The 144,179-nt window shown below is 42.4% G+C and overlaps 1 protein-coding gene across 2 annotated transcripts; it reads right to left on the reverse strand.

Annotated features, from left to right (window-relative positions):
- Positions 1–19,327: 19,327 nt before the first annotated feature.
- Positions 19,328–80,447, reverse strand: LOC142151904 (tropomodulin-2-like). Of its 2 annotated transcripts, none has more exons than XM_075207994.1 (10): positions 80,363–80,447; positions 63,448–63,607; positions 57,793–57,949; positions 40,058–40,180; positions 38,917–38,991; positions 36,284–36,414; positions 26,125–26,232; positions 24,275–24,418; positions 24,050–24,194; positions 19,328–19,729 (listed from the first exon to the last, which is right to left on the reverse strand). In XM_075207994.1, exons 2-10 carry the CDS (start codon positions 63,571–63,573, stop codon positions 19,695–19,697), a joined length of 1,044 nt encoding a protein of 347 aa, XP_075064095.1. In that variant the 5' UTR covers positions 63,574–63,607; positions 80,363–80,447; the 3' UTR covers positions 19,328–19,694. The 2 variants fall into 2 exon arrangements, with proteins under 2 accessions (XP_075064095.1, XP_075064096.1); XM_075207995.1 differs by lacking the exon at positions 19,328–19,729 and adding an exon at positions 21,467–23,654.
- Positions 80,448–144,179: the final 63,732 nt, after the last annotated feature.

Below are 144,179 nucleotides of genomic sequence, written 5' to 3' on the forward strand. Positions count from 1 at the left end.
GAGTTGATAACTGTAGTGCACGGAGGCAGCGGATAGGAATCAGCTAATACAGTCACGATGAAACACAGGAGAGTTGAAGTGAGTTGATAACTGTAGTGCACGGAGGCAGCGGATAGGAATCAGCTAATACAGTCACGATGAAACACAGGAGAGTTGAAGTGAGTTGATAACTGTAGTGCACGGAGGCAGCGGATAGGAATCAGCTAATACAGTCACGATGAAACACAGGAGAGTTGAAGTGAGTTGATAACTGTAGTGCATGGAGGCAGCGGATAGGAATCAGCTAATACAGTCACGATGAAACACAGGAGAGTTGAAGTGAGTTGATAACTGTAGTGCACGGAGGCAGCGGATAGGAATCAGCTAATACAGTCACGATGAAACACAGGAGAGTTGAAGTGAGTTGATAACTGTAGTGCACGGAGGCAGCGGATAGGAATCAGCTAATACAGTCACGATGAAACACAGGAGAGTTGAAGTGGTCTGGAAACCACAGGAGAGTTGAAGTGGTCTGGAAACCACAGGAATCAGCAGAGCTGAAAACACGAGGTAACACAGGAACACCTTCAGAGGCTCATGGGAATGAGACTCCAAGATCAGGCAACGAGGTATTGACCTCAGGTGCTTTAAATAGGGAGTGTTGCCTGATCAGCCAATTAACTAAAAGGAACATGAACTGAAGGTTTGAAAGGGCTGCACATGCGCAGACCCTCAGGATGGTGGACGGCCACGGTTCCTAAACACACGGGAAGAAGCACTCACAGTCTGGTGAGTGACAGTGGGAAACCCCATAGCTTTTAAATATACCACACGTCTTTCAATATTTCATTCTGCGATGTGCGTTTCTCCATAGAGGAACTAAGTTCTTCTTGTGCTGCTCATGGCTTCTTTTTTTGCCAAGTCGTATCCAGAGGATTATTTGGGGTTCTTCAAGAAAATAGATAAGAAGACTCTTACAACCACAGAAACTAGGATGGCATTTTTTTAGACAGCTACAGGACCTTGGAATGTTTTGTTTTTTATTATGAACTTCCTTTCGCTACTTCCCTCCTCACTAGTCTGCACACATAAATTGTTTTGTCTCCTGCACCCACCACACTCACCAGCCTACACAATCAGAAATAAACCCCATACTTACAATTCCGCCAACCTTATCCCCATATCTTCACTTCCCTCTCTACCCTTCTCTTGTGCACTATGAAACGCCAGATCTGTTTGTAGCAAACTTGCATCCATTCATGATCTATTCATTTCTAAATCCCTCAACCTCCCTCAGTCCCCCTCAGTTGCCCCTTTGGTGGACAGTGGTACTACAGACAGGATACAAATATATACAAAGGTCCAACAAAGTACCTGCAGACAGGAGTTGTAGGATGCAGGTCGTGACAGTACCCTCACCTTTAAGGTCAGATTCCAGACGCCCACGTCATAGTCCAGAATTGGGCATGTAGTAGGGAAATCCTCATCCATGGGCAGAGAAGGTACGGAAACCATGTCCAAGGAATGCAGGGATCCCAAAGTCACACTTCTCTTTTTTTTACCTTTCTTTTTATGGCTTTTAGAGGGTTGCTGGAAATAGAGCGAAGAAAAGGATAACCTCAAAGTTGGATTAGCCAGAGATAAAGAAAGTGGCATAGATGAAGCACTGGGAGTGGAAATGGCAAGTGCTGGGGCAAATTCTTTAATCACTGCATCAGTAAAAAGCTGCAAATCAGACAGGATGGGATCTTTGGTTACAATGATGGGGCTTGCCCATTCCAGAGCTTTCCCTGTAAAGTTGGACAACAGGTAAAACACTTCCTTTTGTTGGGTATCTAGGAGGTTGGGTACAGAGGGAAAATAAGATATAGAAAATATAATAAGAGCATTAAGTTGCTGAATTTCCCCATTGAAGGTAGGTGGTAGGAGCTCTGGAACAGAGGATGAATTTGGTTTAGCCCGAGACTTGGTCAGCTCGGGTTGAACATACATTCCTTGGGACTCGGGCAGGACAACCTTGGCAGAAGACAGCCTGGACTGGGTGGATGACTTGGCAGGAGGCCCGGATTGGGCAGAAGGCTTGGCAGGAGGCCCGGATTGGACTGAAGGCTTGGCAGGAGGTCTGGACTAGGCACAAGGCTTGGAAGGAGGCCCGGACTGGGCACCAGGCTTGGAAGGAGGCCCATACTGGGCACCAGTCTTAGAAGAAGGCCCAGACTGGGCAGCACTGGGAGAAGCCTCAGCAGACAGCACTGGGAGAAGCCTCAGCAGACAGCACTGGGAGAAGCCTCAGAGCAGACAGGACTGGGAGAAGCCTCAGAGCAGACAGCACTGGGAGAAGCCTCAGAGCAGACAGCACCAAATGGTAACTCGGGCTGAACCACAAAGGATGGCAACTCGGGCTGAACCACATAGAATGGCAACTTGGGCTGAACCGCATGGAATGGCAACTCGGGCTGAACCGCATGGATTGGCAACTCGGGCTGAACCGCATGGATTGGCAACTTGGGCTGATTGGCAATATCTCTGGAGATGACTGGAGGGACAGGACCCTCTCTGGAGATGACTGGAGGGACAGGACTCTCTCTGGAGATGACTAGGGGGACAGGACCCTCTCTGGAGCTGACTGGGGGGACAGGACCCTCTCTGGATAAGCACAGTAACTCAGTGAGCTCAAAGCACAGCTAGAGGGGTGGGGGAGGGGAGAGGGGAAGGTCCACATATGATGGAGCCCAAGAGGGAGGGCACGGATGACAGGGAGACCCCCAGAGGGGAGAGGAGGGAGCGAGAGGGGGCGGGGGGAAGAGGGTCCTTAAGGAGGAGGGCTAGGTAGCTGGAGAGCAGAGTTAAAAGTGGTGAAGACAGGAGGAGAGATGACCCTGCTCAATGGAGCATACAATCTAAGGGGTGGGTTAGACAGACAGAGAGACACAGGGGAGAGAGGGAGAGAAGGAGGAACGGAGGATAAGGATAAGGGAAGGGTAATGAAAGGGAAGAGGCAGAAGAAAAGGTAGGAAGTTAAGTGGGAGACTGGAAGGCTTTAAGAAAAAGGTGGGTTTTTAAAGCCCGTTTGAAACTGGACAGATATGGGGAAGTTCTGATGGAGGGAGGGAGCTTGTTCCAGTGGAGGGGGGTAGCGCGGGCGAAGTCTTGGATACGCGCGTGGGAGGAGGTGATCAGGGGGGAATAGGGGCGACTGTAATTGGCAGATCGGAGAGGGTGGGATGGAGCATGAATAGAGAGGAGGGTGGAGATGTAGGGTGCAGTGGAGTTGGCGAGGGCCTTGTATGTAAGAGTGAGGAGCTTGAACAGGATTCTGTAGGGGAAGGGGAACCTGTGAAGGGATTGGTAGAGGGAGGAGACAGAAGAGGAGCGGCAAGAAAGGAAGATAAGCCTAGCGGCTGCGTTAAGTACACAAAGGTGAGTGAGATGAGAGTGGGGGAGGCCAGTAAGGAGGAGGTTGCAGTAGTCCAAGCGGGAGATGATCAGAGAGTGAATAAGACATTTGGTGGCATCTTGGGAGAGGAGGGGCCGGATGCAGGCGATGTTACGCATCTGGAAGCGGCAGGATTTAGCAAGAGAGAGAATGTGAGGTCCAAAGGAGAGAGAGAAGTCGAGGATGACACCGAAGCAGCGAAGTTGGGGAGACAAGGGACAGGGGAGATAGAGGTGTTGTCTACAGTGATAGAGAGGTCAGAAGGAGGCGAGGTGTGAGAGGGAGGAAAGACTATGAGTTCAGTTTTGGCGAGGTTAAGTTTGAGGAATCGAGAGGACATCCAGGAGGAGATGGCAGAGAGGCAGGCGGACACCCTAGAGAGGAGGGAGGGAGAGAGATCAGGAGAGGAGAGGTAAAGTTGAGTGTCGTCAGCGTAAAGGTGGTAGTTGAGGCCGTAAGAGCTGATTAGTTCACCCAGAGAAGAGTAAGGGTCCCAAAACAGAGCCCTGAGGGACCCCGACTGGAAGGGTGGACAGGGGGGAGAGAGACCCAGAGGTGGTGACGGAGAAGGATCGGTCAGCAAGGTAAGAGGTGAACCAGGACAGGACTGGGCCGGAGAGGCCAAAGGACTGGAGGGTGTGGAGCAGGAAGGGGGTGGTTGACGGTGTCGAAGGCTGCAGAGAGATCAAGGAGGATGAGAAGGAAGAAATGGCCCCTGGCTTTAGCAGAGAGGAGATCATTGGTGACTTTAGCCAGGGCAGTTTCAATGGAGTGAAGGGGGCGGAAACCAGACTGGAGAGGATCAAGGAGGGAGTGTTCAGAAAGGTAGGAGGAGAGACGGCTGTAGACGAGCCTCTCGAGAATTTTGGAGGCAAAGGGGAGAAGAGATATGGGGCGATAGTTAGAGGGAGAAGTGGGGTCAAGATTAGGTTTCTTAAGAATGGGGGATACAAGAACATGTTTAAAGGAGGAGGGGAAGATGCCGGTGGAGAGGGAAAGATTAAAGAGGTGAGCGAGGTGGGAGCAGGTGGTGGGGGAAAGGGAGCGAAGAAGGTGGGAGGGGATGGGATCCAGGGGACAGGTAGAGGGGGGAGGAGGATGAAATGAGAGAATGGACTTCCTCGCCCGTGGTGGGGCGGAAGGAGTGGAGGGGAAGATGGCTAGGGGGGAGGACAGAAGAGTGAGGGGGTGGATGAGAGAGTGGAGGAGGAGATTTCAAGTCGGATGGCCTCAATTTTAGAGGAGAAAAAGGAGGCGAAGTTGGAGGCAGATAGAAAGGAGGGGGTGAGCGGAGGGGGTGGGGCCATGAGAGTGCTGAAGGTGTCGAAGAGGGGGCTGGGGTTAGAGGATTGGGAAGAGATGAGAGATTTAAAGAATGATTGCTTAGCGAGTGAGAGGGCAGAGCTGTAGGATGAAAGGATGAATTTAAAGTGGAGGAAGTCAGCCAGGGAGCGGGATTTTCTCCAGTGGCGTTCAGCGGTACAAAAGCATTTTTGGAGGAATCGGGTACATTTGGAGTGCCAGGGTTGGGGTTTGGAGCAGCGAGGGTGAACGGAGTGGGCAGGGGCGACCGCATCCAGAGCAGAGGTGAGGGTGAGATTGTAGAGAGAGACCGCCTGGTTGGGACAGGCCAGGGAAGAAAGGGGAGAAAAGAGGGTATCGAGAGAGGAGACAGAGAGGCCGGGTTAAGAGCGTCGAGGAGGACAGAGTAGGTTTGGGCAGGGGGAGGGGAGAGAGAGAAGGAGAGGAGATGGTGATCGGATAGAGGAAAGGGAGAGATGGAGAAGTCAGAGAGACTACATAGGTAGGAGAAGACAAGATCAAGGGAGTGACCAAGGCAGTGGGTAGAGGAGGCGGTCCATTGGGTAAGACCAAGGGAGAAAGAAAGGGTGAGCAGTTTGCTGGAAGCAGGGTCGGTGGGATTGTCCATGGGGAAGTTAAAGTCGCAGAGGATGATGGAGGAGAGGTCGGAGGAGAGGTGGTGAGGAAGCCAGGCAGCAAAGTTGTCAAGGAAGAGGGAGGTGGGGCCAGGGGGGTGGTAGATGACAGTGACACAGAGATGGATGGGGTAGAAGAGGCGGATGGAGTGGGCTTCAAACGAGGAGAAGGAGAGGGAGGGTTCAGGGGGAATGACACGAAAAGTACAGGTGGAGGATAGGAGGAAGCCCACTCCCCTGCCTGGGCGGGCACCAGGTCTGGCGGAGTGGGTGAAGGAGAGGCCACTATAGGAGAGGGCAGCAGGGGAGGTGGTGTCAGAATCGGAGAGCCAGGTTTCAGTAATGGCAAGAAGGTTAAGGGAGTTGGATAAAAAGAGATTGTGGATAGCAGTCAGTTTGTTGCGGACTGATCTAGCATTCCAGAGGGCACATGAGAAAGGGGGAGAGGAGAGGGGGGAGATGGGGATGAGGTTAGCAAGATGGGCAGTGCGCGGGGGGAGGGTGGAGAGGAGTGGAAGAGGTAGGGCGGGGGGAGAGTATGGGTATGGAACGAGAGCGGGGAGGCATAGTAGCGAGAGAGAGGGAGGGTGATAGAAGGGAGGAGGGAGGGCAGAAAAGGGTGGATGGGTGGAAGGGAGACCAAGAGCGAAAGGGATGAGGTCGGTTAGAGAAGCCTAGTATGACGGAGCTAAAGATAAGGCAAGGAGGGCTTGGAAGACAAAAACAGAAAATAGGGCAAGGAAGACAAGGAGTAACAGAACAGTGAGATAAAGAGGACAGAGAATAACAGGTAAGAATAAAAACAGGGAGACAATAGCAATATGGAAGACAACAGGGAGACAATAGCAATATGGAAGACAATAGCAATATGGAAGAAAATAGCAATATGGAAGACAATAGCAATATGGAAGACAATAACAAAGTTAGGGCGTGGAAGGTATGGAACAACAGGACAGTGAGATAATAAGGACAATGAAACAGGTCAGAATAAAAACAGGTAAAAATAGTAACAGGTAAGTATAAAATCAGGAAAAAACAAAACAAAATAATGGCAGGTAAAATAATATCAGGTAAAAATAACAACAGGTAAAATAGTAACAGGTACCAATCAAGTCTGAGGTGCAGGCAAAGGTGTTGATCCAGGGGGATAAAGGAGAGTCACGGTGAGGAAGTAAGTTAAGGACGAAGACAAGAGCCAAGCTGAGGGGGTGAGGCAGAGTCACAGGTCCAGGGAGACGGTTGTGGAGAATTAGGAGGCTTTGAGTGAGTAGCAGGGCATCAGATGAGATGAGGGGGAGCAGGAACGTGGAGGAGGCATCAGAGGAGGACAGGAGAGGAGCCACAGCAGGAGGTGGGCATCAGGAGAGGAGAGCCAGCAGGATCGTTGTTGGCCAGGAGCACAGCGGTAACATCCGAGGGCGATGCGTGGAGGAGGTGACACAAACGTGGATGGTGGCAGCGGCAGTTCAAGGCAGGGGAGGAGACCGGCACTCGCGGACGTGCAGGAGGGTCAGGCAGCGGTGATCCGGTGGAAGCAGGAGATCCTGTGGAGGCAGCTGGGCCGGAGATCCAGGAGAGCCAGGTAGGAGCAGAGGAGGCAGCTGGGCCGGAGTCGGGGACCCGAGGCAGAAGACAGAAGGAACCGCCGAGGAGATAAAGGCTGAAGATGGTTGTGGTCTACGGAGTGGACAGTCTTGTAAAAAATGTATATCACTGGCACAGTAAATACATAGTTTATTGGTCCTTCTGCACCATCGCTCCTCCTCGGTCAGATGGGAGCGTGAAGCACCTGAGAACTTGGAATTTTCTACAGGGTTCTCGATTAACTGCGATTCTGTGGTAGGATTATTAGAAGGTGCTGCTTGTGAAGAGTCAGAGGCAGACAAAGTTGGTTGGAATATGTTAGCAGCACAATTAGACTCCTTATAGCAAGATACAGACTCAGAAGGGTATACAGTAGTAACAAGTTTGTCCCTGGGAAAATAATTTTCAAGACCAAAGCAGGTACTCGAGCATGATGTATTAGGGATGGAAACTGGAAGTTGCTTAAGCACTTTATTTAGCAAAGAAGATACTTGTGAGATTTGAGTGCATAGTTGGAGAATGTCCACTTGATGCATCTGGAACAGGGGATTTTCAGAAGAAATAGCAGCCATCATCATCATCATCACCACTTATTTATATAGCGCCACTAATTCCGCAGCGCTGCACAGAGAACTCACAGAGTCCCTGCTCCACTGGAGTTTACAGTCTAAGTTGCCTAACATACACACACACACACACACACACACAGACTAGGGTCAATTTTTTAGCCGCCAATTAACCTACCAGTATGTTTTTGGAGTGTGGGAGGAAACCGAAGCACCTGAAACTCACGCAAACACAGGGAGAACATACAAACTCCTCACAGATAAGGCCATGGTCGGGAATTGAACTCATGACCCCAGTGCTGTAAGGCAGAAGTGCTAACCACTTAGCCACCGTGCTACCCACGGTCATGGTCTTTAGAATGTTGAATACAGAGTAAGTCAATACCCTGGGAATCCTCTACACAAGGGAAGAAAGCGTGCTGCAGCAGCAGGCTCGGTTTTAGGGCCAGATCATACTGTCAGGGTTCCCAAGGTAATACCACAGAGAGAAGGTAGGTGAACAAAGTGGTTTATTAGAAACACAGGTAATACAGGTTCAGGATGCAAAACTGGTAAAGCAGTAATGTAACCACAGTTCTTAACAGTGGAATAGACAATGCTGTAAAGCAATTGAGAGATTCAGTAGTCAGCGGGTTGTAGGGTGGATACCTCTGGAAGAGGTAGAGAGATGAGTAGCCTGCGGATTGCAGCAGTCAACAAGATATTTCCTCAACATTCCACTAAAACTGTGATCTCAAAGTCTAAGGGCTATTTCTCCATACTCATTCTCCTGGACCTCTATGCCGCATTTTACACTGTTGATCCCCCTCTTCTCCTACACAGCCTTCACTCCATTGGCCTTTATGACACAGATCTTTCCTGGTTCACTTCCTGCTTATCAAACCGCTCCTTTAGTGTTTCTACCTCTGGCACATCCTCCCCTCCACTCCCACTATCTGTTGGGGTCCCACAAAGCTCTGTTCTTGGCACTTTACTTTTTTCATTGTACACCTCTTCTCTTGGGGCACAAATTCGCTCATTCGGCCTTCAGTACCACCTCTACTCTGATAACACCCAAATATATATCTCTTTCCATGACCTCTCCCTCTTCTGTACTATCTCGTGTAACCAACTGTCTTTCAGCTATCTCCACATGGATGTCCCAACGCTACCTAAAGCTACCTAAAGCTCAACATGTCCAAAACAGAACTTATTATCTTCCCTCCCGCCAGAGTCACCACCTGCCCTCAAATCTCCCTCTCTGTCAATAACAACACAATTACAATTACCTCAAGCCCGCTGCCTTGGCATCACACTTGACTCCGCCCTCTGCTTTATTCCTCACATCCAGACTCTCTCCCAGTCTTGTCGACTCCACCTTAAAGACATTGCCAGAATACGCCCCTTTCTTACTCAACATGCTACCAAAATTACCTACAATGCCCTCAACACTACCCCCTTCATACATATCAAATCTCGTACCAAGATACTTTCTCTCGCTCCCGCCTGCAAAAGTTTTCACTTGCTGCTCCACACTTATGGAATTCCCCACCACGCCCATAACAATAATAGTAATTAGGGATGTGCACCGGCCACTTTTGGTGTCTCGTGTTTTGTGTTTTGGATTCGGATTTGCTTGAGTTTTGGGTTTGGATTTGTTTCGCAAGACACCTGACGAAAGGTTTTGGTTCGGATTTAAGGTTTTGGGTTCGGATTTATTTTGAAAAAAAAAAAAAAAGTGTTAAAATCAAGTTTTTGGGTTTATTTTCACTCCTACGCTATTATTAACCTCAATAACATTCAATAACAATCATTTCCACTAATTCCCAGTCTATTCTGCAGAATCAGTGAACTTTGTAATATTGCAGTACCAATGGACTTATACTGCAGGATTATTTTTGGATATTTTTTTTTAATTTCTTTTTTTTATAAAAAAAAAATTATAACTTTTTTTTAAAATTTTCGTGCTGTGCTGTCCTGTGCTCATTGTTATTTCCCCAGCACAGCACGAGATATAGCAGGACAGAGGACCACCTAACACAACCTCCCTCTACCCTGATCAATGCCCGAGTGAAGATGGCGGCGACTAGCAGGGAATTTATAGGATCCGAGTATCGCGAGATCCGTCAGCGGGATTATGACTCAGAGCCTCGGTTTCAGTTTTGCAATTGGCAGGAATACCCGGATCTGTCTCGGATCCGGCTCGGATCGGCAACGTTCGGGTGGGCTCGGATTTCAGATATCCGAGCCCGCTCATCTCTAATAATAATACTATTCACACTAACACACCCTCACAGCCATCCCAATTTTCACTCTTAGCCACACTCACTGCTTTCATTTCAGCTGTGCCCTCTTCCACTTAGAATGTAAGCTCTCTAATGAGCAGGGTCCATCATTTCTTCATACCCTTTGTTTTCATGTCTGCATTTATTTTCTGTGCCGTATATGTCCCTGTTTTATGTATGTCCTGTTTTCCGTTATCCCTACTGTACACCGCTGCGGAGCACTGTGGCGCCTTATAAATCTATAATGATAATAAAAATGTTTATTGTCAGAACTACAAGAAATTAGGCCTGAACCTAGAGGCAGCAGATTCGGAAAGGCGGCCTGTTTTCTGAACAATGCACAACATTCACAATTTTCCCTATCTGCAAAAACATGTTCACCTTGTGTTTCATATCATTGTATGTCATTTATTTGTTTTGTGATCTACTGAATGTACAGCACAGCAAAATATATCAGTATTATAATATAGAATCAACCATCCTAAGTCATACTTTCCATCTCCCCGGGAATGTCCGAGAGACTCCCAGATTCTGGGTGGGTCTCCCGGACTCCCAGTAGAGTATGGCAGCCTCCCGTATCTGCCCACTTCCTAGTGAACTGGGCAGAATCGCGGCATTTGGCTCCTGTAAAATGACGCGTTTGCGTCATTACGTCACGGGGCGAGGCCAAAATTACGCAATTGTCTGAGCCCGCCCCCCGCACGCCCACCTACCCCCGGAAGCTCCCGGACACTGACTGCTAGAAGTTGGCAAGTATGTTCTAGGTGATTGATTCATTTTTACTTGTAGAATTGATGGATGCAAATTTACCTATATAGGACTAACAGTTATGGACATTTAGAAACATACATATAACTAACAATTATTGACTAATTTCTGTCCCTGTAAGTGGTTTATAAAACAAAAAAAGGTTAAACTTTTTTGTTAAACAAAAACATGAATTTGTGATTTTGTTAGTAATCTGTAGAACCGCATTCACATTACTTATTTCCACAATGACAAAGCATAAAAATCTTTGGGGGGTTCTTAACTGTCATATTTCATGTCAGTATGCATCTCTCAATCCATTTTATCTTGTTAAAGAATAAAGCAATGTTCTGATCAGCTCACACTTCACTTTTCCTTTGTAATATTTCAACAATATTCTTAGTACATTCTGCTCTGTGGCAGGACCAGCAAAGTTCTAGAATGTTTTCATTGAGGTGTGTCTAGTAAAAGGGATGGGACTCCAGGCAGCAAATGATTTGTGACTACAGACTTTAATGAGGAAAATCTTGTCTTATAATATCATATCCTTACAAATAGTAATGCTACAAAGTGCTATTTTTTAGTGAGTAGTAGATGCATGGTCTTGTGACAGAAATAATCAAAAACACGCATTATTATTATGTTTTATTTATATAGTGTCAACATTTGGCCATTACCAAATGAGTTTAAACCAAAATAAAACTCAATTCATAAGGTTTAGATCGAGGTGTGTGATAATAGTGTCTATGGAAGAGAGGGATACGCTTCTTTGAAGCACTAACAGTTTAAAGATTTTCAACGTTAAGAGATATAATTAGAATAATTGCAGAGCTTTCCTTAAAATACGTTTTGGAGATAAATATCTTTGAAGTGGATTATTAGACGTAGGCCTAACATCTGTTTTCAAGCTTAGATCTCCACCTGCTGGCCAAAATAGTACTGCAGTAGCTGTTACAGACTGTGGAGACCATTTACAAAGAACACAGATGTGCACTGCAAAATGCTTTGAATCTGCATAGATGTGCCTCAAAGTTGAGAACCAGGCTGCTACCTCTGTGAGGGAGTGAGCGTGCATAAAAAAACAAAACCAAAGGGTGGGAAACCACTTGTGATTGGCCAGTCGGTGAAGGGGAGTCCGGGCTATAATAATTTCATATTGGTCCGTTGTAGCGCACAGGTGGCTAATTTTTTTAATGTATTTTCCTTTTGCCATTTGGACTATGATGGATCAAGAAAGAAGCAAATATTTAGTTTTATGTGTTCATTATAATTAATTACTCTGGCCCGCACAGCTGAGGGGTCAGGAAAAAGCCTAGTCCTTAGAAGCACATGAGTGGTAGCCTCATTGGGGGGGTATATTTTTGGACCAGCCTAGGGGTTGTTTTCACTATAGAAGTGGGCCACTTCAGTTTAAACATTTTTACACAGTGCTATATGCATGGGAACTGTGTTGTCTCATTTGAAGTATAGGAGGAAACCTGCTCTTAGCCAGCTCCAAACTGGTGGATTTTTGCGGAGTGGGAATGGTTGTACCCATTAAAATGCAACCTCTGATCTCATTATTATACTCTTCCTCCACAGAATGAAATACTCCATACTTCACTAAGAAGTGACCCCCAACTCTCTCCTGCCTGTGCAAATTGCTGCTCCTCCACAAATGTGTAGGACCATCCTATATGCAAAAGCGCCTTGGCGTGGCAGGATGGCTTAAACATACATTTGCAAATGTGTGCAACAAAGACTTTTGCATTTTTATCTACAGTAGAAATGGCAGATCTGTTGCTGGCTATAGCAGTGTGCTGGGGAAAAAAATGTTGTGTGTATGTTCCTTGCAGGAGAACCCCACCCTTTCAGCACCTGTTATGGCCTATAAATTGATTTGAGCAGCTTCCACTTTTGTATTTGTCTGAGAGGCATGTTGGTGTCAGTAGCTGAGGGGGAGTGCTGACATTGGATTGCTATTTGGAGGCTTCTGGGGTACCTCTTTGGTAAGTTAGCTCTCAATTTAAAAACACATATGTATGGCCCAAATATAGGGACTCTCATTGTTTAGAGTAGGACCATCCTATATGCAAAAGCGCCTTGGCGTGGCAGGATGGCTTAAACATACATTTGCAAATGTGTGCAACAAAGACTTTTGCATTTTTATCTACAGTAGAAATGGCAGATCTGTTGCTGGCTATAGCAGTGTGCTGGGGGAAAAAATGTTGTGTGTATGTTCCTTGCAGGAGAACCCCACCCTTTCAGCACCTGTTATGGCCTATAAATTGATTTGAGCAGCTTCCACTTTTGTATTTGTCTGAGAGGCATATTGGTGTCAGTAGCTGAGGGGGAGTGCTGACATTGGATTGCTATTTGGAGGCTTCTGGGGTACCTCTTTGGTAAGTTAGCTCTCAATTTAAAAACACATATGTATGGCCCAAATATAGGGACTCTCATTGTTTAGAGTAGGACCATCCTATATGCAAAAGCGCCTTGGCGTGGCAGGATGGCTTAAACATACATTTGCAAATGTGTGCAACAAAGACTTTTGCATTTTTATCTACAGTAGAAATGGCAGATCTGTTGCTGGCTATAGCAGTGTGCTGGGGGAAAAAATGTTGTGTGTATGTTCCTTGCAGGAGAACCCCACCCTTTCAGCACCTGTTATGGCCTATAAATTGATTTGAGCAGCTTCCACTTTTGTATTTGTCTGAGAGGCATGTTGGTGTCAGTAGCTGAGGGGGAGTGCTGACATTGGATTGCTATTTGGAGGCTTCTGGGGTACCTCTTTGGTAAGTTAGCTCTCAATTTAAAAACACATATGTATGGCCCAAATATAGGGACTCTCATTGTTTAGAGTAGGACCATCCTATATGCAAAAGCGCCTTGGCGTGGCAGGATGGCTTAAACATACATTTGCAAATGTGTGCAACAAAGACTTTTGCATTTTTATCTACAGTAGAAATGGCAGATCTGTTGCTGGCTATAGCAGTTTGCTGGGGGAAAAAATGTTGTGTGTATGTTCCTTGCAGGAGAACCCCACCCTTTCAGCACCTGTTATGGCCTATAAATTGATTTGAGCAGCTTCCACTTTTGTATTTGCCTGAGAGGCATGTTGGTGTCAGTAGCTGAGGGGGAGTGCTGACATTGGATTGCTATTTGGAGGCTTCTGGGGTACCTCTTTGGTAAGTTAGCTCTCAATTTAAAAACACATATGTATGGCCCAAATATAGGGACTCTCATTGTTTAGAGTAGGACCATCCTATATGCAAAAGCGCCTTGGCGTGGCAGGATGGCTTAAACATACATTTGCAAATGTGTGCAACAAAGACTTTTGCATTTTTATCTACAGTAGAAATGGCAGATCTGTTGCTGGCTATAGCAGTGTGCTGGGGGAAAAAATGTTGTGTGTATGTTCCTTGCAGGAGAACCCCACCCTTTCAGCACCTGTTATGGCCTATAAATTGATTTGAGCAGCTTCCACTTTTGTATTCCTCCACAAATGTGGCCATCTTGCTGTGAAAAGCCAGGGGAGGACTGGCATATTTTATCCCAGGTGGGCAATACTTGGTTCAGCAGCCCACTAGGAACATTTTAAAGGGAAAAAATGCAGGTGGCTCAGTAACCTAGACCAAAGTAGCCCACTATGGGACCGGCCCAAGGGCAGATGCCCCCCTGCACCCCAGCCCAGCCTGTGCCTGTTCACAGCAGAAATTTTAATGCACTCACGAATATCGAGGCACACAGCAGGTATAAAGCTGAATTTGTGTCATGAAGCTGCTGTTTCATGCTTTGTAAATGCCTTCGTATTTCTTTTCTATAAGCTGATTTTGCAAACAATGGTAATTCCAAATAGTTTTCTCCAACATTGGAAAATGCATCCAATAGTGTCAAGTTACAAATCTCTTCCCAAAGTCTAACATTCTGCAATAACAGCTCATCTCGTCAACAGTCCACTATTGTGACCTCTGGAGCTACTATCATGAGTTTCTATAACTATAAATGAAAACAAGTGATGACTGATCAATAGTCTCTGTGATATAATAATATCCATGCTGGGTATGAGGTGGGTATAACCTTTCTACCCATGACTATCTTCCATTGAACTTTAGTATAATCTGCTACTGATTATAGAATGTTTGTTCCAACGCTGTTGGTTACACGTTGTTTTACACTTTATATAAAATAAACACATCAGTGCCAAAAATGTCATGTTTATTTAAAAGAGCCAATTATAACCAGAATTAACATTTCTTCAACAAATACAAAGCAAGGGGGATTATCACCGTGTCATAATCATCTTTCTTTTCTCTTCATACACAAAGTAAATTTGACATCGCAGTTTACAAATTGCAAATCAGGTAGGCATGGTTAATAGAATACATTCCAAGATTACAGTCTCTGGGGAATTAACTGAACATGAATGCATGTTACTGACCAATTTCATAAGTTCATAAGTTGATCAATTTGAAAGTACCCATCTTCAGAAAAGCTTATGTACCGTATACTCACATGTAGGGTCAATATTGAAGACTTTTTCACTCTATTACCATAGCATACATTTTATAATTCCACGTAGAATGAAAGCTCTCTAATGAGCAGTGTCCTCACACCCTTTGTTTTCATGTCTGCATTTATTTTGTGTGTCTTATATGTCCCTGTTTTATGTATGTCCTGTTTTCCCTACTGTACAGCGCTACAGAGCACTGTGGCTCCTTATAAATCTACGATAATGATAATAATAATATGTTTAGTTTTTTTATTTTTGGACTGCGTTATATTTAGAATTATAAAACACATTTCTTGTTAGTTTTTTTTTTTCAAAATATCATGAGAAACTATGTTTTAGAAGAGAGATATTAATTTACTATATCTGTCTGTAAGTATGGGAATGGCATACCACCAATATATAAAACGTGCATAAAGGTTTAATTAATTATAGGATACAAATAGCGCCAACTTATTATAACCGAAAATCCATAGCAACCAATCATTTGTTAGCTTTAATCAGTCAAGTGAAAGACTAATAGAAGCAAAAGTCTGATCAGTTGCTACAGGTCATGGCACATATATGCTATTTATACCGAGTTATTATATAAGACATATATTATTTCAAAACAGAAAACAAAATAATAGCACCATCTTATTCCATACACTGTTATACAATAGGCTGATTGTACTGGGGTGCTCATCATATTAAACTCTGATTTTCCATATTAGTGCAGTATACAATGTATTTCACAATAAAGCATAGAGTTTTTTTACTTTCCCATGCAAAACAATTAGTAGTGTAAACAAATTATAATAAGTGTTTGAGTACAAAGTACTGAGATGCAGTTGGTTTCCCATATTTTACAACATCAATAACATGAATTACATCACAACATAAAGGGAACAGTTATGTCACAGATTCCTACATGTTGTGGTTTCTTTAGGATACCTGTTACTGATGAAACACTAAGCCAATGACTCACTTGGCAATATTTCACCAAAGATACAATATGACATGTGGATGGATTATCTATCTATCTATCCACATTATCTAATAAAACATATTATCTAATACAAAGTAAAAAAAAATACACTAATACTCATGTAAACATAATGACTTAAGATACTAAAAGATACAAAATGTGGAAACAATATTATACAGTTAGAATAAAAAAAGAACCTCATGTTGAATGCTTTGATCTATACTCTATTTACAGAAGTACACAAATGATTAGGGAGTAATGCATCAATGTGGTGCAAATGGAAAAAGTACTGTTTTTATGTCACAACATTACTGTCATAATAAAAAGTTGCCACAGAAACATCAGGTGCAATACAAGTGTTTTAAGTATTCAAATGAGTGTATGGTCAGTAATGTGTAGGGATGTACTTGATTCATGACATAAATTCCAAAAACATCCATCATACAAAGTAGTAGTGTATGTAATCAGAGCAACCCAATTTGTTTCCATACATATCAAATCTAAAAGGTAAACACAAGACAGATGGCAAGTGCCAGAGGTAAGTGTACTGTAGACAGCCTGAATATAAAAATGTGGTTAAAGTGGTCCTGATTTCTACACACAGCAGAGACAGCCAGTCATTTGAATTATTGGAAGACCTCTTGGACTCCCAGGGAAGCTGACAATTCTCCCTGAAGGCAACTCACTGTCCTTCGGAGTGGGAGGAGACGTGTCCTAATGACAAAAATTGGACCAACATGGTACACCTACCTTACTAAATATTGAGAGCCTGATGCATTAACAAGCGCAAAACAAACAGAATGTGCGTTTTTTTAAAAAAATGATCATACATTGGGTATACGCACAGCCGTATTCAACAAGGAGCGGATGTGAAGATACGTCTGTTGGTAAATATGGCTCTAGGTCCGCTCTGGTGTAACAGACAAGATATTACAGGATACAGCCAATATATATGTGGAATATCAAGTCACAAAAGAACGCACAGAAAAAAAAAAAAGATTCAATTAATGACACCTGTTAATCATAGAGTCATTAATAACAAAACATTAAAAAAATACTTTTTTAAAAAAAAAACCATTATTTTACTCCATAAAATACATTTATTAGGCTGTTCTTAATGTCTACTGTACATAAAATACATTTTAACAGTTGCCCGATTGTTAGCATACATACCTACATATCACTAGTAATCTGCACTTATACCAGACCTGTAGCTGGTGCAAGTGTTACCACTGAAAATGATGTACCTTAGAGATGCCTAAAGCCTGAATCGGACGGTGCTGCATGTGCTCGAGCTTGGCACGCCCTTAGTGTACATTGACTATGTGCATATGTTCCCCTCCCCGTTCTACCGCTGAAATCCTAGGCTGTAGTAAGGGTCCTTTGTACTCGAAGATGAATTGGACTTTGCTGCGTTCTGTAGTGTATGGTTCGGTTCAGGGTATGCGCAGAGTAATTGTGCGCATTATACGTACCGTATCGACATTTACACTCCTTAATGAATCAGGCCCTGAGTGAGCAGGGGAATGATTATGCAATATATAGCACATTAGCCTTACCCTGACTACTTCATGACATAAGCCCCACCCATGGTTTACTTTCATACGTTCACCCAGAGGGATGGTATGAAAAGTATGTAAGTATGATGTTACCCATCAAGCAACCAGGAACTTGTGACTACCGATATTCCCATGAATATTGATTGATGTAGTCCATAAAATGGCTGATTCCACAGTGTGTAGCCAAGTTTTACACTTTAAGCCTTGGAAGTATGGCTTGAAATATGTGAAATCTATAAATAGTTCATGGATGTCTAAATTTTGAATATATTTTCTTGTTGAGAAACATTTACTTAAATGTTCCAGTGCTTCATAGTCCCATGGTTATCTATGAAGTTATATTAATCAAAAGTTGAGATGTCTTGCAAACGAATCCAGATTCTTGTGTGAATAGGTGAGATTCACTTAATTTTGACAGTCAGTGCAGAGCTACAATTATATTTAGTGCATGTAAACTTATATAAATGAAATATTGTTACATTATTTACATTATGTATAAAAAAAAGAAAAGAAACATAATATATGCATCAATTAGGGGCAATGTGTAATTTGCACTCTGATATTAATTATAACTCCCGGGGAACTGTTCACCCCAGAAGCAAGTTCCATAGTCCGTACCTAGAAATCATTTTGATAGGAAAGACATTTCTGAGCTGCAGATGTTCTATGAAGGTGCAAACATCTTGTGTTGGGAAAACACGAGGCCCTTGTTTTGAAGAGGCCTATAGTTGTGCTACAAAAATACATAAGAAATGGAACCACTGTAGATAGAGGAGAAATATAGATTAAACATCCCCTCATCATGACCAGTGCCGGATTAAGGAAAGGGAGGCCCCCAGGCTAAGGGTACTGTGAGGGCATAACATTTGCTGTTAGCTGCCTGCCATTCTCCTTGAACAGGTGACAGTCGGAGCCAGGGGCAGGGACGCCCCCGATCCAATGAATGACGGCGGGCCCCCCAGCTGCCCGAGGCCCCTGGCCTGTAGCCCCTTTAGCCCTATTGTTAATCCGGCTCTGATCAAGACTTTACATTGTCTGATTCAATACTTTCATTTATTTCCCTGGTGGCTTTGTATGCAGCTGATGGGTCCAATGTAATGTAAAACGGTTCTTTTATTCCACAATGTGCCAGTGCTGGAGTAGGGTGTTTTATAGATGAATATCACACAAACTATATCATGGCCACTTCATTTCCCATAATGGCCTGCATGATTAATAACTAATGTTTCTATAATCTACAGTGCTGTAGATTATAGAAACATTCCTTGATTACTGACTCTCTCAAATTATCTCTTCTAATCCACAAAACTGTAGTAAGCCCAGAACATAATGTTTCACGTTGTACAAGTTTACAACAGGATGACTGTTATGTCTGAATGAAAGAAAAAGTGACTCTTATGTCAATGCTAGTGTAAGCAGTCTTAGGGCTAGATTTACTAAGCTGCGGGTTTGAAAAAGTGGGGATGTTGCCTATGGCAACCAATCAGATTCTAGCTATCATTTTGTAGAAGGTACTAAATAAATGAAAGCTAGAATCTGATTGGTTGCTATAGGCAACATCTCCACTTTTTCAAACCCGCAGCTTAGTAAATCTAGCCCTTAATGTCATGTACCGCTGTGATAGGAAATAATGTAATACAGTTGTAGTCCCTGTGTTCAAGGTGTAACTGTTGTTATTAACATAAAAAGTCACACTGTATGTAAAAACCATTACTGACTCAATATATATATGTATATGTGTACATATATATGTATATATATATATATATATATATATATATATATACACATAAATATATACACACATACATATTAGAAGACGACAATGCTATACAAGGTGGCAGATCATAAAATAAACTGTGGTCACATAACAGCACCTTAAGTTTGGCAACATCAGCATCGGATTAGTGACCCATTTCAATAAAACAATCATGCATTTTTATCTCACAGGGAATCTGTATATAATGTATATACGTATGTGAAAAGTACAAGTGCAGGTTTTTTGGATACATATTATTTTCCTCTGTGTTCCCCTTTGTAGTGCTGTGTCAAGTTTGAAGTCTTGAGAAATCAACAATATAAAGTAGTGACTGAATGTTATCAGTCTAGCAAATTGTTTCTCCTTCTTCCAAATGGGAGCATCAGCAGTTTTCCTCGTCACTTAATTTACTGATGTTCCCTTTCAACTCGTTTTTGACGAACTGCAGAGATAAAAATAAATCAACTTATTATAATTTGTATATTTGTATTTACATTTGTTTAAGTGCACAGAACATTACGACTAATCAACCTTATGCATAAGCGACAAGATGACATTCTGGATTGCTTACTTGGTGAATCTCTGAAACAATAATTTAGGGAACCAACATACAAAGTAGCAATTCTAGATTTAGCCATCACAAAAGGAAATGTGTCTATAGGAGAGAACTTGAGGTCTAGTGACCAGTGGCCAGTGTGGCTTAATATTAATATACATGCAGCAGTGAAGCAGAACTGCACCAAAATGAAGGTTTTAAATATTAGAAAGGCTGTGTCAGTATCCTCGTCATTTGTAAGTTAAATGTCAGGTTTAGAGAAAGCAGAGGAATGGACTAAAGTATGGAATTATGGATTTAAAATATCAAAATGTAAAATAAGTCATGTGAAATAGAATTCAAACAATCACAAAGTTGCACTGCTTTTTCCTCTGCAAACATATGCCCTTCTCTCTGTCTCTTAACCACTAAAACACTAATGCCCATCTCTGTCCTGCATTGACTATTGTAATCTTCTTCTATCTGACCTCCCTACATCCAGGGCCGGTGCTAGGGTCCGTGGCGCCCTAGGCACATTTTCAAAATCGGCGCCCCCACCCTGCACACTTACAAAATAGTGTGTACGTGTGCAGGGTGGGGGCGCCGATTTTGAAAATGTGCGTTTTTTCTTACCTTAACTTGCCTCCTCTCTGCTCCGTCTGCTCCCCTCCACTCACTGACACTGTCGGGCCGTGATGATGATGTCACGCCCGACAGTCAGTGAGTGGAGGGGAGGAGTCGGAGCAGAGAGGCGGCGGTGGTGAGCAATAGTCCCTCCCCCCCTCCCTGTGGATGTATCTGAAGCTGTGCGGCGGCCGTGAAAGGTATGGTCAGCGATCGCCGCACAGTTTTAAAGGAATTTTTAATCTGTGGCGCCCTCCAGAGCCCGGCCTACATCTTACTCCCAATATGCTACAGCAAGAATTATCTATTGCGCTCTTCTCAAAACTCTCTATCCTCTCTTGGGATAACCTACAAGGTTCTTCTACTTAGTTTTCTCAGTTCCTCCCTACATTTCTACATTTAACACTAACTTGCAAGGGTAGGGTCTGAGGACCTTGTCTGGGTCCCTCTGAATAAAGAGTTAAATAGTCTACCACAGTCCCCAAATAGGATAATGGGAATCACTAACATTACCTGATTTACATGTGCAGGACCAATTAATTATTTAGCTCCGCGGCTCTTGTAAATTGGATCAATAATCCTAGTAGCTAAATCACAAAGACCTTCATCTCACAATCAATTTCCTTTTAACAGAATTTAAATCTTGTGTGGTTGCATTTGTATTTGCAAATAAACTAGAAATACATAGAAGGAAAGGTTACTGTCCTGTAACTCCATTAAAATTAGAATGTGAAGAGGATAGTGAGGGAATGTTTCCCTTTCCCCCTGACACAATCTAGAAATAAATGTCGATGACTCATAGAACGTTGGACTACATGCTTGGCATTGGAGAGGTTGAGGATGCCAGATGTCATCACTATAGTTGATATTAGTAATCTTTTGAGTCAGTGTAATATAGCAGATTCCAATATTTTCTGATTTCCAGTTTAAGTCCTAGGTTCAGAAGACTTGCCCCTGAAAGCATCTGTCCATGTCCCTTATTATAATAATGACATTGCACATCACTTCCCTTGTTCTGCATGTTCAATTATCAGTATATTATTTATTCTGTTTGCCATATAAGCTAACATTACAATTGAAGACAAACATTCATATAACTTACATTATTGGTTCATTATCACTATGTTATTTTATGGGGTGTAGTGTCCTATGTTTGCACAAGAAAGTCCTGCAGATAGTGTGCCTGATGTAGAGTTGAACACAACTTGACATTATTCACGGCCTACAAATGTGCACTGAAAAGTAGCATATTTCAGCCTGTATGCTGAGTCACATGCATCTCAAGATGCGTCCACCAGCTCTGCAGATGTAGAATATGCCTCAGGTTTATGGCAGGAGTACTTACACTCACATACACAGAACCATGTTCTAAGTGCAATCAAACTTTGTAAATATTTATTTTCATTGGGGAAACTATATTTGATATTATACTTCATGTAATAAGATATAAACTTCTCTTGTATGAATTAAAGTAAGGACTTTTGTTTGTAAATACACACACAACATCCTATAACAGGCCTGGACAATTCTCCAACTAGTGCTGGCGTTATCATCATCTTCAGAGTGTATTGCTGGTGCAAATAATATGACTGTCAAAGGTGTAATTGTTCTGCATTCAGGTCTCCATTGGCTCACAATGCTGCGAATATGCCCTTCCTGTACTCAGCCTACGTTAGAACGCCACTTCCCTCCCCTGCCACGACTCTTAAGGTACAAGTGTGGATGCATACAACTCCGCATAGGCGTAGGTACTTGCCAGTTTTTTTGTGGGCATGCCTAGAGCACAAACATGCAATTTACACTAAGAAAACAGGTGTACGTTCAACTCCGTTCAACTCTGCATCAGGTCCAATGTTCATAGAGGCATCTGCCCACAGTCAGTGTTACCCTGGAAATTGTTTTCGGATGTTAATAGATGTTCAGATGTTTTATTTTACTGTTGTCCATGATATTTAACTCACTTTCAGTGTACATGATAATATTTTGTTTCAGTGATTTACTGTATATATAAACTTCTGTGATTTTAGAAAGCTCAGTACGTGTATTATGAAAATAACTAAAGCATATGCTTCTAATTTCTTGGGACAGTCCCTATTTTTTAGACTTGTCTCTAGACATTTTTTTTAACTTGATAATCTTCCTGTTCTTTAAAATTGGTCAACAGTCAGTTTTCTTATTTTATATGAAGGATGTATATCTCTGTATATAGGCCCATCTTCTTCATGCTGTGTAAGTTGTATTGAATCGTGTCCAATGGTAAGTTATTGTTATGGAGTGGGGGTGTCATGCTTATATGAAATACACTTCATATGAAATTTATAGATTCCTCTCCTCAACAGTAATGTCATACCTCCCAACTGTCTCGATTTTAGGCTCTGTCCACCATCGCGATTAGGACAACTTTGTCCCATGGATGCGCAGTTTGAGAAGTATGTCTCATTCATTGCTGCTCTGTATGGTAGAGCAATCGTGAATAGGTGCCGCAAACATTGGTGCGCATCGCAACAGGGGTGTCTGGAGGGTGATAGGCACCCCCCCGGGGTGTGACGATGCTCCCATTTCGGTGTGGTCCGCTCCTATCCTGATGCCAGATACCCAAATGTTGGGAGGTATGATTAAGTGTTACTGAATGTAATTTTCGACTGTTCAGTGGTTATATGTTATTTTATCACAATACACAACATATACACGGGCAAGAAAACGGTCTTTACTAAACATCTGTCTAAATCTTATGGATCAAATAACTGAGCCTTGGTAAATATTAATTCCCTTGAACTTCTTACTGCTGACTTCAATAAACAGAAGTTAGAAATGAAAAACAAGTTACATTGAAACTCTAAATCAGATGTTGCTCATAAATCAAATGTATTTACACTGAATGTGTTTGTATTAATGTATGTACTAAGAGCACTGACTAAGGATGGTAACAGCTACATGAACTGTCTCTGAATTGCCTACACTATTTTGTCTTCAAAGTTATGTGATATCGGTGCTTATTTATTAACAAGGTGCAAAACTGCAAAAATGTGCTGGAAACCCATAGCAACCAATCAGATATCAGCATTTAGAAGTCTAGTATTCTGAAGAGTACAGGCTAATCTGGTCGGAGGAGGAGGGAGTGCAGCTCTCCCTGCTTCTTCTGTGCGGCCCTTCTGAAGGCTAGATGGCCGCACAAGGTATTCCCATCACTGACCTAAAGTTGATGGCACTGCGAAGAGAGGCTTAGGATTGGTCAAATATCCACAAAAGAACCCTAATAAACAATTTAACTCATAGACAACATTCACCGGTGGAATATTTTGCTACAGACACAACACATTCTATATGAAAATATGTTGTTCTCAAGGACTATTGCAAAACAACTGTATTCTCATTTTAACAATTACTGGTTATGAAAACAGATGAAAACATTAGTATTTGTACAGTCCCTGCTACTCCACAAGAAACTTTATTTTCTTGGCATAGTTTTTCTATGTCTGCTGTTGGAGCAGACGTATCTAGATCAGGTGCCTGACATCTGTTGATCATAATGTGGCAGTAATTGATATCTGGTATCGCACACAGTCACACTGCGCTGGTAATAATATCACACTAGAAACTCACCTAAGTCATTATTCTTTGTAATGGCTGCAGCGACTCTGGTCCTTGGACCTTGCTGTGTAAATGGATATCCAAATTTAAGAATTGCTGAGTTCTCTTCAAGCATCTGAGCAATCTCCATCTCTACGGCAGTTCCCAGCTGCTGTCTCTGGAGATAGGGAAATGGATGTGAGATATATCTGAGATGTATCATGCAGTCCCTTGCTAAATAAATGATTGCACATTTACCTGATTGGCGATCTTGATCTCAGTGAGGGTCTTGTTTTGTTTCAGGGCTTCCACAAAAGCCAGAATTCCAACTCCCGTTATAAAGTTTGTTTCAATGTTAAGACTCCTCAATGTTTTATTCACTTTCAACATATCTGCAAAAGCCTTTTATGGTGACAGTTTTGTTAGATCCCTTTTAGGTAGAAACACTCATAAACACTTTAGCCAGACCCCCTTTTTTCTCATTTTTATTATTCCTTTTCAGCCCAAGTCCAAAAAAACTATTACTGTAAAAAGACCCAAATGAGCAGCAATTTCTCCCAGGACTCTTATTTGTGTCAAATTATCTGTGTTTGCCCTTCTGCTACACGGGAGGCTTTTGTCCTCCCTGAGCTCGTCTTAGTCAAATATCTCTCTAAAGCTGGGTACACACTACAGAAATTTCAACCAACTTTTTATTGCCGAGCGATTTTACATGTGATCAATGTTCCGATCGCTCGGTCCATGGACTGTATACATACTAGCCTTGTTTAGGACGATAAAGGGAAGAGCGGACGTCCCTTTAGCGACTTTTTACAGCCATGTTGTCGTGAGCAATGACTGTTAATTTCATACTCACTGTTGTGGATCGGTCGGACGTTTATACACACTACACAACGTAAACGAGATTGGAGCGAAAATATTAAACGGTACGACCAACCAAATGAGGCGACAATCCATTTGGGCAGACTTTCGACCATCGTGTCACTGCACACACTGACCCGACTTTTGAACAAGCGGTCATATGTTGACTGATTTAGCCGATTATTAGATGAAAACTGTGTAGTGTGTACCCAGCTTAAATCAGGACTGCAGTTCCTGGATTCCCTGAACTTTTAGGCATACTGATCAGTGCTCTCTATGTAGAGTTGAGTAACAGATTCAAAACTGTTCCACAAAATATTCACCTTGTTACACATTTGGGCGTGAAATTTTGATGTTCTGCTGGCGGAATTTGTCCTTAAGTGTTCCTAGTCTTACCCTAACCATACAACACAGCAGCATGAATTAACTGTCTTTTTCCTAGCTTTATTGATAGGCTACAAATGCAGAATCATGTAAGTTTACAAATACATTGTGAAATGGCAAAGCAATAGTGGAAGTTGAACTTATACCTGGAGCTTAGCATCTCTGCATAACGGCCGGTCGGCTGTAAAATGCTATTTGCCCAAAATTTTGCTTCCACTTTGCTCATTTCTGTTCCTATAAAAATGTCACAACCAGCCAGGGTAATGCATGTAAGCAATTCACAATAGAAGGAGGACAGATTACTTGCTCCCCTCCCCACTGGGGAAATTCTTCCTTGCCACAATAAATGACTTCAAGAAATGATTACTATACAATTCAAAAGCAAAGGTAAAAAAAAAATATTGTTTTGTGCACCCATATTGTGGCAGACCAAGTACTATGGGCCCGAGTCATTAAGGAGAGCAAAGCATAAAAAGGAGTAACTATGCACCTGGGCAAAACCATGTTGCATTGGAGGTGAGGTAAATTTAAAATGTGATGGCAGATTTATAGTTGGGGTAGGGCATGTCCTAGATCAACTTTACATTTCACTGTAAAACTAAAGCATTTGTGTGGTAGATTAAAAAACAGCCAGTATTTAACTTATGTGCAAAATAATAAAATAATTTGCACCCCTGGCATTGTAACATGGTTTGTCCTTGAGATCATTTACTCCTTCTTTGCCTTACTTTCCTTAATGACCCAGGTCCTATATGTTTACTATGTAAGCAAATATAACAAGACATTACATTATAATGTTTGTAATGTAGTTCCCTTCTAAGTCCCAATAAATGAAATCTATAATTTGACATGTAGTCACTTACAATTGCTACTGGATCATTGCTTCGCGTTGCTGCTAGGCTGAAAGACTTCACGTGGGTATTTGACTCTAAAGACTTTGCAAGTTCCTTTAGTGTTGGTATTGGGATGTTCTAAGGTATATATATATATATATATTTATAAAAAAAAAAAGAAAAAAATAACATTGAAAGTACACCAAAAATATAAATGACAAAATATTTATAATATCATCACTCAGCACATGTTTTATCTGAAATGTATTTTTACATAAAAAAGCACAATGGTGCACACAGAGATTGAGGCAGAACATGTCGGGTCCTCAAAGACTACACACAGCACATATATAAAAGGAAAAAGAGAAAAGACTAAAAAAATCCAATGTATGTACAGTACACATTGAAATCTTTATTTATGAAATTAATCTAAACAAAATATTTAAAAAAAATTATATTTGAAAAGAAATATTTATAGAGATTATTATACGGTTAACAGTTATTTTAAGTTTTGATCAAATAAAAGTTTTATGCCTTTGTGTGAACTTTTATTGCACTTACACATGTGCGTATGCTGCAGTCTGTTCTGTGTGTCTACATACGGCAAGTACTATTTAGGCAGAAACGTATCATGAGGTGCGCTTGGATTTGAATACGACTGGAACTATCCTCAAGTTGCATACTCTTATTAAGCACGCTACTTACACACACTTAAGTTGTATTTGGACATGAATCAGACCCAATGCCTTTGTTCAGCATTTATGTCACGGCTAGGAATATTTGTGGATCCCCAACCTCTACTTAGATGGTAAAGCAGAGGGTGGTGGAGACAGAACACGCTGGGATAAGTTCAGATGGAGAATCACAATGAAGAAATACACAGACGATAAAGTATTGTTGCAACTTTAGTATATTGTTCAATGGTGCAACAGCAGTAATAAAAGGCATGTACAACTCAGCTGTGCTGAGCACACGGTAGTTGGGAAATAAAACAATCACATGAGTACTTCAGGTGGTAACCATGAGCAACAGCATGAAAAACAAGCAATACAGTTCAACGCTGAGATGATGATCCAGAACACTTGTAACCTTGTAACACAGACAGCAATAAAGGTGAATCACTGACACAGCTTGAAAGTCCGATGAGGATAGTAAATAGACTTGGCTGATCCAGATGGAATGTGATTCACTTTAGCGGATGGTGATAGGTAATGTAACGGTTCTTGTCAGTGGAACAACACATGTATATATATATAGTCCAAGAGCTTGGTGAACTAGAGACATGGAATAGAATGTTGCTAGAAGTACAGCGTGACAATAGAAGTCCAACACACAGAGAAACGTAAGTTCATCCCTTTGACAGAAAGCAGCTGATACCGCACAGAACTTAATTAAAGAAACTGGCTCCTAGCTCGGCAATGATACTTAGAAATAGTCCAGCAATTCACAAACAGCAGTATGATAATAATAGCCGTGCCAGACCTAGAGCCACAGATGACCAGAACTTGACTGTAGTTCAACAGAATAATGAACAGCCGAGCAAAGCGGTAATGAATCCAATCAATATGAGCACAGTTTATAACAAGCAACTCACGACAGTTCTATGTGCAGATGAAAGTTCAATGAATAGTTGCAGCTTAGAGATGAACCATGAAATGATATTCAGCAGGGCCAAATGGAGATCAGCGATGACAGGCAATCTCGGCAACCAAATAGCATCCAGGAGACACTCAGGGAGTTAGGTATACAGCCAGAACCCACGGTAGTGTGAGTAACACGAAGATCAGGTAATGAATCCCTGATCACAAGAGGTTGATATAGTCTTCAGTAACCAATAAGCTTCAGAAGGAGGTTTCCAATTAGGATAACAGAAAACAGCTATGAAAAGGTAGAGACTCTGAAACAGGAGACAAGCACCAACATAGTTCCTTAAAGGGCAAGTCACACAGCAGCACCTAGTTATGAGAGCAGTGTGACAGTACCCCCCCTTTTAGAAGTGGCCACTGGACACTTAAAGATGACTTTTCATGGAAACTTAATGTGGAACTTGTGTAGTAATGCAGGAGCATCAATCTCAGAAGCCTTTACCCAGGAACGCTCCTCAGGGCCATAGCCCTTCCAATCCACTAGATATTTGATCACTCCTCGAACTTTTTTGGAATCTAAAATTTGAGTGATCTCAAAGTCCTCCTGTTGAGAGAGTTCAGGTACTGTTGAAGATGAAAAACGATTAATAATTAATGGCTTCAACAAAGAAACATGAAAGGAGTTTGAAATATGAAGTGAGGATGGCAGTTTCAATTTGAAGGACACTGGGTTAATGACCTTCAAAATCTTATATGGACCGATGAATTGAGGAGCGAACTTCATAGACGAATATTCCGGGTGGATAACCAAACTTTGTCACCCACTTTAAGGGCAGGTACAGCTCTACGTCTTTTGTCAGCTGCTCATTTATATCGAATAGAAGTTTTCCTGAGCTGAGATACAACTTGATTCCAGATAGTAGAAAAATTTTGAATGAGTTCAGTAGCTGCAGGAACATGGGTGGGAGGGAGGGCTGAAAACTTCGGCAACCCAGGATGTAAGCCATATACAACATAAAATGGAGTAGAAGAGGTAGACTCATGAAACAGATTATTGTGTGCAAACTCTGCCCATGGTAGAAGATCCATCCAATTATCCTGAGAAGCAGATGAAAACATACGAATAAAAGTCTCAAGGTCTTGATTCACCCTCTCTGTTTGTCCATTCGATTGTGGATGGTATCCAGATGAGAAATTAAGCTGAACTCCCAAAGCTTTACATAATGCTCGCCAGAATTTAGAGGTAAACTGTACTCCTCTATCAGACACAATTTCTTGAGGGCATCCATGCAAACGAAAGATCTCTTTAATAAAATTTTGTGCCAAAACTGAGGAGGAGGGCAATTCCTGTAACGGTATAAAATGAGCCATCTTTGAAAAGCGGTCCACCACCACCACCCAAACCGTATTATAACCTCTACTAGGAGGAAGATCAGTTCTAAAATCCATACTGATGTGAGTCCGTGGTCTAGAAGGTACGGGAAGAGGCAACAAGGGTCCCATAGGGGCCAGACGAGAAGCTTTATGTTGAGCACAAACATCACAGGAGGCCACAAAATCTTTAACATCAGTACGAACGGATGGCCACCAATATGAGCGAGATATTAACTCATATGTCTTTCGAAATCCTGCATGGCCAGAAATTTTAGAGGCATGATACCATCGTAATAACTTCTTCCGAAGTGTAGTGGGGACAAAAGATTTACCAGGTGGAGGAGTCTCAGACACTGTAGAAGCCAACAGGCATTTGGGATCCAGAATGAGACGATTCTCAAGAGGATCTACATCAGTTGAAGTGTCAAAAGCCGAGATAGGGCATCCGCTCTTTTATTCAAATGTCCAGGCTTGAAAGTGACATGAAGATTAAAACGAGAGAAAAAGAGGGACCATCGAGCCTGTCGAGGGTTGAGACACTGTGCCGTTTGTAAATATAACAGATTTTTATGATCGGTAAAGATTGTTACTACGTGTTGTGCTCCTTCCAATAAATATCGCCATTCAGACAAAGCCAATTTCATCGCTAGTAATTCTTTATCTCCAATAGTATAGTTTTGTTCAGCTAGCAAAAACTTTCGAGAGAAAAAGGCACATGGTAACAAACGATTGGCCAACGAGCGTTGAGAGAGAACTGCTCCAATTCCAACTGCGGAAGCATCTACTTCTAAAAAGAATGGTTGCGAAAGATTAGGCTGTTGAAGGATGGGTGCTGAAGATAAGGCCCCTTTAATATAAGAAAAGGCCTCTAAAGCCTCTGCTGGCCATTTTTTAGAATTAGCCCCCTTCTTAGTAAGAGCTGTAATAGGAGCCATAATAGTAGAATAATTCAAAGTAAACTGTCTGTAGTAATTTGCAAACCCTACAAAATGTTGAATGGCTTTAAGAGTCATGGGGAGTGGCCAGTCCAGGATAGCTTGAACTTTCTCTGGATCCATCTGTAGACCTGATCCAGAAACGAAAAAACCTAGGAAAGGCATAGATGTAGCTTCAAATGAACATTTTTCCAATTTACAATAAAGATGGTTCTTGCGGAGTCTACTTAGTACTTCAACTACATGTCTCCTATGAGTCTACAGATCCTTAGAAAAAATGAGAATATCGGCTAGATATACAACAACATAGGAGTAAAGAAGATCCCGGAATATTTCATTAATGAAACTTTGAAAAACGGCTGGGGCATTACAAAGTCCAAATGGCATTACCAAATATTCAAAATGTCCATCACGAGTATTGAAAGCGGTTTTCCACTCATCTCCAGACCGAATACGGATTAAATTGTAGGCACCTCTCAAATCTAGTTTCGTGAAAATGTTAGCACCTTTAATTCGGTCAAATAATTCAGTAATCAGAGGGATGGGATACCGATTTTTTACAGTCACTGAATTAAGGCCACGATAGTCAATGCAAGGACGAAGAGAACCGTCTTTTTTTTTTTACAAAAAAGAATCCAGCCCCAGCCGGGGAGACAGAAGGTCTAATGAATCCTCTTTGTAAATTCTCTTGTACATAAACGGACATGGTCTCAATCTCTGGTTGGGAGAGAGGATACACCCGACCTCTAGGTGGATTTTTGTCAGGTAGTAGCTCTATAGGACAATCCCACAAACGATGAGGAGGAAGAATCTCTGCACGAACTTTGTCAAAGACATCAGCAAATGATTGATACTGAGGAGGTAGTGTAGATGATTCTGATGGTACATTCACCTTGGAAGAACAAAGAGGTTTCACTTTGTGTAAACATTTAGAATGACATTGTGGACCCCACGATAGAATCTCAGAAGTCTTCCAATCCAGTTGAGAGTGAACTTGAAGCCATGGAAGACCCAAAATGACAGGTGACGTAGTACATGGCATTATAAAAAAGTAAATACTTTCAAAATGTAGTGCTCCTATATTGAGGCAAATTAATTTAGTATGGGCATGAATTACACCCTTAGGAAGTCGAGAGCCATCAATAGCTGTGATGTCTACAGGGTTCTCCAGCAGAACAATTGGAATGGCCCATAAGGTAACTAAATCTTGTGAAATAAAGTTCCCTGCAGCACCAGAGTCAATTAAGGCTTGGGTAGAATATCTCTTGGAATCATACAATAACAAAACTGGAATGGTACAAGCAATAGAAGAGGAGGTTTCCTCTGTCCCCAATCTGACCTCCCCAGAACAGATCAGGGTCTGGCATTTCCCGGCCTCTTACAGCAGGTATTCAAGAAGTGGCCAGAGTCACCACAATAAATACATAACTTCTCACGCCGTCTACGGTCACGTTCCTCCGGGGTCAACCGAGATCTTCCAATCTGCATAGGCTCATCAGCCATAGGTACTTGTGAAGGAGGATGTGACATAGATTCAAAAGTTACATGACGTCCTACTCCTCTCTCCTCCGTTCTTTCTCTAAAGTGCAGATCCACTTTGTTACATAAGGAGATTGTCACGGGCACTAGGAGTTTCTTACCCGAGTTTCACCAGATGGAACTCTGCTAGAGAGGCGGGGTTATGGCACGCACCTCAAAGCAGGCAGGTGAATGATTGGAGGGACACAACAGCAGGAGAGTAGAGATAGTCTGAGGAAGTCAGCGACTTGCAGCTATGGTTAGAGGAAAGTCAGCGACTTGGAGCAGTAAACTGGAGGCTGAAAATAATGTAGACACGAGGAGTGGATGTGGATAGGTGATGGTAGGTAGAGGAGGAGTCAGTGGTCTGCGTACAGCAAGTTGTACCACTGTTGTGATGGGAAGAATAGTACTGGTGCAGGTAGGTAGCAGGGTAGTCGGTGGTCTGCGTTTAGCAAGTTGTACCACCGCTATGGTGAGAAGTCTGGTCCAGGTGTAGGTAGGTAATAGGAGAGTCAGTGGTCTGCGTATAGCAAGTTGTACCACCGCTGTGATAGGAGGACTTGTCCAGGTGCGGGTAGGTATCAGGGAAGTCAGTGGTCTGCGTGCAGCAAGTTGTACCACTGCTGTGAGAAGGAATGAGGACTTGTCCAGGTGCAGGAGAGTGAAGTTGAAAAGCAAACTGTGGCTGTATGGAAACAGCGCGAGTAGAGCAATGTCTTGTGAGGCAGAGGTGGAATGCACAATGAATAGTCTGTATGGAGTAGATGCCTTGCAGTGAGGAGAAGCTGGTCACAGCAGATATGCACAATAACGCTAAGTAGTAGCGTGAGGAGATATCGTAGCTTGAATGAAAGCTTGTCCTAAATGAAGCAATGCAGTAACACAGTCTATATGGGTACTTGTACCCTGTGCAGCAAACAACAATGGATACAACTGGTATGCGAGCAATAGTCAATAGTCAGTAGAGCATACCCAGTTGTGTAGATCCGGAATCAGCTGAGAAGTGAATCGTTGTAGCGGTATGGGAACCGCCGCTGAGTTGAGCAGGGAGCAGCGTGGAAGCTGAAGCACGAGTAGAGCTGGAAGCAGTTTGGAAACTGTACACACGAGTAGAGCTGGAAGCAGTTTGGAAACTGCACACAGGAGTAGAGCTGGAAGCAGTTTGGAAACTGCACACAGGAGTAGAGCTGGAAGCAGTTTGGAAACTGCACACAGGAGTAGAGCTGGAAGCAGTTTGGATACTGCACACACCTATAGAAGTTCACTGGGAGTGAGACTTCAAGATCAGGCCACTACCTAAGGCTGCAGGTGCCTTAAGTAGGGAGGGGTGATTGATCAATCAATCACATTAGTGGTCAGGTGTAATTGTTAAAGGGACCTGCGCATGCACAGTGCGACAGGATGGCAGACGGCCGCGGTTCAACACAGGTGTGAGCGGGAGAAATGGAGAACCACGTACCAGAGTGGAGGCACTCACACTCCGGTGAGTGACAGAGATAATAGCATCCAACGTGGTAGGGAGTTCATGAGGTGCTAATGCATCTTTAATGCGGTCTGATAGCCCCTGCCAGAAAGCAGCTATCAACGCTTCTTTATTCCATTAAAGTTCTGAAGATAATATACGAAAGTCAATTACATATTGAGCCACTGTATGAGTCCCTTGACGAAGACGAAGTATGGCCATTGAGGCAGAGGTGAGACGGCCAGGTTCGTCAAAGATCCGACGAAACATCAAAAGAAAGGCTGCATAATCAGAAAGAAGTGGGTCATTCCTTTCCCAAAGTGGAGACACCCAGGCTAGGGCTTGGCCATTCAACAGAGAAACCACATATGCCACTTTGGACCTATCAGTGGGAAAATTTTGTGATTGAAGTTCAAACTGAATCGAACACTGATTAAGGAAACCACGACACATTTTGGGATTCCCATCAAATTTGGCTGGAGCAGGTAACCCAAGTGTAGATGAAGTCACAGGGGAGGCCTGGTGTCCCGAGACTTAATCTAGGGAAGAAGCTGACACTTCTGGTGGATTAGTTGGCAATAAGTCCAAACGACCAGCAAGTGCCTGGAGACATTGCAATACTTAAAGCTGTGTATTATCCTGCCGTTCCACACGACCAATCAGATGTTGTAGCATATCCCTTGCGGAGGGCTCCACCAGGGGATCAGACATTATGGCCTGATCTTACTGTCACGGCTAGGAATATTTGTGGATCCCTAACCTCTACTTAGATGGTAAAGCAGAGGGTGGTGGAGACAGAACACGCTGGGATAAGTTCAGATGGAGAATCACAATGAAGAAATACACAGACGATAAAGTAGTGTTGCAACTTTAGTATATTGTTCAATGGTGCAACAGCAGTAATAAAAGGCATGTACAACTCAGCTGTCCTGAGCACACGGTAGTTGGGAAATAAAACAATCACATGAGTACTTCAGGTGGTAACCATGAGCAACAACATGAAAAACAAGCAATACAGTTCAACGCTGAGATGATGATCCAGAACACTTGTAACCTTGTAACACAGACAGCAATAAAGGTGAATCACTGACACAGCTTGAAAGTCCGATGAGGATAGTAAATAGACTTGGCTGATCCAGATGGAATGTGATTCACTTTAGTGGATGGTGATAGGTAATGTAACAGTTCTTGTCAGCGGAACAACTGATGTATATAAAGTCCAAGAGCTTGGTGAACTAGAGACATGCAATAGAATGTTGCTAGAAGTACAGCGTGACAATAGAAGTCCAACACACAGAGAAACGTAAGTTCCTCCCTTTGACAGAAAGCAGCTGATATCACACAGAACTTAATTAAATTCACAAACAGCAGTATGATAATAATAGCCGTGCCAGACCTAGAGCCACAGATGACCAGAACTTGACTGTAGTTCAACAGAATAATGAACAGCCGAGCAAAGCGGTAATGAATCCAATCAATATGAGCACAGTTTATAACAAGCAACTCACGACAGTTCTATGTGCAGATGAAAGTTCAATGAATAGTTGCAGCTTAGAGATGAACCATGAAATGATATTCAGCAGGGCCAAATGGAGATCAGCGATGACAGGCAATCTCGGCAACCAAATAGCATCCAGGAGACACTCAGGGAGTTAGGTATACAGCCAGAACCCACGGTAGTGTGAGTAACACGAAGATCAGGTAATGAATCCCTGATCACAAGAGGTTGATATAGTCTTCAGTAACCAATAAGCTTCAGAAGGAGGTTTCCAATTAGGATAACAGAAAACAGCTATGAAAAGGTAGAGACTCTGAAACAGGAGACAAGCACCAACATAGTTCCTTAAAGGGCAAGTCACACAGCAGCACCTAGTTATGAGAGTGGTGTGTGACAATATATTAATTATTATGTACTCTGCCAATTCACCTTTCATTTGTTAATTTGCCTGTTCATTCAAAAATGAGGACACTGAAGTGAGACGTCCACATTTACAGTTTTAGTTCTTGTAAAAGAGTTTGTCACGCTGGTGCTCATGCAGTTTCCATTTCTAGAATGAAGTCATAATTATAGAACCCTGTCCACACATCTGCCTTCCAGACTGGTGCTCATGCAGTTTCCATTTCTAGAATGAAGTCATAATTATAGAACCCTGTCCACACATCTGCCTTCCAGACTCTATGGGAGTGGTGATCTCAGCAGCATGTTTTTATGCTTACATGCCATACTACACATGTATATGTTCAGTCAGAGTGGTACTGCACTCAAAGCAATGTATAATATTGTCTTGTTGCTTCAATATTTCATTGCTTTTATGTTGGTGCTGACACTTGCAGCCTAAACATAATATTAGAAGCAATCAAATAAAATGATTACACTTCTGCATACATTTTCAATGATGCATGCCCAGTCCGTGTCAGGTCCTATCAAGGAATCCATATCAAGTGGAGAATGTGGACACCTGGTAACGCATTGGAGGATTGGTAGACGTCATGGTTTGTACAGAAATATTATTTTACTAAAGAACTGGCAATAGATCCTGGCACAGACCTATCCTTCTGTTTGTTTTCAAATGAATTTCTCATACAGGGTGAGGCTCTGACATCGCAGAGTACAGATACTGGTCATTTAAAGTTAGCAGCAAAGCAAGAAAAAGGAGCAAATCTGCTCTTGGACAGACCATGTTGTCATGCAAGAAGCGAAAAAAATTTTTTTTGCATTGGCTACTTTTAAATGTAGCACACCAGTTCTGTACAACTTTATCTTTACACAGCAAATTAGAGTTGAGCTAGCACATGCCCCCTCCTAACTCTAAATCTATCCACACTTTTTAAATCTGCCCCCACAGTGCAACATGATTTTGCCAAGGTGCAAATGTGCTCCTTTTTTGTGCTTTGCTACCAACTGTAAATGAGGGCTATTACACTTACTTGAAGGGTCGCCCTGCTTTACTTATCTCTTTATGCATGGAGAATCATAGAATGTATATTTAAAGCTTTATTGTCTAGTATAGTTTTATTATAGGATGCTGTAAATAGCATATCCCTAGGGTAAATGTAAAATAAAGTTTGTATTTGTAATAAAAAACGTATATAAAGACATAAAAGAAAAAAGTGTGTTGTCTGTATCCTTTTGAGTATTGACAATTTAAGATATTAATTAATCTTTATTAATGCAATGATAGCTATTTTTGTTTTCATTTTTAGATACGGGTGATTGACAATTCAGTAGATTGTGCTCTCTGCCTTTAATTTGCATAAATAATTCAAATATGCACAAAAAGTGAGAGAAATTTGTTTTTCCAAATAATTACCTTAATGTTGTTCAAGTTGACATCAAGAAGGAAAGGATCATTGGCTTTTATCCTCTGTAAGCTCTCTTCCACATTTGTGGGATTTGGAGGATCTTCAAATGAGGGTTTCACCTTTTCAGCTTTGACAACATCTATAAAAAAATATCTTTTTACTACAATCACATCATGCAGGTGACTCTAAAGCAGTATTGGGCACCAGGCGAGCCTTCATCTGCAGCCCCCAGCCTTCTGCTTCCAATCTAAGTTATTCCCTGCAAGAAGACACTGCAGGGAGGTCACACAGCACAACCAGTCAGAAGAGGGGGAGGTTTTAGTGCAGTGCATTCTGGACCACATTTTCTCCCTCTTTCCTCTACGGTTTCAGCTGGGCAGAAAAGTGTGGGGTGGTCTGAGGGGGATGTGAAGAGGTCAAAAGGACATGTAAGTGGAATATGGATAGGTGTAAGCGGGCATATGGTGAGGTCTGAGGGGAACGTGATGAGGTCTGAGGGTAACATGGCGAGGTCTGAGGGTAACATGGCGAGGCCTGAGAGGAATGTGGCGAGGCCTGAGGGGAATGTGGCGAGGCCTGAGGGGAACGTGGTGAGGCCTGAGGGGAACGTGGCGAGGCCTGAGGGGAATGTGGCGAGGCCTGAGGGGAACGTGGTGAGGCCTGAGGGGAATGTGGTGAGGTCTGAGGGGAACGTGATGAGGTCTGAAAGGCACGTACGTAGCGAGACCTGAGAGGCACGTGGTGAGGTCTGAGGGGACTATGGTGAAGTCTAAGGGGAACGTGGTGAGGCTTGAGGGGAACGTGGCAAGGTCTGAGGGGAACACAGCGAGGTCTGAGGGGAATGTAGTGAGGTCTGAGGGGACTAAGGTGAAGTCTGAGGGGAGCGTGGTGATGTCTGAGGGGCACGTAGTGAGGTCTGAGAGGAACATGGTGAGGTCTGAGGGGAACGTGGTGAGGACTGAGGGGAACGTGGTGAAGTCTGGGGGAAATGTGGAATGTGGCGAGGCCTGAGGGGAACGTGGCGAGGCCTGAGGGGAACGTGGCGAGGCCTGAGGGGAATGTGGTGAGGTCTGAGGGGAACGTGGTGAGGTCTGAAAGGCACATGGCGAGACCTGAGAGGCACGTAGTGAGGTCTGAGGGGACTATGGTGAAATCTAAGGGGAACGTGGTGAGGCCTGAGGGGAACGTGGCAAGGTCTGAGGGGAACACAGCGAGGTCTGAGGGGAACGTAGTGAGGTCTGAGGGAACTAAGGTGAAGTCTGAGGGGAGCGTGGTGATGTCTGAGGGGCATGTGGTGAGGTCTGAGAGGAACGTGGTGAGGTCTGAAGGGAACGTGGTGAGGACTGAGGGGAACGTGGTGAAGTCTGAGGGGCACGTGGTGATGTATAAGGGGCACGTGGTGAGGTCTAAGGGGCACGTGGTGATGTATAAGGGGCACGTGGTGAGGTCTGAGGGACACGTGGTGAGGTTTAAGGAACACGTGGTGAGGTCTGAGGGACATGCAAGGAGTTCTAATCAACCTAATAACCTACAGCAATTTGCATCTTAAAATGCACCTGTCCCATAGACACACTGGAAACAGCCATTTTGTGAGCTGAATCAATATTATTATTATTATCGTAGATTTGTAAGGCACCACAGTGCTCCGCAGCACCGTACTGTGGGAAAACAGTACATACATAAAACAGGGACATACAAAGTAGACAAAATAAATGTAGACATGAAAACAAAGGGTATGAAGGACCTTGCTCATTAGAGAGCTTACTTTCTAAGTGGTAGAGGGCACAGCTAACAAGAGGGGCGACTGTGGTTCAGAGTGGAGATTGGGAGAGTTGTGAGGGTGCATTAGTATGAATAGTGTTATTAGGAATAAGGCGGCTCTTAAACAGTGAAGGTTTTTCAAGGAGCGTCTAAAGATTTGAAGGCTGAGGGAATTCCATAAGTGGGGAGCAGCACGGGAGAAGTCTTGTAGGTGGGAGTGAGAAGTGAATATTCATGAGAATGCTTTTTAAAGCTATATCATTATATTTTATTTGGAACATTAACAGTTAGACAGTGAATTATATGGGAAATGTGAACTTTGCATACAAAGAAATTTAGTAGTCTATTATACTGAATCGCACAATATTTCTAAAAAATTAAATCAATTATACGTGGTTACATATTCATGAAAATGCAGCCTATCCATTCACTAGGTACCTGTACTTCATGAACATTGGGCCGTAAACTAGAATTGCACCTAGGTGTGTGGAGAGGTGGAAATATCTTAAGAGCTGCAGTATGTAAAAATGGAAACATCACCTCAAAGTCCAGCCTCCAATCACTTTTGAACTAGTCCTTTCAATTAAATAAAAATTTTCTTCTAAAATAGTATAGTGAATATTTGAAAGATTCAGGAATTTACCATTATTAAAGATATTTCAGTCATGGGTTTAATCTATAGTTGCCTATTCTCCCAAACAAGGGGAAGACTATTATCCTTCAAGGTGGATCGGGGAGTGTTATGAGCATTCAGCCATGATCACCGCAATCTAACCACGTTCATGAAGAAGACTACACAAAGCCTTGCTCAGGCTCAAATGTCTGATAATAGCAGGCACCTTGTAATCTGCTACAGTGTCTGTATATTATAGATTCTTACTTCTAAGATCTACTCCATCATGTCCATCTTCATTTCCCTGTGGTCTGCTGACAAAATGCTGCACTCCAAGGACAGCTGAAATACCAAGTCACAAATTCAGAATTACCACCAAAGTGAAATTATGTACAAATAATTCAATCTGCTTTTATAGGTTTACATATATTTTAACGGAATTATCTTATGTGTTTAATTATCTTGAATTATCTTATGTTTATAGACCCAAACTGATAATATAATTACCGGTATATTTTTGCTTACTTAATAATAAGTAATATGCAGATTCATCAGCTTCACTGGACATGCAGATCAGAATGCACTCTTCCACCCATCGTACATCTAGGTGCATGCCTACTCTCCACTCTCAGGAGGCACCACACACTAACAGTGTCTCAAGGTGTGCAGAAGACTGAGTATCACATGATCAGCTCACATCCACTTATGTATGCCCTATATGGTTAGGCACAACCCCAGCTGCTGTTGAAATGTCATTTGACCAGAAGTATCCACCCTCTTTAAACATGAAAGAAGGTAGAAGATCTGGGCGATTATAAAAATTCACATGTCCATTCAACTTGGTGCTTAGTTCCAAATTTGGAATGAGGACTTGACTATGGCGAGCCTCACAATCCTTTTTCCAGAAAACAGAATACTCCATTCATTCCTCCAGCTTGCAGTAGGCTGGTCAAGGATAGTGTTGCTGATTGCAACGGGTGACAGCTCTTTTATACTTTTATCATCTTGTAAAATAAAAAGTACATTTGGTTTATTTATGAAGAGCACAGAGTGCAGGTTCTTATTTTTGCCTTAATAATGGATGAGAGATTGTTGTTTTACATAAACACTATCTCTGTTTGGGTTATTGTGTAGCTTCAGCTTTATAGTCAGGAAGGATATAGTTACTTAATCGTGGTATTTAATTAGGCATGTGTTCCTCTATCTTATTAGGAGATTCACAGTAGTATTATATCAAGCGATTGCCAGGAAACACTGTGTAAATGGAGGGTGAGTGCATCTCACCTGTGTACCACTGTAATTAATCCCTGAACTCATTGCTTTTATGGGCAGCAAATATATTTCTCTTTAAGTAAAAAATAACTAATCCTTGGACTATAGCTGCTAGGCTATAGGCATTGCTACTTACAAGCGAGGTCACACAGCTCAGTGTCCGTGGCACTTGCAAGAGCTTCTTCCAGTTCTGGCTCCAAGGTCACCCTCTCTTCTGGCTGGCGGTCCATGGGTATGTGCTTGGGAACAAACACCTTACCTACGTGAATGTATAAGAAAGAAGAGGCAAGTTACTAGAGAGAATATGTAAAGTTCTGAACATTTATCGGAATCATACAAATATAGTTTACAGTGCAATATGAGCTAGATAAATTATTGATGAGCACAATGAAAACCTTTCTTTTTTCTATATAAGTAAGATGTACTACAATAACAAATGCAGCTGGCCATTAAAAATATGGTTTTAATGACTATACAAACATGTCAACTACTCTAGTGAAAATAATTCTTATTTTAGTTTATTAGTGTTTTGAGAAGATAGGAATAATACGTCAACTATTTCCTAGAATCCAGTTTGAGTATGTGATTATGACAGCTGAAGCGAACAGCATCTTTATTTGTCTATAGTAAAAACATGACTGAAGGAGAGAGAAAATTGAATCACAGAATATAAATGATTATTTATTTATGACACAAAAAGCCAATAACAATTAAAGTGTAAAAATGCCATGATCTAACACAGGTTTACCTAAATTTTAAGTGCTGCGTGCCGGGTGTCCGTAGACACCAATATACTATATAAGGAAAAATCTCCACAGCAACAGTAACCTTGTGGGGTCTCGAAAAATGGAGACTATAGCTTTGAGGCTTTGAGAAATTGACAAGAAACATGGTTTTCTTATTCATGTTTTAATTTGAATAATTTATTGTCCTTGACTATTTAATGGGTGTTATTTACTAACAGATTGCAAAATTGCAAATGTACAATATCTCATAGCAATGGACTTCAGCTCTGATCTATCTAATGCAGTGGTGGGCAACAGGCCTTGACTTGGAGCCCCAGTTCTGTGCTGCAGATCTTACTTATTCTCTGCTTTGTTCTAAAGTTCTAAAACGGAGAACAGGAGCGGCCAGCTTCCATGTCACGTGACCTCCTCATACAGCACATCCAATCAGAGGAGAAGGAGAGTCCAATGTATTCAAGTGCTCTCCTTCCTTTTTCTGCGAGCTCTGGCTGTGAAGGTAAGTATTTGTTGACATGTGTGGAGTTGTGACTGGTATGGAACTAGGTCCGAGTGACATATGAAGGGCATCTGGGGACAACTGAACGGCATGTGAGGGGCAAGTGTGTATGTCTGAGTGACATGTAAGAAGGTCTAAGTGACATGGTGATATTTTGGAGTACATGTGAGATCTGAGAGCTGTGGTGGTCTGAGAGCATGTGGGAGCATTTTATGGCAAGTGGAGGTCTGAGTATAAGTGGGGGCATTTTGTTTCAAGTATGGGTCTGGGGGTAATTGTGGCTGTTTTGGAACAAGTGGGAGGTCTGAGTGGTGGAATTTTGGAGCAAGTGAGGGGCGTGTGGGGGCATTTTTGGATGAGTGCAGAGGTAATTTTGGGTCTATTTTTCCATTCTTGAAATTAAGGGCAATGTGCAGCCCTTTTGAAAGTTAGATGGTTGTGCCTGTGGCACTTGAAATATATTTGGATGCCCATCGCTGATCTAGTGAAAATTGGATTATGGAAACAAATGTCTGACAGCAAATAAATTAAAAATATATATATTTGTTTTACTAAATGAATCTCCAACCATTCTGATTCACATCATATCAGAAACACCCCTTAGAAAGCCACAGTTATTCTAAAAACAATGAGTTGCAAAGGCTACACCCATGTGTGAATAATTATTTGGCAAAAACAAGAAAACATTCCACTATTTCCATCATAATTTGGCCAGTAGTCTCTTTGTTTTATCTCAGTTTAAGACGCAATATGCAGCTATATAAATTAAAACTGGCTGCACAATGAGGTTTGTTGGACACTGTAAATTGTTCCAATATATTATGCTGAACATTTATAGAAAATACATTCTAATTGTAAATAAAGTATATTTTTTGCTAAATAAGATTAACTGCAGATGCTTTCAATAGGTTCATATGAATGAATGAATAGAGGAGAGGCAACAATTAGGGATGGTTCTGCAACAACAGCTACTTGGGTTAAAGTCAACTCTTCACAAACAGGAGCAGCTACAATACAATGTGAAGATATTCAATGACTTTAATGCATACTGAAAACTGTAACATGAATGGAATAAAATTACACTGCTACCCATTCATCATCATCTTCATCATCCCCATTGTATCCTTTTGGGTGGTAAATGCAATAAAATTAAGCATAAAACTCTATTTCCACTAATCTCGATAATCCAAGATTCTGAATTTTGGAAAATAAGAATTTAGGGGCAGATTGAATTGTAAAAAATAATTTCCGCATAGTTTCCTGGAACGGCCGCAAGACACTATGTGGCCATTTTTTAGTGACAGTACTGGTCACTTTTGCTCGTGCCCCATAGAGGTGCTATGAAAAGTAAGCTTTACTTTTCACCATGTAAATGGAAATAAAGCGCAACTGCGATGTTCTCAGAAAAATCGCGGCCAATTGAATCTACCCTTTAGAGTTAAAAATTAAGAAAAAATAAAGTGGGAGAGACGGGAGCATTATTGTATGAAAACTGTACATGGGAAATCATCTTATATTAGACAGGTGCACACTTCTTTAAATGTGTTACACAAAAGTGGAAACCCCATTTCTGCTCCTCCACCCCTACAAGTAATAGTACTTTAATAGGGTACCTGGTAACCCCACCACTCGCTGGTTTTAGTAGGGACCCGCCACTTACATATAAATCACCTAAAACTTTCAGTTGGAACCCCTGTGTCAGATCTCCCCTGATACGAAGAGAACTGGGCAGCGCCAAAGGTGACCCACAGAGGTCTCATCTACATGTGACTGTCGGGAACTTGCTAAACAGAAAGACAGGCGGGTGTCCCAAGGAGGGTTTCCCCCAACCAAAGAATTATTATTAAGAAGGAAGAGTAGTAACTAACTGCTTAAATAAATAGAAACCACAGCAGTACTTTTTAAGTTACGTTATGTTCCCAGTGAAACATGGCCTGTGTACATATTGCTGCTTTGTCAGGCGCCGTCCCCGCACATTCACTCAGTGCCAGGGACGGACGCCTGATTCCCTGTCTGCCTGGCGTGTAGATGACGTCCTTCCACTTCGGGCAGCCGGACGCATGCGCGGTAGCGCGCAGCTCCGTTGTTAGGCAACGGGACGCTGTTTGTCGGTCAGCTGCTCGCTGGCCATCCACTGCCACCAATGAGTTCACTGCTGCATCTATTTAAGGAAGACTCTGGCGCCCTCCTGGTGCCACAGTATCAAGGTCTTTATGTCTCTTCTGCTCCAGCATTTTCTTGTGCTTCCCAGCATCCATACTGACTCATTGGCTTCTAACTTGGCTTTCCCTGACCTTCCTTGTGGATCTCCCTTTGGTGTTTACTGCTTTCCTGGTTTGAACTTCGGCTTCCTGACTACTCTTCTGCCTGATCCTATTGTACCTCGCTACCAGCACGGTCTGACCCCAGATTGCTTGACTACACTATTTCACCTATTACTTCACTGGTGGCTAACTTGGAGGGCCGCGACCTGCGTGTCTCTGTAGCTAACTCTAAACTCCCTTGCGGGGGTCCCTGGCGAAGACCAGGGGCATGTTTAGACTCCGCGCCTCCCTGTTAGCAACACAAATACCACAAAGTAATTTGATACCATGACATGCTTTAGTTTAACATTTTGTAGAGTTGAGTGAAGCGGCAAAATTTTACTTAAATTTAGTTTCATGGCAAATCAGGGCATTTTGCAAAGGCTTTCAGTTCTGTCAATACAATCTTTACGTTTTACTTTTGTTTCACCATTCCACATTGTATTGGTAAATTTATATTTTGTAGAATTAATATTCTCTGAAAAGAGATGGGAGGATGAAGTTAAATTTTTTCTGCTGTGCGGTGACGAATGTCTCGGAACACTTAAGGACACATTCCGGATGCAAAAGGTGTGAATTTTCAGGTCCGAATGAGGCAAATATTTGAGCTTTGAAAATTTCACTAGTCTATAATATTTTTAAAATACTTGTGTAACAGCTTTAATAACACGGTCCTCCCAAACCAATAAGTTCCAGCAGCAGTTTAAGACAAGTGGCACTTCAGAAGAACTGGGACCCTCTTACCTGGTGTTACTCACACTGTCTCAGAGCACAAACACAAGCACAATGGGGTATGAGAATCTTTCAAGCTCTTCTTGAATAGACAGAAACCAATGGGTAATTACAAATGTGCACTAATGACCCTGCAGAGTCGTTTTGTGGCATTATCACATTTTTTGATTGCTCATGGATCTACATGTCAAGATGGTGATGCCTGCAGGGGGAGCAACAACACTCTTCTGATGGGAGGAGCTGGGGGGGTTTCAGAGCATTCTTAGGTAATGCAGGCTGGGCGCACTCATCTCCGTCGAATTGCAAAGACATACAATGGACTTTGCTTTTTCTGGTGCACCAGAGGTTCTGGTAAATTAGTGGTCATAAAAATATTACCATTTGCCATTTTTACAGGTGCTTTTGATGTGGGAACATTCATTTATATGCAGCACATGAATACCAATGTGACAACAAAAATATATTAAAACACACAAAAGTGACAAACGTAATAATGACAGCCCCAATGTCCCTTCACAATGATTAATTTAAAACATAGATGACAAGTTGTATTTTAGGATTAAAAAAATAAAATTTTATTTAATGAAGGGGTAATTCTATAATGTTAATATAAAGGACTTTCCAGGATGCATTATCTGCTTGTCCCGAAATCCTACCGAAGAACAGTAAGACTAATTTTACCTAGACAGTGCCAAAAACAGGATTGTGGGTGTGCACCCATAAATGAACAAGGGAGGACTCAAACCAGGGTCTCCAGCAACTTTCTCTGTCACTGTTATACAGTCAGCACCCTGAGCTACTCCTCCTATATATGTATGAATACATATGAAATATATCAGAAATCTTCAGTAGATTTTCACATAAGATTTGCTAGAATTGTGATTCAACAAAAGCTGGAATTTGAAAACCCCACATCTGCCAGTTTGTTAGTCAGGGGTCACAGAACATGACTGAGGCCTCATTCAAAATAAACATTTACCATTAGAAAAACAGGAGAGAGGAGTGTAAAAACAAGTACAGATAATAAATTCTGTTATTAAGAACTGTGCACTTATTGGTTCATTTAGTGAGATCAGTTGTTAATGAATGTTACATGAGTGTAAGTACATGGTGGATATAAGGGAAGTGTGCAGAGTGGGGGCTTCCATGACGCGATTCACAGCAAATCGCTTAATTATGGCCCTGCCCCTTGTGGAAAAATGACATGATAGCGTCATGTCCCCAAAATGACACGATTCACAGCGCCCCCTTGTCAGCTGCACTTCACCTCCCTTCCACGATCTCTGAGGGGTAAGAGAAAACATGGGCAAGTATGCCTATATGTAAACAGAATACTATTGAGCAACTTTTTTTTCTTTTCCACTAGAGACTTAGGCGCATATTCAATTAAGAATGAAGCTCATGTTAAGCGCGACTGCACGCTTCCCGTTACCGCAACTTTGGAAATTTCCCTTTGCGGTGCAAAGGAAAATCTGCACTGTGATGTTCCCACAACATCGCAGATTTCCTTTTGCACCACACAGGGTTGCAAAGAGAAATCCGCAATGTTGCTGTACCGTATTGGCACTTTATGTACAGCCGCGCGTAACCGCAATCTCCCTTCTTAGTTGAATATGCCCCTTAAAGTTAGCCTTTAAATAAGCACATCATTATCCGATTCAACATTGATGAAAATCATACCGGTTGTTTTGGAAATGTTTACATTTTTAGACAATTATGCTTCCTACTTCTGTTTCCTCCCTTTTTTGTTGGCATTTCCTGCCTAAAGCCATTGGCTGCAGAATGCAAGTGAGCGAGTTATCCAAATTAGCTGCATTCTTAATGTAAACAGCAAAATAGCCCCAAACACGGTGCTTTGGGAAGAGGATAGAATAATTATATAATGTCATAACAACATTCTTATGTCTGGTAGAGTTGATTTCAACAATGGTTATTATTTACACATCACAAAAAAGGAATCTGATCATAATTTTGCTCTTGGTTATAAGAAAGAGTGTTGTGAAAACCTAGCTAACAGATTACAGACATTTGAAATCACTTAATTTCTGAGAAGAGATATTTTGTAAGGGTCATACATTTAAATAACACAATGAAAGTAAACAAGATTAAAAAGGACACACTCTGTTTCTAAAACTCTCACCAGAGCACTGCGATTTAAGCTGTATCTGGAAGTAATTAAAGCCGTGATCCTGTTATTGCAAATCTGCATTACGTTATACTCAGCTATAGGATTTTAGCAGAATGGAGTGCCAAGAGCCACAGATTTATTTAGCTGTGCAAGCTGAAGCACGATAGGACCACCAAAGGTTTTAATCTCTGCCTGTGCTGAAACATGAAAGTTCAAATTCAAAGTTTGAGAGTTATATTTCTACAATAGATTTTTAGCCATATGCAACCTGCACAGAACATCTGCTCATTGGCTGAGACTAATCATACTGGAAGATTAACAAGTAATCACGCAGGGTAATTAATGTTAAACAAACTTCAGAAAGACTACATGATTCCAAGGCTGCCACTAAACTTTTCATTGCATATAGTTTTATTCCATACTTGCCAACCTTTTAACATTGAATTCCGAGAGATCCTGGGCAGGGGGCGTGGTTGGAGGGTGGGAGGAGGCGGGGCGTGGTCAATCACGTTATTTTGCTCCCACCCTGGCAACAAAAACATAATTTTGCCATGGGGGCCAGGCCAAAATGACGCGATTCACCGCAAATCGCATCATGTTGGCCATCAAATAGCAGTATACGGGATACTTGCCTGCTCTCCCGGGAGTCTGGGAGACCTACCCGAATTTCGAGTATGTTTTATGCTACAACAGAAAATGCAATTAAAATAATAAGCAGGCCTGGATTGGTGTTTTTGCTGCCCTAGACCAATCTGGCAGCCCGCTTCCAGGTGTCTCCATTGCCCCGACCTTTACCACATCTCATTGGTAGAAAAAAATGTTTGCTACCAGTAAATAGCATTCAGTAAAAGATGATGCTGCCAAGCATACATTGCAAAAAAAAGTCTATTGCCCTAGGCCAAGATATAAGTAGTCTTTGCATAAAACCAGATAATATAACCAGCTGTGTAACCAAAATCTACTAGGCTCCAAAACAAGAAATTGGAATGACCTGTGCTGCCTACATTCATCTATAAAACATCATTAATTACCAAGCTTATGTATACCCAATATTTATTCTTTATAACAAACATTTAAAAAACATGAAAAAAAATACCAACATATATGTAAATATTCACAAAGATCCTAGAGAGGTCTTACACAAATATATTTATAGAACCATATGTGCATGAACCTACTTCCGTCTATAGGGTGTGCCCATCATGCAGTAACCTGAGGCAGCTATCTAATACCCCATTCATACTGCACCAAAATCCCGGGTTTTTGCCGGGGGGAGCTCAAACGACCCAGGTCTTGGTGCAGTATGAATGGTACAAATCAAAAATCCCGGGTCTAAAAACCCGGGTCTCCAACCCGGGATTTATCGAGGGGTAATTCCCGGGTCGGACCCGGGTTGCCTGCACTATGAATGGTGCAACCCGGGTTTTTCAACCCGGGTTGCACAGAAAACAAGCTGATTGGCTAATAAGTAAAGACCAGAAAAAGAAAAATGACACAAAAAGGGGAAATTGCAAGTATTTGCTAATACTAATAATTTTAAAAAGCGTGAACTGAGCGTACGCATTTGATCGACCTTTTCAATATATTTTACAGTCTTTGTGCATCACAGGCTTATAATGAGAGTGTTGATTTTAGATGTATGTTTTGAATAAAAATTGTGAAAAGTGTAAATGTTTTGTGATGCAATAAGTGTGATCCTTGCGCTGTTTTTCTTCTCAATTTACTTTCGGCCCAACAAGGCAATTGAAGGGTGGATAACTAGAAAATTGTGGGTCCTTTCAAAATTTTTCAATAGGGCCCACAAGATATTGTTACATGTAATAAAGATGATGTTCCAAAGTAGGAATTTATTTTCTTGAGTGTGGTGGTGCTAAAGTGGTAGGACGTTGGATTTAATGTGGCAATGACACTTTTGCACAGTGTGCCTTTCAGTCTTCAGTCTTTTCAGCCAATGAAAACTGATCTGGTGATGACTCCCACAAATTGCCAGGGCACAGACTTGTGCAGTATGAATGGGGTCAACCCGGGAAATTCCCGGGTCCGAGGTGCAGTATGAATGGTGTTTCTGAGCTGGGACGCTCCGAGCCCCGGCAAAAACCCGGCTTGAAAAACCCGGGATATTGCCAGGGCGGCAGTATAAAAGCGGTATTATACCCCATTCATACTGCACCAAAATCCCGGGTTTTTGCCGGGGCAAGCTCAAACGACCCGGGTCTTGGTGCAGTTTGAATGGTACAAGTCAAAAATCCCGGGTCTAAAAACCCGGGTCTTCAACCCGGGATTTATCGAGGGGTAATTCCCGGGTCGGACTCGGGTTGCCTGCACTATGAAAGGTGCAACCCGGGTTTTTCAACCCGGGTTGCACAGAAAACAAGCTGATTGGCTGTCTGCCTGTCTCTATATTAAATCTAACAGTTAATAAGAACTGTTCTTATTGCTCTAAACAAATTCACTGTCTGTTTAGAAGAGATAGATTGCTTGGCTGGGTTGACCCCTTAGATACCAGTGTGTGAAGTGTTAACTGTGTAGCTACCAGAGCACAGAGTGTGCACAATTGAGCAATTAAGTCATAGGTTTGTTATAGAGAAAAAAACAGTCACCTTTCAATGACATCACCATTTTTCAGCCAATGAAAACTGCTCTGGTGATGACTCCCACAAATTGCCAGGGCACAGACTTGTGCAGTATGAATGGGGTCAACCCGGGAAATTCCCGGGTCCGAGGTGCAGTATGAATGGTGTTTCTGAGCTGGGACGCTCCAAACCCCGGCAAAAACCCGGCTTGAAAAACCCGGGATATTGCCAGGGCGGCAGTATGAAAGCGGTGTTAGGCAGCAAGTTTTGGGAGACCATAAAAATTAAGAAATTAAGAGATAAAATTACATTTTTGTTAAGCAATTGTTGAAATTAGTATATATTTTGTTAGATCTACCAATGCTTAAATATTAAAATAATTGTCTTTTGAAGGGCACATGATTTATATACAAACATATAAATGTATAACAGTTGGGCCTGTTTATTTTGAATATTTAAATAGATGAGCCTTGCAAGCACAGTGACACGCACATAGTACTTGATCCAAGCAAGAGCGCAGCAATGACTTAACAAGTTCCATATGCCACAGAGCTTCAAGTAAATGTCATCCTCCCTAGCTTTGTTTTTTAACTTTGCATGTTATAAAATATGACTTGTACATTGTGACTTTTTCCAGAGGGCTTATCATTGCGATGGAATTATGCAACCAAATGAGAAGAAAATCTGGACCTTAGATGTTCAGGATGATTCATATTCCATGGAGAAAGTAACTTTAACTATGTGAATGTCATAAATCAAGAAATATTCAAAAACTTTAATTTCACTTTTCCCAGTTACAATTCCATTCCTACTTTAGCATATCTATGAATGCAGTATATGGCATTGTTTAAGCTATACCAAGCTCAGTCTGTTCCTTCTCATTAGTAATATGCACAGCCATCCTAAACTTTTTAAACAACTTAAAGAGAACTTATCACCTTGTTTTTTACTTTTTAGTTTGCAGTATGTTTTTGTTACTTTTAATTTTTTTTCTTGATGTTTTTTTTTGAAAGCCATATTTCAGCGTTTCATATCATCCAACAAACAGATTTTAAGCCAAAACTGGTGAAGAATTGTCCCTTCCTCATCTTCTAACAGGCCGTGTACCTTACCTGCCTGCTCTGAGACCTGGCATAGGGCATAGATGATGCATGCAAATGATAGTTGTGTGGAGGGCTTGCCACACCGAGCTGGTCTCTGATCCAAGACAGTGCCAATTACAAACTGACTGCAGGGGCTGTAAAAAAATAAGTTCTAATTTTATATTTAACATACATTTGTCTTTATTAAAATCATTATTTAATAATTAAATACAAAGTTAGAGTTCGGCAACAGGTTCATTATAACAAGTCAACCACTATGATGAGAAAAATATCCATACTCAAAGGACCAACTTTTCTGCTGAACTTCTAGGTCCAAATATTCTGGTTGGCCATTAACAGGTCAGATTTTAAGTATCTATCTTGTTCAGTAGAGGTGGCTGAGTACTGAATTATGCACTTACACAAAGTAAATGGTGTAATGGGAGTCTGTCGTACACCTCTACTTTTTCTGTATACAATGCTGAATGATACAATGTTATCTAAATTTCACAGGTTTGGATACACACATGGATTCATTAATCCCTTAATACACAGTGCTGTGTTACACGCTGGTACTGTGTAAAGGATATACATAGATATTTTATTATTCAGAAATACTGGCTATGATCTGGGGAAAAAAGACGTCATACAACGCAGACCGTGGTAGTTTCCCAGAGAACCTATACTACGGGACTTGTTGCCAATTGGATTCTTAGCTCTGTATAATGATATACACCCCACAAGGTTTGGAGAGCACAGTCACACACCATTAAACAGCAACACATTCTAATAATTCATACAAGCCAGTAATGTCAACACAAGTAAAATATATAAACAATGTGTCTGCCACATGTACTGAGGTATAGAGTATGTACAGAAATCACAATGTATGACAATAAGAATTATATAAAGGAAACATGCCAGAGGTAACTGTGCGTGACATGTTTAACAACAATTTCGTCAGGAGCTTTGGGTGGAATATCAACTCTCCATTTATAGGTATTATGCCCGGTACCCAAGGTGTCCTGATGAAGCTAGTGTGTAAACAATTGTCAGGGCAGGGCACTGGGATTCTTACCATAAGCGTGTGTCTTTTGGATTATATGGTTTATCATTGGTTAATGAGAATGCGGCTTACCAATTATCTAAGAGCTAGTGACATCTCTGTGGCATGAGCCACTTTAAACTGCCTCAATTGTTAATACAATTATTAAGTGAATATTGGGTCAGCTGACAAAAAAGCTGCCTCGCTATCTGCCAGGCGATGGGTAACCCCTTAGCTCATGCTTCTTTCTGGTGAATATAATTTAATGCTAAGTCCTGAGTGCCAAAAATATCAACCCTGTAATACATGTCATAATGAGCTTATTTTAGCTGCACTTCCTTTACTAGATAAGTCAGAACTTTTACTTGTGGGAAAATAGTATATTCTTCTCATTCATCATTCACAAACGTACATTTAACTACAGACAATTAAAAGACGGAGAAAAGCAGTAAGATCGGTTGGATTACTAAATATTAATGTTCATGGCTCTTGTTTGGATAATATAAGATTTACTTTACATTTCATTTCTGTGGTTTTAAGCCAAAAAACATAAACTGATCCTGAGATGTCCTGTCTTGATGCTGTGTAGCTCTTAAACTGAAACAGACACAGGAAATGCCAAAACAGAACAGGGAATTTATTAGGGAGCTCAATAAATATGTTATCTTCCTGTGTTACACGTTTGTTGTTATATTATAACTTTGCTTTCAGTTCAAGAGGTCTATTTATTAATATTGGACAATCATCATCATCACCATTTATTTATATAGCGCCATTGATTCCGCAGCGCTGTACAGAGAACTCATTCAGTCCCTGCCCCATTGGAGCTTACAGTCTAAAATCCCTAACATACACACACACAGACGGACAGACAGAGAGAGACTAGGGTCAATTTTGATAGCAGCCAATTAACCTACTATTATGTTTTTGGAGTGTGGGAGGAAACCAGAGCACCCAGAGGAAACCCACGCAAACACGGGGAGAACATACAAACTCCACACAGATAAGGCCCAGATAAGGCCATGGTCGGGAATTGAACTCATGACCCCAGTGCTGTGAGACAGAAGTGCTAACCACTTAGCCACCGTGCTGCCCATATGAAAGATGATCTATTCAAAAACAGTAGGATATAGGCCTTTTTACTTATTAACAAACCCCCAAGTATCACTTCCTAACCCTTCCTTACATTGCATAAATTCTGTCTCCCCACGCCTTTAATCTTTGTTAGTTCACCAACCCTTCCTAGTTAACTATATAAAATTCCATAAGTCAAGTCATTATGGAAGTATTACAAAATTGTTTGCACTGTTTCAAAATGTTCTTTATCTTTTAAGATATTTACAGATTTACATGCTGGTCATGTTACTGTTTGCCATGTTTTGAAATAAAAATATTGTTACAAAAAAAAAAAATGCTATAAGCTTTCACAATGACAAAAAAGCCATTCTTCTCCAGAATCTACATAAGAAATGTCTTAAAGGACCGGAAAAATAGTTTTTTTCAGACATGAACCATGAAAGTACAATACATTTGCTCAGTGATATCACACTTCAGCTGGGTTAAGGTGTACCTCTGGTGTCCTGATCAGTTTTAGAACTACTGTAATAGCAACCCATGTGGCTGCTGCAGGATCCCGGCAGTAAAGAGGGCAAGGGTTAAACCTGTCTTCAGTGGTGTTGCCAGGCATGGGCATCCACGGCACTGTCCCTAGCTTTCATGTCTAGTGCCCAGAATCTGTTGGGTTATCATTGCCAAGTGAGTGTACACATGTAAATACTAAACAAAGCTTGCACCAACATTCCTGTTCTGACATTGAGGGAAAAATTGACTCAGTAAGACTGAATGCTTGATTTGTGAGTAGTGTAAAAATGTCAGCACTAAGCAATTGTCAATAGACTTACTCTTACCCAGAAATCAGAAACTCTCTGTCTGGGTCCTTACGCCTGGTAGGGAGCATATAGAAGGAAGATGTAGTATGGGCAGCACAGTGGCGTAGTGGTTAGCATGTCTGCCTCACAGCACTGGGGTCATGAGTTCAATTCCCGACCATGGCCCTATCTGTGTGGAGTTTGTATGTTCTCCCTGTGTTGGCGTGGGTTTCCTCCGGGTGCTCCGGTTTCCTCCCACACTCCAAAAACATACTGGTAGGTTAATTGGCTGCAATAAAAAAAAAAAATTGACCCTAGTCTCTCTCTCTGTCTGTCTGTCTGTGTGTGAGTGCGTGTCTATAGTAGGGAATTTAGACTGTAAGCTCCAATGGGGCAGGGACTGATGTGAATGAGTTCTCTGTACAGCGCTGCGGAATTAGTGGCGCTATATAAATAAATGATGATGATGATGATGATGATGATGATGTAGTGTCATGGATAAGTGAGCTCATTTGCATAACATAACATGGAATGACCAGGTGGCATATTGGCTGAGGACACAGGATGCAAAATTGCAGGTATGAACACATAAAGACAAAGGAGCATACGCAAGATTCACATAGGGAGGGAGTATTGACAATTAATAGGAGGAGGTTGGAGAGAGAGAAGATACGGACACAAAAAAAAGACAAGACAATGAGCAGGAGGACAAAGTCAAAACATAAGGAGGAGAGGGACTACAGACAAGACACATGGAGAGTTGCTGGTTGGGCTGGGGGGCATCTGCCCAACGGGCCGGTCCCGTAGTGGGATATGTTGGGCTGGGTCACTGGGCTACCTCTAAAGTGTTCTCAACAGGCTGCTAAGCAGAGTCTTGCTCCATGAGCAGCATTGAGACTGCAGACAATTCTCACCTCCTCCGGCTTACTGAAACTCTCCTTAGTGATCAGGCAGTGGCTGCTATCATAGTAACAAAAATGAAATTTACCAGTGTAGACTGCTTGGTTACTATAATCGTAGCCACAGACTGATCGATCAATAGAGGGAGCTTCAGTAAGGCAGAGGAAGTGAAAACATTGCTTTGTGCAAGGGGCCCTTACAGAATGTTGGTTGGGCCCATAAATGTCTAGTTACATCCCTGGGAAAGTCTATATCTTCCTGTCCACTAAATCAACCAGCTTGTTTGCTTCAACCTAATTTGCTTCAACCAAGTGTTAATTTCCAATGACATTAGTGTTAAAAACCTGAAAATGTTTGTGTGATAAGTTATATACATTATTAATACATTATGTACTTTGATAATAGAGACTTGTGGACCTGTGGTAGCAAATTTGCATGATGCAGAAAACAATTTGAATAAAAACAATGCGTGACTAAGTCATGAGGAAATATGTCTTTACTACTAGGGAAAGCATTTTAATAGGCTAAACATATACTGGACCTACAATATTTTCCGTAGTGTGTATAAGTTAGTACTTGGTTGTAAGTGGTTAGAATCAAAGGGTTAAATAACATTGATGATATTTTAGGTAACCAGACAGGGCATGAACCAAATCTTATAGCATTAGCAAAAAATAAGTATTTTTTTCTGTAATGTATCAGATAGAAAACTTTTGGCTTCATCTACTTTAAAATAGAAACCACGTTTCTCATAATCAGAAAAGATAAACATAAACAGCAAGTCTCACCATTATACAGTATAAATTAATATATTGCACACCGAGGATCTGCGATTACTTTGAACTTTCTTACTGATGGGGAGACACTTTACCTGCCCATTGACAATATACTAGCAGACATGTACTGTTTTGCTGCTTATATATGTTGCTGTGTAAAGCTCAAGAATACTTTACAAATCCAGTTGAAATCTGGGAAAAATGACATTAATAAATCATAGACAAAAAAGATAATTTATGAATGCTGAAAAACGCAAGAAATTACCATTTTAGCCTTTTTGACTGTGCAAAACTTTCTGATTTCTGCACACCGTTTGAAACGTGGGTGATTAAAAGCCTTCCTTTACTTTTGTACCATATAGGTGCGTTGTGTATGGGAGAGTACAATTTCATTAATTAACTGGTGGTAGCTCTTGAGGACGGAGTTTGAGCATTGCTGCCTAAAGCTACAGACCTGGTGTCCGTCCCAACCCTTAACCCAGATGCACCTCTGTACTCTGCCATGATGATGCATGAATAAACATATACAGGGCCGTAATTAGGGTGGTGTGACATGTGCCACTGTCCATGGCATAAAGCCGAGGGGGCGCTGGCTCTGACCGTACTGGCAGTGACAGTCGGAGCAGCTTTGAGTCGCTCCTCGCTTAGATAGGGCACAGGAATACAGGAGGCGCCTTCCGGTGGCTGCCTGTCATTAGTTTGGTTGTTTTTTTGCTCTTATTTCCCTTTCTTTACCACCCACCCCTCTCTCCCCTTCCCTCCACTTCCCTTTCTGCTGCTCCTCGGCCTGTGCTCTGCAGTCTTACATGCTGGCCAGTAATAATTAGAACATTCTTGGATTATCAGCAGTCTAAGTCACATCTATGCCATGCACCTGCTTGGGGTACTTCTGTTCTGCTCAGAGTACTAAACTGTTCTGGTCAAGCATCTCCTTCATGAGTGTGACACATTGGAACTTCCTCGGTTTCATGCACTAACAAGTAGGAGAAGCAGTCTGTCAAATGTTCTGATTCTGGTGGAAAAATGCAGATTTTGGTGGTTAGTCCAATGGTGACAGCACTTATCCTGACTTTCCCTCTCCACACTGCTCTGTTCAGGAAGGAGAGCTGCTGCATTACAGTGTGTTTGAAGGGGAATGACAGTGGCCTAGCACAGATATAGCCACACAAAGATCACCAAGAACCAAAACGTTGAGAATGGATGGGGTCGGGGAAGGAGGGGACTGGAGGGCATCCTTGTAAGGCAAGGAACCGCTCCACAGTAGGTGGCCTCTCTATTATGATGTCTAGTCATGGCTCTGTGCATACACACTCAACTCTTGCACCATATCTACACATTATTATGGTCACTAATAAGAGGAATCAGTCCAAATTCTATTTTACTTTAAAATGTCAACATCTCACGAGCAGAATCAGAGAGAAGCCAACTAACTTTGGCCAGGAGAGACGTCATTTGCAAACTGGACTGGAAAACTTTACAAGGTTGCAGCTCCAAAATTAAACTAAAAAGAAAAATATATATAATGATAATGCTTTCCTGCATTAATATAACATACTGTGACCAGTCCATATGAAAAACTTTAGGTTACATTACTAATGCAACTCTATACACTGCAAGAGACAAGTTACTCTAAATAATGTATTACCTAAACTCAGGGGTTTCCTTTTTGTTGCAAATGCAAAGTTGTGGACCTACCACAGACCTGGAATCAAAACAAAACACTCAACCTATTAATATCTATACCATGTAGATCATTGGTTTACAGAAAACATGGAACCCAGACTGTTCAGCTTTATCTTGGATCTGGTATAGTAGCATGGTGTGTTATGGTAAGTCTTTAAACACTACTATTGTATGGCACTATTAGTTGGCTAACTATGGCAAATTTGTTAGCTGCAGTCTTCTTGTCACTGTTCTTCATCCTCTCCCATCAATAAGCAGTTTCTGTCTACATAACAGAAATTATCTGGAAGTTTTCTGGTTCTTGGACTATTTTCAATGCACCCTTGATGCTATGTCACATCCACAGGAGAGTCAGTGTCCAAGAAACACTGATGCTAGTCTGATATCTAATTTTGTTCCAACTTCAAACATACTGAGGGCACATTCTTCTCCTGTCTACCGGTATACTACTGAATGCATGGACATATAATATACTCAAATGTGTAACCAGGGCCGGATTAACCATAGGGCTAACTGGGCTACAGCCCAGGGGCCTCGGGCATCCAGGGGGCCCTTTTAAGTGCTCAGCAGCAGTATTGATCGGTCCGATCAATGCTGCTGAGCACTTTCACTGCGGTCCTTCCCCGGCGCGCTGTAATCTCCTTACTGAGGAGATCTCATGAGTCTCACTCTCACGAGATCTCAGTAAAGAGCATACAGGGCGCCGGAGAAGGACCGCAATGCCAGGAGAAGGAGGTAAGTGCCTTGGGGGCGGCTCGGCTCACCGGGGGGGGGGGGGCAGCTCAGATCACGGGGGGCCCTTACGGGGGAATGGAGGCTCCCTTAGCCTAGGGGCCTTCATTCCCTTAATCCGGCCCTGTGTGTAACCATTTGTTTTCTGAACTGGGTGTACATTCTGCCGAGCGACCAGATCTGTGGACAGTTTCAGGGGCAAGCGCAGGTTTTTAACGGGTAGTTTCAATTTTACCTTTTACCAAAAAATTTATCTTATGTGCACATATGTATACACGAAATATACTGTATACAGTAAATGTAGCATGATATAAACAACTTGCTGTAAAAGTCTACAAATCACATAGCTGTACAAAAAAAGAATTTGTGAAAGTTCTAATAATGGCAGTGGTAGTGTTTCTGTGAATATTTTAATCAGCAAGTTTGGTCTATGGTGGGATTCATGTCACATCCTATGTGAGGTGAACGACTGAATTGTTAGGGAATCAGTGTTTCATGCCCCTCAATGATCACACACTGTATACAGGTTGAAGTGGACATTGAGTGACAGAATTTTCTGCCCTGCCAAATCAAAACAACATTAGATGGATCTTGATTGAACCATATGATGGTTTTGGGCCAATATAAATGGCGAATTTAATCTAGTTTGGTCAAGAGAATAAAAAACAAAACTGATGGAAGCATCGACACTTGTGTAGTCACATTAAGAACATTATCATATTACACATCCAGCATCACATAAATATGCAGCTACATGCTTGCCATTGCCTACTGGGGTCAACACAGGGAACCAATGGGCAGTCTTACCTTTCTTCTCTCCAGTGTAAGGCACACAGTCCTCTCGGTCTTGGTGCTCCATGGCTTCTTTCTGCAAGTAAGTCAGAAGATGTTGTCTGTCAAATGTCCCAGACGCCTCTTTAGTTGTCTGGTCTTTCTGCCGAAACCCAGCTGGCAACAAGGCATTCTGGAAATGTAAGCGTGCCAAGACCATATTGAGGTATATGAACACCAAAAGCTATTTGCACTATAATGATTAGAAGCAGTCTTAACACTTATAAAGGTAATATGATACATGACAATTAGACAGTTATAGAACAGTGATATGCAGTGAAAACAACAACAGATATAAACATAATCCTTCTTCTTTCAGTATACTCATCCCTTACACTCACTGGAGGCAGCCATTTTTATGAATGAGGAAGAAACCAGTGTCATCACTGAGAATGTAGCCTATCAATTCACTTTATTTGAGACCAAGCAGGCACAGCTATAATTCTCTGTTAAGAGCCATTTCATGCAAAAGCATTTGTGCCCTTCCATGGAATTGTTGGAAGTTTTCTGTATGCAGGATAATATCTGATGGCCACAATATTATCTATAATATTTTCTATTATAATAAGCTACTTACTGTATAAGTCAAACTATATAAATGAATGGATATTGTTTTTTATGTTTTTATTAGTATATCTTGTGGTTCAGTGGTCATTAAGTACACTGTACTCTGATATTTAAAGGGTTAATTTTAAAGGAGAAGAATCCTGGTAATTAAAGGGTTATTCCTATAAAAAAGTGTATTTTGCTGTAAGCAGCACTAAGCACGAACAAACGTTAATTCCAAAGCACGCACAACAAAGCAATGTCACATTCTATTTTTGGTTTAGCTACATTATTACAAAAGTAAAGTTACTAATTTACCTTACGGAATGGAAATTTCTGCACATTTCCCATCCCTAAACCCAACCCATATGGTTTGTTACAAGGAGAATAATTTGTTCCAAGCTAAGGTGACTTTGCAGTCAATAAAGGGTTTCTCAGTGTTGTTATTGGCTTCTGTGGGAAGAACAGCTGCCAGCATGCAGAAAAGTTGGAGAAAACAGCCAAGAGAATGTAAAATGAAAAGCCATATAATTAAGTAACATGACTGGTATTAACTAGTTTAAAGCAGCCATTAACAAGTAAGTGTTTGTCCTACGTTAAAATGGAACCTGGCTAATAAGAATAAGTTTCCTGGTATCTATATACATAGTAGTATATAGATATTGTGATACTTAAACAAATTGCAAAGCAAGTTGTGTTCTTTGCTGTATAAAACTGTTTACCTATAATAACAGGCATTTCTGAAACTGCAAAATGGCAATTTGTCAAATGCCTGAAGGTCTAAAGCATCTTATGAGGGGAAGATTCGGCAGACTGAGGTGTTCCTTGGTCCGTCCATTTAATGACTGGATGTGTTTTATAGCTCTGTGGCTAGGGCAATTTGTTTTTAAATAAATAATTGTGCCAGGTTAATGAATGAATGATCTATCTATCATATCATATCATATAACGCTGATACCTCAAATTTTATTCTACAACTTTCGAACTGTTCAGTTATACAAATTATGCATACTTTATTTGGTGGGTTAAGGCTGCTGTGTGAGTCACAATAAATTAAATATATAAATTTATGTGCGTGTTATATTTTTTACTCTTATTTACTTTTTTTCTGTAATGTCGCACTTGGAGAGTATTCCTAGGTGTACTTGGGGACGCCTTCTGTTGACATAACCAAGAGTTTTCCCTGCAGGCAAAAGTCTACATATCTAAAGGCCAGGAAGCACTTGAATTGGCTTTTGGCCATTGTCCTAGGTATTGGTGACAGACAGCTTCCAGTTGGGAAAAAGTTGATAACTTTTTATTTTAAGTTTGTTGATAAGATCACTGTTGATTTAATCATTTAACAAGAATGTCATATATATCAGTGATATTCAACTGCTGGACGCGATCGCAAGGCTAAACTGCCGTGTAATTTCTGTACTCGGGAAGGGAGCCCTATTTGACGTCAGGCAGGTCTTGTGTTTGATAAGCAGGGTCTTGTGGATGGACTCCGCTCCTGGGTAAACTACCCACCCCCAGAGGAAAAGCTGGGACTTGTAGTTCCATAACAAGCTTAGATCTTCACCTGAGACCAAACTCTAGTACGTGGATCTGAACTTAAACTACTTGAGTACCACTGATATATATGGTGGTAGGAGATTATGTTTTAATTTTGATTTGTCTCTGGGATGTATTACGTAGGAACAATTTTGTCTGTACCTGAATTTTAGTTTCCATGTTTTAATTACAGGTTAAAGGTATTCCTCCCTTCTTTATGTATCTACTGGTACTTCATTTTGATTTGGTTTATTCCTTGGGGACCTTAATTTTACAACAGTAGTAAACAAAAGTACAAAAGTATTACAGTGGCATAAATATATAATATACAGAATTTTTATTACATTGTCCTCATTTTAGGTCCTCGAAAGGGTCAATAATTGAACAACGTTTTTTTCTAACATAATAAATGACAAATGGACACAGCAATATCCCAAAACAGTGCACAGTGTACATTTTTGTAGGTTGTTCCTCCACATGTAAGGGAACCCTGTGTCTGCTGCAACAACTTTAATAGACAAAACAAAAAAGAAGAGGAGTCCAAGACCAACAAGTAGTATCAATAGAATCTATTCAATCATAGCATGTACTATAGCTTGCATAACCACTGTGGTGTCTTCCTGCTTCTCCTCTTTCACACTTGTTTTAAGTCATCTTGGAATTATGTGATAAACCAAGGACATAAATGCCAATGTGAATGTCATAAACTATAGGAGATGTCATAAGCAGTATATGCAGTCACAAGCCCTAGATGATGTGGAGTCACTTTCCTCTTAGCAGCTAATGCTGGCTTGCCTAAGACACAGAAACTAATTGATGTACGGTCTTCACCTGTAACCTCAAGGAAAATGTGACACCCACAGATTGCGGACCCCAGGTTTAGTGAGCAGCTGTTATGCTGAAAGGACCAGGAAACAAAGGACAATACACAAGCTATCGGGTCAGAAACAGGAGATAAGACAAGCAATGCAGAACTAATAAATTAAGTAACTTTGTTGTTCAGGCAATAAGCAGTGCACTGAGCAAACTTTTAAACATCAGCAGGTGCAGTTAATGCAGTTTTTTCCAACCCTAGTCCTCAAGTACCCCTAACAGTGCAGGTTTTCCAGGTCCGAAGAGAAATAATTAGGACCACCTGTGGATCTTTCAAAATGTGTCAGTCAGTAATGATTACAGCTGTGCTCCAGCGAGGAGATATAGAAAACATGCACTGTTAGGGTTACTTGAGAACTAGGGTTGGGAATCACGGAGTTAATGGATCAAAATAATGTAAGACGCAGAGACATACAAGTGGGAGCAGTCTTTGAGGATCTGATTAATCCTTTCTATCTGTCCATTTGTCCGAGCAGTGAAGATGGAGGATCTCTAAGAAAAAACTTTGTGAGAAGAGATGCAGATTGCAAACAAAAATTGGAAAAGAATCAAAGGTTATATTTGCCAAGTTACACAAGTACAGAATTGCCCCGACACCAACTGAAGGTGTAGCTACCACATGGAAAAAAGGTAGAGAATGATTGGGATGTTTTAACAGAGTAGTAGTAGACAAGGCTTCATTCAACAGTTGTAAGGTCGACATTTAATAATCCACCTTTTTTGATGATAGCAGTAAAGGAGGAGTATTTTTGATGAACTGTTGGTATTCGTTCTCATATGCAAAAAATACAGCATAGCTTTCAGACCCATAGGCTATGGCCAGGTCAGGAATCCTGATACTTTTTTCTGGCTCCATTTGTAAACCAGATTTAGAAAGGATATACCCTAAGCATGGAACTTGTAATTGTTTAAAAACATATCTTGGCATGAGAGTGCTGTGAAACTAGATCTAGGGTATAAATCAACATATTATCTAAATATACTATAATGAATTGATAAAATAGTTAAAAACTTCTAATGCACTGCATAGTCTAATAAGGCACAACAGGATATTCATAGTGGCCATCATGCATATTAAAGAAAGTGTTCAACTACCTTTAATATCATACAGATAAACTGAGTTTGGAAAAGATGGTCTATCCTACAATCAAAACAAATAGTTTAGAAATCAAAGAAAGTCCATAATGGTTCCTTATGGCATTTTTTAGGTCTCTGTAGTCAATAAAAGTTCTGAGAGAATGGTCTTTTTCCTCAGCGAAGAAGATTGCAGCACCAGCTGGAGAAGAGAATTTGTGGACGAATCTTTAATGTATTCTGACATGGCTTTGGTTTCAGGAACAGTTAGAAGATATACACAATTGGTTGTAGGGATTCCAAAAATGGCACAATTTAAAGGACAGTGTTGTGGTAACATCACACTTTGCATATACTAAAAATCACCAGCAAACCATGAATATGTCAAATGACCAATGTAATGGATAGAACAGGGTAAATTTTCTCTAAACAGGCAGGTAGGTATCAAAACCTTAAGGAGCTCATAAAAGGACTTGATCAGTCTTGGAGTAGAATGTGTTGTTGGAGCCATGTTAGCAAAACAGGATTTAAGAACTTTAAAATGGTGCACCTGTTCCTTCTGCAGAGCCACTATCCAAATGTTTAGAGGAACCGCTTTGCCATTCTATCAATAGCAGTTATAAAGAGGGACTCAAGAGGAACAACTTATATCTGGAATTTTTCAACAAGCTCTTGTTCAATTATATTACCAGCAGCCCCTAAATCCAAGAAAGCAACAACACGAAATGGAAAGTTAGAACAAAAAAGGGAGTCTGGATGACATTTATTAATTTGAGAGCTGTTAGAACTGCCCAGGATTACCACCTATGCTTTGGCCTTTACTGATTTTAAAGCATACTGGCTGACAAAGTTGCTATTGGTGCCAAAGTGCATATGAAGACTCACAGATCACCTACAGGTGATAGTTTCATAGAGATACAATTGATCTAATTGCATGGCGTCTCCAGTGAATGTAAGAATAGGCTTTTGAAAGTTTGAGGCCAAATGAAGAAGGCTGAAATTTTCAGATTAAGCCTTTTTCAGATGCCTGCTTTATAACAGAGATAAATTAGTTCCCGCAGAGACATTGTACACATTCATATTGCATCCGTGCTACAGCAAGCATTCAAATGCTTGCTGAATACAACTTAGAAATTAAATGAAAATTTCCTTCTGGTCAATGCTAGTTCTAGCGTTTCATATATAGTTCTTCAGAGGGGACAATTATTTCACCTCAGATATGAGTTGCATTCAGTCAGTGGTTCAATTTTGGTCAAACTTACCTTACCATTCACTACTGGTCAGTCTAATCGGGGCAGTTTGGTTTGTATAATCCTAATAAAGCTTCCTCAACACCCCCTGGTCCTTCACTGGCTTGTGTGATCTTCCTATTTCTTGTCATTAGTCATCTCATTTTTGGATCTTATTGATGGAGATTTTAAAATAGACTAATAAAGGTAAAATGGATTTATACTGTTTAAAGGGTTCTCCTGCCTTATTACTCTCATTTTCATTTCATCTCTTTCCCTCAGGCAAAGTGTCCTCTGTATAAATAAAATAGATACCATTCTAAGAAGATAAGGCAAACTAACTGTTGGAAGTCACCATTCTCATTACACGTACCTCAGGATCGAGTTCCTCTAGTACGTTCTCCAGCTGTTTTAATTCATCTTCAGACAATTTGCTAAGGATTTCATCCTCATTTATATTCTTGTACTTGTCAAAGTCTTTTCGGAATGGCAGAGACATGACTAAGGGATCCTTTGCAGTTTTCTACCAACTCCTGTTGTAATAAAATAAAACCACAAACAGATGTTATTCCATAACTTTTTGTAAGACTGTGTACTCTACTTTTACATTAATTTAAATTAAGTCTTCAGTGACAACAAAATAAGAGGCAGACTTATTGTTAAAGCAAATACTCATTTTACAAGAAGCCTGAGATCACCACTGATCTAATGGACTGGAAAGAACAAAAAGGTCATCCGAAATGGGCTATCATTACTATAAATTTTATTGTAATGTTTTTGGAAATTGACAGTAAACATTATTGAAGATGTAGAACATCAAACTGACACACTTTCAAACAGTGAAAGTAAATTGCCAGTCATGTGAAATTAAGGGACAGAGATGGCTCTTCAGTCCTCATTTTGTGTTGAAGATCTTAAATTGTAATATTGCAGTTTCAGAGGCCTGTGCAAATGGTACATTCCAGCACCATATTTTATATTATACATAGTTTGGTGTCTGAAACCTATTTGACCATTCATTTACATAACTTACAGTGAATGTAATAAGCCTAAACACGCTTATTTAAAATACAGGTGTAGGGATTTTGTTTGAGGAGGAAGCAAACCCTGTTTTAAACACAAAATACAACACAGACACAAATGTGGGGGGCTTATCGCTAATGAACTGTCTAGTATACTACAAGGCTGTCCACCTCATCGGAGTCATGGGGGTAACTGTATTAAGCTCCGAGTCTGGGAACGAGATTTAGACAAACATCTCGATGATCCACAGTGAGAAAAAAATCTATGGTCTTAGAGACTGAATATATGGTTATGATGACCTCAATATAAGGTTATCACCAAATTTTACAGATGCCTCATCATCTTAAGTAAAATGTTTCCTGGACTATCTGATAAGCGTTAACCCTTTGATCATTCAGTAGGTGATCCTTGGCACATATGGTGGAAATGCCCAAAATTTCAGCCTTTCTGGAAAGAGGTAATCATCATATTTAAAAATATCCAGGATGATGGAGAGTAGGCTATACCTGTTTCTGAATTATGAACATTATTAATACCCCAGTTTTCAGATATTATAAATTTCTTCTAAGGCATTTTAACAACTCAGCGAAAGCGATTATACCAGTTAAGTGGAGTTCCTCTAACCCCCTCCCCATCTCCCCCAAAGATAAGGGACTGGTTGAACTGACTTGACTTTTACATGACTATGAAAGATATCTCTTTGGCCGCCTTGGAAAGAACGCAGAGTTTACTATAACCTGGTTTAGTTGGTTACATTTTCAAGAATCAGATATTTATAAGAGACATGTCACTTATGGGACACTCCAATTATGGATCAGATGGTAGGAGTACCACATTAAAATTATCTTTTGTAGACCTCCATCTCAGCACAGGTGCACAAAGACACCTCTCCCCTCTGAATTTCCTTTCCCTCCCTGTCTCTGTTGTTAATGTTCTCCCCCTGTTACAGCAGAAAAAGATGAGTGTTTTTATTGTGCCTTGTTTAATATAGCACTGGAATCTTGTTGGATTATTTAAAAAAAACTTTATCTAAAAAAAAAATTGCATGTGTTATTGATGTGAAGCCTGAAATCCATATCATTTTCCATCTTTAATGTGATTTTGCAACCACCAAAAAACAGAATTCAAGTAGAAAACAAATAGACAGTTTTTAGGAAAAAGAAGTGAAAATAAAAAAAACTATAATATTCTGATTCCAGAAGTGTGCACACTCCTAAACTAATACTTTGTGGATTCAACTTTTGCTTTTATGATAGCAGAGACTCTTTTTAAATAAGTCACTATCAACTTCACACAACTGGACATTGCAACTCCAAATTGTGAAGGGGATCTCCTGTGCACAGCCCTCTTTAGGTCATTCCTCAGGTTTTCACTAGGATTGAGGTCTGGGCTTTGGTTGGGTCATTCCAGGACTTTGATGTGACTTTTCTGAAGCCATTCCTTGGTTGACTTGGTTGTGTGCTTTGGATCATTATCATGCTATAAAGTGAATTTATTTCCTTTCTGACAGAGGCCTGCAGGTTTCCTGCTAGAATATCTTGATATTTGAACCCTCTGTCCCAGCTGAAGAGAAGTAGTTCCAAAGTATGATGCTGCCTCCGCCATGCTTTCCAGTAGGTATGGTGGTCTTTGGGTGATAAGCTTTTTGTCTTTGCACCAAACATAACTTTTAAAATTAAGGCCAAAAAGTTCAACCTTGGTCTCATCAGACCATAAGACATTTCCCACATGGTTTGGGTTGGTGAATGTAACTTTTCTGCTAAATATAGATTAACTTGGATGTTCTTTTTAGTGAAAATTGGCTTCCATCTTACCACCATACCCCATAGCCCAAACATGCAAAATATAGAAAAGGGCCCAGTTCCTGCAAAATATTTGCCTCTTAGGGACCCGAAGCCCCCTAAAACCTGGCCAAGATCCAACTGGACTACCTTGTATTGGTTTCATCCCAGTCGGTGCTGGGTTGTCCAAATGTATAACTGGTAAGACAAACAAACCAAATCCATCCAGTGGAAGGCCCAGAACAGACTCCCCGGGTCAAAATTTTGGCCACAATACACCGACGAGAGGTCCAACCGGGACATCAACCCCCAAGTATGTCTTCTGGGATCCAAAGTTACTATTCTGTGAAGTTTTCATCCAAATCCGTCCAGTGGAAGGCTCAGAACAGGCTCCCCGGGTCAAAGTTCTGCCCAACATACAGCAATGGGAGGCCTGACCAGTAGCCTAACCCCCCTAAAACCTGGCCAGGATCCAACTAGACCACCTTGCGTTGGTTTCATCCCAATCGGTGCAGGGGTGTCCGAATGCATAACCGGACAGGCAAACAAAAAGACCAATAATTTTTATTTTTTATAAACGTTTTATTTTTGCAAGGTCATGAGAACAGCATAGGACAAATGACAAAGTGCATACTGATAACATAAGTATACAGGAGGAAACAATATCAGCCACCAGCATGAAACATAAGAGGATACTAAGTCAACCAGTCTAACAATTTTAGTAATGACAGATGACCTAAGGTTTTATACCAATAATTTTTATTTATAAAAGATGTCATCCAAATCCATCCAGTGGAAGGCTCAGAATAGGGTCCCTGGGTCAAAATTCTGCCAAACGTACACCTACGGGAGGTCCGAAAGCGACCCTAACCCCCCTAAAACCTGGCCAGGATCCAACTGGACTACCACGGGTTGGTTTCATCCCAATCGGTGCAGCTGTGTCCGAATGCATAACTAGAGAAACAAACCAAATCCATCCAGTGGAAGGCCCAAAACAGGTTCCCAGGGTCAAAGTTCTGCCCAGCGTACAGCAACAGGAGGTCCGACCAGAACCTCACCCCCCTAGTATGTCTTCTAGGATCCCATGTTTCCAGTCTGTGAAGTTTTTATCCAAATCCATCCAGTGAATGGCTCAGAACAGGTCTCAGGGAAAAATTTCTGCCCAGCATACACCAATGGGAGGTCCGATCGGTGCAGAGGTGTCAAAGATATTCGTCCACAAGCAACTAAACTTCTTTTATATATATATAGATAAAGTCTCCCCTTTAATAATTATTAAATAATGAATGTATAGATAATAGCAAATCATGAGAAATGTATCAATTACTGAACACAAAAGTAATAAAGTGATTCAGCACATTTGGTAAAATATAAAATAATATATTGTAGGGACAGAAATTTATAGGGATAAATCAGTTGCTAGATAATGAAGCATTATGTGTACATAAAAATGTCATTTCTGTGGTGAGACTGTTAATTTTGGTATTACATTCAGAATGTTAACCAAAATAAATTTGTAATGAATGTACTATGCCAAAAACACAATCACATTACGATTTATTTTCCATCAGCTCACCACAATGCCTAAACAGCACCCTGTAATATATTTTCTGAGTTTGAGAATATACTTCTGAAGAATATGATGAAAAACTGAGTGTTATTTTTAGACAAAGAGAGAAAGTAATAAAATTCCAGGACAAACGCAAACTATATTTAGCTCACTGTACTTATATGAACTGGAGATTAACTAAAGCATACTCTGATACCACTAAGCCTATTACAAGTCTTAACAATAAATAATTTAGAAACAATTATGGCTACTGCTTTACTATTATTTCAGCCATACTACAATAGTATGATCAGTATTCAGCTCTTAATGTACAATTACAGCTAGATTAAATTCCAAAAGACAAGGGTGCACAACTTGTCAACCAAATAATACAAAAGATAGAAATTCAAAATTACAATCAGCGCAATTGATCCCCCATCCAGAACAAGTCCAACCCTTTAGACAAATCCTGTGTTCTGAAATGACAGTATAATAATATGTAAGATAAATCAGGCAAATTCCTCCACCCGTTTCATACAAACATCTCGGGGTACCAACAGTTCATATATTGTTTCTTATACCCGGACGTTGTCCCACAATACTACGTATTACACTAGAGACTTTTCTTTTTCTCTCATGTGACGGGTGATTACAAGTGGTGCTGATGCCCTGGGGTGGATCGAAAATGTTTGGGAGTTCAAGCCAAACACCTGCTATATGAACATAGGGCGAGTATACTCTGTAACTTTTATTCCTTGTGGGACAAGGTCCGGGTATAAGAAACAATATATTAACTGTCGGTACCCCGAGATGTTTGTATAATACAGGTGGAGGAATAATGCTCTCATAATATTGGTCGCATTATCAGAAATGACATATCCTGAGGAGAGTCCAAGCGGGATAAGCCATGTTGCAATGACATCCCTTCGTTTTTGTAACAGATTGTCAGCTGTATGCCTCTTGGTGAAGCCGGTGATACACAGAGTAGCCTGCCTCTGAAAAATGTGACGTACTTGGGTACATGTTGCTGCTATTCCTGCTGGTGAAGGCGAATCACCAACCCAGTGGGCTGTCACAGCCATATAATCTTTAGTTTGCCCAGCTCCGCTTGTCCACATATCTGTGGTTAAGTGTACAATCTGTGGTTAAGTGTGGTTTTGTAGCCCAATAATTATATTTTTACAAACCTTCTGGTAGAGGTGAGGAATAGCTTTTCTAGTAAAATGGTGTCGTGATGGAATTTGGTAACGGGCACACAAGACCTCAATTGACTGTCTAAAACCAGCTACATTAATAGTGGATATTGGATGCAGATCTAATACTAGCATACTCGCCACATCATCTGTGATCCGCTTTACCACTGGGTGACAGCTTTCATACTTGCTTTCTCTTGCAAAGGATTGTTTAACAGTCAATTGTTGTAAACTACTAGTAGTCTTCTTCTTGGTCTGCTTCTGGGATCCACCCCCAGCAGCAGCAGCAGTGGTGGGACTAGAGAAGAATCCTGGATAGTGGAAGAGAGTTATCTAGCCTTAGCAACTTGGATGCAGGACCAACTCCGATCGCTACTGAGGATATTGATGTGGAAAGTGTTGTGGGTGTAGATTGCAGGTGCTGCGATCTAGCTGAGAGAAGAGACCTAGCTGATGCTGGACTGCTTGTTGTTATTTTTTTAGCATAAGTTTCAGATTTTCCCAACAGCTTGCCATGAAATCGCTTCAAATGGCGTAACATGAATGAGGTTCCTAGATGGTTAAGGTCCCTACCTCTACTGACTGTGGCTTTACAAACGCTACAAATGGCTAGACAACTTTTGTCGGGATTTGGGTACAAATAATCCACATATAAGAGGTGGATATTTTGGTCTTATGCCCAGGCATGACAATGGCCTTCTTCTTATCACGTGCAAGAACTGCTTTCATTGGTGCAGGACTTGGTGCACAAACAACGTCATCCTCATCAACATCCTCATTTTGCGCCGTCGTAGCTACACAAATATCCCCCTCATCAAGTTGCAATTCCAAAGTGGCATCCTCAATTTGTGTATCACCGGCTACACTTTAACTGCTCTTTCACACATCTGCAGAAATGCTGAAGTGAGACTTCTTTATGGGTACAATATCAGAAAGGTCAGGCTTACACATTGCACTCGTAGATAGACTTTCATCAGGGATTTGTGTCATTTCTGAATGTGCACATACATTTTCTTCTAATGCCTTACTGTTTTCTTCCAGCTCGGCTTTTACACGTAAAAGTATTTGGGCACCACTTTTTGCATGAGAATGAAAGTGACAGTTGTAGAACTCATAGAAAAAGGCGAAGGCCTGATTCTTTCCTTGCAACTGCGCGTGTAGAAAGGCATGTTGGCAATTTTATTTTTTTCTGCAGTTAACTTTGCCTGGATTACAGGTCTTTTTTTGTTTATCAAGCTAAAAGGTGTTTTTAAAAATTTTTGCTTTCCTGACTTAAAAACACTATGCACTTTAACATAGGCTTTAGCAGATGACATAGAGTGATTACGATCATTATGACTGGTGCTCCTGGTCTTCTGTGTACTGCTGTGAATCCATTTTGATAACACAGTACAATTTCACTGCAGATTTTGAAGAACACTGGCAGCCCTATTATTTCTAATTCAGCAATGACAATTAGCAACGGACCTCTCCTGTTTCTGTGTGAGCAATAATTCAGTAGAATGTCACTGGAGACTTTTAAGAAAACTGCCACCCCTTCCTCTTTCTGTTTTAGATATGGTGCTGCCCAACTTCACTAGAGACTGCTAAGAACCGTGTTACCCCTTCTGTGTCTCTCTGTGAAATGGCGCTGGATCGCTGTGGAGGGCAGTACTTATCAAGTCCAAAACTCGCGAGATCCGACGAGGCAACAATGACGTTTTGCCTCATTTTCACTTCCGAGGGGGCGTGAAAGTAATGATCTGGCTTAGCTCGGTACTCGGATCGGTGAAGTTCAGGTGGGCTTGGTTCTCGGAGAACTGAGCCCGAGCATTTCTAATAGCAACCAATCAGATTCTAGCTATCATTTTGTAGAATTTAATTTAAATGATAACTAGAATCTGATTGTTTGCTATAGGCAACATCTCTCAAACCCGCAGTTTAGTAAATATACCCTTAAGGTGGTAATTTAAAGACATGACTCATTTTCCCTTTTATTTCATATTAATACCACAAAAATGTATATATTTTATATATCCAAAACCAGACATGGAGAAAAGGTCACCTACAATAAAAATGTCATTATTAATATTTACAGTAGTTCGCTTTAAATACAGTAGCAGCAAAAAAAAAAAGTGTATAAAATAATGTAATAATACTACATCAAGAATTAAAGTCAAGAAATGAATTAATTAACTAAGACTGACTTGAATAAATAAATAAAATAAATCAGCTCTCAAAATTGAACTCTATTTTAAGAAGAATGCACAGACTGTCTGGATCCTTCCTTATCCTGTGTATCCATGGTGAACGTTCCCTTTGAAGAGGCAGCTAAGCTCTCCCAGATTGATTGGCAACACAATAATGGTTTGTGATGTCCTTGAAAAACCAAAAGTGTCAAAGTAAGCTCTTGCCGAACATATCCGGCTAGAAAGGCACTTATACAGGGAAAATTTAATAAATGATAAAACACACAAACATTCTTGAACCATAATAAATAACATGTTTACCATTAAAACTTTTATGTTTAACTATTAATGATGAGTTATAATGTAAAATCATAGTTGCCTACTCTCCCGCAATGTCCGTGAGACTCCCGAATTTCTGGGAGTCCTCCCGGACTCCTGGGAGAGCAGGCTAAGCTACCGGTCCCTAACCACCGAAGCAGTACAGTGGTGAGGGGCAGAGCTTAGGACGCAAATCACCCGTCATCGTGGCCCCGTCCCCTACTCCAATTGGTCCGAAAAGGCGAATGATGTTTAGAGGGCGGGGCCAAATGATGCGACACGCCGGGCCCCCGCCACCAACATGCCCACCTCCCTCCGATCTCCCGGAGCAAGCCTTGCCAAAGTTGGAAGGTATGGATAAAATAAAAAAAAATATTGCAGAAACTGAATTCTTGCAACCAGTGGGTTACATGATGTTTGTAAAGCGTTACAATTAATTCACAAATTGTAGATCGACACACTTCTTGAACACTTGTCTTCATTACTTCCTGCAGTTTGAGAGCATTTATGTTAAAAACACACTATAGACATGAAACGTTTCTCTGCTATGCTTCAGCTAAAAGCTGTCTGAATACTTTCTATATGCCTACCTATCTGGAGCCCTTTATATTTAGGGGCACCACATTGCACAGCGGATATTGGTTTTGTCACCTGTTTAGTTAGCCCTACTGTCCTGTAGTGCTCTAGAAAGTGTGAGGGTATATAGCCATTCTCCTTAATTAGATAGCAGGGTCACATGGTGATTGCTTTCCATTCAGTTAGTGGGATCCCCTTTACTTTAGAGATACTGATTACCTTCATATGTCTGCAGAATACCAGAGGGATTGATATCCACCTTCGGGGTGCATTTAGCTGCCCAATTAATTGACAAACATTGATCAAATAATGGTAAAAGTAATTGGATAGCCTTATACCCCCCTCCTCTTCTGGACAGTGCATATATCAAACCAATTTTTGCGATAGGACCAGCGGAATGACTGGCGTGGTTAGTGGATTACAAAGGATTTTTGGTGCTAATGGTTTTGTGGCGACATGCTCTAATGTTTTAAACCCAGCCCAGATTACAGGGGTTCATACAATTATATCCCAATGTGTGAAGGAAACTTAAACCTGTATGAATTTTAACCTTTTTCAGTAGAAAAGTTAGGCTTTTTAAGGAAAAGGGGGAGAGTGTTAGTTTCAGGTGAATTTGTTTTGGTTTCTGTCAATTATTCCACCGTGAGCATAATGTCATTGTGAACAAATATTCCTAATTATTTTTACTGAACTTTTTTATATTATTTCTTGTATGCTATTTTGAATTATTATTAACAGCTTCCAAGTAGCATTAAAAAAAAGCCTAGTTCAACTTGTTTTTATGCCCAGTGTATGTTGTAATGGTTCCTACATTGTGATTTGTGAATAAGTGGCTGTTGATTCCATGAGATCTGCAAGACTGAAAATGAACAGTACACATGTTGTACATGAGACGGTTTGTTTGGGATCTGTGTAATGTCAATGTCTTCTTCAACAACATCCTTGTGTTTACTGGCCAGCACAGAACAATCATGTTACTGTTGCAAAGGCTAAAAACAATCCTTCTATATCACATGCTAGGATATGAGTAAAGTGTCACATAGAAAGATCAAGTAATGCAAAAATATGTCTGAATAAAACAATCACTTGTTGCCCTGGAAGTAGAACATAGATGATCCCCTTTAATAATAACAATTACTGTATTGATTATTCTAAAAAATGGCTTGGGAGACCTATGATGTGAAACTACAAATCCCAGTATGTCCATCCAGCTGAAGGCTCGAGGACCTATAAATGTTCTAATGTATAGCTGACATGTGTCCCTACAAGTAAATTGAATATCACATTATCACACAATATGAATATAAACATAGTGGCAAATTATAATAGGGGCAGATGGGGCAACAGGGACCCCACAAACTAGTTGACAGCAAAATTGAGGGCCCTGCGCATTATCCTGGAGGATGCACTGTGGACTATTGTCACAGTACTCACAAGAGAAAGTCTTGCTGTGATGTTAGCGGTGACAGCGGTCACTGCCGCTAGAGTGTGTTCAGTGCAAACACTAGGGTTTAGGGTTGAAAGTAATAGTTGTCCTTTTGTAGACAGTTTCCTTGTTTATATATACGCACACATCATAAGATATGTGCAACCTTAAATCTAGCGTATAGATTAGAGCACTCTGGGATTTGCATTTAATAAACTTGCTGTTTTAAATCATAGGGGAAAACCTTGCAGAAAATCAGCAATTTTGAAAAAACAATATTTGATAAATAAACCTCCAAGATTTGCTCTCCCAAACTGTCCCTCTCCTATTTCCATATGGATGTCCCAATGCTGCCTAAAGTTCACCATGTCCAAATCAGAGCTCACCACCATCACCTCACCATCAACAACACTATAATTTCCTCAGTCTCCCAACCCAAAGCCTTGATTTTATATTTGACTCCACCCTATGCTGTATTCCTCACAGTCTCTCTAGCAGATTGGTCACTTCCACCTTCGACATACTGCTAGAATACACCATTTTCTTACACAAGATACTGCCAAAACTCTTATCCAGTCTGGCATAATCTCCTGCCTCAAATTCTCTCGATGCTACCTATCTGCAGCAACACTCTACAAACCTCTACACTCATTCCGCATATCCTCAAGAATCTACTTCAAATTACTCACCCTCACCTACAAAGCCCTCAACAACACCACACCTTCACCTCTTACTCGCATCTCGCCTTGTCTCTGGTAATCAACTCTCACTCCCACCTATAAGCCTTCTCTAGTGCTGCTACCCGCCTATGGAATCCCTTGCCACATCTGATCAGACTCTCTCCAATACATCAAATCTTTAAAGACTCTCTGAAATCCTATCTCTTTACTAGAGCCTACCCTACTGTCAAATAGACTACTTACACTGTTACACCCTCGCTGCTGTCCAATCTCCACTCTGAGCCACACTCAGCTGTGCCCTTTTCTCACTATATTGTTAACTCTCTCATGAGCAGGCCCTCATTACCCTTTCTTTATACATCTGTATTAATTTTGTCTATTTTTTCCTAGCTGACGTATGTATGATCTGTCTCCCTCACTGCCTGGCACTGTGGAGCACTGTTGCACCTTACAAATCAACAAAACTTCAGGACAGCAGTATATAATTACAACAGTATATAGCCAACAGATTCAGCTAGCCAGTTGAACACATCTGAATCTGAGTAGGTGGCATCAGTAATGGTGACCGTTTCAACACTTTCTGAGCCTCTTAACACTACCTTCTCCATCTGCCATATAGTTATCCTGCCTACTGTATTGCTTTATTACATTAAACATGTACCACGCGTCCTCAAATCCAGTAGTCAACGCCCCCTTCAGAAACATTCTGTAGGTTGTTGCCTGTAAAAATAGTAATGTTGGATGTTTCAGATTTGGGGCCTCATGGTACTTCATGTTGGTATGAGGGCTCATCATCATTTATTTATATAGCGCCAACATATTCCGTAGCGCTTTACAATTGGGGACAAACATAGTAAACTAATAAATAAACTGGGTAAAACAGACAAAGAGGTGATGAGGCCCTGCTCTCAAGTTTACAATCTATGGGACAATAGGAGTTTGACACATGAGGTTAAGTCTACATTTTGCATTTCGGCCCAGCCAGACTGCAAAGGTAAAAGTGACTCATAAGCTAAATGATCCTGTCACCCAACAATGTTGTTCAGGGGGTAGTTGTCTTGTGTGAAATTGTGTAACGGGTGGTAATAGGGTAATGTAGTGAGGTTAAGAGGGTGGTTGAGGAATATTATAAGCTTGTCTGAAGAGGTGGGTTTTTAGAGAACGCTTGAAACCAGAAGAGAGTCTTATTGTGCGAGGGAGAGAATTCCATAGAGTGGGTGCAATTATGTGATGCACTAAACCTGCTGCCCAGTTTATATGACAAGAAGAGATGAAGTAGACCATACATTTTTGGTCTTGAAAAGTATTCTCTTTTTCTATAATCAGACAAAATCAAAGCAACAGTCAAAATCTTCTTATTAAACCACACATAGTCAGGTACCCCTGCTCCTACTGTTCTATCTCACATTCCACATAAATCACGTAACTGTTTCCAGCAGTTTCCAGCTGACTCCTTGACCCTGTTATGAATCATTGTTGCTAGCAAATACCTTGTTTGAGATGCCATCTCTTCTTTAATAATTCTTTGAAGTCACTGAGGAAATTAGGATGAGGGCAAACAATGCTCTCACTTTCAATTAAATTTTTTATTTAAAAAATAAGGTATCATTATTCCAAATAATACACTAATTATTTCATAGCTGCGTTTATATTAAAAATAGGACAGTCTTAAAGGGGAATTGTCATTACTCTAATTGTATATAGCATGGATTCCTGGTTGAAAAATGTACAACCTTTTTGTTCTTTGAGAATGATAAGAGTCCTTGGATCTTTATTTAAACAACGTAATAAAGGTGATCTCCATATGGAGCCTATCTGCTTGATTTACAGTTTTAGGAGCTCATCTATGATATATTATATGACCCTGGCTGCCAGCAAACTCTTCTACATAGAGAACTCTTGTGAATCATACTGTTGACAACATCACATTTGATAGGTAAACTTGTCTACCTGCTGCCTAATTTGTGGTATATGGAATCCTCAGGCTACCAGGGGAAACTAAAAAAATCCTATACTTTTAAAAATCATAAGCTAGGAATTATTTGGTTTATGAAAAGTGACAATATAGCACACCCAATATAGTCATAATTTAGGTTAGGAAGTTGGAATTATTTTACTTTAAACTGAGTAAGTAGTTATTGATTATGTCAACACAAGGACAATGAGAGAACAGAGTGGTTTAGTTGTATCCACACAATGTAGAAGTAAAGATTGTGGATCAATTAAATTGACATTAGTCTACAATTGTCTGGATAGAAACTTTCATGTAGCTATTGTAATTAAGATATTGTGAATTGCAAGAAAATATTGGTATGCTGCTTGGCGAAGCACATTGTGGACAGTATCTTGTAAAATTGTGTGACATACAATTATAGCATGCACTTCAGATACTGTCATGTATGAATGGGGAGCAAGAACAAGACTATAATACGTGGAAGGGCCAACTGACTATAAATAAACTGCTTTTGTTTCTGAGATACCTATTTCAGCTGTACTACAGCAGTTTGTGGAGGTTGTGTACATCAATCAAATCATTAATACTGTAAAGCCTGACAAAGATGTAGAGTACAATGAGCACCATGTAGATGTAAGTACAACTTGTAAAACAGACATAATTCAGTTTATTATATGGATAATCTACTTATATTGATTCTTCCTCAACAGACAACAAAAGCCAATGTCCTGCATTAGAAGTTAAAAGCCTCAATCGTGCATATAAGATGACCTTCAAAGCACCATTAGCCCATTCCATCAATTATAGATCTACAAAGGGAGCCTTGAAGAAAGGTCACATTCTGGCATCTGTATTTTTTTTAAAAAAAGACAACAATAGGGGATTCCAGTAGTGTAGACAGTACAGGCAATTTATGAAGTGCACAATACATATTCCAACTGTCCCAATTTGAGTGGACATTTCCCAACACAGTTGGGATATGTGTCCCATTAGCAGATGCCATGCGCACTTGCCTTTGGTGCTTATGGCAATGGAGGGGAATCTTTGAGGGAGGAAAAGTTGGGTTAGCGGGAGCTTAGCGATTTAGAAATGATAGGCACGGCCCCGGGGTATCTGCCACATCCCCATGTGACACAGACACGCCACCAATGTCCAACTTAAATGTTGGGAGATATGACAATTCGTGGGTTGCAGAGCAGGTCTAGCCCTTCCTTCACTGAAACACTTCTGCTTTTTTCTAAAATACTAGTGTTTAGCCTACTTTACATCTTACAGTGAACTTGAGAGTGGGAGGATATCAGAACGGTCTTTTGTATTTGAAAGTTCTTATTCGATTTGACAAAATGTACAGATGTACGTCTACAAGATGTAAAGACAAATTTATAGCTGCCTTGTTTCTACTATCTCCAGTGAAATGTTAAAAAATTAGTTGATTTGCGTGGAGAAAAATGCTTCCTATTGCCCCCACTAAATGGGGGATGCATTTTGCACCCCTTTAAACACAGAAATATTGCTGTCCTGCAAAACTATATCTCATTTTTGTATGGGTGCATAACTAGGAACATTCAAGTAGCTGCCATTTTTGGTAAAAAATCAATGGGTTACCGCAAACCAATATTTGTGTAAAATAGGTGCATGACATGATAAAGTGGTACTTGCAGAGCCGGCTGTCAGTTTTGTGCTTTCGCAAATGAAAAAAGCAATCCATAGTATGGCTGGGCGACCTCCAACAGAAATACACGATTTACTATTTTGTGTGTATAAATATGCATGGAAAGGCACTGAAAGCTTTCTGTAGCATTTTATAATTGAGTGTTGTGATCATAATGAAATACCGATGGAAATATGAATGACACGAAAATGCCAAAATGTATAAAAAATACTGACATTGTGATTGCCGACAGTGAAAATACCGACAGTCACAATGCCGGAATTAAAACGACAATGCAAGCAGGTCCAGCGACTATACAGCTGTCTGACCCGCCAGCAGTAAACAAGATTAAAAAAAAGGGTAAAAAAAGCGTGCTTCCTCCCCAGTCATATTAACCCCTAGTGCTGCCAGCCTAATGCTGGTCGGAGGAAAATCAGGAGGACAAACAGCATCGGGACCTCCCGATTGTCATCCAACCAGAACTAGGCTTAGCCATCCAGGGCTGGTGGTATCATGGCAGGTGAACCCACAGCAGGGGTCCTCCTATCATTATGCCAACCAGCCCCATACTGGCCAGCACGGGGCTGGATTCCCTAGGGAGTTGGAGTCAGGGCCAAATTGGCCATCTGGCACTTCTGGCAAATGCCAGATGGGCCGATGGTCAGATGGGCCGGTCCCAAGCAGTTCTCGCTCGGGCTTGATACAATTACACCCTGGAATATTTTTATTTTCATCACTTGGATTTTTTTTTCTTTGAAGACTTGGAATATTTTTGGGAAATATTTTTTTTCAACACTCAATTTGGATTAAATGCTTACAAGACTGGATCCTACAGAAGAAAGAAGAACAAAGTTGGTAAGTATGTTTTTTGTTTTTTTTAAATAAAATTTGGTGATTTTAACGAGGGGTGTTTTTTATTTACATTTTGCTTTGGTGCACTACAGGATACAGTGGGCTCTGGATGTCAGGGCATGCTGGCACTTGTGATTCTCCCAAGTGCCAATATGCCTTGGCAGCCATAGGTATGCTGGTGCTTGTAGTACTACAAGCACCAGCCTGCCCAGACTGGTCATGGCAGCCCGGGAACTGCTTCCTGGGACCTGTAGTTCACCAATGTAAAGTAGTGTTCATTCATTTTTTTCACACTTTCATTACTCCACAACCACTGCCCAGGAATGTGGGAAGAAACCTAGCGCTGTTAACACGGGGTTGGGTACCCCTAGGGAGGGTGCCCACATTTTTTTTCGTGAACCCCAACTCCATAGGGAATTCAGCACTGTGCTGATCAGCTTAAGGCTAGCTGGCATCATGGCAGGGGGACCCCCTGCTGTGGGTACCCCTACTAAGTCTAGGGCTCTTAGGATGAGAATCGGGGGGACCCCACACTTTTTGTCCCCTAATTTTCCATGGACCAGTACTAGGCTGGCAGCACTAGGGTTAATATGACTGGCTTTTTTTTACCCTTTATTTATTTTTATCACTGTTTACTGCCGTTGGTTCCAGCTGTATAGCCGCTGGACCCACTCATGTTGCCATTTTAATGTTGGCATTTTGACTGTCGGAAATCACAATGTTGGTATTTTATCCATGTCGGGATTTTCTACATGTCAACATTTAGTCTGTCGGCATTTTCCTGTCAGTATTATTTCCATCAGTATTTCTACTATCGGAAATTCATACCCAACCCATTGCAATGTATTGCTTTTCAAACAAGAATGTGTCTGGAAAAAGTTCATTATGCAAATCATTTCCAAAAATTCAGATATGGCTGAAAAAATACAGGTCATGTGTTCCAAGATAGCAAATAAATAATTAAACAGTATATTTATTTATTTTTGTGTGGTTTCCAACCACCTGCAAGTTTGCATTATCTACATAAAGCAGAAAAAAACTCAAGATCTCTGAAGCTCTGTATACAGTCTATTAGGTTTAACTAATAAGTTTTCATAAGATATTATTAGCTATCATTGACAATTTATAAAAAAAAATAGCAAACATTCTACAGCATTTATAATCATGAAACTATTCCCCCAATTTTACTTAAGATGATTTAAAGAAATAATAGAATTGTAAAATGTGTAGAATATGTTGCCACTATATAAATAAATGTTAATTGATAAGGAAAACTCAGAAGAGATTCACAAATATTGTAAGAGAACAGAAAAATAGGTTATTCCTTAAGAAATCACTGCATTGACAACTTGCCTGCACCGAGCACACTGAAGCAAGCATAAAGTAGACTTTAGGGATGACTAATGACAGGGCCATACTGCAACACTATAAAATAATCATCTTGCTGTATGCAGCATACTTTCAGCACCAGGAGCTATGTGTCCACATTATAACCCATACTACTGACACCTCCGAACAATCACCAGCATCACCTCCTGTTCGCTCAAAATGAATAAATGCAGAGGAAAGTGTGTTAGTTGACCAGCATTCTACATAGTCACCTGCATCTTGGGAATGTGGTAGCTTAAGGGATACAAATGTAAATCTCAAGTCAATCTTTTCTGACCTGAGTGGTTATATTTAGTAGAAGGATCTATGTCATGCATGATGGACTATAGAATAAATACCTAACAAGATTACTAATTTATTGCAGCATGATGCTGAGCACAGCATACACACCCAATTCTCATCACACACAGACACATCTCATACAGACATATTATCAGCACCAAGGCTGTCATAAACCTCACTAAAGTACAGTAAGTGGACCAATGTTGAAGTCTGATTTATTTTAAACTCCTGCTTCTAGACACAGGGATTATTGCCATAATTATTCTCTTGCAGCACCATGGTCAGCCATCTGGTCCCTGATTTAAACAGCTGGTCCATGCATGTACAAAATGTAGATGATGCTCTTCTACTAAACAGCTACAGGATATTGTGGCTAAGATCTGCTTTTTTCTCAGTCAATTACTATGCACATGAATTGCATGTTATTAAATCATCATTGTTCTTACCCTTCAGTCTCCCTCCTCTGATCCCCTCTCGGTGTGTGATATCTGTGATGCTATTGCAGAATTCATATAAGCATTGTAATTGTTGACACTCCCTTACTAGTTAAATAAGCCTGAGTCTTTAGTGACGGTCCCTGGACCAGGGGGTGGCTGGGAAATAGGGTGTGGTTTTATATGCTGTTGTAGCTCTGTAATGGCTGAATAAAGATAGCAGATAGTTCTAGCTATGCTCCAGTGTTCTTTAATCCAAAGGAAGCACAAGCAATACATGGTGTCAGAAGAGGTTTTCAGGGATTATAGATGCTCATAGTGTGCAGGGATTCTGCAGATCTTGTGTCTGTGGTGAACAGCGAGTAAAAATCTGCTCTGAACTGAACTTGTCACATTGCAACTGTGAATAAGCAATTAATAGCATGACTTTTCCAAAAGGCATGCAAATATTTGAGAATTGGAAAATATTTAAACAAAGGTTTAATATATACCTTGCTGCAAGTGGTGCAGACAGATAAAACAAAGCCATCCATTTTACTCCATCTAATAGAGGAGAATGTGCTGACATTTATAATAGTTTTCAGTTTGCTCAGGGACACAATATGGTATTATCCTCTACAATGCAAAAGTTTGAAGAATACTTTATCCTAAGAAAGACTGACATATGAAAGACATGAGTTTTTCACTTGTGGTCAGAAAAAAAGCAGTTTATTTTAATCAATATAAAGGCGGGCAGGCTGGGCTGGGCAACAGGGGGGCATTTGCCCCGTCCCCCGGGCTGCTCCCATAAGCTGGGTACACACTACACAGTTTTCATCCAATAATCGGCTAAATCAGCCAACATACGACCGCTCGTTCAAAAGTCGGGTCAGTGTGTGCAGTGACACGATGGTTGAAAGTCTGCCCAAATGGACGATTATCGCCTCATTTGGTTGGTCGTACCGTTTAATATTTTCGTTCCAATCTCGTTTCCGCAGTGTAGTGTGTATAAACTTCCGGCCGATCCACAAGTGAGTACGAAATTACAGTCATTGCTCACGACAACATAGCTGTAAAAAGTCGCTAAAGAGACGTCCGCTCTTCCCTTTATCGTCCTAAACAAGGCTAGTGTGTATGCAGTCCATTGACCGAGCGATCGGACCATCGATCGCATGTAAAATCGCTCGGCATAAAAAGTTGGTGGAAATTTCTGTAGTGTGTACCCAGCTATAGTTTGCTACTTTGGGCTGGGACACTGAGCCAAAAAGTAAAAAGCAAAAAATGGCGCTGGGGAGAAGTGATAGGTCAACCAGAAATAAACCATGAGATTGAATGGTATGATAAAACAGTTTAATGTAACACAATCAATACATCCCACAAAAAAATCCCTATAAATATAAAAACTGGTATAGAGACACATGCGAATAAGCTCCTGGGAGGCTTGTAACAGGAATATGTGTTATGAATAAATTCATACCATACTAGATGGAATGTATGGTCACAGAAGATTGTCTATACAGGGCTCAAGTTTCATAGTGCCCAATCAAAAATCATGTATCCAATTGATAAGATAAATGTCCAGATTAATCCAAGGACTAGACAAACAACGAGGAGTGGTTGAAATAAACCTCTGTCCGGACAGCGCTATAATACAGAGAAATACAATCCCCTTGGGGAATAGATCTAATCCACATCTACATATAGATGAAACTTCCGTGGGGATCCAGATGACAAGCGCGGTATATGGAGTTTTCACGGACTTAACCGTTAGAATAAAAAATGAGTTTTACTCACTGATCTTGCCGCGCCGTGTGTCAAATTGGTCTCTGTTAAAGTCCTGTAGGTGCACCTACTGAATCGGCTGTCCGGAAACGGCTGTAATATTGCAAGGTTCCTCTTTGATTTTAGTTCCTCACGCCTCCGTAATTGTAAAGGAGCCTGAATACTCAAAGTGTCTGGTAGCTGACGCGTTTCATCCCTGGAATGGGACTTTTTCAAAAGGGACACTGAGCCACCTGCATTTTTTTTCTTTTAAAATAGGCTGCTGAGTTGAGTTTTGCCCCCCGGGCTAAAATTTGCCAGCCCTCCCCTGGCAACAGACCTCTTGCCACCTGTAAAATCCTTTCTAATTTAGGTATACAGTACACACTGGAGAATTGATCTGAGACACACACACAGTTGTCTGGAATAATCAGTTCTGTTTTACTGAAACTGGTATACTAATATTTATACAGAAAACATGGCATTTTCTGTGGTTACATAGTGTAATAATTAACACAATCCTTTCTTAAGCTGAGTACACACTGAAGAATTTTTCCGACCAACATGCTATCTCAAACGATTGTACCTATGACTGAAGGTCCGATTAGTCTGACGATTCATGCATACACACTGACACGATTTACCTTCAGATCTGTGCTCTTCAGCTGGTCCTTTATCTGGTCCTCTAGGCCGGAGAATGACAGCACAATACTCATTCATTCACTACTGTCACATTGTCACACTGATTAAAACCACCTTGTTATAGCTATCCACATGTCCTAACGAATTTTGTTAGTATCTGTGCCTCTGAAACGAAATGTTCTGTCTCAGAACGAACAAATGAATTATTCCTTCTACAGCACTCTCTACATTTATTCACTCTGGCATTCATCGCTAGCATCGGCTGAAAAGAGCCCGACTCTGTAAATTCTATGGAGATCGTCAGCATGAGTGCATACACACTACATGATCGTTAGGTGATTGATCAGAAAATATTAAACGGTACGACCAACCAAATGAAACGATGATTAGCACTTTGGGACGACTTTAGATCATTGTGTCACTATATATACTTACACAATATCTGACCAAACGGTAGGATGTTGGCTGATTTGTCCAATTATTGAACGAAAATCCTGTAGTGTGTACCCAGCTTTAAGCTGGGTACACACTACAGAATTTTTCACCAACTTTTTATGCCGATCGATTTTACATCGAGTGGTCATATGTCGGCTGGTTGAGCTGATTATTGGACAAAAACCCTGTAGTGTATACCTAGCTTTACCTTGTTTAGGACGATAAAGGGAAGAGCGGACGTCCCTTTAGCGACTTTTTACAGCTATATTGTCGTGAGCAGGACAGACAGCTTATCTTTACTGAAAGTGAGTTATATCTAAGTTTTTGAAGCAAACCCCCGATCATCCTTAAAACAGAAGTAATTAATCAATTTTGGAAATCCTTTAGCTATGAGTTCTGTAGTTAATCATTTTTGACTAATTGGCTTCTACATTAAGTATTTCTATGAAAGCTATATATTGCTTAATTAAAAGATCATAATTTTTTTTACAAATTTTACAGAACTGCGATCACTCAGCAAAATGTGTGAGTTTCGTGATTTAAAGTAATCGCTGATTAGTATTGTGGAATACCAGATAATGGGCTCAGGGAGAGATTGCTAAGAGAGCAGGATTTAACATTAGACAAGGCAGTGACTATGTAGAGCCACATAAATTATTACATTTCAGGCAAGGGAATTGCATAAAGAAAATGATGGCGCAGTACACGTGGTGAACAAAACTGATCCAAACACTGTCATTTTCTAAAATGAAACAAAATAAAATGCAGCTCAATTTAAAAATGTGTAGCAAATGTGGAAGCAGTCACAGTCCTAGAAATTGTCCAGCTTGTCGCAAATCTTCCGTGACATGTGGTAAAAATAATCACTTTGCTAAATGCTGTCAAATTAACCAAAAATGCGAACTAGGTGTGTGACCGATGGGCTTACTTCTCCACCCGGTCTGTAGGTTGAAGACGGATGTAGGTATTTTCTTCCTGCACAGTTTATCTGGGTTTCTCTCTCACCGTCAGTAACCGACTGTTACTGTCCACTCCTATAGGTGTCACCTGGCCACCAGATGCTGAATGACAACTGTGCAATAGTTGTAGGAGAATTCAGCTACCACCACTAGGGTCCTTCAACCTAGAACTGCTTACTTCTCGGTAGCTGATATAGTTGCTGCAGCACCTCTGTGCTGTGGGCTGGTTGGTACCTCCTCACCGCTTCCTATGGATCAGCACTGCTGGGTAGCAGGCAGAGCATTGACACAGAGATGGTGGGTTCAACACAGGACAGCCGTGGAATGGAAACTCTTATATCAATGGTACTTCCTATGGTAGTTCCTACTCAATTAAATAAAATGTTCCCTGACTTATATAATAGATGATGGACAGGCTGTGCAATAGAAGGATCCTTCCTCCATATATGGTGGCAATGCCCCAAATTAACCCCGTTCTGGCTGGAGCTCCGACATTTTGCATTTGCATCCCAAATATTGCAAATTGACATCCTCCTTTCCCCCAGGTTTTTCCTCTTACCATTTGGTATCCCATCTGCTCCTGTTCATCAAAAAAAAAATTTCAGACATATTGCTTCATCTGCCTTATGTCAAATAGCCAGTGATTGGAAACAAACTAACACTCCGACATTACAAAAGATTATTGATAGAATTTGGTACACATATAAAATGGAATATATGACCAGCATTCTTATCAATATGTTTCAATCGTTTAACAAAATATGGGTACCATGGGCTTCTTACTTCCATATCCGAAATCCCTTCTTAACATATTTATTTAAGCTTTTGGTCCTAATCCTCCTGGTTCCTACTCCTTACCACTCCCTTCACCCCTTCCCTTTCTCTTTATCCCCCCCTTCCTTTTTTTGTTTTTCTCTTCTTTTCTTCCATCTTTTTCCCTATTTCTTCATAGAGGAATGCCACACCGTACTTTTACCTAAACTCTTTTTTTCTTTTCCTTCTGGAAAAAATGTTCAGCACCTTCTGTTATATATCTTTTAATTGAAAATTCAATTCTATGTCAATGTTCCCTCATTCTTATTCACTACAAATATTATTTACACTTATTACTATTATATTTGAATGCTTATATATTTATTTTCTTGACAATGTACTTATTTGATATTACCTGCTGAACTTTGAATAAGTTCAGCAAGTAATATCATACATAGAGTGTAAGCTCTTATCTGTTGGTCACAGGATACAGCAGGTAATAGGCCTCAGGCAGAATCTTCAGTGATGTTTTATTGCTCAAGAGTCCTCACAAGGACCGTTTCACACTAGTTTGAGGTGCAAGTGATCATCCAGAAATACAAATGGAATAACACAGTTAAAATACAAAATACTTTTCTATATTGTTTCTGACACTTACATTGGCAGGTGTTTTTTAAATTCTTTTTATTATATCGAACAAAAAGCAGGATACAGATATGGGTCAAGAAATAGACGAACATAAGGAGCTACGTGATTGGTGGAGAATAACACATTGAATCAACCGGAGTCAGAACCTGCTCATAGGGGCAGATTCAATTCCCTGCTTGGTTCTGAAAAACAACGTCTCTGCTGTTTTCTTCTGGCAGCCCATAAAGTTGCGAGATAAAATCTGCTGTGATTTTACCTTAGTAATGGTAATTATGCATACCCATGTGGGGGATTGAATCTGCCCCGTAAAGTAACACTGATAAGTTCAAAATCTTCGTAAAGTTTCAATGTAAGAGTCTCTTTATTCAATATACATTTATACTTCATAAAAAATAGGAAGAAAATAATGTATCAAATAATAAAATAAAAAAGAATAAAAAAAATAGTAAACAATTATCAAGAATAATATCAATGTCAAGATATTCAATGTCAGCAACCATCTTAAACACTATGGCATTTGAGATATTATACATTTACAGCCTGAGTCATTAAGAAGAGCAAAGCAAAAAAAATGAGTAACTTTGTACCTTGGCGAAGCCATGTTGCACTGGAGGGGGATGTAAATTTAAAATGTGGGGACAGATTTATATTTGTAAAAATAAAACTATCAAGTATCTGTGTGCTACATGAAAAAGCAGCCAGTATTTATCTTGTATGCAAAATAATAAACTAATTTGCACCCCTTGCATTGTAACATGGTTTGTCCAGGATAAAATGTACTCCTTTTTTGCCTTGCTCTCTTTAATGACTCAGGTCCTTAGTGACATCTTAATAACATCCCGCGCTGGTGCCATCAATAGCCACTCCAAGTGATACTCATACAATTAAACAGGAATGTCCCTTCAACCACTACTTATTAAAGAACAAGAGTGGAAACACCAAGTATGGAGGGTTAAATTAGAGGTCGTTGCTGATTTGCCTATACAAATACCATTTGGTGGAGTCAAATAATCGCATAATATGTCTGCTGGCCATCGTCCAGCTTTTTAATATACCTGACCCATTTTTGTGAAATTTCTGTACTCCTTTCTCAATATCAGGTACTGTAGCATTTCTATCAAAATATAAATGTTCCAACAACACAATTTTCACAGCACCTAGAAATGGTGGGGTACTCAATGTCCAGTTCTGTAGTATGACTTTTTTTGGCTATAGTAAGGATAAGAATAAGAATTTGGATAGCATCGTTACCTTGTAAATCCGATTTATCTAGATTAGAGCATAACATGGGAATTGGCTCTTTTCTCAACTGAAGAGAGAAGGTAGTATCATTAAAATTCAACAAAACTCAAACTTACATATTTTGTGACATTCCCACTGTCACTGGATCACTTATAAATAACTTATTTGTGGCTGGATCATGTATAAATAATTTATTGTAGAAATGTATTTCAATCAGAGGTGCAGGCACCAATGTATAATTTGAAATGCGCTTATCATGTTACATTGGGATGTGTTTTGTATGGAAGTGTCATTGTTTGGGTTTGTAACTTTGCTATAGGAAGTCTGTTTGCTGATATCAAGAAGTGCTAATTAAGTCTTTATGTGAAGTGACAAATACCTGTTTAGCCTGTATACCCATCAGGGGGGCCGCTGCCTGGCTGTCTGGCCCGGCTGCATTTCAGATAATTCAAGCATCAAGTTTTAGCACATAAGAGGGTAGTGTAAATATAGTTAGCTTTGCATTGCATGTAAACACATGTTTTGGAAACATATATCGTATCCTGGTACTACAAATAACTCAGACCTCAGGGGGCTGGCTTACTCTGTGAGGCTGTGTCTAAACTGTATAAAAAGAGAGAAATGTATCATCATTCTTGTTCCATCTGACCTGATCTGGTACCTTCAATAAGTGTGACTGAAAATAAACATCACTTGCTTCACAGACCTGCTTGAAAACCTCTTCCATGTTGAAAATCCTGTGACCTACAAGTTAGACTCAAAGTCTTATCTGTTTCCGGCTGTCTGAGGTTTGGACCCAGTTTCTCAGCACCACTGCACTGCAGTATCCATCCACAGCAACCCTGATCCATAGTAAGTGGTCAGGGGTACCAGCCCAGGTGTACCAGTGAGGGGGAACCCTAGCAGTGACAATTACCCAGAAGGAACCCGGTACTGGATGCCAATAAGGAGTCCAGTGGTGGCAGCATTTGTAAGCCCCTCCTTTAGCGGTTAGAGGACGCATTTGGGATTATGAAAGGGAACGGTGGCAAAGTAAGCCCAGCCGGTTCCAAGCAACAACAGACAGGGTGGCATAGGTGGTCCATCCAGTCACACCCACATATTATGACAAAAAGAATCATCAGCCCTCTAATTCTTTACACAATGTCCAGATTCGTGTGGGACCATATATGTCCTTTCGTATTGGGAAATATATACTTTCTCTGTCCTACCACTGGGGGACACTGCGATACATTGGGGTATAGTAGGTGGGACTGGAGTTAGGCACTTATAAAACTTATTGTTCCCCTGACTCCTCCCCCACTATGCCCCTCCTCTGTAGCTGAGACTTCAGTTGCTGTAAGTGCCTTCAGGAGATAGGTCACTTCTGTATAGGCCCCTGCCTATACTTGGTTTAGTATTAGGTTTCATGTTTTTATTTTATTTTCCCTTTCAGGTGCAGCGCTACACTCGATGCAAAGACCCAGAGGAGTGAATAGTCCCGGTGATTCCTTCACTCTGAGTCCCAGCGCAGGTAAGCAGCTCTTCAGCTCGCTTCCCTCGCACCTCTACCGGCAGTCTTCCCCTAGAAAAAACGAGCAAATGGGCCATGTTTTTGAAGTATGCCTTTAGGGGCTGCTTTTATTTGGGGCAGATTTTTAGTATAATCGCCCATATAGCGGCCGCGGCCACATTTAGACATGACAGGCGGGAGTGAAGCTGTGTCAGCCTCTCCTCTCCACCCGCAGACTTGCCGGCAGCCTCCCCCCCCTCCTCCGCCCTTAGACAACGAGCAGCGGGGGAGAAGCAGAGCCGGATTTAGACCTCATAGGGCCCTAGGCAGGATACTGTTTTTGGGGCCCCTCCCTGCAACAATCCATAGCACTATATTTTTGCAGCCTACCAAATACCCCTATAGTTAAGTAGATATGAAAGTATGAAAGCATGTGCCGCCAAAGGAGGTGAGGGCGTGGCTTGCATCTTTGGGGGCGTACCTAACATGTGAAAAGAGCAAGGCCATCCTGCTGCAGAAAAAGGCACCCCTAAATAATTACCAAGCAGTCCCGTTTTTTTAAGTAGTTGGGTCAAAACAACATAATAAATATTGAAGTCAGGGCAGAAATACTTACTTAAGTTGTTTGCAAAAATAATACGCATAAATCCAAGTATGTGCTCTTGTCACTTTTGTCCCTCTATCATCACACTGTGCCCCTTCATTGTCACTTTTGCCCCTTCACAATATCACATGTGCCCTTTCACCATCACCTCTGTGCCCATCACCATCACCACCACTGTGCCAATCACCATCGCCACCTCTGTGCCCATTACCACCTCTGTGCCCTTCACCATCACCACTTCTGTGCCAATCACCATCACCACCTCTGTGCCTCTTCACCATCACCACCTCTGTGCCCTTCACCATCACCACCTCTGTGCCAATCACCATCACCAATTCTGTGCCCCTTCACCATCACCACCTCTGTGCCCTTCACCATCACCACCTCTGTGCCCATCACCATCACCACCTCTGTGCCAATCACCATCACCACTTCTGTGCCCTTCACCACCTCTGTGCCCATCACCATCACCACTTCTGTGCCCCTTCACCATCACCACTTCTGTGCCCCTTCACCATCACCACTTCTGTGCCCCTTCACCATCACCACTTCTGTCCCTTGTTTTACTTACCTTTCTATTGCACGCTGCTCCTCCTCCGTCAGTCAAGATGTAAAAAAAAAAAAAAGAGAAAGAGTCACGTGATCGCTCGTCGGGTCCCGGCAGCCTCTCCTCCTCTCTCTATCACTGAGAGGAGAAGAGGCTGCCGGGACCCGATTCGCGGCACCCAACCCCCCCTCCTCCGATTTGCGGCACCCCCCCCTCCCCCGACTCGTGCGGGGGGGGGGGGTGCCGCGAGTCGGGGGAGGGGCTGAATTTTATTTTTTTTTCATTTTTTTTAAAATTACTCCTGTCCCCCCCAGCTGTGCCCCCCCAGAGCCGCTAGGCCCTAGGCAGGTGCCTAGGTTGCCTAGCGGTAAATCCGGCCCTGGGGAGAAGGACAACGATCGCTCTCTGTGGAGGCGATACAGTTGTCAGTGAGACCGCACGCACCCTGGGCACGAATCGCGGCGGTTCTCACTTTCACTGGCTACAGCCATATTAAAGATATGGGCTGAGCGGCGGTAATCAGAGGTGGCCATGTTTAGGGAGGGGAGTACACCTCCCCCTCTCTCCCCATCAGCTTCCTGGTGCGGATGGCGGACATCTTGGCACTCCGGAGCACACACATTCAGTGCATGCTGTTCCCAACTCTGCCTCTCTCTTTACCTGGTAATGTTGTATCGTTTTTAATTCTCTTTTTAAACGATTGTCAGCCTGTTTACCAGACAGTCAGGACTTTTGTTTCAGGGTCCGGTGACTGATGTATATATCATAGTATTACCTATTATACAATATTGGTAGTTTCCTATCCTCCTGTGACATATTTTGCTTTTCAGGCAGATATATATTGATATGGGAATATATATATGTATAATATTCCATATGGTGACTATGCATGGACATTTTCCATAGGTCTAGTAAGGGGAGTTCCGTATATATAAAATTCCTTTTGCTATGCTTAGCCTGTGTTCCCAGGTACTGTGGGTGGTTAACTTTTATACAGTTTTCCAAATATGCGGTATATATCAGGAATTACCTAAGGGGTAATAAACACGCTGTTTTACATGCTCTACATTATTTATGTGGCACAAAATTAATATACAGTGTTATTCCGTGGTAGGCTGGTTGGTCTGTATAGCAATGTGTATGTGTATATGTGTGTGTAAATGTATATATGTATGTATGTGTACATTAGGAGCTGTGGCTCAACTGATATATACACTGTTCTGATTACATAGTGTTGTGGGTTCAATTTCCCTAAGAGTACCATATATATTACCAGTTAAAAAGATAGAACAGATTTATTCTGTGTCTTCTTTCTTGCTATTGTATAGTGCTACAATAGGTGACTCTTCCAGGAGTAAAATACTCGCTGGCTTGCAAACTCTAAAATAAATATATATATATATATATATATATATATATATATATATATATCTATAGTATAAATGTCTAGTGGCGTGTGTTAGTCTGTCTTTGTGTGGAAAAAATAAAACCAAGCTGCAGCGCCACCTGCTGGGCGGAATTATACACTGACCTACTAAATTCTTAGTGTGTGTGGAAAAAAAAAATCAGAAAGGGCTGAAATTTGGTATACTAAGATGTTTTTAATTTGTTAATTTAATTTGTTAATTGTTAAAAGTGTTTATAAAGATTTAAAAAAAATATATATATATTTCTTGAAGGAGAAGTGACAGTTGGGAGTGGTTGGTGGTTGCCGGGGGTGACAGTGGGGAGTGGTTGGTGGTTGAGGCCTGGGCTATGGCCCAAATGCATGACAAGAACCTTTTTAACACCTTAAGTAGCTTGATTTGACTAGAATGCATGAGTATCATGCACGGGTTAACTGACCTACTAAATTCTTAGTGTGTGTGGGAAAAAAAACCTCAAAAAGGGCTGAAATTTGGTATAATGACATTATTGACGAGTTGAGGGGTCAAACTCATTTTCGTGAGGTAATTTTACCTCATGAACACACATGTGTACAGTGGCGGATCCAGGGGGGTGCGATCGGGGCAATCGCCCCCCCCCCCCCCTAGCAGGGGTTTGCTGCCGACGGCTGCACATCCCCCCGGGGAACAAACATTTTCTAGAATGCATGAGTATCATGCACGGGTTAACTTGTATATATATATATATATATATGTATATATGTATATGTGTGTTCAAAATAATTGTTATACGAACCTATTTCCTGTCACCTTGCCTACCATTTCCTTATGTTTTCAGATAGATCCACTGGGAAGTATGAGTGGCATTATATAGGTGCGAAATGTAATTTCTAAATTATCCTTTCCACAGCCTAGCCCGAATGCCTCGGCACAGACTGCGGGGCTAGGGTCTACAAACAGAGTGCTACCATTTCGGTGTCAGTAGTTTTGCAGAAACAGGTCTGGCCTAAATCACTGTCGCTTCTGGTGGCCGAACTCATTAAGCTGATTTTAGAGTACGAAATGGTACGTGAGTATACCCTTTTTCATGCTTCTACACATGTTACACTGTGCTGGTTAAGCCCCCACACAGCTTATATCTGTCCGCTAACACAGAAGCGACATTCGCTATTTCAGTACAAAACCATCCGGACAAATACGCTGTTGTTCACCATCTTCCACAGATGGGCAGGATTTTATCTTTCACTGTTGTCACAGTCAGAATAAGGATGTAGTGTTTCCTCACCAGAGGATGTCTATCTCGATCTTGTTTTACTAACAAGAACATTATTCCCTCTGATTACACTCATGAGGTGGATAATCCCAGCTTAAACTTTACACAGTTTTAGCATTTGCAAAACACCAGTCTATATTTCAATTTGCAACCTAAGCCTAAGTGACACCCTGCTTGAGAAAATGTTTTTCCTCATATATTATATATTCTAGATTAGAACACGGCAGTATCTTCCTACCGAAGAACACACTCATCTCTCTTCTACATAGTGTCACGGGCACTAGGAGTCTTTACCCAGGGATCACCAGGTGGTAGGCTTACCAGAGCAATATAGATGGTAATAGAGTACTCTGGTAGCAGGGTGATCACGGAACAGGCAATGGTAGATGATGTGATGCTCAGGAAAGTCTATGACTAGCAGCACTGGTAATATGGAGGTAATAATACACGAGGAACTGTATGGACAAGGGCATGTGAAGGTAGTCAGTGGTCTGCGATAGCAAGTTGTACCACTGCTATAGTGAGAAGGAATGTCCAACAGAAATGAGGAGGTGATGAGAGTCAGCGGTCTGCGGATAGCAAGTGGTACCGCTGTCTGAGTGAAGGAATGGAATCCAAGTGGAGGTATCCGGGTAGTCAGTGGTCTGCGATAGCAAGTTGTACCACTGCTATGTGAGAGGATACTGGAACAGGTGATACAGGAAACAGGGATCAGTGGTCTGCCTTCAGCAAGTTGTACCACTGAATATATATGTGAGGAGGTGTACGGGGAGAGACTGCAACACAGGATGTACACGGGCACCTTAAACACGATCCACAGTAATATGCACAATATATATAAATGACTGAACAGGTCTGCAAATAAAGAAAGTCTCTTGGAGTAGTCCAGCACAAGATAACACAGTCAATGATGGCAATAGACTCAGCGGATAGCAGACTCCAGAGGAGAACCAACACAGTCCAGCAAGATATGCAATACACCAGCACAGTCAATGAGAAGTATGCATACCGTGGTTCAGAAGCAGGCAGTCAGATAGGAGTGCAGCGATACCTGAGCGGCAGGAGGCCGGCAGGATGAGAAGTCCCTGGATGTATGAGGCAGGGGTCTAGTAGGTGCAGCGCACAGGTAAGTAGACCAACAGGGACACGAATCCACAGGAATCAGTAGAACGTGGAACTGGACTCATGGAGGACCCAGGAGAATGGAGATGATCTAGCAGAGGAGTAGCTGATGAGATACGAATCCAATGCTGACAGGAGGGTAGAGACCAGCGGGACACAGGAAGGCGTGGAGAGCGGATCAGCAGTAGATGGACGATAGCGCTGACAGCTGCAGCAGGACTCTGCGGACACACGGAGGTAACCGGTAGCAACCAACAGGCGCCAATAGCGATGGAACACGGGAGAGCAGAGTAGACCAGGAGCTGTTGATCACGGAGAGTAGCGGATGGTAATCCTTGCAGCAGTCTCGAGGAAACACGGGAGAGATGAGGCGAGGCCGCCGTGCACAGGAGCAGCGGATAGGAATCAGCTAACAGTCACGATGATGAACACAGGCGAGTTGTAAGCTGGAGACTGTAGTGCACGGAGGCAGCGGTTAGGAATCAGCTAACAGTCACGATGCTGAACACAGGCGAGTTGCAAGCTGGAGACTGTAGTGCACGGAGGCAGCGGATAGGAATCAGCTAACAGTCACGATGATGAACACAGACGAGTTGCAAGCTGGGAACTGTAGTGCACAGAGGCAGCGGATAGGAATCAGCTCACAGACTTGATGATGAACAGGTGAGTGGATGTGGAGAGAAGGCGGTAGTGCACGGAGGAATAAAACTTCTTCAAAAGGGCAGGAGCATTAAGATCTTCAGCTTTGATCCAAGAGCGCTCCTCAGGACCAAAGCCCTTCCAATGAACGAGGAAACGGAGGACTCCTCGCGAAATTTTTGCGTCTAGTACCTCAGTAATCTCGAAATCCTCCTCCTGATGAACTTGAACTGGCTGCGGAGCTGAGGGAGGATTTGAGAAACGGTTGATAATAAGAGGTTTGAGTAAAGACACATGGAAGGCATTAGAAATCCGAAGATTCTTAGGAAGAAGAAGTTTCACACATACTGGATTGATTACTTGAATGATCCTATATGGACCAATAAAACGAGGGGCGAATTTCATAGATGGAACCTTCAAACGAATGTTTTTAGTAGATAACCAGACACGATCTCCAATTTTTAGTGGTGGAATAGCCCGCCTCTTCTTATCTGCGAAAGATTTATATTTGATAGATGTCTTCTTTAAACAGGTTTTGACCTGAGACCAGATATTTTTAAAGGTCTGACAAGCAGTCTCCACCGCAGGAACTTGGGTGGGCGGGAGGGCAGGAAATTCCGGAAAAGACGGATGGTGACCGTAGACCACAAAAAATGGAGTTTTGGATGATGACTCATGGTACATGTTGTTATGGGTGAATTCAGCCCAAGGAAGTAACTCTACCCAGTTGTCTTGATTGGCTGAAGAGAACATCCTTATAAAAGTCTCAAGATCTTGATTGACACGTTCAGTTTGTCCGTTAGATTGCGGATGGTAAGAAGATGAGAGTGCTAATCGTATGCCCAAGGTTTTACACAGGGCTCGCCAGAATCTGGAAACGAATTGTACTCCTCTATCTGACACAATCTCAGACGGACATCCATGGATGCGGAAGATCTCTTTAATGAAATGTTCAGCCAGGATAGACGAGGAAGGCAAACCAGACAGAGGGACGAAATGAGCCATCTTCGAAAATCTGTCCACCACCACCCAAATAGTGTTATGATTCTTACTAGGTGGTAAATCAGTAACAAAATCCATACTAATATGGGTCCACGGTTTGGACGGAATGGGTAGTGGTCGCAGCAACCCTGCTGGAGTTCTGCGGGAGGATTTGAACTGGGAACATAATTTACAGGAGGCAATGAACTCTTTGACGTCTCTCCTCATTGAAGGCCACCAGTAACTTCGAGAGAGAATCTCAAAGGTCTTGTGTTCACCGGCGTGTCCAGAAAAGCGAGAGGCATGGAACCACGAAAGGATTTTCCTCCTTAGAGTAGGAGGCACGAGGGTCTTCCCAAATGGTAGCGTTTTGGTGGATGAAGCAGCCAGTGAGATACATTTGGGGTCTAGAATGGTATGGTTGGAAACCTCTTCTATATCAGAGGATGTCACAAAAGCTCTAGATAAAGCGTCAGCTTTTTTGTTCTTGGCAGCTGGTTTGAAGGTTATTATTAATTCAAAACGGGAAAAGAAAAGAGACCATCTTGCTTGACGAGGGTTCAAGCATTGGGCAGACTGAAGATATGACAAGTTCTTATGATCCGTGAAGATCGTCACCGGATGGCGAGCTCCTTCCAATAAGTATCTCCATTCCTCTAATGCAGCTTTGATAGCCAGTAACTCCTTGTCCCCGATAGTATAATTCTTCTCTGCGGGCAGAAGACCCCGAGAATAGAAGGCACAAGGATGGAATTTTTGCTGTTCAGAGCGTTGGGAGAGAATGGCTCCTAAGCCCACATTAGAGGCATCTACTTCTAGAAAGAAGGGGAGTGTCACATCAGGCTGTCGAAGGATTGGAGCCGAAGAGAAGGACTCTTTGAGTGTTTGAAAGGCTTGAAGAGCCTCAGGCGACCATTGCTTAGGATTAGCCCCTTTCCGAGTCAGGGCCACAATGGGAGATGCAATGGAAGAAAAGTCTTGAATGAAGCGTCTATAGTAATTGGCAAAACCTAAAAAACGCTGGATAGCACGAAGAGTAGTTGGCTGGGGCCAATGTAGTACAGCATTCACCTTGTCTGGATCCATCTTCAGGCCAACTCCGGAAACTATATACCCCAAGAATGGAATCTGGGGCAATTCGAATGAACATTTTTCTAATTTACAGAACAATGAATTTTTTCGTAGCCTGGAGAGGACTTCTGCCACATGTTGGTGGTGAGAAGGCAGGTCCTGAGAAAAGATCAATATGTCGTCCAGATAGACGACGACACATACATATAATAAGTCCCGAAAGATCTCATTGATGAAGCCTTGAAAAACAGCGGGGGCATTACACAGCCCGAAAGGCATTACCAGATATTCGTAATGCCCGTCTCTGGTGTTAAACGCTGTCTTCCATTCGTCACCGGCACGGATTCTGATTAAATTGTAGGCACCACGAAGATCCAACTTAGTAAAAATACGGGCTCCCTTGATGCGATCGAATAGCTCAGTGATCAGCGGAATGGGATACCGATTCTTGATAGTAATGGCATTGAGTCCACGAAAATCTATGCAAGGGCGTAATGATCCATCCTTCTTTTTGACGAAGAAGAACCCAGCTCCAGCTGGAGAGGTGGAAGGTCGAATAAACCCACGCTGGAGGTTCTCCTGTATGTACTCAGATGTAGCTTGAGTTTCAGGTAACGAGAGTGGATAGGCCCGGCCCCTGGGGGGAGTCTTGCCAGGTAGAAGGTCGATCGGACAATCCCAAGAACGATGAGGAGGAAGACGTTCAGACTGAGCTTTATCAAACACATCGGTAAATGAAGCATATTGAGGAGGGAGTCCCGGTGAGGTAGATGAGATGGAAGATTGCTGTACTTTGAGAGGAATAACTTGGGAAAGGCAACGATGGTGACATTCAGGCCCCCAAGACGTGACTTGAGGGGTGCGCCAGTCAATCTGGGGAGAGTGACACTGAAGCCATGGAAGGCCTAAGACAATCGGACTTGTCGTAACAGGAAGGATTAAAAACGATATTTCTTCATGATGCAGGGCACCAATCTGAAGTGTTACTGGAGACATACTCTGGGTGATGAGACCGTTGATGAGACGTGATCCATCTATAGCCGTCACAGTAATGGGTGTTTTCAAGGTGATCACTGGTAGAAACCATTGATTTACTAATGATTTGGAAATAAAATTTCCTGCTGCTCCGGAATCAATCAATGCCTGTGACTCAAAGGTTTTGGTAGCAAAGGAAATCGTAACATCAAAAGCGCAGACTTTAGATTTCATGGAAGATGGAGAGGACTCCAGGGACCCTAACTTCACCTCTCCAGAACTAGTTAGGGCCTGGCATTTCCCGATCTCTTAGGGCAAGAACTGAGAATATGAGTGGAATCAGCACAATAGATACAGAGTCTATTCTTTACTCTTCGTTTCCTCTCCTCAGAAGATAATTTGGAACGTCCTATCTCCATGGGAATCACAGAGGGTGAAACTGGACGAAATTGAGGGTTAGAACGAAGAGGTGCTTTAGCAGAAGTTGTTTTCTCAGCCTCTCTTTCACGAAATCTCATATCAACACGATGGCATAGAGAGATCAAATCTTCAAGTGATGAAGGAAGCTCTTGAGTAGTCAGTGCATCTTTAATTTTATCGGAGAGCCCCTGCCAGAAGGCGGCAACTAGGGCTTCAGTGTTCCACTGAAGTTCAGAGGCTAAGATCCTAAATTGAATGACGTACTGGCCTACTGTATGAGATCCTTGTCGTAGGCGGAGGATGCTGGAAGCAGCGGAGGTCACACGACCTGGTTCATCGAACACACTTCGAAATGTAGAAATGAATTTGGCACTATCTTGTAATATTGGGTCATTTCTTTCCCACAGAGGGGAGGCCCAAGCCAGGGCTTGTCCTGAAAACAAAGAGATAAGATAGGCCACTCTGGAACGATGGGTAGAAAATTTTTGAGGTTGGAGCTCAAAATGGACTGAACATTGGTTCAGGAAACCCCTACAAGTTTTGGGGTCTCCATCGTACTTTGACGGAGTAGGCAGGTGAAGCGTGGAAGCTGTAGACACCTGGGATGGCACTGGGGAAACAGAGGAAAGCACAGAAGCCTCAGGAGTAGCTGTCACAGTCTGTCCAGATGTTCCTTGGGAGATTAATGACTGATAACACTGAAGTAACAGCTGTTGGCGGGCATCCTGTTGCTCCACACGGCTGACCAGATGCTGCAGCATCTCTTTGGCGGTAGGTTCCGTATCTGGGTCTGTCATGGCCTGATCTTACTGTCACGGGCACTAGGAGTCTTTACCCAGGGATCACCAGGTGGTAGGCTTACCAGAGCAATATAGATGGTAATAGAGTACTCTGGTAGCAGGGTGATCACGGAACAGGCAATGGTAGATGATGTGATGCTCAGGAAAGTCTATGACTAGCAGCACTGGTAATATGGAGGTAATAATACACGAGGAACTGTATGGACAAGGGCATGTGAAGGTAGTCAGTGGTCTGCGATAGCAAGTTGTACCACTGCTATAGTGAGAAGGAATGTCCAACAGAAATGAGGAGGTGATGAGAGTCAGCGGTCTGCGGATAGCAAGTGGTACCGCTGTCTGAGTGAAGGAATGGAATCCAAGTGGAGGTATCCGGGTAGTCAGTGGCCTGCGATAGCAAGTTGTACCACTGCTATGTGAGAGGATACTGGAACAGGTGATACAGGAAACAGGGATCAGTGGTCTGCCTTCAGCAAGTTGTACCACTGAATATATATGTGAGGAGGTGTACGGGGAGAGACTGCAACACAGGATGTACACGGGCACCTTAAACACGATCCACAGTAATATGCACAATATATATAAATGACTGAACAGGTCTGCAAATAAAGAAAGTCTCTTGGAGTAGTCCAGCACAAGATAACACAGTCAATGATGGCAATAGACTCAGCGGATAGCAGACTCCAGAGGAGAACCAACACAGTCCAGCAAGATATGCAATACACCAGCACAGTCAATGAGAAGTATGCATACCGTGGTTCAGAAGCAGGCAGTCAGATAGGAGTGCAGCGATACCTGAGCGGCAGGAGGCCGGCAGGATGAGAAGTCCCTGGATGTATGAGGCAGGGGTCTAGTAGGTGCAGCGCACAGGTAAGTAGACCAACAGGGACACGAATCCACAGGAATCAGTAGAACGTGGAACTGGACTCATGGAGGACCCAGGAGAATGGAGATGATCTAGCAGAGGAGTAGCTGATGAGATACGAATCCAATGCTGACAGGAGGGTAGAGACCAGCGGGACACAGGAAGGCGTGGAGAGCGGATCAGCAGTAGATGGACGATAGCGCTGACAGCTGCAGCAGGACTCTGCGGACACACGGAGGTAACCGGTAGCAACCAACAGGCGCCAATAGCGATGGAACACGGGAGAGCAGAGTAGACCAGAAGCTGTTGATCACGGAGAGTAGCGGATGGTAATCCTTGCAGCAGTCTCGAGGAAACACGGGAGAGATGAGGCGAGGCCGCCGTGCACAGGAGCAGCGGATAGGAATCAGCTAACAGTCACGATGATGAACACAGGCGAGTTGTAAGCTGGAGACTGTAGTGCACGGAGGCAGCGGTTAGGAATCAGCTAACAGTCACGATGCTGAACACAGGCGAGTTGCAAGCTGGAGACTGTAGTGCACGGAGGCAGCGGATAGGAATCAGCTAACAGTCACGATGATGAACACAGACGAGTTGCAAGCTGGGAACTGTAGTGCACGGAGGCAGCGGATAGGAATCAGCTCACAGACTTGATGATGAACAGGTGAGTGGATGTGGAGAGAAGGCGGTAGTGCACGGAGGCAGCGGATAGGAATCAGCAAACAGGTACAATGGAATATGATAGCGTTGAAGTGGTATAGAAGACTGTAGTGCACGGAGGCAGCGGATAGGAATCAGCTAACAGTCACGATGATACAGTTGATGGTAGAAGTGGTATGGGAACCACAGTAGTAGAAGTGGTTTGGAAACCACAGAGGTAGAAGTGGTTTGGAAACCACAGGAATCAGCAGCGCTGAATACACGAGGAAACACAGGAACACCTTCAGAGACTCATGGGGGATGAGACTCCAAGATCAGGCAACGTGGTGTTGACCACAGGTGCTTAATATAGGGAGTGTTGCCTGATCTGCCAATTGAGTTAAAGGGACATACACTGAAGTATAGGAAAGGGCTGCGCATGCGCAGACCCTCAGGATGGAGGACGGCCACGGTTCCTAAATGTCCGGGAAGAAGCACTCACAGTCCGGTGAGTGACAGTACCCCCCCTTTTAAAGGTGGGCACAGAACGCCTGGAACCGGGCTTGTCCGGATTTTTGGAATAAAACTTCTTCAAAAGGGCAGGAGCATTAAGATCTTCAGCTTTGATCCAAGAGCGCTCCTTAGGACCAAAGCCCTTCCAATGAACGAGGAAACGGAGGACTCCTCGCGAAATTTTTGCGTCTAGTACCTCAGTAATCTCGAAATCCTCCTCCTGATGAACTTGAACTGGCTGCGGAGCTGAGGGAGGATTTGAGAAACGGTTGATAATAAGAGGTTTGAGTAAAGACACATGGAAGGCATTAGAAATCCGAAGATTCTTAGGAAGAAGAAGTTTCACACATACTGGATTGATTACTTGAATGATCCTATATGGACCAATAAAACGAGGGGCGAATTTCATAGATGGAACCTTCAAACGAATGTTTTTAGTAGATAACCAGACACGATCTCCAATTTTTAGTGGTGGAATAGCCCGCCTCTTCTTATCTGCGAAAGATTTATATTTGATAGATGTCTTCTTTAAACAGGTTTTGACCTGAGACCAGATATTTTTAAAGGTCTGACAAGCAGTCTCCACCGCAGGAACTTGGGTGGGCGGGAGGGCAGGAAATTCCGGAAAAGACGGATGGTGACCGTAGACCACAAAAAATGGAGTTTTGGATGATGACTCATGGTACATGTTGTTATTGGTGAATTCAGCCCAAGGAAGTAACTCTACCCAGTTGTCTTGATTGGCTGAAGAGAACATCCTTATAAAAGTCTCAAGATCTTGATTGACACGTTCAGTTTGTCCGTTAGATTGCGGATGGTAAGAAGATGAGAGTGCTAATCGTATGCCCAAGGTTTTACACAGGGCTCGCCAGAATCTGGAAACGAATTGTACTCCTCTATCTGACACAATCTCAGACGGACATCCATGGATGCGGAAGATCTCTTTAATGAAATGTTCAGCCAGGATAGACGAGGAAGGCAAACCAGACAGAGGGACGAAATGAGCCATCTTCGAAAATCTGTCCACCACCACCCAAATAGTGTTATGATTCTTACTAGGTGGTAAATCAGTAACGAAATCCATACTAATATGGGTCCACGGTTTGGACGGAATGGGTAGTGGTCGCAGCAACCCTGCTGGAGTTCTGCGGGAGGATTTGAACTGGGAACATAATTCACAGGAGGCAATGAACTCTTTGACGTCTCTCCTCATTGAAGGCCACCAGTAACTTCGAGAGAGAATCTCAAAGGTCTTGTGTTCACCGGCGTGTCCAGAAAAGCGAGAGGCATGGAACCACGAAAGGATTTTCCTCCTTAGAGTAGGAGGCACGAGGGTCTTCCCAAATGGTAGCGTTTTGGTGGATGAAGCAGCCAGTGAGATACATTTGGGGTCTAGAATGGTATGGTTGGAAACCTCTTCTATATCAGAGGATGTCACAAAAGCTCTAGATAAAGCGTCAGCTTTTTTGTTCTTGGCAGCTGGTTTGAAGGTTATTATTAATTCAAAACGGGAAAAGAAAAGAGACCATCTTGCTTGACGAGGGTTCAAGCATTGGGCAGACTGAAGATATGACAAGTTCTTATGATCCGTGAAGATCGTCACCGGATGGCGAGCTCCTTCCAATAAGTATCTCCATTCCTCTAATGCAGCTTTGATAGCCAGTAACTCCTTGTCCCCGATAGTATAATTCTTCTCTGCGGGCAGAAGACCCCGAGAATAGAAGGCACAAGGATGGAATTTTTGCTGTTCAGAGCGTTGGGAGAGAATGGCTCCTAAGCCCACATTAGAGGCATCTACTTCTAGAAAGAAGGGGAGTGTCACATCAGGCTGTCGAAGGATTGGAGCCGAAGAGAAGGACTCTTTGAGTGTTTGAAAGGCTTGAAGAGCCTCAGGCGACCATTGCTTAGGATTAGCCCCTTTCCGAGTCAGGGCCACAATGGGAGATGCAATGGAAGAAAAGTCTTGAATGAAGCGTCTATAGTAATTGGCAAAACCTAAAAAACGCTGGATAGCACGAAGAGTAGTTGGCTGGGGCCAATGTAGTACAGCATTCACCTTGTCTGGATCCATCTTCAGGCCAACTCCGGAAACTATATACCCCAAGAATGGAATCTGGGGCAATTCGAATGAACATTTTTCTAATTTACAGAACAATGAATTTTTTCGTAGCCTGGAGAGGACTTCTGCCACATGTTGGTGGTGAGAAGGCAGGTCCTGAGAAAAGATCAATATGTCGTCCAGATAGACGACGACACATACATATAATAAGTCCCGAAAGATCTCATTGATGAAGCCTTGAAAAACAGCGGGGGCATTACACAGCCCGAAAGGCATTACCAGATATTCGTAATGCCCGTCTCTGGTGTTAAACGCTGTCTTCCATTCGTCACCGGCACGGATTCTGATTAAATTGTAGGCACCACGAAGATCCAACTTAGTAAAAATACGGGCTCCCTTGATGCGATCGAATAGCTCAGTGATCAGCGGAATGGGATACCGATTCTTGATAGTAATGGCATTGAGTCCACGAAAATCTATGCAAGGGCGTAATGATCCATCCTTCTTTTTGACGAAGAAGAACCCAGCTCCAGCTGGAGAGGTGGAAGGTCGAATAAACCCACGCTGGAGGTTCTCCTGTATGTACTCAGATGTAGCTTGAGTTTCAGGTAACGAGAGTGGATAGGCCCGGCCCCTGGGGGGAGTCTTGCCAGGTAGAAGGTCGATCGGACAATCCCAAGAACGATGAGGAGGAAGACGTTCAGACTGAGCTTTATCAAACACATCGGTAAATGAAGCATATTGAGGAGGGAGTCCCGGTGAGGTAGATGAGATGGAAGATTGCTGTACTTTGAGAGGAATAACTTGGGAAAGGCAACGATGGTGACATTCAGGCCCCCAAGACGTGACTTGAGGGGTGCGCCAGTCAATCTGGGGAGAGTGACACTGAAGCCATGGAAGGCCTAAGACAATCGGACTTGTCGTAACAGGAAGGATTAAAAACGATATTTCTTCATGATGCAGGGCACCAATCTGAAGTGTTACTGGAGACATACTCTGGGTGATGAGACCGTTGATGAGACGTGATCCATCTATAGCCGTCACAGTAATGGGTGTTTTCAAGGTGATCACTGGTAGAAACCATTGATTTACTAATGATTTGGAAATAAAATTTCCTGCTGCTCCGGAATCAATCAATGCCTGTGACTCAAAGGTTTTGGTAGCAAAGGAAATCGTAACATCAAAAGCGCAGACTTTAGATTTCATGGAAGATGGAGAGGACTCCAGGGACCCTAACTTCACCTCTCCAGAACTAGTTAGGGCCTGGCATTTCCCGATCTCTTAGGGCAAGAACTGAGAATATGAGTGGAATCAGCACAATAGATACAGAGTCTATTCTTTACTCTTCGTTTCCTCTCCTCAGAAGATAATTTGGAACGTCCTATCTCCATGGGAATCACAGAGGGTGAAACTGGACGAAATTGAGGGTTAGAACGAAGAGGTGCTTTAGCAGAAGTTGTTTTCTCAGCCTCTCTTTCACGAAATCTCATATCAACACGATGGCATAGAGAGATCAAATCTTCAAGTGATGAAGGAAGCTCTTGAGTAGTCAGTGCATCTTTAATTTTATCGGAGAGCCCCTGCCAGAAGGCGGCAACTAGGGCTTCAGTGTTCCACTGAAGTTCAGAGGCTAAGATCCTAAATTGAATGACGTACTGGCCTACTGTATGAGATCCTTGTCGTAGGCGGAGGATGCTGGAAGCAGCGGAGGTCACACGACCTGGTTCATCGAACACACTTCGAAATGTAGAAATGAATTTGGCACTATCTTGTAATATTGGGTCATTTCTTTCCCACAGAGGGGAGGCCCAAGCCAGGGCTTGTCCTGAAAACAAAGAGATAAGATAGGCCACTCTGGAACGATGGGTAGAAAAATTTTGAGGTTGGAGCTCAAAATGGACTGAACATTGGTTCAGGAAACCCCTACAAGTTTTGGGGTCTCCATCGTACTTTGACGGAGTAGGCAGGTGAAGCGTGGAAGCTGTAGACACCTGGGATGGCACTGGGGAAACAGAGGAAAGCACAGAAGCCTCAGGAGTAGCTGTCACAGTCTGTCCAGATGTTCCTTGGGAGATTAATGACTGATAACACTGAAGTAACAGCTGTTGGCGGGCATCCTGTTGCTCCACACGGCTGACCAGATGCTGCAGCATCTCTTTGGCGGTAGGTTCCGTATCTGGGTCTGTCATGGCCTGATCTTACTGTCACGGGCACTAGGAGTCTTTACCCAGGGATCACCAGGTGGTAGGCTTACCAGAGCAATATAGATGGTAATAGAGTACTCTGGTAGCAGGGTGATCACGGAACAGGCAATGGTAGATGATGTGATGCTCAGGAAAGTCTATGACTAGCAGCACTGGTAATATGGAGGTAATAATACACGAGGAACTGTATGGACAAGGGCATGTGAAGGTAGTCAGTGGTCTGCGATAGCAAGTTGTACCACTGCTATAGTGAGAAGGAATGTCCAACAGAAATGAGGAGGTGATGAGAGTCAGCGGTCTGCGGATAGCAAGTGGTACCGCTGTCTGAGTGAAGGAATGGAATCCAAGTGGAGGTATCCGGGTAGTCAGTGGTCTGCGATAGCAAGTTGTACCACTGCTATGTGAGAGGATACTGGAACAGGTGATACAGGAAACAGGGATCAGTGGTCTGCCTTCAGCAAGTTGTACCACTGAATATATATGTGAGGAGGTGTACGGGGAGAGACTGCAACACAGGATGTACACGGGCACCTTAAACACGATCCACAGTAATATGCACAATATATATAAATGACTGAACAGGTCTGCAAATAAAGAAAGTCTCTTGGAGTAGTCCAGCACAAGATAACACAGTCAATGATGGCAATAGACTCAGCGGATAGCAGACTCCAGAGGAGAACCAACACAGTCCAGCAAGATATGCAATACACCAGCACAGTCAATGAGAAGTATGCATACCGTGGTTCAGAAGCAGGCAGTCAGATAGGAGTGCAGCGATACCTGAGCGGCAGGAGGCCGGCAGGATGAGAAGTCCCTGGATGTATGAGGCAGGGGTCTAGTAGGTGCAGCGCACAGGTAAGTAGACCAACAGGGACACGAATCCACAGGAATCAGTAGAACGTGGAACTGGACTCATGGAGGACCCAGGAGAATGGAGATGATCTAGCAGAGGAGTAGCTGATGAGATACGAATCCAATGCTGACAGGAGGGTAGAGACCAGCGGGACACAGGAAGGCGTGGAGAGCGGATCAGCAGTAGATGGACGATAGCGCTGACAGCTGCAGCAGGACTCTGCGGACACACGGAGGTAACCGGTAGCAACCAACAGGCGCCAATAGCGATGGAACACGGGAGAGCAGAGTAGACCAGGAGCTGTTGATCACGGAGAGTAGCGGATGGTAATCCTTGCAGCAGTCTCGAGGAAACACGGGAGAGATGAGGCGAGGCCGCCGTGCACAGGAGCAGCGGATAGGAATCAGCTAACAGTCACGATGATGAACACAGGCGAGTTGTAAGCTGGAGACTGTAGTGCACGGAGGCAGCGGTTAGGAATCAGCTAACAGTCACGATGCTGAACACAGGCGAGTTGCAAGCTGGAGACTGTAGTGCACGGAGGCAGCGGATAGGAATCAGCTAACAGTCACGATGATGAACACAGACGAGTTGCAAGCTGGGAACTGTAGTGCACGGAGGCAGCGGATAGGAATCAGCTCACAGACTTGATGATGAACAGGTGAGTGGATGTGGAGAGAAGGCGGTAGTGCACGGAGGCAGCGGATAGGAATCAGCAAACAGGTACAATGGAATATGATAGCGTTGAAGTGGTATAGAAGACTGTAGTGCACGGAGGCAGCGGATAGGAATCAGCTAACAGTCACGATGATACAGTTGATGGTAGAAGTGGTATGGGAACCACAGTAGTAGAAGTGGTTTGGAAACCACAGAGGTAGAAGTGGTTTGGAAACCACAGGAATCAGCAGCGCTGAATACACGAGGAAACACAGGAACACCTTCAGAGACTCATGGGGGATGAGACTCCAAGATCAGGCAACGTGGTGTTGACCACAGGTGCTTAATATAGGGAGTGTTGCCTGATCTGCCAATTGAGTTAAAGGGACATACACTGAAGTATAGGAAAGGGCTGCGCATGCGCAGACCCTCAGGATGGAGGACGGCCACGGTTCCTAAATGTCCGGGAAGAAGCACTCACAGTCCGGTGAGTGACAGTACCCCCCCTTTTAAAGGTGGGCACAGAACGCCTGGAACCGGGCTTGTCCGGATTTTTGGAATAAAACTTCTTCAAAAGGGCAGGAGCATTAAGATCTTCAGCTTTGATCCAAGAGCGCTCCTCAGGACCAAAGCCCTTCCAATGAACGAGGAAACGGAGGACTCCTCGCGAAATTTTTGCGTCTAGTACCTCAGTAATCTCGAAATCCTCCTCCTGATGAACTTGAACTGGCTGCGGAGCTGAGGGAGGATTTGAGAAACGGTTGATAATAAGAGGTTTGAGTAAAGACACATGGAAGGCATTAGAAATCCGAAGATTCTTAGGAAGAAGAAGTTTCACACATACTGGATTGATTACTTGAATGATCCTATATGGACCAATAAAACGAGGGGCGAATTTCATAGATGGAACCTTCAAACGAATGTTTTTAGTAGATAACCAGACACGATCTCCAATTTTTAGTGGTGGAATAGCCCGCCTCTTCTTATCTGCGAAAGATTTATATTTGATAGATGTCTTCTTTAAACAGGTTTTGACCTGAGACCAGATATTTTTAAAGGTCTGACAAGCAGTCTCCACCGCAGGAACTTGGGTGGGCGGGAGGGCAGGAAATTCCGGAAAAGACGGATGGTGACCGTAGACCACAAAAAATGGAGTTTTGGATGATGACTCATGGTACATGTTGTTATGGGTGAATTCAGCCCAAGGAAGTAACTCTACCCAGTTGTCTTGATTGGCTGAAGAGAACATCCTTATAAAAGTCTCAAGATCTTGATTGACACGTTCAGTTTGTCCGTTAGATTGCGGATGGTAAGAAGATGAGAGTGCTAATCGTATGCCCAAGGTTTTACACAGGGCTCGCCAGAATCTGGAAACGAATTGTACTCCTCTATCTGACACAATCTCAGACGGACATCCATGGATGCGGAAGATCTCTTTAATGAAATGTTCAGCCAGGATAGACGAGGAAGGCAAACCAGACAGAGGGACGAAATGAGCCATCTTCGAAAATCTGTCCACCACCACCCAAATAGTGTTATGATTCTTACTAGGTGGTAAATCAGTAACGAAATCCATACTAATATGGGTCCACGGTTTGGACGGAATGGGTAGTGGTCGCAGCAACCCTGCTGGAGTTCTGCGGGAGGATTTGAACTGGGAACATAATTCACAGGAGGCAATGAACTCTTTGACGTCTCTCCTCATTGAAGGCCACCAGTAACTTCGAGAGAGAATCTCAAAGGTCTTGTGTTCACCGGCGTGTCCAGAAAAGCGAGAGGCATGGAACCACGAAAGGATTTTCCTCCTTAGAGTAGGAGGCACGAGGGTCTTCCCAAATGGTAGCGTTTTGGTGGATGAAGCAGCCAGTGAGATACATTTGGGGTCTAGAATGGTATGGTTGGAAACCTCTTCTATATCAGAGGATGTCACAAAAGCTCTAGATAAAGCGTCAGCTTTTTTGTTCTTGGCAGCTGGTTTGAAGGTTTTTATTAATTCAAAACGGGAAAAGAAAAGAGACCATCTTGCTTGACGAGGGTTCAAGCATTGGGCAGACTGAAGATATGACAAGTTCTTATGATCCGTGAAGATCGTCACCGGATGGCGAGCTCCTTCCAATAAGTATCTCCATTCCTCTAATGCAGCTTTGATAGCCAGTAACTCCTTGTCCCCGATAGTATAATTCTTCTCTGCGGGCAGAAGACCCCGAGAATAGAAGGCACAAGGATGGAATTTTTGCTGTTCAGAGCGTTGGGAGAGAATGGCTCCTAAGCCCACATTAGAGGCATCTACTTCTAGAAAGAAGGGGAGTGTCACATCAGGCTGTCGAAGGATTGGAGCCGAAGAGAAGGACTCTTTGAGTGTTTGAAAGGCTTGAAGAGCCTCAGGCGACCATTGCTTAGGATTAGCCCCTTTCCGAGTCAGGGCCACAATGGGAGATGCAATGGAAGAAAAGTCTTGAATGAAGCGTCTATAGTAATTGGCAAAACCTAAAAAACGCTGGATAGCACGAAGAGTAGTTGGCTGGGGCCAATGTAGTACAGCATTCACCTTGTCTGGATCCATCTTCAGGCCAACTCCGGAAACTATATACCCCAAGAATGGAATCTGGGGCAATTCGAATGAACATTTTTCTAATTTACAGAACAATGAATTTTTTCGTAGCCTGGAGAGGACTTCTGCCACATGTTGGTGGTGAGAAGGCAGGTCCTGAGAAAAGATCAATATGTCGTCCAGATAGACGACGACACATACATATAATAAGTCCCGAAAGATCTCATTGATGAAGCCTTGAAAAACAGCGGGGGCATTACACAGCCCGAAAGGCATTACCAGATATTCGTAATGCCCGTCTCTGGTGTTAAACGCTGTCTTCCATTCGTCACCGGCACGGATTCTGATTAAATTGTAGGCACCACGAAGATCCAACTTAGTAAAAATACGGGCTCCCTTGATGCGATCGAATAGCTCAGTGATCAGCGGAATGGGATACCGATTCTTGATAGTAATGGCATTGAGTCCACGAAAATCTATGCAAGGGCGTAATGATCCATCCTTCTTTTTGACGAAGAAGAACCCAGCTCCAGCTGGAGAGGTGGAAGGTCGAATAAACCCACGCTGGAGGTTCTCCTGTATGTACTCAGATGTAGCTTGAGTTTCAGGTAACGAGAGTGGATAGGCCCGGCCCCTGGGGGGAGTCTTGCCAGGTAGAAGGTCGATCGGACAATCCCAAGAACGATGAGGAGGAAGACGTTCAGACTGAGCTTTATCAAACACATCGGTAAATGAAGCATATTGAGGAGGGAGTCCCGGTGAGGTAGATGAGATGGAAGATTGCTGTACTTTGAGAGGAATAACTTGGGAAAGGCAACGATGGTGACATTCAGGCCCCCAAGACGTGACTTGAGGGGTGCGCCAGTCAATCTGGGGAGAGTGACACTGAAGCCATGGAAGGCCTAAGACAATCGGACTTGTCGTAACAGGAAGGATTAAAAACGATATTTCTTCATGATGCAGGGCACCAATCTGAAGTGTTACTGGAGACATACTCTGGGTGATGAGACCGTTGATGAGACGTGATCCATCTATAGCCGTCACAGTAATGGGTGTTTTCAAGGTGATCACTGGTAGAAACCATTGATTTACTAATGATTTGGAAATAAAATTTCCTGCTGCTCCGGAATCAATCAATGCCTGTGACTCAAAGGTTTTGGTAGCAAAGGAAATCGTAACATCAAAAGCGCAGACTTTAGATTTCATGGAAGATGGAGAGGACTCCAGGGACCCTAACTTCACCTCTCCAGAACTAGTTAGGGCCTGGCATTTCCCGATCTCTTAGGGCAAGAACTGAGAATATGAGTGGAATCAGCACAATAGATACAGAGTCTATTCTTTACTCTTCGTTTCCTCTCCTCAGAAGATAATTTGGAACGTCCTATCTCCATGGGAATCACAGAGGGTGAAACTGGACGAAATTGAGGGTTAGAACGAAGAGGTGCTTTAGCAGAAGTTGTTTTCTCAGCCTCTCTTTCACGAAATCTCATATCAACACGATGGCATAGAGAGATCAAATCTTCAAGTGATGAAGGAAGCTCTTGAGTAGTCAGTGCATCTTTAATTTTATCGGAGAGCCCCTGCCAGAAGGCGGCAACTAGGGCTTCAGTGTTCCACTGAAGTTCAGAGGCTAAGATCCTAAATTGAATGACGTACTGGCCTACTGTATGAGATCCTTGTCGTAGGCGGAGGATGCTGGAAGCAGCGGAGGTCACACGACCTGGTTCATCGAACACACTTCGAAATGTAGAAATGAATTTGGCACTATCTTGTAATATTGGGTCATTTCTTTCCCACAGAGGGGAGGCCCAAGCCAGGGCTTGTCCTGAAAACAAAGAGATAAGATAGGCCACTCTGGAACGATGGGTAGAAAAATTTTGAGGTTGGAGCTCAAAATGGACTGAACATTGGTTCAGGAAACCCCTACAAGTTTTGGGGTCTCCATCGTACTTTGACGGAGTAGGCAGGTGAAGCGTGGAAGCTGTAGACACCTGGGATGGCACTGGGGAAACAGAGGAAAGCACAGAAGCCTCAGGAGTAGCTGTCACAGTCTGTCCAGATGTTCCTTGGGAGATTAATGACTGATAACACTGAAGTAACAGCTGTTGGCGGGCATCCTGTTGCTCCACACGGCTGACCAGATGCTGCAGCATCTCTTTGGCGGTAGGTTCCGTATCTGGGTCTGTCATGGCCTGATCTTACTGTCACGGGCACTAGGAGTCTTTACCCAGGGATCACCAGGTGGTAGGCTTACCAGAGCAATATAGATGGTAATAGAGTACTCTGGTAGCAGGGTGATCACGGAACAGGCAATGGTAGATGATGTGATGCTCAGGAAAGTCTATGACTAGCAGCACTGGTAATATGGAGGTAATAATACACGAGGAACTGTATGGACAAGGGCATGTGAAGGTAGTCAGTGGTCTGCGATAGCAAGTTGTACCACTGCTATAGTGAGAAGGAATGTCCAACAGAAATGAGGAGGTGATGAGAGTCAGCGGTCTGCGGATAGCAAGTGGTACCGCTGTCTGAGTGAAGGAATGGAATCCAAGTGGAGGTATCCGGGTAGTCAGTGGTCTGCGATAGCAAGTTGTACCACTGCTATGTGAGAGGATACTGGAACAGGTGATACAGGAAACAGGGATCAGTGGTCTGCCTTCAGCAAGTTGTACCACTGAATATATATGTGAGGAGGTGTACGGGGAGAGACTGCAACACAGGATGTACACGGGCACCTTAAACACGATCCACAGTAATATGCACAATATATATAAATGACTGAACAGGTCTGCAAATAAAGAAAGTCTCTTGGAGTAGTCCAGCACAAGATAACACAGTCAATGATGGCAATAGACTCAGCGGATAGCAGACTCCAGAGGAGAACCAACACAGTCCAGCAAGATATGCAATACACCAGCACAGTCAATGAGAAGTATGCATACCGTGGTTCAGAAGCAGGCAGTCAGATAGGAGTGCAGCGATACCTGAGCGGCAGGAGGCCGGCAGGATGAGAAGTCCCTGGATGTATGAGGCAGGGGTCTAGTAGGTGCAGCGCACAGGTAAGTAGACCAACAGGGACACGAATCCACAGGAATCAGTAGAACGTGGAACTGGACTCATGGAGGACCCAGGAGAATGGAGATGATCTAGCAGAGGAGTAGCTGATGAGATACGAATCCAATGCTGACAGGAGGGTAGAGACCAGCGGGACACAGGAAGGCGTGGAGAGCGGATCAGCAGTAGATGGACGATAGCGCTGACAGCTGCAGCAGGACTCTGCGGACACACGGAGGTAACCGGTAGCAACCAACAGGCGCCAATAGCGATGGAACACGGGAGAGCAGAGTAGACCAGGAGCTGTTGATCACGGAGAGTAGCGGATGGTAATCCTTGCAGCAGTCTCGAGGAAACACGGGAGAGATGAGGCGAGGCCGCCGTGCACAGGAGCAGCGGATAGGAATCAGCTAACAGTCACGATGATGAACACAGGCGAGTTGTAAGCTGGAGACTGTAGTGCACGGAGGCAGCGGTTAGGAATCAGCTAACAGTCACGATACTGAACACAGGCGAGTTGCAAGCTGGAGACTGTAGTGCACGGAGGCAGCGGATAGGAATCAGCTAACAGTCACGATGATGAACACAGACGAGTTGCAAGCTGGGAACTGTAGTGCACGGAGGCAGCGGATAGGAATCAGCTCACAGACTTGATGATGAACAGGTGAGTGGATGTGGAGAGAAGGCGGTAGTGCACGGAGGCAGCGGATAGGAATCAGCAAACAGGTACAATGGAATATGATAGCGTTGAAGTGGTATAGAAGACTGTAGTGCACGGAGGCAGCGGATAGGAATCAGCTAACAGTCACGATGATACAGTTGATGGTAGAAGTGGTATGGGAACCACAGTAGTAGAAGTGGTTTGGAAACCACAGAGGTAGAAGTGGTTTGGAAACCACAGGAATCAGCAGCGCTGAATACACGAGGAAACACAGGAACACCTTCAGAGACTCATGGGGGATGAGACTCCAAGATCAGGCAACGTGGTGTTGACCACAGGTGCTTAATATAGGGAGTGTTGCCTGATCTGCCAATTGAGTTAAAGGGACATACACTGAAGTATAGGAAAGGGCTGCGCATGCGCAGACCCTCAGGATGGAGGACGGCCACGGTTCCTAAATGTCCGGGAAGAAGCACTCACAGTCCGGTGAGTGACACATAGTTCCAAAATGCTCCTGGCAGAATTTCCTTTCAGTAACATGAGTTTCTGTTTTGCAAAATAGGATACCAAGGTTCTAGTTGTATCATTGGCTCTCCTCATTCTGAACATCTCCCATGTCTCAACAGGGAGATTCTCATCAAGGGAAGCTGCCTTTCTTGTTTTGGATGTGCATAGCATCGCTCTGCCCTGATCCACGGGTTTACCTTTCGGGTGGTGATTAGCCACAATGATTTTTGAGTGGGTCAGTTTTCCTTCTTGTACAGGGGGTCGGAAAACCTGTAGAGATTCGGTCTCATAATGCAGGGCTGTTGCATATTTGTAGCACTTATGGAATACCTGTATCCTAATTGCAGGATAGGGGTCGACCTGTGTATGGTCGGAGGGGTGTGCCTTGTGCCATACTATGGGCCAAGTTACTCCAACGTATTATTATTGAGAGCCGAATGCCTTAGCAATCAGCCATTTACCAGGGAAAGTGGGTCACTCCAGATTAATTCCTTTGTGCCTTCCTGGTTAGGTCATGGGGCACTCCGTGAGGGAGCCCAGGTTATTTTCACATCCTAACCTATTTTTTGTCTCGGCTCTCAATTTAATGGCCCTCCAGTGTTTTTTTTTCCATAGCCAAGTCAGGTCTCCCTAGAACTTAAGGGGTGTACATACTAATTACAGGTCCGATTTCCTCGTGGGTGCTAAAGAGTTTCTAGGAGGGGGCGCATCCCAGCTAGTCTGGTGGCTCGCCGTGTGTCTCGCAAGGCAGGGTTCTCCTGGTTTAGGGGACTAGCGTCGACGTCCCTCCTTTCCCGCTTTCCAGAGTGGCCTCATCTCGTAGTTCGGGCCTTTTTGCTCTTCATCATCTAGTTTGTCGCTGTGGCGTCGGACGCCTAACCCTTACGGCCAGAGAGTCTTTGTAGGGAAATGGTTGCTACCTTCAATACAGCCGTAGAGCTTCTTCTTCAGCTGTTCTCTTTGGGCTAGAAACGATATTCAGTTGGTGTAAATTCCTAGAATTTCACGTCCCACTCAGGAATCTCTAAAGGGCTTTCTTTACGAGCTGGCTCCGATAGAAGTCTCCGCCCTACTCCCTTCAGTGGCAGCTCACGTGGCTGTCTGTCTAGCTCAGCGGAAGGTTGTCTTGCTTTAGGGGTCTCTTCAGGCTCAGCCCACCTTTGGTTGGTCGTGTATTTCCAGGGAGTCTAGTTCTCGCCATCAGGGGGCTTGCTTTGGCCTCCGGTGACTTTCAGAATTATTTAAGCTGTTAGCTCATAGTATGAGTGCTCCCTGGTATATATGTCGGCCTTAAGTTGTTAGCTCTCTATATGAGTGCTCCCTCAGATATCGCTGAGTTTGTTAAGCTGTTAGCTCAGTGTATTTGGTGCTCCCTTGGATATCACTGAGTGGATTGAGTTGTTAGCTCAGTGTATTGGTGCTCCCTTGGATTTCACATCTCGCAGGGGATCCGGGGCGAGAGTGTGTATGGATCTCCCTCATTTTATTTCCAATAAAATTAGTGGCGCGTTGCACGAGGCATTATTGGTTCTGACGGTTGGTGACTGCATCCCACTTACACAGGGATTGTGGTATATCATTCTTGTGCCTCTTCATTTTGTGTAACGTTTCTCCGACGGGAGGTAGTTTGTGCTCTGTTTCGCACAGTTCCTGTTTAGGAATTTAATGCCCCCTTAGCCTCTCTAGCGCTAGAGAGCGTAGGGGGGGGGACGCAGGGTCTAGGTGGTCTCTTGCCACTGCATCATGACCAACATTCTGTCTGTATCCCCTCTGCAGGTTCCAATGTCTTATAGAGTGCACTCTCCAGGAGGGTTGCAGCTTCTTGGACGGCACAACAGTGTCATTCAATGGCGCAGTTGTACAGGGTGGCAGCGTCTATTTCTGCTGCATGTTGTTTTATTTGTTGCATGCCTTTTCATTCACTAATGCAGGGTTTTGGTCACAAAATATTGCGCACAGCCGTTCCAGAGCTTTCCCGCCCTTGGAGACAGCTTTGGTAGCTCCCCAATGTATCGCAGTGTCCCCCAGTGGTAGGACAGAGAAAAGAGGATTTTTACTCAACGTAAAATCAATTTCTCTTACTACACTGGGGGACACTGCGCACCCTCCCTTGCTCTGAAAGTAGTGCTGTCTTTGGTGTTACTTTCTGAATTGTTTTTCCTCTCTTCCTGGCTTGCTTATACAAAACTGAAGTCTCAGCTACAGAGGAGGGGCATAGTGGGGGAGGAGTCAGGGGAACAAACAAGTTTTATAAGTGCCTAACTCCAGTCCCACCTACTATACCCCAATGTATCGCAGTGTCCCCCAGTGTAGTAAGAGAAATTGATTTTACGGTGAGTAAAAATCCTCTTTTGTTAATCACTTACAAGTGGACATCTTGTAACATTGCAGAGCTTAGTGATCGCAGTATTGGTTCATGGTATTTATTCAATATTCCATGATTATCTATACCAGGAATATTTAACTCCCAACTCTTAGAAATCCCTTTCCAGAGATGAGAATTTGTGGATTGCATCAGGTCCATGTATAAATATTTTGTTTTATATTTGTTGCTACGTAGAAAATGGATCAAATTATCAAAATCCACTAGTTCTCCATTTGCATTCAACTCTATGGGGTGAGGTAGTGATTGAGTATAATGTCTGAGCTGGAGAAACATAGAAAAATGTGAATTTGGTAAGCTATATTGTTTTTTGAGTTGTTAGAACAAACTCATTCTGCATCCTGGGTCGAAAATGTCCTTAATAGCTTGAATACCTTTCTCCCTCCACAATAATAAATTTGAATTGTCCGAGCTGGGGTGGAACTTGGGTTACTCCATATTGGGATATATTTGGAATTTGTGACTTTTTATGCTTAAATACCTCACTGATAGCTATCCATTCTCTATAGGTGTCCAGGAATAAATGATTAGACATAATCTGTGGGGAGGGGAGCTAGATTTCTAGGGAGATGTATCAATGCCACTAGAGAGTATGGGTGAAACAATGCCCGTTCAAGTTTCTTATTTATAAAAAGTTCTTTGTTGTGTAGCCGCTTCCAGCTGCGCAACATCGCACGCATCCGGCCCTTCCTCTCCCAAGATGCCACTAAAGCTCTTGTCCACTCTCTTATTATCTCCCGCTTGGACTACTGTAACCTCCTCCTTACAAGCCTCCCCCGCTCTCATCTCGCTCCCCTTCGCTCCGTACTCAATGCTGCCGCTCGGCTCATTTTCCTTTCTCGCCACTCCTCTTCTGTCTCCCCCCTCTACCAATCCCTCCACTGGCTCCCCATCCCCTACAGAATCATGTTCAAGCTCCTCACTCTTACTTTCAAGGCCCTCTCCTACACCACTGCTCCCTACATCTCCAATCTTATCTCCATTCACGCTCCATCCCGCTACTCTGCGTTCGGCTAACGACCGCCGCCTCTCTTTACCCCTGGTTACCTCCTCCCATGCTCGCATCCAAGACTTCTCCCGCGCTGCCCCCCTCCACTGGAACCAGCTCCCCCGCTCCATCAGAAATTCCCCCAACTTGTCCAGCTTCAAACGGGCCTTAAAAACCCACCTCTTTCTTAAAGCCCTCCAGTCCCCCACCTAATTGACCTCCTCCCAGTCTCCCCCTACCCCCCTCCCACTCCTGCCCACCCTCCTGTCCCCCTCTTACGTCCCTCTTTTTCATTACCTCCCTCCTTTTAACTCTCCTCTCCCCCCCTCTCCGTCTCTGCCTCCGTTCTCCCCTTTCCCTCCTCCTACCATTGCGTCTCTGTCCCTCCTACCCTTCCCTTAGATTGTACACTTCTTCAAGCAGGGCCTCCTCTCCTTCTGTTCTCCACCACCTTAACTCTGCTCTCCAGCTCCTTGTCTCTTCTGTGAGGTCCTCCTGCCCTTCTACCCCTCTCTCTACCCCGCTGGGGGCGCTCACCTCTCATCTAGCTGTACATTGAGCTTCTGAGTTACTGTGCTTTTTGTTAACTGTACCGTGCTGTCTCACCCTGTATCGTGTTTCTGTCTGTCCCTGTACGGCGCTACGGATACCTAGTGGTGCCCTATAAATAAAAATTAATAATAATAATAGCCAGTTAAGTATATAGCTAAACATGGCAGCTTGTGTCAAAGCAATTACATTAAGAACCCCCACTCCTCCCTGTTTCATAGTAAGTTCTAAGTGGGCTCTTGCAATCCTAGTTTTTTTATTCCGCAATATAAATTTGGAAATCGTGGACATACACTTGGTGATGTTCGCTTTGGTAATAATAATAGGCAACATTTGGATGAGGTAGGCGAGCTTTAGGAAAATCACACTTTTCACTGTAGCTACTCACCCAAGCAATGACAAATTGAGGAACTGCCAATTATCCATTAACTTTTTTATCTTCCCGGACAGGAGTGAAGTTCGCTTGATACAAAGACTTAAGTAAGGGTGTAAAAATTATTCCCAAACATTTAAGATGAGTATGTGTTAATGTAAATCGTGATATCACACTGGATATATTTGTTAGTTCTGCCTTTCCAGTCATAGGCATTATTTCTGAGTTATGACAGTTTACTCTATATCCTGCAAATGAGCCAAAGGTGTCAATTGTGTCTATTGTTGTGGGAATTGATTACTGTGGGTTAGATACCAATAAAACCATATCATCTGCAAAAGTTGATAATTTGGTTTCCACGTTGCCCACCTCTATGTCCTTGTAATCTCAAATTGTTCTCAAAGCAATGGCCAGGGGCTCTAAGGTCACAGCAAATAATAGTGGGTACAGTGGACACCCCTGTATTGTTCCCCTTTGGACTTGAACGCAGGATGAAAGACAGTGTTATCCCAGAAATCCAGTGTCTTCAGTGTATTAATGAACAGCTCTGGAAAACCAAATCTCTTCAAAGAAGCAAATAAATAATTCCATGTCACCATATTGAATGCTTTTTGTGCATCTAACTAGGGATGTGCACCGGCGACTTTTGAGGTCTCGTGTTTTGTGTTTTGGATCCGGATTTTCATTATTTTTGGGGTTCGGATTTGTCTCGCAAAACACTTGACGAAAGGTCTCGGTTCGGATTTAAGGTTTTGGATTCGGATTTTTTTTGAAAAAAACATAAAAAGTTTAAAAATCAAGTTTTTGGGCTTATTTTCACTCCTACGCTATTATTAACCTCAATAACATTCAATAACAAGCATTTCCACTAATTTACAGTGTATTCTGAACACCTCACAATATAGTTATTAGTCCAAAACGTTGCAACGAGGTATCTTTCTGGACTGCGTAGAGGAGTGGGTCACCACAATATATATAATAAGAAAACCATCAACTTGTATGATTCGCACCAATAAATGTACCTGGACTGCGTAGAGGAGTGGGTCACCACAATATAAAGATGGAATTGTCCTTGGGCCCTCACACCCACCCTTATGTTGTTGAAATAGGACATGCACACTTTAACAAACCAATCATTTCAGCGACAGGGCCTACCAAACAACTTTGGCTGAAATGATTGGTTTGTTTGGGCCCCCACACCAAAAAAGCTATTCATCTCTCCCTGTACAGACTAAACAGGCTCTACTGAGGCAAGATGTCGTCCTCATCCTCAACCTCTGATTCCTCTCCCCCTACAGTGTGTACTTCCTCCTCATCACACATTATCAATTCGTCCCCGCTGGACTCCACAACCACAGGTCCCTCTGTAGTATCTGGAGGGCAGTGCTGTACTTCATTGAGGAATTGATTATTCATTTTTATAAACATCATTTTTTCAACGTTATGAGGAAGCAACCTCCTTCGCCGCTCACTGACCAGGTTCCCCGCTGCACTAAAAACTCTTTCCGAGTACACACTGGAGGGGGGACAACTCAGGTAAAATAGAGCCAGTTTGTACAGGGGCTTCCAAACTGCCTTTTTTTCCTGCCAGTAACAATATGGACTGTCTGACATGTCTACTTGGCTGGTGTCAGCAAAGTAATCATCCACAATTTTTTCTATTGTGACAGCATCCAATGCAGCGAGAGTAGACATGTCTGCAATGGTTGGCAGGTCCTTCAGTCCGGACCAGATGTTATCAGCATCCCCGCCAGCGCCTCTTTTGGGAAAACTGAGCTTTTTCCTCGCAGCCATAGATGTGGAAGAAAATGAGGGTGGAGCTGTTGGCATGTCACGGTCCTCTTCAGAGGTCAATCTCCTGACCAGCAGGTCTTTGCACCGCTGTAGACTTGTGTCCGCCGGAAACAGAGACACGACATATGCTTTAAACCGAGGATCGAGCACGGTGGCCAGAATGTATTCCTCTGACTTTAAAAGAGTGACCACCCTCGGATCCTGGCAAAGCGTACGAAGGGCTACATCCACAAGAGCTACATGCTTGGTGTAATCGCAATGGCTTACCAGCTCCTCCCTCACTTTCTCCAGCTGCTTCTGCAACAGCCTGATCAGGGGAATGAACTGACTCAAGCTGGCAGTGTCGGAACTGACTTCTCGTGTGGCAAGTTCAAATGGCTGCAGAACCTTGCATAACACGGAAATCAGTCTCCACTGCGCTTGACTGAGGCGCATCCCCACTCCTTTGCCTATGTCGTAGGTGGCTGTGTAGGCCTGAATGGCCTTTTGCTGCTCCTCCATCCTCTGCAGCATATAGAGGGTGGAGTTCCAGCGCGTCACAACCTCTTGTTTGAGGTGATGGCAGGGCAGGTTCATGCTTTTTTGATGTGCCTCTAGTCTGCGGTAGGCACTGGCTGAATGCCGAAAGTGTCCAGCAATTTTGCGCGCCACCGCAAGCATCTCCTGCACACCCCTGTCACTCTTGAGGTAATGCTGCACCACTAAATTAATGGTGTGGGAAAAACATGGGACGTGCTGGAAATTGCCCATATTTAATGCCCGCACAATGTTACTGGCATTGTCTGACACCACAAATCCCCATGAGAGTCTAAGTGGGGTAAGCCACTGGGAGATAATTTCCCTCAGTTTCTCTAATATGTTGTCAGCGTTATGCCTCTTATTAAAGCCTGTAATACGCAATGTTGCCTGCCTTTGCACGAGCAGCCATTTTGTAGTTGCTGCTACTGATGCAGCTGTTGCTGTTGCTGCGGAAGGGGATGCATCTACCCAGTGGGCTGTCACAGTCATATAGTCCTTCGTTTGCCCAGAACCACTTGTCCACATGTCCGTGGTTAAGTGGACAGTGGGTACAACCGCATTTTTTAGAGCACTGAGGACACTTGATCGTACTTCTCTGTACATTTTTGGTATCGCCTGCCTAGTGAAGTGGAATCTCGACGGGATTTGGTACCGGGGACACAATACCTCCATCAACCCTCTAAATCCCACTCCACTGATGGCGGACACCGGGCGCACGTCTAACACCAACATTGCAGTTACAGCCGCAGTTATACGCTTTGCAATAGGGTGACTACTATCGTATTTTGTGGTCATGGCAAACGACTGTTGGACGGTCAATTGTTTTGTGAAAGACTTAGCGGTCTTACGACTTCCCCTCTGGGAAGATGACCGACTAACAGCAGCAGTGGCAGTAGTAGGCGTACCGCTGCAGGATTCCTCGGATGAATCCCGTATTGAGGAGGACTCAGTCTGGCTGCTGACTTGGGCTGCAGGACTGAATCTGATGGAGATTGTGGAGGAAGTTGACGAGGAGGGTGTTGCTGGTGTGTATCCAACTGGACCACGGGATTTAGGTGTCCCTGTACCAATGAGGGTCCTAGCCCCAGTTCCTGAACTAACCACTGAACTATGAAGGTTATTCAGGTGACGTATAAGGGAGGATGTTCCTAGGTGGGCAAGATCCTTACCCCTGCTTATTTGAGCTTTACATAAGCTACATATGGCCATACATTGGTTGTCTGGATTTGGATAAAAATAACTCCAGACCGAAGAGGTGCATTTTTTGGTCTTCTGACCAGGCATGACGATGGGCTTTTTCATCCCATGGACATCAGCTGTTTCCCCCCCTGGTGCCTCATTTACAATAACCACATCACCATCCTCATCATCAAGTTCCTCCACAGCGCCAGCTACATCATCAATAGGCTCCTCCCGAGCCACCTCTTCCCGTACAGTGATGGGAAGGTCAGGCTTGACAACCACCAACATCCTTGGACTCGCCTTGGGGATTTGTGATAATTTCTCTTTAGAAGGCAGAGTTGTTTGCTGTTTTGTTGCTGACAGCATAACTCTCTTCAATTTTTTGTAGGGGGGGGGGAGGAGGAGGAGGGCTAAGATCCGTGGGTGAAGCTGAACCACTAGTCATGAACACCGGCCAGGGCCTAAGCCGTTCCTTGCCACTCCGTGTCGTAAATGGCATATTGGCAACTTTACGTTTCTCCTCAGATGATTTTAAGTTTCTCTTTTTGCTACTTTTTCTTAACTTGGGCTTTTTTGATTTTACATGCCCGGTACTACGAGATTGGGCATCGGGCTTGGAAGACGACGTTGATGGCATTTCATCGTCTATGTCATGACTAGTGGCAGCAGCTTCAGCATTAGGAGGAAGTGGGTCTTGATCTTTCCCTACTTTATCCTCCAAATTTTTGGTCTCCATTATATGTAGCACAAGATACTGCAGAATGTGTGAACTTGGTAATATTGCAGTACCAATGGACTTATACTGCTGGATTGCTTTTGCAAATTTGGTTATAATTACTTTTTTTAAAAAAATGTTTATTTTAATATTTTTTATAACTTTTTTTTGATTTTTTAAAAACTTGGGAATAGTGGGGAAATAACTATGCCCTTAGAAGCACAGAGCACAGGACACAACACCACTGGACTGAACAGGACACAGCACAGGACCCAGCAGCACTACGGAACTCAGCAGGACAGAGCACAGGACACAGCACCACTGGACTGATACTGCAGAATGTGTGAACTTTGTAATATTGCAGTACCACTGGACTTTTACTGCTGAATGTGTGAACTTGGTAATATTGCAGTACCAATGGGCTTATACTGCTGGATTGGTTTTGCAAATTTGGTTATAATTATATATATTTTTTTAATTTTTTATTTTTTTTTATAACTTTTTTTAAATTTTTAAAAAACTTGGGAATATTGGGGAAATAACTATGCCCTTAGAAGCACAGAGCACAGGACACAGCACCACTGGACTGAACAGGACACAGCAGCACCACTGACCTCAGAAGGACAGAGCACAGGACACAGCACCACTGGACTGAGCACAGCACAGCACAGCACAGCACAGCACAGCACTGAACAACACGAGATATAGCAGGACAGAGGACCACCTAACACACCCTCCCTCTACCCTGATCAATGCCCGAGTGAAGATGGCGGCGACTAGCGGGGAATTTATAGGATCCGAGTATCGCGAGATCCGACAACGGGATTATGAGTCAGAGCCTCAGTTTCAGATTTGAATTTGGCGCCAATACCCAGATCTGTCTCGGATCCGACTCGGATCGGCAACGTTCGGGTGGGCTCGGATTTCAAAAATCCGAGTGCGCTCATCTCTACATCTAACGATAGGATAATGTTAAAATTTGGTGTCTCAGAAAACTCCAAATGTTGCATTGCAGGAATTATTTTTCTAATGTCAACTATAGAGTGCTGTCCCCAGACGAAACCAGTCTGATCAGTGGCTACAATATTAGGAAGAATTAGCTTAACCCTTTCAGCCAATATCTTCGCATATAATTTATAATCTACGTTCAAAAGCGATATTGGGCGGTAGGAGCGTGGTAAAGTTGAGTCTTGGTCTGGTTTTGGCAAGACTTTGATTGTTTGCTTGGTGAAATATAACTGTATTAGTTGTTTTGAGAATATGGTATTAAACACCTCTGCCATTAGATCACACAGCCTTTGTGATAGGTTTTTGTAAAACTTACAGCTAAGACCATCCAGTCTGGTGCCTTCCCTGTCTTGGGGGTCTGAATAACTTTGCGATCTTACTCAACTGGTATGGGTGAAGACAACAGATCATCTTGATTTTCATGTATTTTTGGCCAGTAGTAGTCATTAATTAGGCTTTCACAATGCTGACATAAGTTTAAAAGACCTAAAAGTTGTGAAAACTTGAATAGCGACAACAAATGCAGACTCACTATATAAGTGGCCGTCCCACATTCCCCCAACACTTAAATGCTGCCAGTAGTGAAATGAGACTTTGTCTCTGGTGACTAAAATGTTTCCGTTCACAAATGATGTCACTTACAATGGCCACAGTGAGATTGCCGGTTTTAAAGCAGCAGTGGGAGGGCCCTCTGCCTGTATAATGTAATCCAAGCAGCGGTTCTGCCCAATCAGGAAAAATCTACCACCCCCTTTTGGCAGTCTAATATGATCCAAAAGTGCTAGCTTCCTCCCTTCATCGATCTGGGTCTTGTGCATATAATGTAGTATAAAATTGCAGCAGTAGATCTGCTATCTGTTCTCCTTATAAATGAACTCCTATCTTGTAAGGCCCTAATGGAAATAAGTGCCTGTTATTATTATTATTATATTTGACTTATAAGGCACCACAAAGGGTCCGCAGAGCCGTATATTATATATACAAAAAACAGAGAACCAAGACACATGATACAAAAATATATACAAACACAAGTGACAGGGTAAAGCAAATCAGATTATTTCTGGGACAGATAGTGAAAGAGATGGTAGAAATCAGCGAGAAGAAGGCCGAAGCTTAAGAAAACAGGGCTAGCAAAGCAGGCCAAGAGGTAAAGAGGGTGATGAAATAGTAGAAGGAGCACACAAGGAAAGGGGGCCCTGCTCATGAGAGCTTACATCCTAAAGGGAAGGGGGAGACACAAATAGGGTGGGACTAACTGGGGGAGAGAGCCAGGACAAGGAAGTTAGGAGGAGGACTGATAAACTTGAATATAGAAATGAGTCTTAAGGGCACGCTTGAAACCTTTGCGAGTAGATGCTAATGGAACGTGGAAGATCGTTCCACAGCAGGGGAGCAGCCCGGGCAAAGTCCTGAAAACGAGAGTGAGAGGAGGTGATCAGTGAAGTAGTGAGGCGGCGGTCACAGGCAGAGCGGAGGGGGGAGGTAGGAGTGTAGGTAGAGATGAGATTGCAGATGTAGGGAGGGGAAGATTGACTAAGAGCTTTAAAGGTGAGGGTGAGGAGTTTAAATTTAATTCTGTAGGGTATGGGGAGCCAATGTAGTGACTGTTGGAGGGAGACTGCAGAGACAGAGCGGCTGGTGAAAAATGAGGTGGGCAGCAGCATTGAGGATAGACTTAAGAGGGTCAAGGCGAGAATCAGGTAGGCCAGAAAGAAGGCGGTTACAGTATTCAAGGCGAGAGATAACAAGCGAGTGAACAAGGGTTTTCGTAGCTTCCGTGGTGAGAAAGGGACGTATCTTATATATATTCCGAAGGTGGAAGTAGCAAGACTTTGAGAGGGACAGAATGTGAGGCTTGAATGAGAGGGAGGAATCAAGGATGACCCCAAGGCATCGGACTTGGGGGACAGAAACGAGGGTAGCCTTAATAAGTGATGAGTAAAAAGTAGCTTGCCCGATTTATTTCCCAGTTTGTGATATTTCCTATGTGAGGTATAACGGTCTCCCAAGTGCGAAAAATGTAACCTTTTGTCGCTGATAATTTTTTCCAAGTATACCTTGGTTAAATCAACAGTATTGAGAGGTTTGTTTGTTTTTTTGTCGACAAACATGCGCAGCTTATAGACAGGTATATGTTTTTTCCCAATAAGTGGTGTACTCTCCATATATCTACCAGACAAAGTTGAGTAGCAAAATAGTTTATGCCTAATTTTAGCAAATTCCTAGCGGGTGCAGAGGTTTTCATCATATCAATATTTTCCGAGACAATCAAGTTGAAATCCCCTCCTATCAGCTTGGTGTCTGAAAAAGGGTAAAATTTGACCAATAAAGATTGGTGAAAAGATTTTGTGTATTTGTTAGGTGCACATAAATTGCATAAGGTAAATCTGGGGATAAATGTATCAAGCGAAGAGTTTTCCGGCGGGTTTGAAAAGTGGAGATGTTGCCTATAGCAACCAATCAGATTCTAGCTATCATTTTGTAGAATATACTAAATAAATGATAGCTAGAATCTCATCCGGAAAACTTTCAGTTTGATACATTTACCCCCTGGTCTGGTGTATAGTGGCATCTACAATAACATATCTGCCCTCCGCATCCACTATGGTAGTATGTATAACGAGTGGAATATTTTTCCTAATCAAAATAACCATGCCCCTGGCCTTTGAATTATAGGAGGCTGAAGCTATTACCTTTTGTTTATGTGTTTGTAATTTTCACAATCTCAGTATCTACCAAATTCTATTTTTGCAGGAAGGTAAGATCTGCCTTTATTTTGTTTAAGTATGTCAAACTTTTTGTCCTATTAATTGGTTAGTCCCTCCTACATTCCATGAGCATATCTTAAGGGGAGTCACACATCAACAAGTGCGACATATGTACAAACCAGACACACAACAAAATCAATGAATTATGAGCCATGGCTAACTTGGGTCTCTGAGTTTCAATCGTCAGCATTCTGGATGAACATAAGACGTAGCCAGGATACAACTGACCTCTGTGTATATAATAGAAAAAACTTACCCCGGCATTGAGAATTTCTCAACACCCTGTTATACGCCTTTGTAATCTTATCTCTGGAGAGCACGGATGACACCAGCGTCTTCACCACACTCCAAAAACATACTAGTTGGTTAATTGGCTGCTATCAAAATTGACCCTAGTCTCTCTCCCTCTCTTTGTCTGTGTGTGTGTGTATGTTAGGAAATTTAGGCTGTAGCTCCAATGGGGCAGGGACTGATGTGAATGAGTTCTCTGTACAGCGCTGCGGAATCAGTGGCACTATATAAATAAATGGTGATAATGATGATGATCAAAGGAGCCAACCTGTGTGCACAGTTAGGGTGGCTTTGTTCTCACTTAAGTGCAGTAATTCAGGCAAAGTGTCACTAATGAAGCAGTGTAGGTCTGGGCCTTTCAGAGTTTCAGGCAATCGCACAATTCTTAAATTGTTTCTTCTGGACCTATTGTCAAGGTCATCCAATTTATTTTGTATTTGTGTCTGTTTTATGTAGTGTAGATGAATGTTTTTAATGAGAGGCCACGTCTTGTAATATCTCTTCAATCACAAATAGCTGCTTCTGATAATAAGGAATCCTACATGCATTTGTGGATACTCTCTGAGACACCTGGAGCAACTGGATCTTTCATATCTTTAATGGCATCTGTATGTTTTCCTGCTTGAGCCTGCATAAGAGGCCCCATTGTTTTTTGTATTGCTTTTCACTACATCAGCATATGAAACGGAATAATAGTAATAGCCTGGGAAGGCAATACATACCGGTCTGGTGACAGCATAGGATCCAACAGGTCATCTCTCTGAGTGACTGGCATGCAGTTTGAGGTGGCCATATTGTGGTCACCATGCTTTCTCTCCGCTTTGGAACGCTGTTGCTGCTTTACTGGCATAGAGGACGTCAGGAATTTCTCTATCCAGCACAGGAATGGACACTGTGACCAGGTGTAATAATGTGACCCACAAAAAAGATCCACTGTGCAGTATTATAAGTTTAGGTTCGCTGTGGCCATGACGGAGCTCTGGATGTGGCAGCCAGTCACAAATGCACCCGGAAGCGCTCTAATCTTGGATTTAACAACATGATGATGATGATGTACATCAATCTGTGATTTCTTAAATTACTTGCAGTTTACATTATTCATGTAGGTTGTCTATCTTTTTAGCAAGACAGGAAAAAAGGTAACAACCTCCTGCTGTGATATAGTGGGAAATGGATCTGGGGGCATCACTGGACCACGAAGAGTGGTCATACATTTATGAATGGACAGCGCGCTGTTCCATAAACATTCGCATTAAGGAAAATGCAGATAAATTACTCCATAGATGCTACTATGTACCCTCCAGGATACACGCTATATACCCACAGACAAGCGTTGCTTTTTGGAGAAATTGTGACCACACTGGAACCTTCATGCATATATGGTGGGACTCTCCCAAATTACGCCCGTACTGGACAGCAGTCCTTTCACTAGCCTCAGAAATTATTGGTATTCTATTACCGACTGACCCCAAACCTGTACTGCTGCACTTACCTCTCCCAGACCTCCCCTCTCATGCTCATAAACTATTCCGACATATCATTAGCGCAGCCACTTGCCAAATAGCTGCCTCCTGGAAAAATCCTACACCTCCACTTCAATGACTGCGCTAATGATATGTCAATGGTAATGGTATGCCAAACCCAACCAAAAATGGTCTCTGGTCGGGTTTGGCATACCTACCAGATTGAACATATAACTAGCATACTGAGGGGCTCCTTCGTGTCTTTCTTAAAATTATGGTCTCCATGGGCTTCTTATCACAATCAACCTTTGCTCCAATTCTAATAGGAACCGGACCTGGGATGGGATTACCAGTTAGACTATTCCTTCCTATTTGTTGCATGAACTTTTCTCCCCACATTTCCTCCCAAACTTCCCCACCCTCCCTCCTATAATACTGTACTATACCCCCTCTCCTCTACTGTCTTATACCCCCTTTCCCACTGTCTGAAATATTAAAACTAACATCGTTACGGTACCAGATCACTACACAGCTGACTTCTCATTGTAAAAGCACTGTTGGAGAATGTTATGTACCCCAGTTTTATGTTTATGTATAATGTGTTGCTGCTGTACCACTCAGGAATCTCTGTAACTTTTTTCAAAAATTGATGTTATTAATAAAACATCTTTAAAAAAATCAGTATATTTGCAATAAGATACAGCGACGCACTGCACCACTACTTTAAATAAATTTCTACATTAAGTTATTTCTATGTGTCCCAGCCACAAGGTGCATAGTGTCAAACAAGATGATATTGAAGATTTTTTTTGTAGATTCCATTGACCTTTGCTCTGCAATATAAGAAGGAATGTATTGTACCTTTAACTGTGAACGTGTTATTCTGTTTAAGCTTGGTACTGGTACAGAAGTGAATTTGACATCTATGCATGATTATAAGAGTTTTAACAGTAAAAACTACGATTCAATCAGCCAAGTTGAAAGTGACAGGCTATATTGGGGAGAACATTCCAGTCAGAGCCGTAACTTAGAATTCTAGTGCCCTGGGCGAGAAAGACAAATGCCGCCCCCCAAGCCCTCAATTTTAACCAAATTAACCTAAAATATTCCTAAATTGCGCCCCCCTTCAGTGCTGCGCCCTGGGCGGTCGCCCCTGTCGCACAGCCCTAGTTACGGCCCTGATTCCAGTAAAAGGTACCTGCACAGTCACTCTGAAGTATAAAAGTTTACAGTTCAAATCATCTTTATTGATTGTGGAAAAGAATATGCAGTCAATTTTAGGTGTAAGTTCATGTGAGAAACTTAACTTAATAAAGAAAGTCTTTATGATGACATCACAAGTAGAGTGTGCGTGGCTAGACAGCCGAACCAAATAGCAGCACATTGGGTGAGCTCCCACTGACACTACTGATTTAATGCTCCAAACCTGGACAATTCTCCCTTCCTTACCACTCATTACTGACCCAGTTGTTCCTACTGCACCTCCTTGCTGACCGATGCCCTGCTTTGGCACCCCGGGTCTACTCTTGGGACTCCCACCACGAAAGAGACGCAAACCACCGTGCATCAGCCTCTGTCTGCAGGAGCCCGCACCTGCACGGTGTCACGATGGAGGATACTTTGTGAAGGCGACTTGGCTCACCAGACTCCCTGAGCCTCCAGCACCCCACATGCAGCCCGGGCGGCAGGTGCCCACCCCACTTCCACCCGCAATCTCAGCGGAACAGCCTCTAGAGTGTCCGGCATATAGTGGCCCCACTAATTGTGGACAGTGCCAGGGGCTCCCCACTAACTATGGGACACCCTGCACCCATCGGGACTTCTTGTTCCTTCTCAAGGAGGTAAAAGGCGTTAAAGCTTCAGTACAGGCTCTTTACTCCCTGAAGATATCGTCCATTTGCAATAAGTCCAAGACAACCAGGAGTGCCATAATAACTTAAGACTCCTGAATACCTGACATGTTCAACCTGCCCACCTAGAACTCTACCTCAAGAAGCTTTTTACCCAGCTCTCCCCCTTGACTTTTGAGGATCACCTTCTCTTGGATCGACCTTATTAGGCCCTGAGACCCCGCTCCCAGGACCCGTCCCAACCTAGGGACATTATCCTCCGAATGCAATACTTCATGTCAAAAGAAGCCATCTTGTGTTAAAGCGACGATGGATGGACCCGCCTCTCATTAATGTAATGTAATTATTATTTTAGGGGTATTAGGGTTAGGAGTTAGGGCTAGGGTTAACCCTAATCCTAACCTTAACTACTAACCCTAATACCCCTAACCCTTAAAATAATACTTACATGACATGAATGACAGGCGGGTCCGCCATTCGCCGCTTTAACACAAGTCGCAATTTCTGATTACATAATTTTGCAGAGCCGGCAACAGAGGGAGTCGTCCCATCAAGTCATCTGCATCCTGGTAAGTCCTTTTCTTTTCATGTCGCTGTAGCATGGAATCGGAGTCCTCATGTTGTCTTCTTCAGTGTCGGGGTAGTCAGTACCATTAATAGGTACTAGACCCCTTTCTTCTTTACACCCACATTTCTCTTCCCCTCTCCCATATACCACCCTCTCACTCGTTGCTCTTTTGCCATTCCCCCTCCCTGAACTACCGCCCAGTTGCTCCGCCCACTACCTAAAACTACCTCCACTTCAAGACTACTACCTCAGAAATCCCAAGGGGGTACTCACTCTGATTCCCCGTTCTGACAACCACGATGCATCCTCTGGATGCTCTGCTATGTCCCCCTGGAGCTTATAGCTCCCTCGCTGTCATTTCCCTGACACATGATAACCACTCCTGATGTCAGCACCATTGCTTCTGACCTACCTTGCAGTGTGACCAACCTACCACCCCTTCCCCCTATCCTTCTTCCAACCCATCCCCCTCATCTCAACCGACCACACTTTGTCTTGGACTCTAACCTTCTCACCTGCCCCTTTTACGACCTTTGTACGTCACCACAGACCTACTCAGACCACTCTCCTTTTCCGTCCATGACATGTTTTCTTTCCATCTACCCCACTTCTCGACGCACATGGGTCTTAGGATCCTGCCCTTTAATGTTAAAGGGCTAAATATCCCCCAGGAACACTGTAAACTTTTCGCGACTCTCAACTCCATACAAGTCACTTAATCTTCTTGCAGGAGAAGCACTTTCTAAACAACTCTCACCCTGAGCTCCGCTCCAAACTGTATCCTGACATGACAAGTAGATGACGACTGCGGTCGGGGTTTACTGAGTACAGTGCCATTTTTGAAAATTTAGGATGTTTGCCTGATGATCATAAGATAACCATAGATGAACAGGTTCCTCCTGTAATACACCCCTGTAGAAAAGTGTCATTGGCAAAACTAAAAAATTACCTAAACCGTATGGCAAAATATCTTTTTATATATATATATATATATATATATATATATATATATATATAACAATTATCTTTTATTGTTATAGAATCAAAATATGACTAATGGTGATCTTTGCCTTCAAATATTTTTAAAATCTGTTCCATTCACTTCAGACTGTTATATTTCTAATATAAATATATTAGAACTAGTGTTCTGCTCCTTCTACAGCTTCCCTGTTGTTTCTCTTTTGCCTTTTTTCAAACTTCCAGATTTAGTCAAAGCAAAACCACCAGCAAAGTACTGTTTTACAAAGCGACACATTTCAAATCGCCATCACAATTTCTTACATGCAAAGAATACAAAGTACAAGATTTATGAAGCTACGGTTTACAAACCGGAGGGTAACTCGCTTGAAAATGCCAACAGACAAAGTGGTAGTTGTACGAGGCTAAATGGCTCAAACCGAAGCTCAATAGCTTATTATAGCATATTAACTTTGTAATTTTGTGACTTAATTAACGGGTGCTCACCTCTGTACTGGACTGGCTCCTGAAAACCTCTTATACATATTACAAGAGCAGTGAGCACAGGTAGGATACGTCATTCCAATGACCACAAAGTCGACAACAGTTATAGTGACAGTAAAATGCTGATCACTACAATAGCGACATGTAGGAAGTACAGACTTACTGAAAAAGTGACAGCCAACATTTCCGACATCCGTGGTATTAATGCCAACAATAGAAATTAATAGTGTTAACACTGTAGGCATAAAATCAGCTATTTCACGCAAGATATGGAACGCAAATGGAATTGTGTCTGAACATGAATCAGACCCATATTGTTCCTCTAGAATGTAAATTCTCATGAGCAGAACCATCATTCCTTGTGTTTTCTTTATATAATTGTCATTTTGTTGTTTGTATTTATGTACGTTTTAGGGTTTGTTCTATCCCCCAATGGACTGCGTTGTGGTGCCCTATAAATCAATGATAATAATAATATTGGTCTGAGACCACCTCAACACAAGGCAAAGATATACACCAACCACTACCATTATCACTAGAGATGTTCACTGACCCCCGTATTTTGGTTTTGAATCTGGATTAAGTTCGTGTTTTGGGTTTGGTTTTGGAAAAACCGCCCTCGCATGTTTTGGTTTTGGATCTGTATTTCTTAGAAAATTTGCTAAAATATGCTAAAATCACATAATTTTGCTCTTTTGTTGTTCTTACATAATTATTAACCTCAATAACACTAATTTCCAGTCAATTTTGACCACCTCACAGGTGACAACATCATTTTCATCCATTTTCGGACACATGCAAAAGGCAGTTCAAAGCACATCTACGAAACATTATGTTATGAGCGTTTTGTCGCTATCCAATAACGATTGTCAAATCTCAATTTGTGTTTCCAACGCACAATTATTTATTATCGAAAAGTAGCAGAATAATTCAAGCGAAATAATAGTAAATACAGCCGTTACTTATCGCAGGCGCTCTGGATCCAGTGAACAGTCATTCAGTCCTGAAGTCTGTGGTCAAGGTGACTGAACACTACATGAGAGCTACTGCTTATATGCAAACAGAGATACAGTGAAACAATGCAGATGGTATAGCTTGCTTCTATTGGTCCAGGCATCAGGAGGGTCCAGGGGGTTACACATCATAGGCTGATTCAATCTAAGGAATCCAAAGGTGGGAGTCTCTCCAGGGGATGAACTCTGTTCTTCCCGCCAAACTGCTATGTTCTTCCCGCCACACTCCAATTACAATCAGTCCATTAGCATTTGACAGTTAATATCATATTAAAGGTTTATTCCCTAACATCAATAACTAGAGTATGCAATGTGCGATCTCTTCGCCGAATGCACCGAACAGCTGCTAATGTAAAGGGGATTAATATGATATTAGACATGACACATTTCTTTTAACCTGAACCATATGTATCACTAATATGCATATATCTTATAAGATTACACATAAACACTACTATATTTCAACATAAATAACTATGTGTTGCAACTACGATTAATGTGTACTATTTTACAAATGTGCGTGTTTGTGCGAATGTATGTAAAAGCGTAAATGCTGTTGTTGCCATGTGTTGCGGCTGGGCACGCCCTTCCACGCCGTAGCGTGCTCTACGCATCTTTTCAGACAAAGACAACCAAGTTTGCTCGATTTTAATTGAAATGACTTTATCCAATTTGCTGACTTCGACAATTACCACACAGCAGTGGCAGAAAAGAAAAGTAATGTCCTATGTAAGATATTGAAAAGGACATGTACATTTTAACAAAGCATGCACTCCAGCGACAAGGAGTGCCACTTTTGTGGCTGAAGTGCTTGGTTTGTTTGCCCCAACAAAACAAGCTACCTATAGCTTAGCTGCCTTAAGCCCAACAGTGCTGTCAATGAACTCTACATTATTAAACCATATCTGCTCGTGCTGCATCTTTAATCTCCTTCTCCTCTCTGGATACCTCCCTCTCATTCCCGAAGAACTGCCAAACTTATATAGACACAGAAATGGATATTACAACTGGAGTGGCATTACATCTGCTTCAGACAGACTGTAATAGGGAACATGTGGGCAGCATGGAATCCATCATCTTGGAATATGCTGCATTGAACAGAGACTTCATCATCATCATAATCATTTATATAGCGCCACTAATTCTGCAGCGCTGTACAGAGAACTCATTCACATCAGTCCCTGCCCCATTGGAGAACCGAGCAGCCAAACTTATATAGACACAGAAATACATATTACAACTGCTTCATACAGACTGTGACAGGGAACATGTGGGCAACATGGAATCCGTCATCTTGGAATACGCTGCACTGAACAGAGATTTAAACCAATATATAGATGCAGTTGAGGAGACCGTACTTAAATTAAAACATGACCCACTGGAAGAGGTTCCAGATTTAAGAGAGTTTGCACATGAGAGGTACGCTGCACTTCAGAAGAATAATACAGACGAAGCCCTGAGGCAGGATGATAAATATGTCCAGTTTAAAGAACATCTAAGAGACCTGAGAAAACAAATGGGTGTGTCACTGGCCACTGCAGACGAAGATTTGAAAGATGAAGACGAGGAGATCGCCGTCACCCAGAGCACTCCTATAACACAGTTGGAGATGGTGAACCCAGTGAAAAACAAAGTATGTGGTCACACGTACGAGAGGGAAGCAATTGAAAGGATGATTGAAAACAAACTTCAGCACTTATAGCACATGTAGGTAACATAGGTACACAGTGGTAGCTGAAAGGAAAAGTGGTGCAAGATGGAATTGTCCTTGGGACCCTCTGACCCACCCTTATAATAGACCTTACATAGGACATGCACACTTTAACAAACCAAGCACTTTAGCGACAAGGAGTGACACTTTTGTGGTTTGTTTGGGCCCCCCACAAAACCAGGTAACAATGGGCTTAAGGCAGCTAAGGTAACAGTGTAGTCAATGTACTCGACAGTGGCAAGATGTTGTTGTCATCATCTTCAGCCTCATCCTCACCCTCATCAGTGTGTACCTCATTCTAACACAATATTACTTCAACCCTGCAGGAAACCACCATTACAGAAGTCTCTGTAAAAAAAAAAGCTTTACCTTTTTAAAGAAAAAAACACATATAAGTTACAAATAATTTGTATTTTATGTTTAAATTAGAGTACTGCACACCTGCCTACTTTTTGCCCCCTCCGGGAACTCCCTGGAATTTGAGAGTCTCACGGACAGTCTGAGAGAGTAGGCAACTACGGAGTATTATGGTTATTTGTTTTGTATGGATAGTAATATGCACATATATTATATCCCCTCCCCACCCCTTAGAATAGCAATCCATTGCTAAGGAATCCTGCTGTTCTGGAGATTTTCACCTTTCCACACTGACACTGCTATTGTCCTGCTGTGGATGGCGACTTTTGAAATTCATAATCTCCTACATACGATGGCTTGTCATGGGTTTAGAGCGCTAAATTAGTCAGGGGTATCAATCCCCCCACACTCTGATATTTAAGGAAGAATGAGATTAATATTAGATTAATATTAGAAACATCGCTTCTGGAACATATATATATATATATATATATATATATATATATATATATATATATAAAAATAACAAAGGTATTATTTGCCCACACCTGTTATTAAATTGAGGTGTTTCAATCAGACCCGTTGCCAGAGGTGTGTAAAATCAAGCACTTGGCCATGCAATTACTTCAAGCGTGGTACTGTGATAGGATGCTACCTTTGCAATCAGACGGTTCTTGAGATTTCATCCCTGCTGGATATTCCACGGTCAACAGTAAGTGATATTAGAAAGTAGAAATGTTTAGGAACAACAGCAACTCAGCCACGAAGCAGAAGACCATGTAAAGATAGAGTGCTAAGCAGGGCCGGTGCTAGGGTCCATGGTGCCCTATGCACTTTGTCAAAATTGGCGCCACCCCCGCAAAAATCGGCGCCCCCGCAAAAATCGGCTCCCTCCTCCCCCAACCCACGTCTTTCCTTACCTTGCCTCAACACTGCCGTCTCTCTGCTCCGTCTGCTCCCCTCCACTCACTGACACTGTCGGGCCGTGATGATGATGTCACGGCCCGACAGTCAGTGAGTGGAGGGGAGGAGACGGAGCAGAGAGGCGGTGGTGGTGAGCAATAGCCTCTTCCCCCCTCCCCGTGAATGTATCTTAATTAATGCTGTGCGGCGGCCGTGAAAGGTATGGTCAGCGGTCGCCGCATAGTTTTAAAGTAATTTTAATTCTGTGGCGCCCTCCAGAGCCCGGCGCCCTAGGCAAGTGCCTAACCTTGCCTAATGGGAGCACCGGGCCTGGTGCTAAGGCACATGCTGCGTAAAAGTTGCACACGCTCTGCTGTTTCCATAGCTGAAGAGTTTCGAACTTCCAAGGGTGTTAATGTAAGCACAAAAACTGCGCGTCAGGAGCTTAATGGAATGAGTCGAGCAGCCAAGAAGCTGCATGCAAGCCTTACATCACCTAGACCAATGTCAAGCATAGGATAGAGTGGTGTAAAGCACACCGACACTGGACTGTAGAGCAGTGGAAACGTGTTTTGTGGAGTGACAAATCACGCTTCTCTGTTTGGCAGTCTCAGTCAGATGGGCGAGTCTGAGTTTAGCAGATGCCTGGAGAACGTTACCTCCTGACTGCATTATGCCAACGGTGAAGTTTGGTGGAGGAGGGATAATGGTATGGGGCCGTTTTTCAGGGTACGAGCTAGGCCCCTTATCTCCAGTGAAGGGTAATCTTAATGCTTCAGCGTACCAAGCCATTTTGGACAATGCTATGCTTCCAACTTTGTGGAAGCAGTTTGGGGAAGGCCCTTTACTATTCCAACATGAATGTGCCCCAGTGCACAAAGCAAGGACTAAGATGTGATTTGATGAGTTTTGTGTGGAAGAACTTGACTGACCCGTACAAAGCCCTGACCTCAACCCCATCAAACACCTTTGGGATGAACTGGAACGGAGATTGCGAGCCAGGTCTTCTCGTCCAATATCATTGCCTGACCTCATAAATGTTCTACAAAAGGAATTGGAACGAATTCCCACAGAAACACTCCAACATCTTGTGGAAAGCCTTCCAGGAAGAGTGGAAGCTGTCATCGGTGCAATAGGGGGACCAACTCCATGTTAAAGTATATGTATCTGAAAAAAAAAAAATATTTATATATATATATATATATTTGTATTTCCTCCTGATGAAGTCTTTATTACATGAGACGAAACGCGTTGAGGACTGTTTCTGATGTGATTACTGAGTCCAGCAGCATGTTGGTGAGCCAGAATCCAGCAATATGTTGGTGAGCCTTCATTGATGTTCCTAATGTTTAGGCTCTTTACAAAGATACCCAGATAAGATCTTTTTGAAGTGTTTTATGTAAGTTTACATCTATATTGTTTTACAAAATAAATGTGTGGATATACAGTATCACACTATGTGAGTCTCCTCTATTTTACAAATTGGTTACTACTGTGGACATATGAAGTGCCAGCTCTGTACCCCTATCGCTGTGTGAGACAACACTGACTTGGGAGAAAAACCTGAGCTCCTGATGATACAGGATACTAACAGATAAGCCTTAAAGATTTTATATCTGGTACGCATATTATATTTGCATGGTGCTGGTACTCTTGAGTGCACTTATTTTTGATTCACTTCAACCTGTGTCTGTACCCACGTGGTGATCTTTATTTCTACTACTTGGTACATTAGCCTGTATTGTTACATACAGTATTATACTATGTGGCGCCCCCTCCCGCTTATTTTGTTTTATATATATATATATATATATATATATATATATTTCATCAGCAGCAATCTATATAGCGCCAGTAATTCTGCAGCGCTGTACAGAGAACTCACATCAGTCCCTGCCCCATTGGAGCTTATAGTCTAAATTCCCTAACATACACACACACACACACACGCACGGGTCAATTTGATTGCAGCCACTAACCTAATAGTATGTTTTTGGAGTTTGGAAGGAAACCAGAATACCAGAAGGAAACCCACGAAAACACCACTCAGATAAGGCTATGGTCGGGAACCGAACCCATGACTCCAGTGCTGTGCTAACCACTAAGCCACCGTATGTATGTGTGTATATGTATTAATTAGAGATGCTTGGGCTTGGGCTCGGTTCTCCAACGGGGCAGGGACTGATGTGAATGATTTCTCTGTACAGCGCTGCGGAATTAGTGGCGCTATATAAATAAATGATGATGATGATGATGCAGCATATTCCAAGATGATGGATTCCATGCTGCCCACATGTTCCCTATTACAGTCTGTCTGAAGCAGATGTAATGCCACTCCAGTTGTAATATCCATTTCTGTGTCTATATAAGTTTGGCAGTTCTTCGGGAATGAGAGTGAGGTATCCAGAGAGGAGAAGGAGTTTAAAGATGCAGCGTGAGCAGATATGGTTTAATAATGTAGAGTTCATTGACAGCACTATTGGGCTTAAGGCAGCTAAGCTATTGGTAGCTTGCTGTGGGGCCCTAAACAAACCAAGCACTTCAGCCACAAAAGTTACATAAGGGTGGGTTGGAGGCCCCAATGACAATTCCATCTTGCACCACTTTTTGTTTCAGCCACTGCTGTGTGGCAATGTTTCCTAGATGTGCTATGAACTGCCATATCTTTGTGTCGTTGCTCTGTCGATTAGCATCCAGCCAGGTCACTGCAGTCTTTGTCCGAAAGTGGATGAAAATAATATTGTGACCTTGTGAGGTGGTCAAAATTGACTGGAAATCACTGGAAATTAGTGTTATTGAGGTTAATAATATTGTAAGTTCAAAAAAAGAGCAACATTATGCGATTTTAGCATATTTTTCTAAAAAATATAGATCCAAAACCAAAACACGCGAGGGCAGTTTTGCCAAATCACAAACTTAATCCTGATTCAAAACCAAAACACGGGGGTCAGTAAACATCTCTAATATATATATATATATATATATATATATATATATATATATATATATATATATATATATATATATTCCCACCAAATTTCTAAGCTACACAGGCGCTTATAAGTGTGCAACCACAAAGTGATAGTGACAGAAAAAATAATTTGTATACTCAGTACATGAGATGACAGCTCCCAATACATTCGACACCTATCTGCAGGTATCAGCCTAATAAAATACAAAAAGAGAAAGGGGCGCCAACATAGTGCATTAAATATATAACATCTTTGGGATAGTCCACAAATGTGCAATTCCCGTACCAGAAATTCAAATTCAAATAGCCTTGAATAAGTGCTCATAGACCTTCACATGAATATGGTCTGTAACGGACCGCTGTAGTGTAACGTCCTGACTCCAAAAGGGTCTTCTCCCAGAGTAATAGCACCACTTCGAATTGGCTAGAACTGATATCAGGCTATTTGCAGATAACACAACAGGTACCAGGTCTTCGGGTGTATACGCAGTGGGTGTTCCGACACAATGTCCCATTTCATTCTGTACACATCTTAGTAGAGATCAAGTTGCCAGAAGTGTCCTCCTTCCAAAGTGTAAATAACCTGTAGTATCACTCACTAGTTCCTCTAGGATCGCCCACTGATATATATATAGAGAGAGAGAGAGAGAGAGAGAAAGAGATACATACGCTGTGATCGTGTTAGGGCAGTGGTTACCAAACTGTGTGCCACGGCGATCTCACAGGGATGCCGCGGTCAGGGCCGGTGGTAAGCAAGGCGGGAGAGTACTTGGTAATTAAATATGAGTTAATACTCTATAGATCCAACTGCACTTCAGGCGCAGTGGAAAAACTCTTAATAACAAATGTTACACACTAATTGGCATTCTCATTCTCAGAAGTTAGATTAACTAGCAATTGAATGCATCCGGAGATGGAATTAGTAGATGTAGATATCCGCTGCAGTAAGTAACTCCTCTGATGAAACCGTGACTGATACGGTGAAACGTGTCAGGATATCTCTATCTGACTCTACGAACACATTAAGTCTGGCATTCTCTATCTATACCCCGGGGTATCAAGCTGCAATTCAAGTAAGTGGACTAAGTGGATAAAGCGGATCTATATTTCTATTGCCTCCGTGCAGATGTCTATACGGGCCATGAAGAGTGTATGATTGTTCAACAAAAATCATCTATTACTGCTGATGCAGTTGGACTGTACGTTTATTTCATTTACACTTGGCCGTCAACTACATAGTAAGACCAGGACAGCGTCTTTTCCTTTGATTATTAGACTGCATACTTCCGCTTCATTATAGAAGATATCCACTTGTTCTAATATTGTTTCAGCGTATACTTACATGCCGATTGGGCTGCTGAATATCTGAAAAAGTTTAAGGGAATTTCTTTATGCCTACACAAAAGACTGACTGTTATTTTTCTATGGTATAAGATTCCCAGTGTCTTACTTACTGCAGCGGATATCTACATCTACTAATTCCATCTCCGGATGCATTCAATTGCTAGTTAATCTAACTTCTGAGAATGAGAATGCCAATTAGTGCCAATTAGTGTGTAACATTTGTTATTAAGAGTTTTTCCACTGCGCCTGAAGTGCAGTTGGATCTATAGAGTATTAACTCATATTTTATTTGTTTTATATATTTCATTCCAATGGAATAATAAATAATATTGTTGGAAACTGCGCCCCTTTTTTTTTCTTTTTTTATATGTTATATTGACAGTTTGGATATCTGTTTTAGGGAGCTGCGATCCATCATTATATGCCATTTTTTATGATTCTTAGCGCCTGAGTAACCCTTGTGTATACTTGGTAATTATTTTGGCTTAGGGGAGCCCTGAAAAAATTATTGAGACCCTAGGTGTGCCTCAAACCTAGAAAGTTTGGGATCCACTGTGTTAGGGAATCAGATGGCATCTCCTGGGGTAGATGGAGGTAAACAGCAGCACTGATGCCGCAGAAATCCAGAGTTTTTAGTACAACTAGCCACAGCCAGTTTTATTAAGCAGCAAAAAATAAAATATAGCTTCAAAATAAAGACCTTGCCCTCTGGCTCTAAATAAACTTATTTGAAGTCTGACTACCAAACTAAAGCAAAACATAAGCAGTGCAGTATAGTTCAGTCATAGGCAAAGTAGTAATGTTTCCTCTCAAGAAGACCCACCAGCCTCATTCCCCAGGCAGAGAGAGACTGTGCTGAAAAGCAGCTTTTTAACTAACCTAATTTGCAGCAGGTCTGCAGGCCTAATGGATGGAACCCACCCTACTCTTTCCATCCATAAACCCCATGTCACGCCTTTCACTAGGAATATCACTGACTGGTAGTAGCACAACTAAACTGAGAGGCGTGGAGTCTAACGCACCACCGGTGTTCGCCAGGGATCCCCGCAAGGAGGTTTGGGCTTTGCTGCGTGTGATGCGCAGGTCGCGGTTCTCCCAGATAGTTACCAGTGCAGTGAATGGAGAGTAGTCAAACAGGCCGAGTCGAAACCAGAGGAGCACAGTACAACGGAGAGAAGGCAAATCGTAGTCAGGAACAGTCCAAGGGTCAAAACCAGTGCGGGCAGCGAAGAACAAGGGATGATCCGGAAGAGAAGTCAAACAATAGCCAAGGAGTCAATACACAGGAGTAACACAGGAACAACAATGCTGGAGCTGGAAGAACCAATACTCTGGCACTAGACATGTGTCAGAGACTGCCTTATATACCCTAATGTGCCTCCTGATTGGGTTAGGGAGATTTAGGCGGTTAAGACATGCTGGCTGCAGACAGGTGAGCAGAGATAGAGTTCTGCTGCTAGGCAACAGGACGTGGATTACGGAGAGAAGGTGTCCGTCTACGGCGCCTGTGGAGAGCACGGAGATGGCACCTGACACCCCAGGACCATTTTCTGGCTTTTTCACAAGCCTTTAGTCTTGCAGCAGCTCACAGCTACTACAAACACACATTCTCCTGGGGGTTTAAAAACAGTATTTTAGCTGTCCAGTATTTGTAATAAAAGGTTTTCTTCTGAACCACTCTCCTGCAAGTTATATTATTTTCTTCACTTTAAATCTCCACTACAGAAATGCTCCCTAGTAAAGTGTTCACAACTAATACTTTTTTCATCCTCCACTTATTTGCCAAATCCATATTCTCTTGTTTAATCTGTATTTATGAAAATGTTGCCAGCTGTATTTTTGTTTTGTTTTTTTTATTGTGACCTCATGTTATTTGAACCAAAAACAGCCTGTGCCAAATTCAAATCAATAAATTTAAATCCCTTAATTTTCCAACTAACATTGACCAATTTCAATTCACTGGGGGGTATTCAACTGTCAGCGAGGTTTTTTTTCCTACTGTTTTAAGTCATTTTAACGCTGTTTATCATTTACGGGTTAACTTTACCCACAATTCAATTCCATTTTTAACGCTACGTTTTTTTTTCATCAAACGGTCCTTTCGCGCTCCAGTAGAAGGTTTATTGAAAGTATAGGGTGTGCGAGAGGCAGCCGCGTTAAAAGCTATTCAATTGTTTTTTAACACGGCGGGTAAAACGGGAAAATATGATGTTTTATCTCGCACCTCCTTGGGGTGTGTTAAAAATAAAAAACCTCTGAAAAGTATTTGAAATCATGGAAAAATGTGGAAAAAAAGTTGAACTTATGTTTATCACTAATGCCTAACTTGTATCAGTTGATTTTCTTGTGAACAAAATAATGAAAATAAATAAATAAATCACTTATTAATTATATTTATGTATGTTTTTTGTACAAATATGAATGTAGTAATGTGTTTTGACATGGTATAGATGATTGTATGGTAAAAATAGTTGAATTACAATATATGGTAAAGAAAGAACTATAATGTAGATATTATCAATGTGTAATGCAATCTAATGTATGGAAATGTATGCAAAAACCTTTTTTCTGCGCTATCTCATAAGGGTCACTATTGCCGTCAAAAACGCGCTAACAATTGAATACCCCCCCTAGAATAAATCCTTTAATCCTGCCCTAGTCAAACCCACTACTATGTATTATTGTATTTTACCTAACATTTGTGTGATCATGCAATAATATATTATGTACTTAAAATAAAACTTCTAAAATCAAACCCTAAATTCCTATACAAAAGAGTATTCAAACATTTTAATTTTGCACTCTTTTTTGATAACTTAACCAACTGTCTCTGGTACAGAAACAATGTGATGTCTGACACTGATTCTGCATTTGAGTATTATCAATCACGGTTCCTAAAACTCTTTTATAATCATGTACCATTCCACACATTCAGAGTGCATGGGTTACTTCATATCATGTTGTCTCATACCATTTCAGAGATGCCTTGTGAAAGTAATGGAAAGTAAGTGGCCCTAATAGAGAGCTTTATGATTACAGGTAAATATGGAATGCAGGCACTAGGCAAACACGAGTAGCTAAAGTCCAATATTATTCTGAGTATTTTAAACAAAATTAAAATCCTGCAAATTTATGGAAAGTAATTTGTTATAAATACCAGACGTTCCATTCAGAGGAGTGGAGGTCACCACTTACATACCTATGGAACCACTGGAAACTGGCTGAATTGACCTTTATGAACCTGGTCCTGGGGGGGTTGATATTTCTTGGTGTAGACTTCAGATACAATTGTTTTCAGCAGATGGCTCACGGTAAGGAAAATACAAGTTGTAGCTTTAACAATCATCATCATCATCATTTATTAATATAGCACCACTGATTCCACAGCGCTGTACAGAGACCTCATTCACATCAGTCCCTGCCCCTCATTGGAGCTTACAGTCTAAATTCCCTAAAATACACACAGACAGACAGACAGCTAGAGAGACTATGGTCAATTTTGATAGCAGCCAATTAACCAATAGCAATAAATGTAAAACCTAGATCTCTTCAAAAGGTGGCTGCCTAAGATGTAAATCTGGAATGTCACCCACAAACCAAAAGAACATAAATACATAGAAAAAAGGGATGAATATCATAAGGCGCTACCTATAGCAATGTATACCGGACTGACATCACATAAGTCCAATGCAAGGTAATTGAGTCCAATAGATAATGAGATGGTTCTTTATCCAATCCACACAATGATGAATAAATCTTCTTTGTGATACAGGTATCATTCAAGAAGTGCTCATATTCATAAAGCAGATATATGTGGAAAAAACAAGAAGGTGCAATAGCTTCAATCAAATTTATTGAAAACAGTATAAAACATGTGGAAATAAATATGTATATCTCAAATTGCATTGCAATAAAAATATTAACACTCCAATGATGCCAGGTAATGGCCACCTACCAGATTTGGCTGATGGTAATAGCTCATAACAAAATAATTTTTTCCAAAGGGTCTACTGGATCTAGTAGAAACATCAGAAAAGGCAAGGTGGTTAGTCCCAGGCTGGAGGTCAAATATAGCCAACGTGTTTCGACCTTCCACAGGTCTTTATCAAGCATTTGATAGGCCTAAACACAGGTGGTTCGTTGTACCCAACCCAAAGCAAATAATTTTATTAATTAGATATTGAGATATAATATTTTTCAATCTCACCTTTCAAGAAGAGGTGGGCCTGGGATCAATAATTGTCATCATGCCCATAACTCTTATGGATGGCCTTGCTAACAGCTCTCGGCAACTCCTCCACTTCGTACATTTCTGACCTCATCATGGATACTCTCCCTCTCACATTTTTGGACCAGCCTGACTTGTGCCTTGCCCCCTCTTTGATAACCACCTCTCACTCCAGCGTCAAACTTCTCTTATTCTGCTCCCCACTTATGAAACTCCCTAAGCTGCCTAACCAGACTCTCCCTGTAACTTCAATCTTTGAAGTGCTTTCTCAGAACCAGCCTCTTCACTAAAACATATCTCAGCCTTGCCTGGTACTTCTTCCTCTGAGTAAATAAAAACAAACAAAAGAATGAAAACAGAAATAACTTCACAACTCAAAGTAAGTGTTTATCACAATTATAAATTCATAAATATTTGGTACAGACCTTTGACAGGAAAACAAGAAATACCTAGACTAGGTGTATGCAATGCACCAACATGAAAGTTTACTAAGTAATCAAAAATCTAAGGGGGTGAACAGGATAGAAAGAAAAAGTCTTTACAATGGAGAGAACCCCCTTCTTCACCTGCAAGAAGGCAGCTTGATATTACGATACTCAAGCCCTCTCTATTTCAATGATTTTCCACACCTTGTGCAAAATGTCACCCACCCCACTTCACAGGGAAGGATTTTATGTCTGATGGAAATCTATGACAGGGCCAGTTACGTTAAGTATCTAAAAACTGTGCGAAGACTAATGTGCCCAACTCAAAATACCACCATCTCGTCAACCTGGTATGTACTTGTTCTGCTTTTATGTATTATTTGTGTTTTGTATGATTTGTCATTCTGACTGTCCAGAGTGGGGGAATTTTATGGTGTCTCACAAATAGATGTTAATGAGAATCACACTATACTCTTAAGTAAACTTTAGAGCTCATGTATTGAAAGTGGTTTCATTCCAATTTAACAGGAAGATCCCAGTTTGTGTCAATCTCTAGCTTCAACTCTAGCCTCCTAGATTTTACCTGTGGGGTCCCTCGAGGCTTTGTTCTAGGGCCACTACTTGCTACATATTTATAAATGACTTACACTCTGTAAATTGGCTTCTAATCATATGTG

The sequence above is a fragment of the Mixophyes fleayi genome, chromosome 4, assembly GCF_038048845.1.
Source record: "Mixophyes fleayi isolate aMixFle1 chromosome 4, aMixFle1.hap1, whole genome shotgun sequence".
NCBI lineage: Eukaryota > Metazoa > Chordata > Amphibia > Anura > Limnodynastidae > Mixophyes > Mixophyes fleayi.

Coding starts and splice junctions, on each gene's coding strand:
- LOC142151904 (XM_075207994.1), bottom strand. CDS start 63,573: ATGTCTCTGCCATTCCGAAAAGACTTTGACAAGTACAAGAATATAAAT. Junction 26,233..36,283: donor TCAACTTGAACAACATTAAG/GTAATTATTTGG, acceptor TATATACCTTAG/AACATCCCAATACCAACACT. Junction 19,730..24,049: donor TACAAAGAATAATGACTTAG/GTGAGTTTCTAG, acceptor TTATCTCTGCAG/TTCGTCAAAAACGAGTTGAA.